The sequence below is a fragment of the Zingiber officinale genome, chromosome 9B, assembly GCF_018446385.1.
Source record: "Zingiber officinale cultivar Zhangliang chromosome 9B, Zo_v1.1, whole genome shotgun sequence".
Lineage (NCBI taxonomy): Eukaryota > Viridiplantae > Streptophyta > Magnoliopsida > Zingiberales > Zingiberaceae > Zingiber > Zingiber officinale.
The window spans coordinates 74,560,719-74,704,897 of record NC_056003.1 but is presented as its reverse complement, the minus strand read 5'-3'; the positions used below and the strand labels follow the sequence as shown (position 1 = coordinate 74,704,897).

At 37.5% G+C, this 144,179-nt stretch overlaps 1 protein-coding gene across 1 annotated transcript; it reads right to left on the bottom strand.

The window, feature by feature from the left end:
- Nucleotides 1-47,571: 47,571 nt before the first annotated feature.
- On the bottom strand, nt 47,572-101,048 carry LOC122022551 (putative GTP diphosphokinase RSH1, chloroplastic). The gene is made up of 24 exons (XM_042580582.1): nt 100,740-101,048; nt 100,432-100,628; nt 84,409-84,594; nt 83,502-83,567; nt 72,536-72,628; nt 72,274-72,405; nt 72,096-72,197; nt 71,930-72,007; nt 71,780-71,851; nt 71,079-71,186; nt 70,860-70,957; nt 66,145-66,205; nt 65,979-66,041; nt 65,203-65,259; nt 65,023-65,124; nt 64,726-64,881; nt 53,905-54,036; nt 53,741-53,827; nt 53,603-53,674; nt 49,274-49,360; nt 48,744-49,200; nt 48,231-48,292; nt 48,083-48,151; nt 47,572-48,016 (listed from the first exon to the last, which is right to left on the bottom strand). The coding sequence occupies exons 1-24, from the start codon at nt 100,762-100,764 to the stop codon at nt 47,918-47,920; spliced, it is 2,661 nt and encodes an 886-aa protein (XP_042436516.1). The 5' UTR covers nt 100,765-101,048; the 3' UTR covers nt 47,572-47,917.
- Nucleotides 101,049-144,179: the final 43,131 nt, after the last annotated feature.

Sequence of the window (144,179 nt, the reverse complement as noted above, 5' to 3'; positions counted from 1 at the left end):
ATTCAAAACAACCTCGCGTACCCTTGCGGCAAACTCCTGGATGATGTTTCCCACAAGTAGCACACTTGGGATGTCTGGAATGTTTTCCAGCTGGTCCTCCTTTTGGGTCACTGCTTGCCTTGCGTTTCCCCTTCCAGTTGGAGCTATGCCCTTGTTGTTTCTGCTGAGTACCTGAGCCAGCTTGTCCCTTGGGTTCTGTGGAAACCTGCTTCTGCTGGGTGATGCTGTGCTGATAGTGCTCGGTGATCAGAGCACTACTCACCAGCTCCTCTGTGGTTTGTGGCCTATGAACACCACCAGCCACATTCATTGCGATCTCTGGTCTGAGCATCTTCAGCATCAAGCGTACTCGTTCCTTCTCTGAGCTGACTAGTTCTGGACACAGACGGGCCAACCTGTTGAATTTCTTCACGGCCTCCTGAACTGATAGGTTGCCCTGACGAAATTCTGTAAACTCGTCATAGTGTCGGTTCGTGACTTGCATGTGAAAGAATTCCTCGAAGAATTCTTTCTCGAAGTTGACCCATGTCATCTGGTTTACTGGCCACTTCAATTTAATCCGCTCCCACCACATGCGTGCGTCTCCTGTTAAACAGAAGGAGGCACACTTCACCTTTTCGTGCTCTGGCCAGTCTAGAAGCTCCATCGTGCTTTCCAGTGTTTTAAACCATGCCTGAGCATCCCATGGTTCGCTGGTGCCTGAGAAGTTCTCGGGCTTAATTCTCTGCCACTGGATAAGGTAAGCTTCTCTCTTAGCCCCTGCTACTGGGGCTACTGGGACTGGTACTACCTCTGTGATTACTGGAGTCGTGAGGTTCGGTACTGGAGTGACTGGGGGAGTAGTCTGTTGGTTAGCCTTTAAGGAGGCTATCTCCTGCTGCTGTTCAGCTAACTGCTGCTGTAGCTGAGCCACTAGTGCTGTAAGGTCTGGGGGAGGCACTGAACTGCCTGCCTCATGCTGGGGCTCAGCCGCTGCTGCTTTCTTAGCTGGACGTCCTCTTACCATTTTCTAAATAGCAAAGAACATATATATATAACTAGGCTATCATGTTATAGTTAACTACTGGTAACATGTTAAATACTATCACTGTAAACATGAATTAATTAACTACCAACATGCGAGCAAACATGAAAGCACATATAACTGATATGAAAGCTGAAAACAAAACTGAGTGAGAGATGTTCTTACTTGGAAGCTGCAGGTACAATGCTGATGTGTGTGTAGGAAGTATGGAACACTGCTCTGATACCACTCTGTAACGACCCAACTCCTGGGTACTAGGCTGTGAGTCGGATCGCTACATTAACTACTGGAACTACTGTGCCGTACTGTGCGGAAAACTAGGTAAAATAAAATTTTCACTGACTGACTCTATTAATCTGATAACTGATGCACCCATGCTGTTATAAGGAAGGATTCAAGACCCTTTCCGGTTGGTGTACATGTGCTAAGGAGAATGCTTGACCTCCCATCTGAGCTAGGAACTCAAACTAACTTCCCAGCTAGCTGCTGATCGATCCACGGATCGATCAATCTTACTGCGATTCTGTGCCCTGCTGGATCGGTCTACGGAACGATCCAGCAGAGGCTGGATCGGTCGGCAGACCGATCCAGGTGTGTCTGGATCGGTCTGCAGACCGATCCAGGCACCTGGAGGCGCTGAGATGCCTACTGCTCGATGCTGGATCGGTCGGCTGACCGATCCATGCACCTGGAAATTTCCTCCGAGGCTACTGTATCGAGCTGGATCGGTCGGCTGACCGATCCAGTGGAACAGCTCAGACCCTGATCGGTCTGGTGACCGATCCAGTGGAACAGCTCAGACCCTGATCGGTCTGGGCACCGATCAGTGTCTGATTTCACTCGAGAGTTCTGATTTCAGCACTTTGGCGTGCCAAAACATCACACAATAGTTCTAAAACAATGAAGATACATTCTAGCATATAAGTACTAATGTTCTAAACATGATAAGCTAACAAAACATAGTTACTAAGCTAGAACAATTAGTAACAAGACTAAGTATCAAACTAGACATGATAAGTGCTAAACTGAAATAAAAACGTATAGATCCCAAGGATCTTTATTCCAGACCCCTTGCACACACACACATCATCGTAGCATCGCCCTCCAGCCTCCGCTAATCCACTTTTCTTTTACCGGTATCTGCAGTATAAGGAAAGTATCTATAAGCCAATAAGCTTAGTAAGAAACCATCTACCTCACAAAAACATGCAACGATGCGATTATGTTTTTAAAACATGCAGTTTGAAACTAAACTGAGCATGCAAGCATGGCATGGCATGGTATCACACAAAGCATGGCATAACATATATACTGAACATGGCATATTTATAAACTGAGCATGAACTGAACTAGTCATGCATATATCTAAATCTGTACACGAACTCAAATCATGTAAACTGAACCTGAACTGAACTGAACGCTAAATTTGTGTTCTCATCACTGGTTTCAAATTTGAAAACTATACATATAGTAGATGAAAATACTAAACATGCTGTTGGGCCCTGGCAACTGTACTTACTGTGCGCGCATCCCTACGAGACCCGGGATTGCAAGTTCCGAATCCAGCAGGGTTACTAGGTTATCTGAACCTAGGGACGACTGTGGGAGTCCAGCCCATGGATATCTGATCCAAGTACAGTGCCAACTGAATAAAAGTAAAATACTGAATACTGTTTTATTTTACTTTGCTGTTCTAGGTTATCTGAACCTAGAGCTAGGTTATCTGAACCTAGAGGCTACTGTGGGAGCCTACCCAATGGATATCTGATCCATATAGCTGTGATAACTGATAACCAACTGAATAAAAATGTTTCTAATATATTTTACATGCTGTTAGGACGCCTATTGGTGCATCCTTCTGAACTAGGCATTCTACCGAATGCTTGGTGTGCGCTAAAAACACACCCTAAAACTGAGAACTGTAAAATTACTGAACTAACGCCAAAACTAACAAGCGAGAGCGATTATACTGCAGGTGAGGGTTTTCTTACCTCAATCGCAAGGTTTTCTTACGATTCTATTCGCTAGGTGTTTCCGGAAAACTGTCCGCTCGACGAACCGCTTCCGTCCTCGCGTTCCTCTCGCGGAGAAGGACCCTTTTTGGGTTGGAGTCATCGCCGGGAGATGTTCCCTTGGCCCTTGGGGCTTGGTGTACCGTGCGTGAGGGAGAGGAGAAGGAGGAGTCGGCGTGAGGGCTAGGGTGAGGAATAGGTCACGGTAAAACCAATATAAAATAACCTAAATCCCAACTTAAGTTTATATTTATATTAAGTGGTTCAATGAACCCAACTCTAATATAAATATATTTGGTTCTCCTTCCTTTCAGAACGGCCCTGCTGGGTTCACCGGTTACTAAACTTATCCGTAAACCATAGGTCTCGGGTTCGATTCCCACCTAAGCTATTTTACGGTTCCAATTATTTTTGCTGCTTCCGCTACTCGGAAAATTCCGGAAAAATATCTAAAAATTCCAGAAAAATCATACTATATTTCTAAAACAAATTCTGGAATTTTTCGGGCTTTACAATTTTGAATATAATTTGCTGTATTTATGGCTTCGGCCCAAAATTGATTATTTAAGTTATATTCATTTAGCATGGTTCTAGCGGCTTCTTATAGGGTTCTATTTTTACATTCCCCTAGACCATTTTGTTGGGGGGTTCTAGGAAATGAAAATTCATGTTGGTATCCATTGATTTTATAGAATTGGGTAAACCTATGATTTTCAAATTCCCCCATGATCACTTCTTATTCTTTTAATTTTAGTATCTTTTTCATTTTCTGTTAATTTGCAAAAATTACTGAACTCTTCAAAAGTTTCATCTTTTGTTTTTAGAAATTTTACCCAGGTAAACCTAGAGTAGTCATCAATTATAACTAAGCAATACTGGTTCTTGATTAGTGACTTGGCTCCATGTGAATCAAATAGGTCAAGGTGAAGGAGCTCAAGTAAAGAGTTAGTTCTTTCTAGATTTGTTGATTTATGGGTTGACTTGGTTTGTTTTCCTTGTTGACAAGCATTATAGATTGAGTTTTCAATAAATTTTAATTTGGGCAAACCTTTAACTAGACCATTTTGACTCATTTTTGAAATGAGTCTGGTGTGAGTGTGACCCAGTCTTCTGTGCCAAAAGTCAGTTTCCTCCTCTTGTGTTAGAAAACACTTTATTGAGGAAGTGGGTAGATCAATTGAGTACATGTTATTTTTCCTAAGCCCTTTAAGTGTGATTTCAGGGTTTTCAATATTTTTAACTAAACAACTAGATTTGTCAAAGGTAACTAAGTATCCACTGTCACACAATTGGCTTATACTTAGAAGATTAAAATTGAAGTTTTCAACTAGTAGAACTTTTCGAATAATAAAATCGGAACTAAGTTCGAAGTTACCTCTTCCGATTATCTTAAGTTTGTCGTCGTTGCCGAATGCAACAAACCCTAAATTCTTTAGTTTGAGCTTTGTGAACTTTAATTTATCTCCAGTCATGTGTCTGGAGCATCCACTATCTAACATCCACTGATCCAATTCTTTATGTTCCTACACATAAATTGTTTGAATTAGACTCTATTTGATGAAAAGAAAGTGAAGTGATTAAGTTTGAGTTTGAATTTGATTGAAACATAAGTGTAACACTAGGTTAATTTTAAATGTTAACTCCATTTTTGATTAATGATGAATTTTAAAAACTATTTATTTTTTTTTAAAAAATTGTGATATGAGTTTAATTAATTTTAAGTTAACACATATTTTAGGTTAATTAAGTTTTGACAAAACACAAAATAATTTTAAGTTAATTAAGTTCAAAAATAATTTTAAGTTAATTAATTTAAAAAATAATTTCAAGTTAATAAATTTGAAAATTAATTTTAAAAGACTTTTTCAGATTTAGTTTTAAAAGATTTTTTTTTAAAAGATTTTTTAAAAGATTTTTCAAATAATTTTGAAATTAAGTTTTAAAAGATTTTTTAAAATGATTTAAAAGATTTTTCAAATAATTAAGTTTTAAATGATTTTTCAAATGATTTTGAAATTAAGTTTTAAAAGATTTTTAAATTTGAAATGATTTTGAAATTGATTTTAAATCATTTTGAAATTGATTTTGAAAGTGATTTTAAATAATTTTGAAATTGATTTTGTAAATAAATAAGTTTGAAATTGATTTTGAAAATAAGTAATTTTGAAATTGATTTTTAAAAGATTTTTAAATAATTTTGAAATTGATTTTGTAAATAATTTTGAAATTGATTTTTAAAAAAAATTTAAATTGATTTTGAAAGTGATTTTTAAATCATTTTTAAATTTATTTTAAAACTAAGTTCATTTGAAAAAATAATATAAATTACAAATTAAATTTTCAATTTGAATTTCAAATTTAATTCTCTTTTAAATTTCTATTCTTTAGTCATCTCACCCGATCTCAATTTTCAATCAGGTAATCCTATCATTGTTGTGAGATGAATTGAGGTTCAATTTTAGGGTTTAGTTTAACTTTGTGTTAGATTCAGGTTTAGCTTTGGGTTCAACAAGTAGACATTCTTTGGATAAACTTTTGGGCTATGGTGAGTCACAAGGACATCATTAAAGTAACCATGCCTTTGAATAGTCATACCCATTGAACTTAGTACAAAACCTTGGTCTAACTGGTTAGGATCCATAAAGGGTAGCTTCGGTCAATTCCACTTAGCCAAATGCATCAGGTCGAAGTCATATCTTCCTAGACATGCGATGACTAAGTTTCCCCAACGTACTATCATCCAATACTTCACCAGTACCGTGGGTCAAGTTAAACCTAACTCCTTTTAATCTAACCTTAATTACCCTGTCGGGTAGTCTACTCTTGTTTACCCATTTCGGGTAGATTAAGTTCGGTTACCCAGTCGGGTAATTTAGTTGGGGGTGCTAGCTATTCTGGATCCTCCTTCTAATTTTTATTTGATTTAAGTTGAATTTGAATTAATTTCGAATTGAATTTAATTGAATTTTGAAATTTGAATTTAATTTCGAATTGAATTTAATTTAATTTTGAATTTTGAATTCAAATTTTAATTGAATTTTGAATTTTAAATTTTAAATTCAATTTTGAATTGAATTTAATTGAATTTTGAATTTTGAATTCGAATTTTAATTGAATTTTGAATTTTTGAATTTTAATTTAATTTCGAATTTTTAATTAATTTTTAATTTTTTAATGAATTTTTAATTTTTAATGAATTTTTAATTTAAGTTCGTTTTATTAATATCATTTTTCTTTTTGCTCCCCCTAGATCGTAGCCTCGATATGGTCTATCGAGATAGTGTATTTGATCCTTCGGGATCCAATATTGACCAAGTCCAACTTGATTAATCAATTTGGACTTGGGGACCCATGCTTGGACTGTTTTTCTATTTGTTCTTTCTACAAGAGATAAGTAAGACTTATATTTTCTTTTTGGTTTAAATCCTAAACTAGTTCTATTGTAAACGGCTCTTTGTGTCCCAAAAATTAGGTCAAGATTCTTGGAACCTAAAGAAAACCGTTCCAGTGTTTTCTCCAGATCCTTGACTTGAGTTTTCAGGCTGGAATTCTCTTCCTAAAGTTTTTGGGCTTGAGTTGAGTTTCCAGTCTGAACTGGTTCAGTCAAAGATTCGGAGTTAGTCACTTCTTTAAGGACAGCTACTTCCTTTAGAAGTGACTTAATTTTAAGATATGATTTAGCTAACTTTCGCAATAAATAATTAACTAGATTATTAAGTCTAGAAATACTCACAGCGGGGTCTGGCCCTTCGGAAATGGATACGGATCCGTGGATTCGCTCGGACTCGGCCTCCGACTCGCTCTCGCTCTCGGACACGTCGATCTGGTCCCGGGCCATTAGTGCTAGGAGACTCGTCTGATCGAGTTCGTCGTCGGTATCTTCTTCTGAGATTCGTCCCATGTCGCCTTCAGGGCCTTCTTCTTTCGCTTCTTTGCATCCTTCAGACTTGGGCAGTTGGCCTTGATGTGGCCCTTCTGGTTACATCCGTAGCAGGTAACCTCGAACTTACCCTTCGAACTCGATTGAACCTCCTTGGATTGTACTGCCTTCTTTAGATCTCTCTTGTTGAAGCCCGTCTTCTTCTTGTAGAGCTTCTTTACGAGGTTTATGAGCTCGGTTGTTAATTCATCGTCTTCATCGTCTGAGTCAGGTTCTTCTTCCGACTCCGGTTCAGTTCTTCGTCGTGATCTCGGTTCGTGTGTTCGACTGGTACCTGCAACCAAAGCAATCCCCTTCTCGGTTGGCTGTGCATTAGTCTGCTCATGAAGTTCGAATTCCGAAAACAATTCATCTAATTTAATACAAGATAGATCCTTAGAGACTTTGTAGACATCTACCATTGATGCCCATAATGTACTCCTTGGAAACTAGTTAAGAGCGTACCTTATGATATCCCTATTTTCTACCTTCTGCCCGATTCCGTGGAGGGAGTTGAGGATATCTTGAATTCTTGCGTGCAGTGAACTCGTCGTCTCACCTTCCTGCATTTTTAGATTATACAATTTATTAAGCAATAGATCTCTCTTACTTACCTTAGTGTCGGAGGTGCCCTCGTGGAGTTCGATCAGCTTCTCCCAGAGCTCCTTTGCTGATGTGAACGGACCAACTCGATTGAGCTCCTCCTTGGTCAGTCCACACTGGAGGGTGTAGGTCACTTTAGCATCAGCTTCCACCTTCTTGATTGTGGTCGGTTCCCATTTTTCACAGGATGTCGATTTGTCATCTTCGTCAGATGGGAGTTGTAGTTCAGTCTTGACGATCATCCACGTATCGAACTGAGTCTTGAGGAAGGTTTCCATTCGCCCCTTCCAATATCCGAAGTCTTCTCCGGAGAAGAGTGGGGGCGAATAGTGCTGAAATCTTCTTGTTGGGCCATTAAAAATCTGAACGACAAAAACAATAAAATTGGTTCCAAGACTGGGTCTTGGATTAGCAGTGCGGGAGAAATTTAAAAGAAAACGTACTCGAGTGGTGTTGCACCAACTTCGAGCAAAAACTGATTCGTGAAAAGAATTAGAATATAGCTATAAAGCTAAATTCTAATTGACTCCGAAAAATCTGAAAATACCACGAAAATTTGTTTTGAAAGGTGGTTGCACCGATTCAAAACGACCCCACTCTGATAACAATTGTTGGATCGAGACGCGCTAGAGGGGAGGTGAATAGCGCTCGTGACTTTCACTCGGTTCGGAATCGTAAATCGTTCGATTAAATACTTGAGTAACGCAGTGGAATAAAAAAGGAAAGCAACACAAACACGAGGGTATTTACTTCGTTCGGAGCCGAGCTCGACTCCTACTCGAAGGTCCGCGATCCTTGATCGCTTACCGTGGGCAACAACTAATAGCTCAAATAGAATTACAAATGAAGTACAATAATCAATAAGAAATGATTAAATTATACCGACGACAATATGAATAACCGAATATTGGGAGCTCCGGGTCGTCGGGGGGTCGTCGCAGCACTTCGGGATCGTGTCGTTAGCAGCTAGTCGCAGAAGGATTGCTTGGAATGAGTTGTTCTGAGCTGCTGGTCGAGACCCTCTTATAAAGGGTGTTCAAGGCGCCTTGAAAGCCATCCAAGGCGCCTCCATGATGACCGAGTCACACGCTGAGATAGGGGCTGAACTGGTCGAACCTTATCAGGTTCAAGGCGCCTTCATGCTTCCTCAAGGCGCCTCCATCCACCAGTCCAAGGCACCTTGAGCTTCCTTCAAGGCGCCTTCAAGCCTGCTTCGCAGTCACCTCACCTTTTGCACCCGAGTCGCCTCCAAGCTCCATGGAGGCGCCTCAGACACTGTTTATCTGAGGCTTAACCTTGTTCTTTCGTACCTGCAAGACATGTTAGATCCAAAACACAAACATATCCTGCAAAACAAAAGTTAGCACATATAATATCATAAATATGAAGTTTGACAGTCATCGGACTGTCCGGGTCTGACTTCGGATTTCCGACCGGAAACCCTAGGTCGACCCGACGCCTACTGTTCCCTCTACGAGGAACGCGTCCTCACCTACTCCACTCAGGAGATTTACCTGTTGTCAGTGCGATCCTCCAGATCGACTGGACTTTTGCTCGGTTCTCGATGCTTCCGGATTTTCTGCTGGACTTCCGCTTCCCGGCTGGTCCAATCTTTCACCTGGTTCGCGACACCAGGACTTTCCACCTAGGGTTAACCCCCCCCCCCCTCAAGGACTTTTGCCTGAAGCACTCAACCCACCAAGACTTTCCAAATAGGGTTATCACCCCCTATGACCTAGGGTTACCACCCCCTAGGGTTTTCACCTGCCTAACCACAGTTAGGACTTTCCTGAAACACTCAGTCAAGCACGTTAAGTCACAACATACCTTAACTTTGAATCCTTTGTCATTATCAAAACTTAGGTTCGATCGTCGGATGCTTCCCGCACCAACAATCTCCCCCTTTTTGATTATGGCAACCCAAATTCAAAGTTAAGTAAAACAAATGCATAAATATATTAAAAGGTTTTAAGTGAGCAAGCTTAAGTATATAAATTCAAATAAAAGTATAACTTAAGTTAACACTTAAACTTTGTGAAGCTCCCCCTTAATACAGGGCTTCCTTTTACTTTTGAATTTCCTACTCTCCCCCTTTGCCATTTATCAAAAAATAAGCCAGTTGAAAGCAAGTTTTAAGTTTCTAGAAAAAACAGATTTAGTCTTTGAAAGAAAAATGCTTGTGTATCACTTAGCTTATAATAAAATTTTACTGGAAAAATTGTTAGTTAAGGGAGAAAGAGGACTTAAAAAAAAATATTTTTCTCCTAAGTTAAAAAGGCTAATTTATGAATGACTTTAGCCTCTTTTTAAACTTAGTTGGTTTTAGAAAAGACATTTAATGAATTTAGAAAAAACTTAGCTAGACTTTAAAGAACTTTTGGAGCTAAATTATGTTTAATGAAATTTGAAGTCTTATTTTAATTAGCAAAAATCTTTTGAAAGTCATGAGTTAAATTTTGCAAATAGAGAAATATGCTTTTAATACTTTTAGCTAAGTATAGAATGAGTCTAAGAGGGAACTTAGAAAAGTATTTTAGCACTTAGAGTTAAAATTTATAAAGGTGGCTAAGTTTGAGAGAGTTTGAAAGTTGCTATTGAGTCACTTAGCTAAGCCTTTTACAAACATTGAAAATGTAGTTTGTAACGACCACCCTTCTTAACTATACTATTACTCTCTAAGGATGACCGTTACTTAACTACTAACTCTATTTAACCGGTGTGATCGAAACCACGAGGAATCTCTACCGAAAAATTTCGACAGAGTCTCCCCTGTACCGGTGACTATAATCATTAATACATAACATAATATACACAGCCACAGGCGGCTGGAACATTTATCAAACACCCACGCAGTTAACTAAGTATCAAACACACAAATATCTAATTACTAAACTGAACTCAAATGTTTACAATAACTAAAATGCGGAAGCTAAAAAAAAGAATAAGGAAAGAAGACTAAAGGAACTCCTTTCTAGTCCCAAGGCTTCCATAGTCCTGACATCACACATCCTTCGAGCACCTCCTTGTCGCCTTCTTTTCTATATCTTTTCCTTTCCTGAATCTGCAGTAAGAGGAAGTGTAGTCTATAAGCAAAATTTACTTAGTAAGCGCTATCTAACTCACAAAATCTCGATATGCATGAGGATATACTGAAATCTAAAACTGAATGCTCAAAAGGAAAACTACTCATGCTCATCTACTAGTAAAAGAAACATACTGAAAGACTAAACATGTAAAGCAAAGCTATACAATCATGCTAGCATAAAGAAAGCTAAACTTACTGAATTCTAAACATCTTCTGGATCTTATTTCACTTGCTTTTAGACTTATTATTTAATACTTATGTGAAACTTCTTTTACTTGTTCAAAAACTTATACTTATAATACTTCAAAATAATAATCAACTTCTTCTTGGGCCCAGGTGTAGTACCATCTTATGCGCGTTCCCTAATAGGTTGGGGTAGCGAGCCACCAATCCTAAAAGAGCAGACCTCGGTCTACCAAGGCCAAGACCTCAGAATTGGACACTTGGATTTGTTTAACGACAACCTCGGAAGTCGGGTACTAGCCTCTTCTTAAAAGTAAAATACTTATAATCTTAATTACTTCTTCTTTTAATGCCTTGGCATTTTAATAGGCACCTTGTGTGCCAAAATCCCTAAAGTCTTGACTTTTGGGATCTACTTAAGGCCTCGGCCTTTTCTTTCTTTTCTTTATCTTTCTTATACTTTTCTTATAAAAGAATGCTTCTTACAAAACTGAAATGTTTAAACAAATTCTAACACTGCAATGCTTAAACAAAAATCCGCATACAAAGCTTAACATAAATCTGCATGCTAAGCTTAACTAAAAACTGCATATTAAGCTTATCTAAAATCTGCATACTAAGCTTATCTAAAATCTGCATACTATGCTACTAAAATTCTGCTTATTAATACTTTATAGAATCTACATTGATCAACATGTAAATCTCTTTTCTCATCTTCTAAACTAAACTTCTATTCTGAACTTATTACTTGCATAACTAAATCATCACATACTTCTCACTTTTAGACTAAACTAACCTCAATAATCGGTACAGGAATTATCTTCCTAAATATGGAACCCACTTGATCTCCTGAATAAACTAGTATAACAGAATGTTATATCTTACAGACATCTGATTATATGTAGTGAAACCCCATTGAAATAAATCATATGACCTTCTACTCAGCAACTCTAATGCATGGACTCTTAATCTAGAAAACATAGCTTCAAGTTGTCCATCTGCTTCAAACCTTTTCAAAGCATAATCGATATCCTGCAAACAAAAGGATTAGGTTCTCTTCACTCTTCTTAATCTGCTGATTTAGTTCTAAAATCTCCATCAAAATACCAATCATCAAGCTAAATCCACCGACAGAATCTGTCCAAGATTTTGGAAGCTCTAAAAAGAACAAAACCTCCAACCATTGAATCTTAACCTACCAATAATCTGTACCTTCCACATTAATTCCAACCCAGCAAAACTTAAGGAAAGGATGCAGCAAATGCTAACAAAACTGGAAGGCTAAAACTGTGATACTAATTAAGGTAACAAGGAGATCTAAGTTTGATACCATGTAAAACCTAAGTAAAACTTACACTTGATACACTTACTCATTCTAAATTAATCCTTACTAAGCAGAGCACAAGGAAAATTGCTGCTGTTATCACAAAAATTAATACCGTGATGTACTAAAACATGCACCCAATGAATCTACACAATCTAATTCTTCTAACTACGCATAGCATAAAGAAAAGTTGCTCAATAATCCATACCATTACAGGTTCATCGATTAGCAGCAAAAAATTTCGAAACTTGCAAGGCTCAAATGATCCGAAAACAGAGAAAGCAAGGAAACTCATGCAAATTTTCGGGAACAAGGAGAAAATCAAGGATTAAATGTCGGAGCTATCTTACTGCAGGTGAGTAGCAACTTACCGGCGATTCTTGGACTTACAACCGAAGGAGAGGAAGGTCTAGGGTTTCAAAGCTTGAAAACTTGCGGCTTCTTCTTGTGCCCGCGCTGACCTTGCCGAGAGAAGTTCGGCTTAGTGAAGGATCCGTGGAGGAGAGAGCTCGCCGGCGCCGGAGACCAAACCTGGTTTCTTCTTCGTTTCCGCCGCGAGAGAGGAGAAGAGTCGCCGCTCGCGTCGGGAGAGGAAGGGTGAGGAAAGAATTTAGGTTTCGTAATTAATCCCTAAGTTCTTCCTTTTAATACTCTAAGGTTTCTGTTAACTAGTACTACTTAAATATATTTCGATATAATTTTAGTTAAGAAAAGTTCGGCTGGTCTGTTGGTGGGTTGCGTTCTGCTTAAAGCCCAACTCGTGGGTTCAAATCCTAGCTGCAACCATTTTATTTCCTATTATTTTACTGTTCCTAACTACTACTTAAATATATATCGCTCCATATATGATTAAAAAACACCTGTAGACCAGATGGTTGAGCTGAGTTCGTTAAGACTTGGGTTCGGGTCCGTGATCTTGGGTTCAAAACCCGGCTTCAACATATATTATTTTTTTTTCTTTTACTTCTTCCTCTTGGTAAAATTACCAAACGAACTCCAAAAATTACATAAAAATACTCTATAAATTCCTAAAAATCTCTATAATTTTTCTAAAACATTTCTAGATTTTAATAAGGTCTTTTAGAACTCTAAATCATGAAATTTGGGGTGTTCCATAGTTTCAGTTTAGAAGGGTACTTAGTTTGAAAAACTTAATTTTGAAAATTAAGAGTAAGTATTTATTAAATATTAGGACGAAGAGGGAGTAACTAAATATTTAATTTATGTTCAAGTTTTGTTGGTCCTTAAGTCCAAGCATGAGTCAAGTTAAATAGCAATCAAATTATCTAATTAGTTTTGATCATGTATCAGAGCCCTAAAGTATAAGCATGCTTCAAATATCTCCTTTTTCTTCACCAACTGTCTAACCTTTAGCTACATACTGATTTTCTAGAGGACAGCAGCTTTCACTTGGTTAGTCAAGTCAAGTCAAGTCATTTAGTCCAGTTAGATTTGACTAATGCTGGAAGACTTGACTTGATTACTGTTAATAAAGTATTTAACACCCAGACTCATATTGATGCAAAGAAATAAGTATTCTTGAGTCCAGGCTGTACCCTATGCATCTCACACCATTCTATGTTTTTCAAACACAAGCAAGGTATACCTAGGTGTTTGTGAGATGCTCTGGCTTAAATCTAGGGGAACATGATTTCTAGGGGGAAAGCCTAAACTAAGTCCAACTAAGAAAATGAGATTTTAAAAACATTATTTTTCCTATAATTTTCAAGAACAATCTAAAAGTGGTTTTTGAAATTATACTCACAGTTTTGAAATAAGACAATGAATTTTGAAAATTAATATCTATTCTACCCAGCACATTCCTATTTGTCTTCTAAGTGCACTGAACTCAAGTTCAGGTAAGGGTTTTGTGAAAATGTCAGCTAGATTTGATTTGGACTCAACATAGTTGAGTGCAAGTTCACCTTTAGCTACATGATCCCTTACAAAGTGGTGTTTTACCTCTATATGTTTAGTTCTAGAGTGGTGAATTGGATTTTTAGTTAGATTAATTGAGTTTATATTATCAATTAAGATTTTTGTATTTTTGTATTCTAATTGATAGTCTTTTAAGGTATGCATCATCCACAAAAGTTGAGAGGCACACTCTCCTAGGGCTATGTTTTCAGCTTCAGTGGTGGATAGAGTAACATAATGTTGCTTTCTGCTTGACCAACTTACTAGGCACTGACCTAGGATTTGGCAACTACCACTTGTACTTTTTCTGTCTAATTTACACCCGGCATAGTCTGAGTCAGAATAGCCAAATAGGTCAAAGGTGCTAGTTCTAGGGTACCAAAGTCCTATATTGAGGGTGCCTTTTATATATCGAAGTATTCTTTTAACATATGTTAGATGTGATTCTTTTACACAAGATTGGTATCTTGCGCACATACCAACTGCAAATATTATATCTGGTCGACTTGCAGTTAGGTAGAGTAGGCTTCCTATTATACTTCTATAGTACTTTGGAACTACTGATTTTCCTTCTGGGTTAGAATCAATGTTGATGTTAGTGGCCATTGGGGTATTTATGATTTTTGAATTTTCCATGCCAAATTTTTTAATTAGTTCTTTAGCATATTTAGTTTGGTAAATATAGATTCCATCTTTAGTTTGTTTAATTTGTAAACCTAAGAAAAAATTTAGTTCTCCAACCATACTCATTTCAAACTCATTTTCCATTAATTTAACGAATTCTTTTAGAAATTTAGAGTTAGTTGAGCCAAAAATTATATCATCAACATAGATTTGGGCTATGAAGATGTCTTTTTCTATAGTTTTTACAAATAGAGTTGGATCTATGTGACCTTGGTTAAAGCCTTTGGATGTTAAGTAATTAGATAGTCGTTCATACCATGCTCTAGGAGCTTGTTTAAGTCCATATAAGGCCTTTTTTAATTTAAATACATGATTAGGGTAGTCTAGGTCCTCAAATCCTGGGGGTTGGTTTACATAGACCTCTTCCTTAATGAATCCATTTAGGAACGCGGATTTTACATTCATTTGGTATAACTTAAACCCTTTATGTGCTGCATAGGCTAACAACATTCTAATGGATTCAAGTCTAGCTACTGGTGCATAGGTTTCGTCGTAGTCTAAACCCTCAATTTGACTAAATCCTTTGGCTACTAGTCTAGCCTTGTTTCTAACTATTTCACCCTGATCATCCAATTTGTTCCTAAATACCCATTTGGTGTCAATTATGGACTTATCTATGGGTTTAGGTATAAGTTCCCAGACTTGGTTTCTTTCGAATTGTGCTAGCTCTTCCTGCATAGCAATGATCCAGTCTGGGTCGTGTAGGGCTTCTTCTATAGTCTTAGGCTCAATCTTTGAAATAAGGGCAATCTGACTCAGGTTCCAATACGAGGATCTAATTCTGACTTCTAGGTTTGGATCACCCAAAATTTGGTCAGGTGGGTGAGTGGTACTTGCTCTAGTTGGTCTTATATTTGGGTCAGAAATTGGTTCCTCTGGTTTATTAGTGTTGGGATGAATTTCATCGTCTTCAATAATTCTTGGATTAATGGCAACATTTTCATTTAAGTTAGGTAGATTATTTTCTTCTTCAAATATCATATTAGTTGTTTCTTCAACTTTTAGGGTATTTTGGTTATAGACGCTATAGGCCGTACTAGTTGTGGAGTACCCTAAAAAGATTCCTTGGTTTGATTTGGGTGTAAATTTTCCTAAGTAAACTTTAGTATTTAAAATATGAACTTTACATCCAAAAACTTTTAAATAGTTTAGGTTGGGAATTTTATTATAATACATTTCATAAGGAGTATTATTGTGATATTTGTTAATTAGAATTCTATTTTGAATATAATTTGCTGTATTTATGGCTTCGGCCCAAAATTGATGATTTAAGTTATATTCATTTAGCATGGTTCTAGCGGCTTCTTGTAGGGTTCTATTTTTACGTTCCACTAGACCGTTTTGTTGGGGGGTTCTAGGACATGAAAATTCATGTTGGTATCCATTGATTTTATAGAATTGGGTAAACCTATGATTTTCAAATCCCCCCCCCCCCTGATCACTTCTTATTCTTTTAATTTTAGTATCTTTTTCATTTTCTGTTAATTTTCAAAAATTACTGAACTCTTCAAAAGTTTCATCTTTTGTTTTTAGAAATTTTACCCAGGTAAACCTAGAGTAGTCATCAATTATAGCTAAGCAATACTGGTTCTTGCTTAGTGACTTGGCTCCATGTGAATCAAATAGGTCAAGGTGAAGGAGCTCAAGTAAAGAGTTAGTTCTGTAACGACCACCCTTCTTACTACTACTACTCTCTAAGGATGGTCGTTACTTAACTACTAACTCTACTTAACCGGTATGATTAAAAATCACATGGAAACCCTACCGAAAAATTTCGGCAAAATCTCCCCTGTACCGGTGACCTTAAACTGACATACATAACATAATATACACAGTCACAGGCGGCTAGAACACATATCAAACACACAAAAGGAATAACATCACCACGCAGTTTAATGAAATCAAATCATGCAAGTAATGAATAGCGGAAACAAAATAAAAACATACAATTAACTAATAGCGGAAGACTAAATGACTCATCTAATACATTCTTAATAAATGACAATCTTAATAAATTCTTAAACTAAGTCCCAAGGCTTCCATAGTCCTGGCATCACACACCATCCGCGCCACCTTGTCGCCTTCCTTTCTATATCTTTTCCTTTCCTGTATCTGCAGTAAGAGGAAGTGTAGTCTATAAGCAAAATTTGCTTAGTAAGCGCTATCTAACTCACAAAATCTCGATATGCATGAGGATATACTGAAATCTAAAACTGAATGCTCAAAAGGAAATCTACTCATGCTCATCTACTAGTGAAAGAAACATACTGAAAGGCTAAACATGTAAAGTAAATCTATACAATCATGCTAGCATAAAGAACTAAACTTACTGAATTCTAAATACCTTCTGAATCTTATTTCACTTGCTTAAAGACTTATTCTTTAATACTTTATACTTATGTAAAACTTGCTTTACTTGTTCAAAAACTTATACTTGTAATACTTCAAAATAATAATCAACTTCTCTTGGGCCCGGTAACTGTACTTACTATGCGCGCATCCCTAACTAGACCCGAGATAGCTGGTCCCGAATCTAGTAGGATTTGCTAGGTTATCTAAACCTAGGGACCGACTATGGGAGCCCAGCCCAAGGACTACTGAGAGTCCTGCATACTAGGTTATCTAAACCTAGGGACCGACTATGGGAGCTCAGCCCAAGGACTACTGAGAGTCCTGCATACTAGGTTATCTAAACCTAGGGACCGACTATGGGAGCCCAGCCCAAGGACTACTGAAAGTCCAGTACAGTGCCACTGATAAAAGTAAAATACTTGTTATCTTTTACTACTTCTATATAATGCATCGGCATTTTAATAAGCACCTTGTGTGTCAAAATCCCTAAAGTCTTGACTTTGGGATCTACTTAAGGCCTTGGCCTTTTTCTTTCTTTTCTTTATCTGTCTTATACTTGTTAATACTTCTAAAAGAATTTAATAGAACTCTTATTTTTCCACTAGAATACATGGTTGTTCATACTTGTTAAAAATAGCCAATGAAAACTAGAAAATCTGCATATCATATAAGCTTAAACTACATCTAAAACTTGTTGGAATTAAAATCTTAAATCTTGCTACAACAGAGATAAAAGAAAGAGAGCAAAGAATACATGCTACCCAATAATCTCTAGCTATTCCACTGCTGTATAATGAAATCCAAAGCAAAGAAAACAAAATACACTAGCTGTACGGAAAATCCAAAGCATGGAAAACAAATCTGACTTCTTCAAGTATGCTACAACAAAATTAAATAAAGGAAACCACATCTGAATTCCTTAAGCTTGCTACGTCATAATTAGAACAAGGAAAGCAAATCTGAGATTTACACTTGAACATACTAAGAGTGAATACTTAAACAAATGATTTTGCATATTATAACTAACGAAAATCTGCATGCTACATAACCAAAAATCTGCTCTACTACCCATTGAAAAATCTACACTACTACAAACTAATTTCTGCTATATGATTTAAACTTTAGCTTAAGCACAACTAATCATGCATAGTTATTCTCTTAAATCCTTTACGTGATCTATTCGGACTCACTAACAGTGCATGCGCAATTTAACCATCCTAAGGAGACATTGGAAGGAAAAAGAGATTTTCTTAAATAGTCCAGATTCTAACTCTCACAATTCTTCTCAAGTTGATGTCAAATGAATGGTTGCACAGGGCCGTTGACACCCAGAAATACTAGCAACACTTCACTAATCCAACTCCAGAACAAATAACAAGCCATCAAAACTTAAGCTAGCACACATCGAAAGCTTCAACTACAGATCATAGAATCAAATCCGGGTTTGCTACAAGCTCCAAGAGGGGTTGTTCCATGTAACGACCACCCTTCTTACTACTACTACTCTCTAAGGATGACTGTTACTTAACTACTAACTCTACTTAACCGGTATGATTAAAAATCACATGGAAACCCTACCGAAAAATTCTGGCAGAGTCTCCCCTGTACCGGTGACCTTATTCAACAATACATGCAATATATACTCAGCCACAAGCGGCTGGAACACATATCAATCAACCACGCAGTATAATAAATCCAAAATAAAGAAAACAACACAAGAAATCATCACACAATATTACAATTCCTCTACTACGTCCTAATCATATCAAAATAACAAATACTATCTCAAATACTCCTAACATAGCAAAAGACAATAAAAAAACTAAACTAAAACTTCTTTCCTAGTCCCAAGGCTTCCATAGTCCTGGCATCACACATCCATCTGCACCTCCTTGTCGCCTTCCTTTCTATATCTTTTCCTGTATCTGCAGTAAGAGGAAGTGTAGTCTATAAGCAAAATTTGCTTAGTAAGCGCTATCTAACTCATAAAATCTCGATCTGCATGTATATAAATAAAAACATGCTAAAACTGAATGCTAACATGTAAAACTACTCACGCTCATACATAGCAAAGGAATCATACTAACTGAAATACTAAACATGTATAGCTAATCATGCTCATAAATAGCAAAGAACAGTAAACTAACTCATGCTCTTCTATTAGTAAAGAAACATACTGAAGGGCTAAACATGTAAGGCAAGTCTATACTATCATGCTTGCATAAAGAACTAAGCTTACTGAATTCTAAACACCTTCTGAATCTTATTTCACTTGTTTAAAGACTTATTCTTTAAATACTTTATACTTATGTAAAACTTTCAGAAACTTATACTTATAATACTTCAAAATAATAATCAACTTCTCTTGGGCCCGACAACTGTGCTTTTACTTTTGTAACGACCCAACCCATTCGGCGGCCCATTTGGCGACCCTATGGTCGTCGACCGTCGACCGTCGGCCGAGCCGTTACTACTAGGTTATCTGAACCTAGGGACGACTATGGGAGCCCAGCCCAAGGACAGAGAGTCCAACACAGTGCCACTGATAAAAGTAAAATACTTGTTATCTTTTAATACTTCTATATAATGCCTCGGCATTTTCTTTAGCACCTTGTGTGCCAAAATCCCTAAAGTCTTGACTTTGAGATCTACTTAAGGCCTTGGCCTTTTTCTTTCTTTTCTTTATCTTTCTTATATTTTTCTTAAACTCTTAAAAAGAATACAAGCAGGCTACAACAGAATCAAATCAAAGGAAAGAAAATCTGACTTCTATAAGCATGCTATATTAGAGACAAATCAAAAGAAAGCATATCTAACTTCTTCAAACATGCTACAACAGATTTAAAACAAAGGAAACAATTCTGAAATCTTTAAGCATGCTAAAATGAAAGCTGTTCAGATTTGTTATAATGCAAAGGAAACCCAAAACTGCAACGTGAACTGACATAGCTGTTCCTACTCATTGGAGCTACATAAACTTGAAATCTACATGCATAAAACTAATAAGGAAGGATCTGTATCAAAACTAAGCAATGGAAATGCTAACAGCATAAAACAACTCTACTACATGCTTATTTAGAAACCTATTCCTACACATGGCAGCAAAGAAGAGAACAACCAAAACTGAGATACTACATGTATATAAGCATTTCTATTCATTGCAATGACCACAACATGAAACTACATGCTCAAAGAAAGATCTAAACCGTTCCATGTTCATTGCCATAAATTCTTCAGCAGAAACTAATAAAGCCAATACTGCATTCATCCTATAACCCTCTAAATCTATTTAGAGAATTAGCCATCATGAGGAAACCGATACAACATTGGAATCAAGTGAAAGCACACAAATCTGTCCCAAAACCTAATTCATTAAACCTGCTACTGCCGAATTAAAAAGGGGAAAAGCAAATCTCTTAACCCTCTAGCAACATTTCTTTAAACATACTACTAGGCAAATCTGATATACTGATCAGTATACAACCTCTACACTTTACCCCCCCCCCCCCAAATCTTCACAGCATGCTTCAAAAATACAAGGAAGTACCAAATCAATCCGTGAATCAAAACCACACAGGAAAGCAAAACAATCACCAATTCTACATAACCTCTCTCGAATCTGAAACAAAGCAAAGAGAAAACTTGCAACATCCAAATTCTTATAGAAATCTATTAAGAATCCCCAACTGAATCAATAACATCGAGGAAGGCATAAATCAAAATGAGAACTTCACAGGAAAGGACTCAAATCATTTCTCGTTCCATCATTCGGCAACTCACAGCCCTAGGTTTCATCCAAAGCTTCGGGAACAAGAAAAAGGAACGAGAATTAAACTTCGAAGCTATCCTACCGCAGGTGAGTAAGCGACTTACCTTCGTTTCCTTGATTCACAGCCGAAGGAGGAACCTTCTAGTGCTTCTAGGGTTCGGGTGAACTTGAAATCGGGGCCTCTTCCTCGCTCACGGCTTCCTTCTTGACGAGCGACCTCGGATCGACGAAGAACTCCCGGAGTTCGCCCCTCGCCGGCCGCCGGAGGGATGCCCTAGCTGCGGCTTGTTTCCGCCCGGGCTGCTTTTGTCGCGCGAGAGAGGGAAGGTCGAAGGAATTAGGTCACGGGAGAGAAAAGAATATAACTTAACCCTCTCTTTAACTTGTCCTTTTATAACTACAGCTTAAGACCAATTCGTTATGAATTTGTTTACGAAATACCAGCTGGCGCGCTTGGTCCGCTGGAAAGATAAGTTCCCGAAGGTCTTGGGTTCGAGCCGTCCTCGGCTCTTTTTTTTATTTTGGTATTTCTGTTCCCAAAAACTGCTTATATACATTTTATTCCATACTTTATTAACAAAACTCTTGCAGACCAGCTGGTTGGCTGAGTCCGGTTAACATCTGGTTCGGGTCCGAGCTCTTGGGTTCAAAACCCAGCTTTAACACTTTTATATATATATTTTTTTAAACTTCTTTCTCTTGGTAAAAATACCAAACAAACTCCAAAAATTACGTAAAAATACTCTAAAAATTCCTAAAAATCTCTAGAATTTTTCTATAGCATTTCTAGATTTTAATAAGGTCTTTTGGGACTCCAAATCATGAAATTTGGGGTGTTACATTCCAAGCTTCAACGAGGCTGTTCCTATCTCATACATAGCACAAAACCGACCAAATTAAGCTTGCTGAAGACTTAAAACAAAACAAAAACCCTTTCCTAACTATTCTGCAAGAATTCACGACAGAAAGCTTAAGCAACAACTTTACCACATATCTTGAAATCAAGAAGGAACAAAATCCAAACGAAATGCAACTAGGTCATCTACAAATTCTGGATTGTTTCCAGCAAAGCATAAACTCGGCACAAAACAAGATCATGCACTAGCACACGAAAATCCAGGAAACATCACAAGATGAAATCTCGGAACTATCCTACTGCAGGTGAGTAGCGACTTACATGCGTTCCTTGGACTTACAGCCGAAGAGAAGAACTTCTAATGCTTCTAGGGCTTGCGGCGAGCTTGAAATCTCGGTCTTCTTCGCGCCTTCGAGTTCTCCTTTACGAGAGGAGCTTGGATCGGTGAAGAACTCACGGAAGAAGACGCTCGCCGGCCGTCGGAGACGAAGCCCTAGCCTCGGCTTCGTCTTCGCCCGAGAACAGGAAATCGCGGACGCCGTCGCCGAGTGCGAGAGGAGAAATTTTGAGGGAAAAGAAAATAAATAATCCCTCTCCTAACTTATCCTTTTATAACCTAGGGTATTCTATTATGGCTTAAGATTATTTCGCTCCTTATCTTTTCACGAAATACTTGCGGAAGAGTTGGTTGGCTGCGGTTTTGACCAAGTCAAGGGTTGCGGTTTCGAATCCTCCGCTGCGCACTTTTATTTCCAATTTATTTTACTGTTCCTAACTACTACTTAAATATATATCGCTCCATATATAATTAACAAAACATCCGTAGACCAGATGGTTGGGCTGAGTTCGTTAAGACTTGGGTTCGGGTCCGTGATCTTGTGTTCAAAACCCGGCTTCAACATATATTATTATTATTATTATTTTAAACTTCTTCCTCTTGGTAAAAATACCAAACGAACTCCAAAAATGCATAAAAATATTCTATAAATTCCTAAAAATCTCTAGAATTTTTCTAAAGCATTTCTAGATTTTAATAAGGTCTTTTAGGACTCCAAATCATAAAATTTGGGGTGTTACAGGTTCTTTCTAGATTTGTTGATTTGTGGGTTGACTTGGTTTGTTTTCCTTGTTGACAAGCATTACAGATTGAGTTTTCAATAAATTGTAATTTGGGCAAACCTTTAACTAGACCATTTTGACTCATTTTTGAAATGAGTCTGGTGTGAGTGTGACCCAGCCTTCTGTGCCACAAGTCAGTTTCCTCCTCTTGTGTTAGAAAACACTTTATTGAGGAAGTGGGTAAATCAATTGAGTACATGTTATTTTTCCTAAGCCCTTTAAGTGTGATTTCAGGGTTTTCAATATTTTTAACTAAACAACTAGATTTGTCAAAGGTAACTAAGTATCCACTGTCACACAATTGGCTTATACTTAGAAGATTAAAATTAAAGTTTTCAACTAGTAGAACTTTTCGAATAATAAAATCAGAACTAAGTTCGAAGTTACCTCTTCCGAATACCTTAAGTTTGCTGTCGTTGCCGAATGCAACAAACCCTAAATTCTTTAGTTTGAGCTTTGTGAACTTTAATTTATCTCCTGTCATGTGTCTGGAGCATCCACTATCTAACATCCACTGATCCAATTCTTTATGTTCCTACACATAAATTGTTTGAATTGGACTCTATTTGATTAAAAGAAAGTGAAGTGATTAAGTTTGAGTTTGAATTTGATTGAAACATAAGTGTAACACTAGGTTAATTTTAAATGTTAACTCCATTTTTGATTAATGATGAATTTTTAAAACTATTTATTTATTTTTTAAAAAAATTGTGATATGAGTTTAATTAATTTTAAGTTAACACATATTTTAAGTTAATTAAGTTTTGACAAAACAAAAAATAATTTTAAGTTAATTAAGTTTCAAAAATAATTTTAAGTTAAATAATTTAAAAAATAATTTCAAATTAATAAATTTGAAAAATAATTTTAAAAGACTTTTTCAGATTTAGTTTTAAAAGATTTTTTTTAAATGATTTTTTAAAAGATTTTTCAAATAATTTTGAAATTAAGTTTTAAAAGATTTTTTAAAATGATTTAAAATATTTTTCAAATAATTAAGTTTCAAATGATTTTGAAATTAAGTTTTAAAAAAATTTTAAATTTGAAATGATTTTGAAATTGATTTTAAATAATTTTGAAATTGATTTTGAAAGTGATTTTAAATAATTTTGAAATTGATTTTGTAAATAAATAATTTTGAAATTGATTTTGAAAATATGTAATTTTGAAATTGATGTTTAAAAGATTTTTAAATAATTTTGAAATTGATTTTGTAAATAATTTTGAAATTGATTTTTAAAAGATTTTTAAAAAAATTTTAAATTGATTTTGAAAGTGATTTTTAAATCATTTTTAAATTTATTTTAAAACTAAGTTCATTTGAAAAAATAATATAAATTACAAATTAAATTTTCAATTTGAATTTCAAATTTGATTCTCTTTTAAATTTCTATTCCTTAGTCATCTCACCCGATCTAAATTTTCAATCAGGTAATCCTATCATTGTTGTGAGATGAATTGAGGTTCAAGAACATGCTATGCCTCATGACATGACAAGAACATGCTATGATTTATGATATGACAAGAACATGATATGCTTCCTTAGTCATCTCACCCGATCTTGTAACGCCCGAAAATTCTCAAAACTATTTTAGAAATATTCTATGATTTTTCTGGAATTTTAGAATATTTTTATGGAATTTTTAGAGTAGTGGAAGTAGCAAAAATAAATAGGACCGTAAAATAGCCTACACGGGAATTAAACCCGAGACCTAATTGGTCCTATGACTTATGGTGAACCATGGTAACCAAGTGAACCCAGCAGGGCCGTGCTGAAAGGAAAGGGAATCAATAATATTTATGTTAGATTTGGGCGGAAATTACCACTTAATATAAATAGGAAATAATTAAGTGAAGGGTTATTTGGATCGTGATTTTTCCTCTCCTCAAACCCTCACCGCCGACTTCCCTTCTCCTCTCCTTCTCTCGGTGCCAACCACAAGGAAGACTAAGGTTCGGCCCAAGGGCACTTTCCGGCGACGACTTTGAGACGAGGACGCTCCCCTTCGCGAGAAGAGCACGTAGAAGTAGGAGAATCGTCAAGGAGATCGTTCTTCCGGGAAAACTAGCGATTAGAATCGTAAGAAACTTTGAATATGAGGTAAGAAACCCCTCACCTGCAGTATAAGTAGCTTCCGTGTGAATTCCATGTTTTAGTTTAGTAATATGTGTTGGTGCAGGAAGCATCCGACGATCGAACCTAAGTTTTGATAATGGCAAAGGGATTCAAAGTTAAGATTCTCTGTTATCTAACATGTTGAATGAGTATTTCAGGGAAGTCCTAACTGCAGTTAGGCAGGTAAAAACCCTATGGGGTGGTAACCCTAGGTCCTAGGGGGTGGTAACCCTAGGTGGAGAAAAGTCCTAGCTGCGGTTAGGCAAAGAGAAAACCCTAGGGGGTGGTAACCCTAGGTCATAGGGGATGGTAACCCTATGCGGAAAGTCTTGGCAGGTCGATGGCTTCAGGCAAAAAGTCCTAGGGGGTGGTAACCCTAGGTGGAAAGTCCTGGTGTCGCGAACCAGGTGAAAGACTGGACTAGCCGGGGAAGCGGATGTCCAGCAGAAAGTCCGGAAGCATCGAGTGCTGAGCAAAAGTCCAGTCGATCTGGAGTAGGTGAGGACTGGCAACAGGTAAATCTCCTGAGTGGAGTAGGTGAGGACGCGTTCTCCGTAGAGGGAACAGTAGGCGTCGGGTCGACCTAGGGTTTCCGGATGGAAACCCGAAGTCAGACTCGGACAGTCCGGAGACTATCTATACTTCATTTATCATGTTTATTGTGCTAACTTTGTGTTGCAGGATATTGTTTGAGACTAACGTATCTTGCAGGTGCAAAGGAGCAACCTAAAGCCTCGGATGAACAGTGTCCGAGGCGCCTCCAGGGAGCTTGGAGGCGCCTCGGGTGCAAAAGTTGAGCTAGCTGCGAAAGTTCATCGAAGGCGCCTTGAAGGGAGTATAAGGCGCATTGGAAGGCGCCTCCAAGGGATGAAGTTCGACCAGTTCAGATCTGATCCACGCGGAAGACTAGGCAGCATGGAGGCGCCTTGAACAGCCTTCAAGGCGACTTGAACACCCTTCAAGGCGACTTGAACACCCTTTATAAGGGGGTTTCGACCAGCATCTCAAAGAATCAAGTTCTGAGCTTTCCTTCTTCAACGTGCTGCTAACAAAGACATTCCGAAGTGCCGTTGCAACATTCCGACGACCCGGAGCTTCGTTTTTCTCTTCTTTAAGTTGTCGGTACAAAGTTATTCTAATTGCTATTACATTTTGTAATCTGTAATTCTTATCGAGCTTATAGTTGTTGCCCACCGGAAGCGATCAAAGATCGCGGGCCTTCGAGTAGGAGTCGCCTTAGGCTCCGAACGAAGTAAATCCCTTTGTGTCTTTGTGTTTATTTTATTCCGCTGCATTTTAATTACTCCGATAGTTTTCCGATAATCGAACAAATAGCCACGAGCGCTATTCACCCCCCCCCCACTAGCGCGTCTCAATCCAACAATTGGTATCAGAGCGGGGTCGCTTTGAACTGGTGCAACCACCATTCAAGCATTTTTCGTGGCTTTGTCGTTTGTATAGGTTGAAAATATAACCTTACGCCTTTCGTTTTTTTTCCCTCCAAAACTGTTTTCAAAAAATCCATTTTCATCTTTTCACCATTGGTTGGAATTAGCGAAATAGTGCATTTTCAAAAATTTGTAGTAATATTTTTTTAATAATATTTTATTATTTTTTTCTCAAAATTCCTGAATTACTATTTTTATTTCTCTCCCGCACTACTAATCCAAGACTAAGTCTTGGAACAAGTTTTATTGTGTTTATTTTGCGAGATCGTCTTTTTAAAAATGACCCATCAAGAAGGCTACAACACTGCTCGCCCACCGCTCTTCTCCGGAGATGATTTCGGAGATTGGAAGGGTCGGATGGAGGCGTATCTCCAGACTCACTTTGAAGTATGGATGGTCGTCAAAACCGGGTTTCAACTACCAACTGACGGCGCCGGCAAGCCACTACCGTACGAGAACTGGGACGCGAACCTTATCAAAAAGGTAGAAGCAAACGCAAGAGCAATGTATACACTTCAGTGTGGTTTAACGAATAAGGAGCTTAATCGCGTCGGCCCATTCTCAAGCGCTAAGGAGCTGTGGGAGAATCTGATTGAGCTACACGAAGGTATTCCTGATACGAAAATAGGTAAGCATGTTTTAATAAATAAATTACTTGAGTAGACTAATACTATTCCGGCCGAGGAAGGTGTTGCGTTATTTGCAGGAACAAGCAAGACGAAGAAAGCACTGAAGGCAACATGGTCCGAGTCATCAGATGAATCCGAATCGGACGAAGAAGAGCAAACGAGCCTTCTCGCTCTACCAGTACTAGAGAACATTATCGACACCGAGTCTGAGTTCGAATTCGAAACGGAGAGCGAGTCAGAAACAGAGTCCGAGCAAAGCCACGAATCCGCATTCGTTTCCAAAGGACCTAACCCCACTGTAAGTGCCTTACTCGCCGAAACTCGATTAGACGATTTAAAAAATATAGTCCCTTACTTGCTAAAAAAGTTGGCTAAATCCAACGTCCGGGTTAAGTCGCTCCAAAAGGAGATAACAACCCTTAAGGAAGCGACTGACTCGAGCTCTTTAATTGAGTCAGTTCAAATTGAAAGTTCAACTCAAGTCCAACAACTTGAGGAAGAAAATTCCAATTTGAAAGCTCAAATTAAAGAACTCAAAGACACGTTGGAACGGTTCACCTTGGGTTCCAAGAATCTGGATCTGATTCTTGGAAAACAGCGAGCCGTTTACAATAAAACTGGACTTAGATTTAAGACCAAAACGAAATACAAATCGTATTTATCATTAGTTAATAGAAATAATATAAAGGTAGTCCAAGCATGGGTACCTAAGTCCAACTTGGTCAATCAAGTTGGACTTGGTCAATATTGGGTCCCGAAGGATCAAATACACTACCTCGATAGACCATATCGAGGCTATGATCCAGGGGGAGCAAAAAGAAAAACAATCTTAAAAAGTTAAAAAAAAAATTAATTAAAAATTTAAAATTAAATTCAAAAATTCAAAATTTGAAATTCAAAATTAAATTTAAAATTCGAAATTAAATTCAAAATTTGAAATTCAAAATTAAATTTAAAATTCGAAACTAAATTCAAAATTCAAAAATCAAAATCAAATTAAAAATTTAAAATTAAATTATAAATTCAAAATTCAAAAATCAAAATCAAATTAAAAATTTGAAATTAAATCATAGATGGAGGATCCAGAATAGCTGGCACCCCCCACTGAACTACCCGACAGGGTAACTGAACTTAATCTACCCGAAATAGGTAAAACAAGAGTATATTACCCGGCAGGGTAATTAAGGTTAGATTAAAACGGGCTAGGTTTACCTTGATCCACAGTACTGGTGAAATTTTTGGATGATAGTACGTTAGGGAAGCTTGGGCATCGCATGTCTAGGAAGATATGGCTTCGACGTGGTGCATTTGGCCAAGTGGAACTGACCGAAGCCACCCTTAAATGGATCCTAACTAGTTAGACCAAGGTTTAGTATTAAGTTCAATGGGTAGGACTATTTGGAAAACCTCGAAGGCATGGTTACTTTAATGAGTTCCTTGTGACTCACCATAGCCCAGAAGTTTATCCAAAGAATGCTTATTTGTTGAACCCAAAGTTAAACCTAAATCTAACACAAGTAAAACCAAACCCTTAAATTGAACCTCAATTCATCTCACAACAATTATAGGATTCCCTGATTGAAAATTTAGATCGAGTGAGATGACTAAGTAATTAAACTCAAACTGATAATTAATTCAATTCAAAATTATTTAAAAATCTTTTCAAAATTCAATTTCAAAATTATTCTTTCAAAATTATTTAAAATTCAATTTCGAAATTATTCTTTCAAAATTATTTAAAAATCAATTTCAAAATTATTTAAAATCTTTTCAAAATTAATTTCAAAATTATTTTAAAATCTTTTCAAAATTAATTTCAAAATTATTTAAAAAATCTTTTCAAAATTAATTTCAAAATTATTTAAAAATTAATTTCAAAATTATTTAAAAATTAATTTCAAAATTATTTAAAAATCTTTTCAAAATTATTTAAAAATCTTTTCAAAATTAATTTCAAAATTATTTAAAAATCTTTTCAAAATCAATTTCAAAATTATTTAAAAATCTTTTCAAAATCAATTTCAAAATTATTTAAAAATATTTTCAAAATCAATTTCAAAATTATTTAAAAATCTTTTCAAAATTATTCAAAATCAATTTCAAAATTATTTAAAAATATTTTCAAAATTAATTTCAAAATTATTTAAAAATCTTTTCAAAATCAATTTCAAAATTATTTAAAAATCTTTTCAAAATTAATTTCAAAATTATTTAAAATCTTTTCAAAATCAATTTCAAAATTATTTAAAAATCTTTTCAAAATTAATTTCAAAATTATTTAAAATCTTTTCAAAATTATTTAAAAATCTTTTCAAAATTATTTAAAAATCTTTTCAAAATTAATTTCAAAATTATTTAAAAATCTTTTCAAAATCAATTTCAAAATTATTTAAAAATCTTTTCAAAATCAATTTCAAAATTTATTTCAAAATCTTTTCAAAACTTAATTTCAAAATTATTTCAAAATCTTTACAAAACTAAATTTCAAAATTATTTCAAAATCTTTACAAAACTAAATTTTAAAATTATTTCAAAATCTTTTCAAAATTTCAAAATTATTTCAAAAACTTAATCCTCTGAAAAATGCTTGAAAAACTTATTCAAAATCTTTTGAAAAATACTTGAAAAACTTTTTCAAAATCCTTTGAAAAATATTTGAAAAACTAGATTCAAAATCTTTTGAAAAATATTTGAAAAACTAGTTTCAAAATCCTTTGAAAAATACTTGAAAAACTTTTTCAAAATCCTTTGGAAAATATTTGAAAAACTAGTTTCAAAATCCTTTGAAAAATACTTGAAAAGCCTATTCAAAAATCTTTGAAAAATCTTTGGAAAACTAATTTCAAAATCCTTTGAAAAATACTTGAAAATCTTGCTCCCCTAAATTTACGAGACTTACAAGAATATGGAATTAGCCCTGAAAGAAATGGAGATTTGAAGCTTGAGCATGCTCATACTTTAGGGCTCTGATACCTGAACAAAACAATCTGGATAACTTAAAATCTATTTAACCTCATGCTTGGACTTAAAGACCAACTAAAATAAAAAACCTAAATTAAACATTTAGTCACTCCCTCTTTATCCAAAAAAAAAAAAAAAAATCTAGCTAAGTTTTTCTAACTTTAGTTAGGTATGTCTTTCTAAAAACAACCAAGTCTCAAAAGTGGCTAAAGGCATCATTCGAAATCATCCATATATTAGCCTTTTAAACTTAGGTGAAAAATATTTCGTTTAACTAAGTTTCACAAGCCTTCTTCTACCTTCTCTCAAAAAAGATTGTTTTCTTAAAATCTTAAAACTTGCTTTCAACTGATCTTTGATATATGGCAAAGGGGGAGAGTAGAAGAAAATTCAAAGAATTAAAGAAAATTAAAAGAAATTCAAATTTTAAAAAGTGAGCTTTTATTAAGGGGGAGTCTTTATATAAAGGGGGAGCTCTGCACTTAATTTAGCTCTGCACTTAACTATAATTATGCTTGTATTTTCATGCTTATCTTTTAATGGCATTATTTTCTTAACTTTGAATTTTTGTTGCCATAATCAAAGAGGGGGAGATTGTTGGTGCAGGAAGCATCCGACGATCGAACCTAAGTTTTGATAATGGCAAAGGGATTCAAAGTTAAGATTCTCTGTTATCTAACATGTTGAATGAGTATTTCAGGAAAGTCCTAACTGCGGTTAGGCAGGTGAAAACCCTAGGGGGTGGTAACCCTAGGTCCTAGGGGGTGGTAACCCTAGGTGGAGAAAAGTCCTAGCTGCGGTTAGGCAAAGAGAAAACCCTAGGGGGTGGTAACCCTAGGTCATAGGGGATGGTAACCCTATGCGGAAAGTCTTGGTAGGTCGATGCCTTCAGGCAAAAAGTCCTAGGGGGTGGTAACCCTAGGTGGAAAGTCCTGGTGTCGCGAACCAGGTGAAAGACTGGACTAGCCGGGGAAGCGGATGTCCAGCAGAAAGTCCGGAAGCATCGAGTGCTGAGCAAAAGTCCAGTCGATCTGGAGGATCGACTGGCAACAGGTAAATCTCCTGAGTGGAGTAGGTGAGGACGCGTTCCCCGTAGAGGGAACAATAGGCGTCGGGTCGACCTAGGGTTTCCGGATGGAAACCCGAAGTCAGACTCGGACAGTCCGGAGATTGTCTATACTTCATTTATCATGTTTATTGTGCTAACTTTGTATTGCAGGATATTGTTTGGGACTAACGTATCTTGCAGGTGCAAAGGAGCAACCTAAAGCCTCGGATGAACAGTGTCCGAGGCGCCTCCATGGAGCTTGGAGGCGCCTCGGGTGCAAACCGAAGCCAAGGCGCCTTGAAGGGAGTATAAGGCGCCTTGGAAGGCGCCTTGAGCAGGGTATAAGGCGCCTCCAAGGGATGAAGTTCGACCAGTTCAGATCTGATCCACGCGAAAGACTAGGCAGCATGGAGGCGCCTTGAACAGCCTTCAAGGCGCCTTGAACACCCTTTATAAGGGGGTTTCGACCAGCATCTCAAAGAATCAAGTTCTGAGCTTTCCTTCTTCAACGTGCTGCTAACAAAGTCATTCCGAAGTGCTGTTGAAACATTCCGACGACCCGGAGCTTCGTTTTTCTCTTCTTTAAGTTGTCGGTACAAAGTTATTCTAATTGCTGTTACATTTTGTAATCTGTAATTCTTATCGAGCTTATAGTTATTGCCCACCGGAAGCGATCAAGGATCGCGGACCTTCGAGTAGGAGTCACCTTAGGCTCCGAACGAAGTAAATCCCTTTGTGTCTTTGTGTTTATTTTATTCCGCTGCATTTTAATTACTCCGATAGTTTTCCGATAATCGAACAAATAGCCACAAGCGCTATTCACCCCCCCCCCCTCTAGCGCGTCTCGATCTAACAATATGTAGACTTTCGGCACAAGGATGCGATTTAGTGCATACTAAGTGTTCGATTAAATTATTTAGCACAGAAAAATGTAACTTAGGCATTTTAATAGCTCAGTAAATGCAATAGAAGCATTTAAATAGTTTAGTTAGCCTTGCCACAGCATATATGGGACTACAGTCCAATGGGTGGGCACCCACAGTCGCCTCTAGGTTCAGATAACCTAGTAGAAGCAAGGTAAATTAATTAGCTATGATTCAGTATTTTATTTTCAGTAGTGCCACTGTACAGGATTAGATATCCCTTGGGCTGGGCTCCCATAGTCAGTCCCTAGGTTTAGATAACCTAGTAAACCTTGCTAAATTCGGGATTTGCAACCCCGGGTTTAGTTGAGGATGCGCGCATAGCATGTACAGTTGTCGGACCCATTAGCAGTATGATTATGTATTTTAATCTATTATATAATAGTTTTTCAAAACTCACAAAGATCAGTTATGTTAGTTGAGTTTGAATTCAGTTCCAGACTAGTTTAATTCATGTTCAGCTCAGTTTTCCTTGTTGTTACACATGATAGTTATGGTTAGCTTTGTATGCCATGCTTTGGTGTTCATGTTCAGCTTTTATTACACATGGTTAGATGATAGTATGCCATGACTAGCTTTGATTTCTATGTATGATAACATGCCATGTTTCAGTCTAATCAGTGCACTTTCAAACAGCATGTTTTAAAAGCATATTGCATCGAATGCATGTTTTAGTGAGGTAGATGGTTTCTTACTAAGCGAAAGCTTATAGATACTTTCTTTTCCTTATACTACAGATAAAGGTAAAGGAAAGATGGACTAGCGGAGGCTGGAGGACAATGCTACGAGGATGTGTGTGGGCAGGAACTTGGAATAAAAGATCTTAGGGATCTAACAAGCTTTATTTATGCATTAGAACTTTCAGCAAAATTAGTTAACTGTTAGAACCTTATTATTCTACACATAGTGTTAGGACCGATGATCACGGCTAGAGAGGGGGGTGTGAATAGCCGACTCCAAATCTTCGCGTTTCTTCCTACGATTAGGGTTAGCGCAGCGGAAATAACTAAATAGAAACGAAACGAAGATGATCAAACCTTAGACGCAGCAATGTAACGAGGTTCGGAGATGATACTCCTACTCCTCGGCGTGTCCGTAAGGTGGACGAAGCCTATCAATCCGTCGGTGGATGAGTCCCCGGAGAACCGGCTAATATATACTCCTTGTGGGTGGAGAAACCTCGCCACAATAACTTGCAACAACAAGAAGGAGTACAAGAAATACAAGTAGAAAGACAAGAACAATGTACAAACACTAACTCGCCTTCTCGTCGACTGCCTGTGAAGCAACAACTTCTCGGACAACAGCAACAGCTGACCGTCGACTGGAAGCTCACACGAAGCTTACTGGGGAGAGCTCAAACAAAGCTCAGATCGCAAGCAGCAGCAAGCTAGAAGAAGGAGAGGAAGAAGAGTGTCTCAGCCCTGTAGCCCTCGACCTCTTTATATTACCTGTGCCTGCGAAGAACCTGCAACGAAGACAGAAGACGCAGAACCTAGCCGTTGTTACTCACAACGGCTAGATCCAGACCGATCAGGCTTCACCCTGATCGGTCTGGGCCTTGCCTGATCGGTCGTGGGGACCGATCAGGCCCTGTGCTGATCGGTCCCCAGACCGATCAGAAGGCTTCACAGAGAGTTGCCCAACTCTCTGTGTGGAATCTGATCGGTCCCTGGACCGATCCCACCTCAGGTGGTAGCGTCCCTGATCGGTCCCGGGGACCGATCAGGCTCCATGCTGATCGGTCCCCAGACCGATCAGTAAGCCCACAGAACCATGATCGCCTTCTGTTTGTTATCTGATTGGTCACCAGACCGATCAGATACACAAACGTATCACTGGATCGGTCTACAGACCGATCCAGAGCTTGGTTTTTGCCCAAACCAAGTTTCACGCCTTCCAAACCAATATCCGGTCAACCTTGACCTATTGGTATCTCATGCTTAGCATCTGGTCACTCCCTTGACCTGCTAAGTCTCACCACCAAGTGTCCGGTCAATCCCTTTGACCCACTTGGACTTTTCTCTTCGTGTCAAGTATCCGGTCACTCCCTTGACCTACTTGACCCTCTCAACACAAGATGTCCGATCACCCTTGATCCATCTGGATTTTCCCTTGCCCGGCTTCACTCACCAGGACTTTCACCTAGCTTCACTTACTAGGATTTTCACCTGGCTTCACTCACCAGGACTTTCCAACTGCCTGGCTTCACTCACCAGGACTTTCCCATTGCCTGGCTTCACTCACCGGGACTTTTCCCACTGCCTGGCTTCACTCACCAGGACTTTTCCCCGTGCCAAACTCCCTATTTGGACTTTCCCCGTGCCAAGTCTCCATACTTGGACTTTCCGCGTGCCAAGCTACCTGCTTAGACTTTTCCCGAATCAGGTCAACCAGGTCAACCTTGACCTAAGGTTGCACCTACAATCTCCCAAACACCTATTCTTGTCAAACATCAAGAATACAACTCTCTTCTCGTCAAACATCGTCAAACATCAAAACACAACTCGAGTCAGGTCAACTCGAGTCAGGTCAACCAGGTCAACCTTGACCTAAGGTTGCACCAACAATCTCCCCCTTTTTGATGTTTGACAAAATTCAAAATCAAGTTAGGTTAACCCGATAACCTAACTTAGGTTTTCCAATGTTCTTCCTTGAACATTCTTCCAAAATCAACACTCTCCACCTTGGGACACTCTCCCCCTTTTTGACACACATCAAAAAGAGGAAATCAAGGTCAAGAGTTTCTTCCTAATGAAAGTCCCATACCTTTCATTGAACCCCTTAATTTCCCCCTTGATACTAAACTCAACACTCAACTTAGTGACAATCCCATATCACTAATCCTCAAAAGTCTTAAGGAGTAAAAACTCTCCTTAAAAGTCAACTCCCCCTTGACAATTAGTTAAGACTCCCCCTAAAGGTCAACTCCCCCTTGACCATTGCACCAACAATGTCTTGGAGAGTTTCAAACCTTTAGAAACCCGAAACTCAACTCCCACAGTTGAAATTTCATACCACAGTCAAAATTCAGCAAATTTAGCGCGCCTGATCGGTCACCGGACCGATCAGGACCCCTCTGGATCGGTCCCCAGACCGATCCAGCATTCCCTGGATCGGTCCAGTGACCGATCCAAGTTCAGATCAGGCGGTTTTTGATTTCTTCTCTCCCGAAATTCTGAAACTCACAACAAATTCCAGAAAATTCAAAAAATTGTGAAATTTTGAGGATACATTCCTCATACCATGTACTATCAAGGAAAAATAGTTTTCTATGAAAATAACTTCCATTTTCAAATCTTGATACAAAGTTCAAAAGTCTTTGAAATAATTCAAAGTTAACTCATCTTTGTATCAATTTGCTCAATGATGAATGCTATCACTAGAAAAGCTTCATCAAGGTTTTTCAAACCAATTTCAAAATGATTTTAAACCTTTTAATTTAGGACCACAATCTTAGGGCTAAATGTACATGACTTGTACATAAGCTTTCCCTATGATCCTCCTTCTTGAATTAGTCTCATCTAGGTACAAGAACTATGCACCTTGATCCTAACTCATGATCCTAATATCTCACACACATCTAAGGTGTATCAAACACATCCAAGTCAATTTTGATGTGAGATATGGGTTTAGGTTATCTTAGGCTAGATTCTCATGCATTTTCTAAACATCAATTTGATCTCAATATCAAATTGTGTTTCTATCCTTAAATCAATTTCAATTGATCATTAATGCAAGAGATGATGACATGGCATGAAATAATATCATAAATAGAAGCATGTGCCAATGTCATGATGTCATGGCATAAAGTTTGAAACTTAAATAAACATGACATAAAACTAACCTAAGCATTATCATGACATTTCAAAAGATAAACTTAAATATGATGTCATGACATGTGAGGGCAAACAATTATGGCAAGATTTAGCATGAATAAGACATACCTAGATTACCTATCTAAGTATCCTTAGCCTTAGCTAATACTTAAGCTTTAACCCTTGATTGCCCTAATATGTCAAAATCCTAATTTTGACACTTCTTGAACTCTAGATTCATTCATGCCACTTAAAGATCAAATTTATCCTCAAATCTTGGCATGCTTCATTTTTCCTCAAGAGTTCTCTAGATTTTCCCAAATTATGTCAATTGAAATTAACATCATCATTTTCCATGATGGCACATTTTACTCTTCCAAGGAGTAAATATTAATGATTGTTCCATTTCATTTTCAAAGGTTCCCAAAAATCTTGAAAATGCTCCTTGAGTGTCAATTTCCTCAAAGTTGGGTTAACTACCCTTCTAATCGGAGTTGACACTCTCTAACCCATCTATGGGGTAGAGAAGATGCTCCTAGGTACCCAATACCTATTTGAGCTCATTGGGTTCACTAAATATTCACTAGGGATAACTTCCCTAGCAACCCTCCTAATGACCCTCTTAGGCTTTAAAGCCTTGGTCATTTGGGACTCATCAAGATCAACTCTAGGGGTGACTCCCCTTGTGACCTTGGTGATGATCTTCCTAGCCCTAGATTTTGTTCCATAATCGAATGGAACATTGTGATAAGTGGGCTTGACCACTTGGGACTTAGGTTTGTGACCCAAACCTTTCTTGTCCTTGGACATTGGTTTTTGACCCTTAAACCCTAGAGATGACTTCTCCAAGTTCTTAAGAGCCTTTTCCAAAGTATCAAGTCTTGACCTCAAGACTTGATTCTCCTTCTCTAATACCTCAATTTTTAATTTTTCATTTTTCTTTGAGGTATTCCTAGGCATATGTCTAGATGATTTGGGATTTCTATCTAGGTTTCCCTTAACCTTAGATGAGTTAATCCTAGGGTTGGCTTTCCTAGTGTTATCCTTATCTAGACTAACATCTTTGGCACCTAAGCACATATATTGGTTCCTAGAATTAACATGCTTATCATTCTTGACAATAGCAATAAGGCTACTAGCATGCATCCTACTAGAATTGCAAGAATGTGCCTTAGAGATTACCTTAGGGTTTGCCCTAGCTCCCCCTATACATGTGCTCGATCTCTTGTCCTTGTGAGGTTGCCTCCCCCTTGGACATTGGCTCCGATAATGTCCCCTTCGCTTGCATTGGAAGCACACCACATGTTCCTTGCCCTTGCGTGTCGGGACTCCGGCTTCCTTGACCTTTGGCGCCGGTGGAGTCTTTCTAATCCTCTTTGGACATTTGCTCTTGTAGTGCCCAAATTCCCTACACTCAAAGCACATTATATGCAATTTATTTGAACTTAAATTGCTTGAGTTACCTAGGGTTGAGGATGGATGAATGCTCTCTTCTTCATCCCTTCCGGAGGTAGAAGCTTCTTCCTCTTGCTCCATTCTTGAAGAAGAACTCTCCTCCTCTTCTTCCTTAGATGTTGAGTAGCCCTCAACTTCTAATTCCTCTCCTCCATGATGTGAGCTACTTGGCTCACTTGACTCCTCTTCATGGCTTGAAGTGGAGTTCCCCTCATGGAACTTTGCCAAGTTGTTCCACAACTCCTTGGCATTGTTGTATCCTCCTATCTTACACAAGATATCACTAGGTAATGAAAATTCAAGGATTTTCGTTACCTCATCGTTGATTGTGGATTGGTGGATTTGTTCTTTCGTCCACTTCTTTTTCTTGAGAAGTTCTCCCTTTCTATCCACCGGAGGAATAAAACCTACTTGTACACAATTCCAATTTGCTAGGTTAGTCATAAGAAAATACTTCATTCTTACCTTCCAATACGCGAAGTCGCAGCACTCGTAGAAGGGTGGAATCGTGATGTCTTCTCCGAGTCGATCCATTCTCTAGCTTGTGCTCCCCCGGCTGTTAATCCGACGAAGAGCAACCTTGCTCTGATACCACTTGTTAGGACCGATGATCACGGCTAGAGAGGGGGGTGTGAATAGCCGACCCCAAATCTTCGCGTTTCTTCCTACGATTAGGGTTAGCGCAGCGGAAATAACTAAATAGAAACGAAACGAAGATGATCAAACCTTAGACGCAGCGATGTAACGAGGTTCGGAGATGATACTCCTACTCCTCGGCGTGTCCGTAAGGTGGACGAAGCCTATCAATCCGTCGGTGGATGAGTCCCCGGAGAACCGGCTAATATATACTCCTTGTGGGTGGAGAAACCTCGCCACAATAACTTGCAACAACAAGAAGGAGTACAAGAAATACAAGTAGAAAGACAAGAACAATGTACAAACACTAACTCGCCTTCTCGTCGACTGCCTGTGAAGCAACAACTTCTCGGACAACAGCAGCAGCTGACCGTCGACTGGAAGCTCACACGAAGCTTACTGGGGAGAGCTCAAACAAAGCTCAGATTGCAAGCAGCAGCAAGCTAGAAGAAGGAGAGGAAGAAGAGTAACTTTCAGCCCTGTAGCCCTCGACCTCTTTATATTACCTGTGCCTGCGAAGAACCTGCAACGAAGACAGAAGACGCAGAACCTAGCCGTTGTTACTCACAACGGCTAGATCCAGACCGATCAGGCTTCACCCTGATCGGTCTGGGCCTTGCCTGATCGGTCGTGGGGACCGATCAGGCCCTGTGCTGATCGGTCCCCAGACCGATCAGAAGGCTTCACAGAGAGTTGCCCAACTCTCTGTGTGGAATCTGATCGGTCCCTGGACCGATCCCACCTCAGGTGGTAGCGTCCCTGATCGGTCCCCAGACCGATCAGTATGCCGATCGGTCCCCACACCGATCAGTAAGCCCACAGAACCATGATCGCCTTCTGTTTGTTATCTGATTGGTCACCAGACCGATCAGATACACAAACGTATCACTGGATCGGTCTGCAGACCGATCCAGAGCTTGGTTTTTGCCCAAACCAAGTTCCACGCCTTCCAAACCAATATCCGGTCAACCTTGACCTATTGGTATCTCATGCTTAGCATCTGGTCACTCCCTTGACCTGCTAAGACTCACCACCAAGTGTCCGGTCAATCCCTTTGACCCACTTGGACTTTTCTCTTCGTGTCAAGTATCCGGTCACTCCCTTGACCTACTTGACCCTCTCAACACCAGATGTCCGATCACCCTTGATCCATCTGGATTTTCCCTTGCCCGGCTTCACTCACCAGGACTTTCACCTAGCTTCACTTACTAGGGTTTTCACCTGGCTTCACTCACCAGGACTTTCCAACTGCCTGGCTTCACTCACCAGGACTTTCTCATTGCCTGGCTTCACTCACCGGGACTTTTCCCACTGCCTGGCTTCACTCACCAGGACTTTTCCCCGTTCCAAACTCCCTGTTTGGACTTTCCCCGTGCCAAGTCTCTATACTTGGACTTTCCGCGTGCCAAGCTACCTGCTTGGACTTTTCCCGAATCAGGTCAACCAGGTCAACCTTGACCTAAGGTTGCACCTACAATCTCCCAAACACCTATTCTTGTCAAACATCAAGAATACAACTCTCTTCTCGTCAAACATCGTCAAACATCAAAACACAACTCGAGTCAGGTCAACTCGAGTCAGGTCAACCAGGTCAAGCTTGACCTAAGGTTGCACCAACACATAGTACATTTGCATGCCATGAATTAGTGAATCATGCGTGATATCATGTTTAAAATGTTAGCTAATACATGTTAAAAATGTTTCTAGCTGTTATAGACTTGATGTGTATGAGTTGGGCATGAAATAGTGCTAAAATCAAGGGTTCTGATTCAAAATCAGAAACCCAGATCGATCTACAGATCGATCAGAATTGGGTTGTGCCACTGGATCGGTCAACCGACCGATCCAGATGCGAACAGAGAGTACAGAAACTCACTGATCGGTCAGCCGACCGATCAGTGAGCCACTGGATCGGTCTACCGACCGATCAGGGTAGACCAATCCAACCGCATACAGAAGCAAGATAGCTTGTGGATCGGTCAGCCGACCGATCCAGAGTTTTCTCCGTGCCGGTATCAAGCTGGATCGATCACTGGATCGATCCGACAGCCCAATAGATTCATGGATCGATTGAAATGCCTGATTACAGCTAGCAGGACATCCGAGAGGCATAGATTATCTTCCCTAGCATGTGTACAACTCCTAGGTACACCTAAAATATTAAGTTCAGATTTTATAGTAATCAGTTTAGTAAAATTTTAATCAATCCAGATTTCCGCAATAGTAATTTAGCACAGCATAATGTAGCGATCGGCCTCACAGCCTAGTCAGTAGAAGGCGGGTCGTTACAGATCTAAATTTTCAATCAGGTAATCCTATCATTGTTGTGAGATGAATTGAGGTTCAAGAACATGATATGCCTCATGACATGACAAGAACATGCTATGATTTATGATATGACAAGAACATGATATGCTTTATGATATGACAAGAACATGATATGCTATTTTACTTTTGTATTGACTTGTATCGGATCCTAAGAATGGTCCATGGGATGGGCTCCTAAGTTGCCCCTAGGTCGATGGTCAATGAAACGGGCCTAGTAAGGGATGGGCTCCTAAGCTGCCCCTAGGTCGATGGTCAAAGAAACGGGCCTAGTTCCTAATAGGTTTGAGATTAGCTACCTCAGATTTATTTAGGATGCGCGCAAATTCATGTATGTGGTACAAAGTCGGGCCCTCATGTTGAGATTATGTTTAAGTATCTATGTAATATATGTTTTCAAAAGAACATCTTGCATGTGTGCATTATCATAAGTTTTCAGAAGAACATCTTGCATATATGAACATGCTATATGATTTTCTTTATGCTTTCACATACTATGTTTTCATACTCTCTTGAGTGATGTCTAAAATGCCTATATGAACATGCTATATGATTTTCTTTATGCTTTCACATACTTGAGTGATGTCTAAAATGCCTATATGAACATGCTATATGATTTTCTTATGCTAAAACATACTATGTTTTCATACTCTCTTGAGTCATGTCTTATTACCTTATGCTTATGCTCTCATGTGCAATGTTTATTATTCATGTTTTATGTTTTGTTTCCATGTTATGATTCATGGTTTTGTGAGTAGGAAAGGGATCTTACTAAGCCTATGTTCTTATAGTTTATCTTCCTTGTACTGCAGAAAAGGGTAAAGAATGGCTAAACTATGGGAGCAGCAGGAAGGACAAGTGTGTGTGTGGCAGCGGCACGGTGGAAGTGATCTGTCTATGTTTTCAAGACTTTTATATGTCTTAAACTTTTTCATATGAACTTATACTTTCTCCTGTTGCATGAAACCTTGTTAGTTATAATGAACTCTAGAGAATAATATCCATGTTAGTTCCTTCTTATTTAGTACACTTTATGCTCTAGTTAAACAAGCATGTATCATGTATCAAGTAGTAGATATCAAGTCAAGTTATGGATGCTAGCATGTTCACATGTTTTATATGTTACAAGATGATATTGTTCTCCATATTATGTTGTTAACATGCATATGATCAAATGAAATGAAAATTTTTCTTCCGCTGCCATGACCCCATATGCATATGCATGTATGTATGTAGCATTGGTAACGCCGTCCCTTCTGGGCACGAGAAGGGCGGCGTTACAACTTTGCCGATTCGGAAGGTATTTCTCGGTAGTCGAAGTCTACAAGTGTTCAAACACTTGTTGCCTCGCTTCTACGAGAAAAATACCCATAAAATACATAAAAATCATAAATTTACAGAAAGTTACAGAACTGATATTTTTCATAAAAATACAAAAGAAGCTCGTACACGCTTCGCACGTGGCTCTGATACCACTGTTGGGCTTTTCGGGCCGTAAAAACTATTTTTTGCGTTGCGGAAACCCCGAATCCCATGGCACCGGATCCGTGCGAAGTTATAAAACAAAATTTTCTACGTGTACGAGTTTCTCTAACCTAGATCTACAAAGAAAAAAGAGATTACCCTTGATGCGAAGCCCTTCGCAAATCCCGCTGGTCCAAGGTTCGCCGGATCTCAAGGTTGTCAAGTGTACAACCTTCTATGTGTATCCACATGAACAAATCGATGGAGAGAACCTCTAAAGATGTGCTAGCAACCTTAGAGGATCAGCAATGGTGGAGGAGAAGGAGAGAAGAAAGGTAGAGAGGAAGAAGAAGACTTGAATGAAAAATCAATTCACTCTTGTAACCCCCACCAAAGTGGCCGGCCACTTTATGCTTCTAAACCCCCATGGAATATCAAGAGTCAAGTCTCTTGATCTCCTCCATGAGGTGGCATTTGGTCAAGTCAAACTTGACCAAATGAAGAAGCCTTGATGATGTGGCATTGGTCAAGTCAAAGTCAAGTCACAACTTGACTCTTTATCTTCCAACTTAAGTCAAGTCAAACTTGATCTTTTTCTCTCTCATGGTTGATCAAATCTAACCATTGGTTCAAGTCAATTTTAATTTAATGAATCTCTATTCATTGAATTAAATTGGCTCAATGAGTCTAAGTCCAAATTAGACTCATTTAACACATGAACCAAATTGAGTCCAACTCAATTAGCTTACTTTGGATTACTCTTAATCCATTTGGTTCATCACATGAACCTAATCCTCTTGGTTCATCAAATGAACCTAATCTCCATCTAATTGCCCTTTGTGTGTGACCCTATAGGTTCTTGTAACGTTGGCAATGCTCCTAAACTCATTTAGAAGTATAAGTAATGAGCGGTATCTAGCAACACATCATTACTACCCAAGTTACAAGAATGTTGAGATCCAACATCACCTTGTGACTACTGGTTGTGACCCTTCACAATATATGACAAGTGTCCTTCTATCCTTGACATCTAGATTGATCAATATGAGGCATAGACCGTGTCATCCTCTAATCAATCTAAATCTTGAATCCCAAGTAGACTCACTCAATCAAATGAGCTCAACATCTCATATTGACTCATTTGGGCATGGTCATGCACTTAGTGGTCTCACTCTATCAAGAATAATGATGTCACTCCCGTCATATAGGAGGGATAGATCCCATCTACATCACTCACATCCCTCCGCATAATTTGTTACATACCCAGTAATCGCCTTTATAGTCCACCTAGTTACGGGTGACGTTTGACGAAGCCAAAGTATGTAACTCATTATGTAGGGAACCATGGTGACTTCAGGTCCAAGGACTAATAGTCATACTAATAGCCACATGAGAAAGTATATAACACTCATATAACGATCCATGATACTTTCTCATGACGGGTCATTTAGTATACATTCTCCAATGCATACCCATGTGTCTACTTGATATCTCTATATCCATGACTTGTGAGATCAAGTCATCGAGTTGACCTACATGCTAGTCTCATCGCATTAACATTGTCCCTGAATGTTAATACTTGACTAGGAATGATTAAGAGTAGTGTTCCCTATATCATCTCACTATCGATTCAACCAATCGATTGATATAGGTAAGAACCTTCCACTCAAGGACGCTATTATACTTAGTTATTTGGCACCAATACAAGTAAGTATAATAATCATAAACAAATGCCTTTATATACATAAGAAATATGATACAATGAGTCCATACAACAATCATCAAATGATTGGCTCTAGGACTCTAACTAACAAGTTAGATACTCAACTGCAAGCAAGTATCCTAAGGTCATGCCCAGCTATATCGGAACGCACACTCAAAAGAAACGACGATTTATGCATCTAATCAACAAAAATTCAAGTTCACACACAGTCCCGATATAGACACACAACAATATATCTAATTCATAATTAAGATCTATGCATACAGAAATAAAATCTAGATAGATAAATTCATGATCATAAGGGAATGTCTCTATGCAAACATTTCATCAAAGAGAACAAATGCATACATGTGTCATCAAACTAGGTCATTGGCAATTCTATAGAGTTTACATCATCTACACATTATAATTAAATCCTACGTCCTAGAACAGAATAAATCTACTCCATAATAGCTAGAAATACAATCCAAAGACTCATAATAACTGAAATCCAAGAGAAGGAAAAGGAAATCTTATCCTTTGATGTCAAGTGAAGTCTTTGGATGTAGATCTTGGCATGCCATGGAGGATGGAGTAGCAGAATGACCTCAGATCACCTAGATGATGCCTCCGGATGCAAGAATTTGACCTAGATGGTCCTTTCCTCTCTACCAAACTTCCTCCCCTTGTGAAGGAGATGAAGTGCCCCTCTTATAGAAGTGTGGCACGGGGTGGTCGTGCCTCTAGGCATGGCCTGGACATGACTCCAGCATCTGTCCATGCCATTTGGCATGGCTAGAGCCAATCAATCTCAGCCACAAGTGTTTGGCTGTGCCAAATGGCATAGCCCCTTCTCTACTACTGGCTTCTTGGTCGTGTCATAAGGCACGACCAGAGCCAGTTTGGCTCTGTCCACATAGCCAAGCCATGTGGTTTGACATGGCCAAAGCAGAGCAACTCTGCTTTGCCTCTTCTTGGTCGTGTCAATTGGCAAGGCTAACTCTTCAGAACTGCACTTTGAAGTTCACGGTCATGCCTCAAGGCACGACCAAGTATAATTTGGCTATGGAAAATGGCATGAAAAGTTTTTGGTCATGCTCTGGGACACGACTTCTCCCTCTTCTTGTGTGACTTCTCCTCTTCTTGCGCTATTTTACGACCATGTCTTCTTTGCTTACTTGGTCATGACTTTGCACACAGCCACCATCTGAATCTTCTTCTAGTCATGCCCCAAGGCATGGCAGGCCCAGTTTGGTTCAAAAATGATTTGGGACTCCAATCCTTGCTTCATTTGATCTTCATTTGCGTCTTTAGCGTTCTTTTCTGCTCTAAACTACTCCTAAAAGTTAGAGCGAGCAACTGAGCAGATCTCTAGATGTAAAATAATAATTATTCTAAAATATGATAGAAAAGGTGCAAAAGAATAGATCATAACCAAATGAATACAAAAAGATGCGCATTAAACGATATAAAATAACGTATATAATCTACGCACATCAATAAGCCAACCGACTCTGTGATCCAAGTCATATTTAAGCTCCTTGATCTCCTCACAAAGCTCATGTTGTTGTTCATATTGACTTGTCATTGTGTATATTGTTTGTGGTATCTAGAATTGAAAATAATGATGTCAATACAAAACTGACAAATTCAATTCTCACATATACATAGAACAAATATATATAGGATACATAAGCAAATAAGAAAAATAATTTTTTTTTATTTGGGGAGTCTCATGTGACTGACACATTAGATCTGTTGACCAGCTCCTGTTTTAGTCTATTTTCCAATCAGAACTAATCTAATTGAACGGGGATGTCTTATCTATGTTTGTTCTAGTTTATATCTAAACATGCCAATAGAGATATCCTACATCCTTTTAACCCCATGATCTTTTTCAAATCTTTTCAATGTGGAACTTTTATTAAACCCCAACAATCCTCCCCTCAAACGAAGAACCGCAATTACTCTCATAGTCTGGGCCTCCCCGTGAGCATTCAGTCACCATGACTTACTCGTCCCCTGCAAGTATCTAGTCACTCTGACCTGCTCTGAGCCCCACACAAGCATTCGGTCACCTTGACCTGCTCCGGACCTCCCCACGAGCATCCGGTCACTCATGAACCAACTCCGGGCCTACCCTCAATTTCATTCAAGGTTACCCCACATTGCATCTAGTCTGGACCATGGCTCTGATACCATTTATTGTGCCCAAAAGGATGTCCAAATATCTCCACAATGACATGATATTGTCCACTTTGGCCCTAGGCCCTCATGACTTTCCTCTTGGGCTCTCCCCAAAAGGCCTCATACTAATGGAGATATTCTACATCCTTTTATCCCCATGATCTTTCCCAAATCTTTTCAATGTGAGACTTTTATTGAACCTCAACAGCTCTAATACCATTGTTGTATCTAATAACATGAAACAAACACAAAATAAAATTGTAAACAACTCACAGTGTTCTCCCGAGACGAACTTGGTCACCACTTGACGTTGGAAGAGCGATCACAAAACTGAATCGAAAAGCTCTTCGACCTTCACAAACTAAATCCCTCTACTGCCCAAATGTTCACTTTGCCTGCAATCACCTCCACGATGCCCTACCTCTGCAATCTCTTGGACTCATAATTTATAAGATGAAAGCATCGGTTTGTAACCAATATTTTGATGGCTCTTAATCGCAAAATACGTTGAGGGAGATGAACCAATCATCTCTTCAACGTAAACGTTGCAAATCTTTTGCAATGTAGCAATTTCCAATATTTCTCTTGCTCGTTGAAATTGGGAAATAGAAATTACATCTAACGTTGTCATGCTGATCTAGTTGATGCTACTATGCTCCTTGTTAGATTAAGTTCAAATATTGATGCATTCATTCATATTGTGTCGGGTCAAAATAGAGGATTTTATTATTTTTTAGCAATAGCGAGTTAGATACCTCTAGCATTTCACTTCCTTATAAACATTAAGTTTAACTTTTATTTAAATGTCTTTATAGTCATAAACTTTGTTATTTTCCCTTTGTCTTTACTCTACCATTTATAACTATTATGGTTTAGGTGATGAAAAATATGATTTTTTTTTCTTTTGTTCTATGTCTAAAAAGGCTCATTTAATTCTTGATAAATGATAATGGTTGATTTTCTTTTTTATTGAGTTTTGTCATCTTGTACATGTGTTTTTTATCTATTTATTTTTTTATTATTCACGAATAAAGATGAGTCAAGGATGGGAGCATGATTTATTTTATTATTATTTCATTTTATTGTTCAACCTAGAGTCTAGCATCTTTTGATTGCACACCCCATTTAATAATAAGTTGAGATCGAGTTGTAAGTGCTTGGGTGACAATTTGAATAGCCTACCATGACACCATAACCCCAGGGGCATGTATCTTTTAACAAAAGTCAAAATATAATGTGTGTCTTTGAGAATTTTAGAAAGTTAAATGCAATCTTTGATAAAATGCCCTTTAATTTTTACCTTGTTGTAGTATTAGTGAGTCCCTCGACATTTTGCTAAAGAGGCGGTCGCTGCTTTGAAATCATTTGCACCTGTCGAAGCACCTTGGAAAGATAGCATGTTCCACCAAAAACAGCAGAAGCTTTCTATGGCTTCCTAGAGGAGGTTATTAAATGTCTTGGTTGAGGTCCAACTAAAAGACGGACTTTAACTAAAAGATTAAAATCAATTTGATAAGAATGTAAAGGGTCCTTTTTGTTAGTCAATGAATTGGATAGCCGAACCGAGAAACTCTAAAGAAATCCTACGAGGATAAACCCCTTAGTCGGATTCCCATTCTCTAGCTATTCCGTGGGCTCTGTCGGAGGATTTCTTGGATCATAATCGTCTGTATTGATATCATCCGACAATAAAGCCACTCCAACGCACGATCCGTAATTCATAATTTGCAAGTTTAATAACCTATTGGGGTTTCAAAACTTGATTTCCTATAAAAGGTTTTAATTTCTTTCTTCCTTTTTTTTTTGACATTTTCTTATTCTATTCATTCTTTATCCCATGATAATTTAAACATCAAGAGATCTTACCAGGATAATTCCTGGCGAACCCTCCAACACGTGCTAGTCTATGTAGAAAACGTCGTTAGCGAGGTCCAATAAAGCGATAGATTTTTACCGTGAAATGTAACATCGTAAACTTTGAAAACATCCCTCATAAACTTGGATCAAAGACAGACCAATATCAGGAATGCTGTAATCTATAAACTATCAATACAGTTGCAATATTAGCTAAATATGTTCCCAATAAAAAGCCTTTACCGACTTTGTTAAAGGCTCAAACACTATCGTTTATCCCGTTTACATATTTACAATATTCCCCCTGCTAACAGGCTAGTTTAATTAGCTGTTCTTATTTATTAATATAAATTTCAAAAAATCAATTGGAAATATCCCTGAAACTCTAAACTATAATTTACTCCCTCTCATTTCAAAAATAGTATTTTTCAAAGCCCTTGCCTCTCTAAATTATCTGAAGCTTCTTTTTCTTTGTCCACAGGACTGGACTTCAGCTATCCACACTCAAAGAAAATTGAAATCATCCACAGGACTGGACCAGCTACATCCAGCAGACCATCCCAAAACACCTAGGATGACATCGACGCTTGCACAAGCATTCACCTACAATAATCTCGTATATAAGACAAGGAACAAGAAAAATAAAATAATTTATGAAACCAACCATACCAGGTTTTCATATAATCCTTCGAAATGAAACAGAATAACACCCATACCCCTTTTTTTGTCAATCTCTGCCTGTTTCAGTACATTGAAGATTAGGTTGATATGCAACATATAGCACCAAAATAACTCATGAAGTTTCATTATCACTAACCACACAAGAACATATCCTGATTCCAGCAGCTGTCAATGCTGATGTAACTTCAGCCATCATGCCTACGAAGAGAGTACATAGATTAGGAGAATGGGCTGTAAATGGAATATGATGAACGTTGTTTCTATTCAAACTTTATAATAACAGACAACATAGAACGAACAAATTCATTCAGTATTGCTTGTTATCTTTACCAAAAAGGGAAATGTAGTAATTAATTGTCATTTAATGGTATTATTATGCAGGAAAGTAGCAGTGAGATCTTGGATGCATTCCATCTAGACCAAATAGAAAGGAACTGAGATTCAATGGATGTTCCATCTAGACAATACAGAAAAGACAGTGAAAACAGAAAGAGGGAGAGAGCACATGAATCCATTCATCACTCCTACATCACGAATCCATTTTCATATTGCTTTCTCACCCCCTCCCTTCCTGCTCCTATTTATGTCTAAGTAAAGCAAGCCTTAATATTATAAATATCAAGTGCTTGGAGAATAGAAATAATGCTACCTTTGCGATCAATACATGCAACGTAAAACCATTGAACTGACTGCCCTTCCACATCATGCCACAATGTGATTTTGCCTGCTTTCCAGCTTTCTAAACCAGGCAACACTTCTTTGTATGTAGGAATCTTTCCATATATGAACTTTGTAAGAGCATGGTCACCAATCATTGGATTACCATTGATCTTCATACTCATTTTCTGTGCACTCTTGTTGGGCTTTCCATTGATTTTAAGCAACCCAACATTGTTCTGAATTGGCACGAGGTTATGCTTTGTTTTTGCAGAAGTTGATTCTTCCACAATTGCAAGAATTTTTTCCCATATGGATTTTCTTTCACTGGGTAAAGACCTAGGGAATGTCTGGTCGTACTCACTCCCTCCCTTGAGATCAGCAACAAAATCATCTACTGCATCTGCAGTTATTTCAGTTGCAGCAAGTGCAGCTTGCTCTCTCAAAAACTGGTAAAGATACAATGGTTAATGAGATAACTCATCCAATAGTAATTAAATAAATGTGAATAAGGACTCCTACTTTCATTATCTTATGTCTAGCACTGCGAGTTTTTGCATGCTGCAGCCATTGCTGATGCCTCTGGAAAGCTGACTTGCTTGATAAAGCCTAGCAAACAGAGAATTATATTTAACTAAAAAAATAAAGGGAGATCAGGAAACACAACACTCAAGAGAAAGGATCAGGTAACTACACTTGGTCACCAGGAAGTGACATTTTAGAATTGGTGAAGTGAGAGCTAAATTACACTGATTAAAGATATTAAGCAAATACACTCCACTTAGTTTTTAGTATAATTATTATGCTGGCAAAAGGCACAGTTTTAAATACAATTACCAATTCCTTACGAGAAATTATCTTGACAAATTAAATCAAGATACTAGGTTGTAGAAGTCAGAAATAGCATAAAATCTACCAATTAACCCAATATGTCTAAGGTAACTGACAACTAAAAATTAACAATACATTTCATACCCATGGTAAGACTATAACATCAAGTTGCCTAATATTAACCTTTCATCTAGAGTTGATATGCTGGTAAACAAAAAAATGATGTGATAAGTGCATAAAGGAACAATCTTAGCAAGGGTACTATCAATTTCTTGAATTAAATTATACTGAAGATGATTATATAGTCTCGTGAACCAGGAAGTTCTTTCATTTTGGTTCCATGTCTCACTTAAGTGACTCTTCTTGATCATCTTCACCAATGGGCATAAGCCCAGTGACCAAAGCATGCAAACCATTCATTATACTTTCAAAACAAAATTGAATACTCTAACAAAAGTTGAAATTAGAATAACAATCAGAATAAGTACATCATATTTGACAACTATTATGCAAATGTAAAACCCATATTTTTTATAAAAAAAAATATTGCATCCACACTTCATTTTCATTAGCATGCATTGCTAACACTTATAAAATAGTAGATGCAACATTTGAAATCTTGAGATGAGCTACGGTTAACGGTCCCCAACTGATTCAAAACTTGTTGGGTGCATCGAGTGATGGTGTCAAAGGGTGTGCCAAACACCAAAAAAGAGAAGGGGAAGAAGAGGAGGAAGAAAATTACCTGCTCCATTGTGGACGAGGAGATGAGGTTATTGCAGAAATTGCAAAGAGAACTCGTGCAAAAATGAGAAGGGGGAAGGAGTTGGATTTTTGCACAACCATCTCTAGATCTCACGATGAACAACGACAAGGAAAAGGGAAAAGAATCAAACTGCCACGGCACAGGTGTGGATCTTGCAGCGAACAATAACAAGAAGGGGAAAGAAGTTAGACTTTCACGACACATGAGCGTTGTCGGATTTTGCGATGAACAAGGAGAAAGTGTTGGTGCAGGAGCACCAGAAGATCGAACTTAAGTTTTGATAATTGTCAAGGGTTCTAAGTTAAGTGTTATTATTGATCTAACAAGTTGAACTAAGTGTGCAAGAAAGTCCCGCGACAACTGACCAACCCACGTCAATGATCCAAGCGCCCGGAGGGGGTCCGAGCGCCCGAATGTGGATAAACTTCAAGGATGAAGTTTCGACGAGAGCTCGCGTCAGCACAGTCTATGCATTCGGGAGGGGATCAAAGCGCCCAGACGAGGCCATAAAAGAAGACTTCAACCAGCAGCTTCCAAACATCTTCCACTTCTGCGCATTGCTCCGATAAAGTCTCTACAACGCCCGAAAGCTACTCCGACAACGACTACACTAAAGATCTGATTCTCCAAGTCGTCGGTATTGATTTTATTATTCAAGTTACTTGTATTCAAATTGTAATTACTCTTGTAACTTTCCGATTGATTAGTATTTGCCTAACGAAAGCACTCTCACGTGCGGCCCTTGGAGTAGGAATCGTCATTGGATCCAAACCAAGTAAATCTTGATTTATTAGAGTTGTCTGCTTTCTTTCTTTCTTGATTCTGCTACTGCTTGTCTCTCCAAGTCTTTTAAAACAAACGTGAAGGCCACAAGCATTATTTTATATACAATAATTATCTAAATTAACTATTGTTTATTTAATTAATTAATAATTTAAATAATATATATTTAAAATAGGAAAAAAATTAGAATAACAATTAAATATTAAAATAGTAAAAAAATATAAAATAATTTTAAAAATATCAGAATATAAATTTGATTTATTACAATTTTTATAAAATTTTTTAGATTTTTTTTAATTTTTTAGATTTTTTTTAAAAAATTTAGAATTTTTAAATAAAATTTAAAACATTAAAAATAAGTTCAGAATATGTTTTAATAAAATTTATTAATTTTTTTAAAATTTTAAGTATATTTTTTATATTTTATTGGAATAATTTAACTAAGATTTATAAAAGTCTCTTTAAAATATCCCACTTGGGAATTGTTTGATTTATTAAAGTGTAATATTAGTTTTTAACAGTAACCCTGCTCCCCCCGACGCCCCGCGACTCCAGCGTGCCCCCGCGATGCCCGCGAGTCCCGCGACGACGTCGGAGGCGTCCAACGACGCCTCCGATGGCACCGGAAGCATCCAGTGATGCTGGAAAAGCGTCCGCCATCGCGTCACGACGCCACGCGGACACCATCGCCCGTGATGCTGAACGCCCCGCGGACGTCTCAGACAGCGCCGAAGGCATCGGACGACACCTCACTGCCACTCGAGACACACATGCATGACGTGCTAGTTTCGGTTCACCGACGGAACAATAAAAACCGTTCGTGCCGAGCGGCACGAAACGACATTTTAATCGTTGAAACTTTGTATATATTTCACTTAGTTCGATATTTCTTTTTGTTGATTTTTATTCCATTATGATACATCAGTTTATGTAAGTGTAACATTCAAATAAATTTATCAAATAGAGTTGACTGAAAATCCTCATGACCACCAGAGAAAGATCCTATCAGCAGTTCTTGATAAAAAAAAATAGTTGTTTTAGTATTGTTTTTTCACAAAATTTTCCTGTTCTTTTTCCCTTTCCCTCTATAGTTCATCTTTCCTTCCTTTTCTATTTCTTCCTGCTTCACATAGACACAATCTGCTTGTTGCTACTAGTAGAATAGCACCATTTGTACGCAAAGGAGACCAGGGATGGTGCATAAGAGGAGCACCTTAGAGAGGATGGGATAATAGTGATTCATCACCAATAAAAGGAAATTTGAATACGTTAGTGGAGTCAAGAATTTGGAATTAAGTTATTTGTATTTGGAGAGAGTAGCAGTCACAGAGATTACACAGTGAGGCAAACAATCTAGTACACAGATCTCAAATGCAACCTCCTTTGCCTTTGAAGATTAGTGCTGCCTTGTGCAATAGTAGCATGGAGCAAGTAATGGGAAAGAAGGAGGAAAGAAAAAAAGAGGAAAAAGGGAAGATTATAAATAGCAAAAGGCATGAGACATATAAAATAGTTAAAAATCTAATAAAATATATCTTTAATACAAAAGGCTAAAATGAAAGTTCTTTATTGACCATTTTGATGAAGTGTATTTGACTAATGTGTATTAGTGATGGAACCACGTGAAATTGATAAAAGAGATGAGGAAGTTTCTTACAAAATTAAAAGTGCACTTAATTTCTAAAACAATTTTTTTTCTAAAATTCCAAAATTATGTTATTTACTATTGTCCGTGTGACCCCATTTTAGCAATTGTTTTGTGATTCCAGCTCACAACCCTTGAATGAAGTCAAGAAGCAGAGTTGTTGATTGGTAATCACGAACAACAATCAACTTATGAAGCATCTCTCTAGTGTCACATCTGTCCAATAGTCAGGCGTTTGTCCAATTCTCCAACATGACGTCTCTCCTATGCTCTAGTATCTTCTCTAGATGTAACATGATTTAGAGTCGCCGACCAACAGTCTGGCAGTAGCCAATCAGCAAGAACCTCACCATTTAGCCATGCTCGATGCAACATCTCTGAGACATCAGTCTGGTTCTCGGGCATTTCTCCTACTTGCTACACTAGTTTCCCTAGTGCGTAGAGTAATACAACTTACAGTCACAACAACTATCAGTCCACATCTCTCAATTGTCCAGCTGCCAGCACCTCTCAATTGTCCGTCTGGCATCTCTCTCACGTCTCTACCAGCATCTCTTAGATTTTAACACGAAAACTTTCCACTTCTCTCCATTTCTCCTATGTCTTCCCTAGAAGTAATTATAACACTGCATCTTTCCTATCAGTAACTATAACACTGATTTTTTCCATGTACTTATCAGCTATTTTCTTCTCCTATTGATTTAATTGTTCAGTGCCGTATAAACAAAAAGGGTTTGTGAGAGATAAAGGACAGTTTGTATATGATTTAAGCAATTTATGCAGAAGAAAATTGCAGAACTAATACTTTGAGCTCTAAGTTACTCACATTGTATGTGATTATCTCAACGACATCAGCATTGACAAGCACGTGCATGGGTGAAACAAGATTACCATTGACCTGAAAAGAGATGGACAGATATACCATTATTTTGTCAAAATATAATAGTAGCTGTTAAATGTGTACCTTTGCAGCAACCATGCTGTTTCCGATTTCAGTGTGAATCATATAAGCATAATCAATTACGGTGGCACCCTTAGGAAGGTTTTTAATCTACAACACATGGTATTAAAGGAAAGTAAATATGCAGCTATCTTGTTACAGAAAATTACACTCCTTGATTAGATTACCTGTCCTTTTGGTGTAAAAACAAAAACAAGGCTACCCAACAGGTCTCGCATGACAGTGTCAACAAATTCCCTGGAACTCATGTTACCAACAAACTCCTGCTGCCATTCTCTGATTGCGTTGAGCCAACCAATCTGGAGAGTAACAAGGAAACTTCGACTTCATTAATGTTTTGATGGGTAAAGTTAATGTAGATAACGAAGTTGTTCTGAAATTACTAAAGTCTTGCATAGAGATGTGGTATAACGAACAGATTAGACTTTAATGCTTCCAGAAATAAGATTAATCTAAAAATGAAAAGCTTCAAGAACTACAACAATAATTTTTTCAAAAGATATATTTGTAATCTGAACATTTAAAATCAAATTTTTTTTTTATGTATGTTAATCAGTTAGACAATACTATAAATTATATTTTTATACTTGTTAAATAATATGAAGATATATATTCATACATTTGCAATAAAGTATGGGGTGCATGTAAACCCGATCACGGTTCGGAACTGTTGGTTCGACGGTTCCCGGAAGGTCGACCTTTAACCTTAACCGTCGAAGACGGTAACGGTTCACAATTCAAAACCACTTATTCACAATTTAGAACCGCCAATTCACGATTCGTCACGGTTCAAGATTATTATTCTTTTTTAAAAAATTATTTAAAAATTATAAAGTTATAAAAAAGAGGGTTTGTACTTATTTAAGTTGTCTACGTATCCCCTTACGATATAGGGAAGTAAATCTCATGTAGTTGGCTTACCTTTTTACCCTTTTTACCTTAGGAAGTAGCGTTAGCGTTATTACTTACTTCTATTTCCCGTTCCCGTTGTGTTCATTCCTTGGGTATCAAATTCTTCTACTTCGTCATCTGAAAATTACATTCCATGTATTCTTTATTTTTTTTTTTTTTTGACTCTCGTTCAATCATCAAGTAATGCTTGCGCTTCCAAAGTGTCTAGAGACAATCGATCGTCGTTCATCCAATTTATTACCTCCAAAACTAAACGTATGTTCTACGGTGATACAACTCCAGATCAGCTCCAAGCTAATGAGACAGGACTGCAAGTCGAGATGTACGTCCCGAACCAAGAGGAGCATGAAGGGGACTTGCACGTGCCAGCTGAGCCGATAACGAAAGCAGAGGTCAAGCAAGTTCAACGTGTTGTACAAGCATTGACATCTCGTATCTTGGAAGGGAAGGCTATGGAGTCACAGTCGATGCCATGCTGAATGATCAACTTTATACAAGTCGACCATAAAATGGGTCAATCAGCTACGAAAGAATGGAATATCATGATGCAACATGTTCCTAGTAAAATACCATACTAGAATGCATATTGTTAGGTGGGAAAACCAACCATTCTGGTTGGAATTGGTGTGTCATTTAATGCTACCTACATTTTGGACGAATTCCCAAGATGGAGGACAGCTAGAGGGGGTGTGCATGAAGACTTGCATTCATTATCTTCTCTTTCCATGCCCTGGAAAGATGGAGGACAGCTAGAGGGGGTGTGCATGAAGACTTGCATTCATTATCTTCTCTTTCCATGCCCTGGAAAGATGGAGGACAGCTAGAGGGAGTGTGCATGAAGACTTGCATTCATTATCTTCTCTTTCCATGCCCTGGAAAGATGGAGGACAACTAGAGGGAGTGTGCATGAAGACTTGCATTCATTATCTTCTCTTTCCATGCCTTGGAAACTACCATTTTTAGTTCTATATAATGTCTTTGATATCTCAACCAATATTATATCTTGAGAGAGTTTTTCTCCTTGATATTCTTCAGCAACTTTGGAAGGATTACGGGTGAGCACTTGTAATTCTCAACACTCTTATAATATTGGTTCTTGGTTCTGTTATAATCATTGGGTCGATATTCTCCATTTTCTCATAATATTGGTTCTTGATTCTCTATAATCAACGGGTCAATATTCCATCCTTTCGAAAACCTCCTTTGGGCGATTCCGGAACTAAGTTCCAAATCTTATTGTTGCTGGGTCTCGCGGCATTGTTCGTCGAGGTTCGCATCATCTTTGGTATCAGAGTCAAGTTCCAAATCAGGTTTATCTATCTTTCCTAGTGTTTATATTTTTATCATTTCAATCAGTCCATACTCATCTTGTTATCTTCATCTACTTTCTAGTTTTGTTGCAAAAAAAAAAAAAAGGAAGAACAAAAAAAAAGGGAAGAACAAAAGGAGGAACCAAAAAAAAAAAAAAAAAAAAAGAGGAGCAGAAAAGACAAGGAAGAACAAAGATCATTTGCTTTGTTTTGATTGCATCTCGTGATATACATCCAGTGTCATCTGTGGCTGTCGTGATTCCATTTGCATTTTTTTCTCAACACCGTTTACCATCTCCATTGTGCTGCTTTAAACTGATTTGCTTTATCTTATCAGCGATTCTATTTTGCTTCATCATATCATCATTTTTGTTTGCTTCATATCTTCTTCCATCATTCCTTGATTGACATCGTAACCTCGATCCAACTAAGCCTAGAATCGGTGTTCTGAGTTTGTTCGGTTGAATAAGTGATTGCTTGTTTTGACTTGCTTAGTTTCTCTAGAACTTTTTGGAGGAAAATAAGTGAGCAAAGAGAACTCAATTTTCTAAGTGAAACACAAGTGTTTGTGTGACATCCAACTGAGTGCAAACACGTAAGGGAGTGAGTAAGGATCCTCCTTTGTTCGTAATATTTCAGTTGCAGCTCACTATGTCTCGAGAGCACGGTGGCAGGGTTGATCCGAGTGATGGAGGAGGGGTTGATCAGACCACGATCATGCGGGCTATACAGCAACAATTTGATCGCATGAATGTCGTATTCAATGAGATTCGAGATCGGCTAAATAGGCATGAGGATCGGCTCGAACAACTTCAGCAAGAGCCATTACCTAGGTATCGGAGACCCGACCAGCGGTCACATTTTGCTCCAAATGTCCCAAATGATGACTATGATGATGGGGCGAGCAATGAAGTGGTCTCAATGCTACTTGGAGAAGGGCTAGGGCTATCAGACCCGAAAGGCCAAGGCATGTTCAAAGGCAATACCGAGAAAGGGAAGCCGTAGATCGTAACATGGGTGCCATCAAGCTGTCTATTCCTCCATTTCAAGGTAAAAATGACCCTAATGTTTATATTGAATGGGAAAAGAAAGTTGAGCTAGTATTCGATTGCCACAATTACTCGGAGGAGAAGAAAGTGAAGCTTGCTGCGGTGGCTTTCACCTATTATGTCATTGTATGGTGGGATCAGCTGACCCTGAGTAGACGTCGGAACCGTGAGCTTCCCATCGATAATTGGGAGGACATGAAAGCCGTTATGAGAAGAAGGTTTGTTCCATCTCACTATTATCGGGACTTACATTTGAAATTGCAAAGTCTGAAGCAGGGGTCCATGACTGTGGAAGACTACCACAAGGAGATGGAGATAGCCTTGATTCGGGCTAACATTGAGGAGGACCAAGAGGCGACCATGGCTCGATTCATTTGTGGCCTGAACCGTGAGATTGCCAATATTGTTGAGTTGCATCACTATGTGGAGCTTGACCATGTGGTGCACATGGCAATAAAAGTTGAAAGACAACTCAAGAAAGGAGTGCGATCATCTTCCAAGTATGAGGCAACGAGTTCATCTCCTTGGAAGCAAAAGTGGGGATCATCAAAACCAACTGAGAAAGCAATTTCAAAATCGAAGGGCGAAACGAATATGACCAAGACCCAATCTAGCAACAAGGATAAGGGTAATTCATCTTCCCAACCTCAAAGAAATCGTGGCATCAAATGTTTTCGTTGTTTAGGATCAGGTCATATTACTTCTCAATGCCCGAACAAGCGAGCAATGATCATGTTGGATAATGGGGAAATCGAAACTAAAGAGGAAGATGAAGGAAATGAGTCCACTCCATCAGTTGAAGATACTAGTGATGTTGAGCTTGCTGTTGATGGCCAAGCTCTTGTTGTGCTAAGAGCTCTTCATATGCAAGCCAAAGGGGGTGATGACGGGCTGCAAAGGGAGAACATCATCTACACCCGCTGCCATGTGAAAGATCGGGTATGCGGTTTGATTATTGATGGTGGCAGCTGTGTTAATGTGGCAAGCAAGTTAATGGTGGGCAAGCTTGGTCTCCCTATCTTGAAGCATCCAAAGCCGTATAGACTCTAATGGCTCAATAACAGCGGTGAGATGAAGGTAACCAAGTAGGTCCTTGTTTCATTTACGATTGGAAGGTACACGGATGAGGTTTTGTGTGATGTTGTACCCATGCAAGCTAGCCATTTGCTTCTTGGAAGGTCGTGGCAATTTGATAGACGGACCACACATGATGGGTACAAGAACCGTTACAGCTTCAGCAAGGATGGTAGGAACATTACACTTGCACCTTTGACACCTCATCAAGTATTTGAGGAACAGCTCCAGATCAAAAGGTCCGTTGCAGCAAGAGGAAAAAGTGTGGCTGAGATAGAAAAAGAAAATGAGAGTGAAAATGAGAAAAAAGATGGTGGACTGAAAATGGAAAAAGAGAGTGGAAAAAAAGAAAAGATTGAGAATTCATTTGTGAAAAAGAAAGAAGAAAGAAAAATGAGCTTTTATGCAAAAGAAAGAGAGATCAAAAGTGTCTTTAACTCTGATAGACCGATGATCTTGTTTCTATACAAGGAGGTCTATCTTTCTTTGGTTGACCATAATGTTTCTTTGCCTAGTGTTGTGATGTCTCTTTTGCAGGATTTCAAGGATGTCTTTTTCGAGGATATGTCACCTAGGTTACCACCCAAAAGAGGAATCGAGCATCAGATTAATTTCATTCCGGGAGCTTCCATTCCAAACCGACCAGCTTATCGAAGTAGCCCAGAAGAGACCAAAGAGCTTCAAAGGCAAGTTGAAGAACTTTTGACCAAAGGACATGTTCGTGAAAGCATGAGTCCCTGTGTTGTGCCTGTGCTGCTGGTTCCAAAGAAAGACAGGACTTGAAGGATGTGCGTAGATTGTCGAGCTGTAAACAAGATAACGGTAAGGTATCGTCATCCTATTCCTTGCTTAGATGATATGCTTGATGAATTGCATGGATCCATTATGTTTTCTAAGATTGATTTGAAGAGTGGGTATCATCAAATTCGAATTAAGGAAGGGGATGAGTGGAAAACAGCTTTTAAGACAAAACAGGAGTTGTATGAATGGTTAGTGATGCTATTTGGATTGACGAATGCTCCTAGCACATTTATGCATCTCATGAATCATGTGTTGCGTGCATTTATTGGAAAATTTGTTGTTTATTTTGATGGCATTCTAATCTATAGCAAGAGTTTGCATGACCATATTGATCATTTGAAATGTGTGCTTGAAGCTTTGAGGCATGAAAAATTGTTTGTCAACCTAAAGAAATGCAGCTTTTGCGTAGATAGGGTTGTTTTTCTTCAATTTGTTGTCAGTTCCAGAGGCATGGAAGTTGATGAGGAGAAGGTGAAAGTTATCAAGGAATGGCCTATCCCTAGCACCATCACTGAAGTAAGGAGTTTTCATGGTTTAGCCGGATTCTATAGGAGGTTTGTGCCAAATTTCAGCACCATCGCTGCCCCTTTGACGGAAATCATCAAGAAGAATGTTAGATTTAAGTGGGGAGAGGCACAAGAGAAAGCCTTCAACACATTAAAAGAAAAGCTAAGCTCTGCTCCTTTACTACTTCTACCAAATTTTTCTAAGGCTTTTGAAATCGAATGTGATGCTTCTGGTATTGGTATAGGTGTTGTTCTTATGCAAGAAAAGAGGCCAATTGCCTACTTCAGTGAGAAGCTCAATGGTGCAGCGTTGAACTACTCAACATATGACAAGGAGCTCTATGCATTGGTGCGAGCTTTGGAGACATGGCAACATTACTTGTGGTGCAAGGAGTTCATCATTCACACGGAGCATGAGTCACTGAAGCATTTGAAAGCCAAGGTAAATTGAATCGTAGACATGCTCGTTGGATTGAATTCATTGAAATGTTTCCTTATGTGATCCCATACAAGCAAGGAAAAGAGAATGTGGTAGCAGATGCTTTGTCACGCAAGTACACCCTTATCTCTATCTTAGGGTCAAAGTTTCTTGGATTTGAGCACCTGAAGGAATTGTATGTGAATGATGCTGACTTTGCTGATATCTTTAAAGCATGCGAAAATGGTGCATTTGATAAGTTCTATATGCATGATGGTTACTTGTTTCGAGAAAATAGACTTTGCATTCTCCGAAGTTCTATGCGTGAGTTGCTTGTTAGGGAGTCACATGGGGGTGGATTAATGGGGCATTTTGGAGCTATGAAAACCTTGGACATTTTGAAAGAACATTTCTTCTGGCCTCATATGAAAAGAGATGTTGAAAGGATTTGCATTAGGTGCATTGCATGTAAGAAAGCCAAGTCTAAGGTGCAACCACATAGACTTTATATGTCTTTGCCTGTGCCTAGCCACCCTTAGACTGATATGTCAATGGATTTTGTGTTAGGTTTGCCTAGGACTAGGAATGGCCGAGATAGTATTCTTGTGGTTGTGGACTGATTTTTGAAAATGACACACTTTATCCCTTGCCATAAAACTGATGATGCTACACATGTGGCAAATTTATTCTTTAGGGAGGTGGTCCATTTGCATGGGGTCCCTAGAACAATTGTTAGTGATCAGGATGCGAAGTTCCTCAGCAATGTTTGACGAGTCTTGTGGGGAAAACTTGGGACAAAGTTGTTATTCTCTACCACTTGTCACCCACAGACTGATGGGCAAACCGAGGTCGTTAATCGAACCTTGGGAAATTTGTTGTGTTCTACCATTGGGAAGAATTTGAAAGCTTGGGAAGATTGCATACCATTCATTGAATTTGCATACAATAGGGTTATGCATTCTTCTACTAAATATTCACCTTTTGAGATTGTCTATGGCTTTAATCCATTAACTCCAATGGATTTAATCCCATTACCTGTGGATGAGATTGCTAGCCTTAAAGGTCAAGTGAAGGCTGATTTGGTGAAAAGGATCCATGACAAGGCAAGGTAACACATGCTGAGGAGGAATGAGCAGATTGCAACCCGTGCCAACAAGGGACGAAAGCTGATTACTTTTCAACCTGGAGACTGGGTCTGGGTTCATTTTCGAAAGGAGTGATTTCCGAAACGAAGGCAATCCAAGCTGAACACACGTGGTGATGGACCATTTCAAGTTCTGGAGAAAATCAACGACAATGCATACAAGTTCGATCTTCCAGGTGAGTACCAAGTGAGTTCAACCTGTAATGTTTCTGATCTTTCCCCTTTTGTTGTTTCAGATTCGAGGACGAATCCTTTTGAGGAAGGGGGGGATGATACAACTCCATATCAGCTCCAAGCCAATGAGACAGGACTGCAAGTCGAGATATACGTCCCGAACCAAGAGGAGCATGAAGGGGACTTGCACATGCCAGCTGAGCCAATAACGAAAGCAGAGGTCAAGCAAGTTCAACGTGCTGTACAAGCATTGACATCTCGTATCTTGGAAGGGCAGGCTATGGAGCCACAGTCGATGTCATGCCGAATGATCAACTTTATACAAGTCGACCCTAAAATGGGTCAATCAGCTGCGGAAGAATGGAATATCATGATGCAACATGTTCCTAGTCAAATACCATACTAGAATGCATATTGTTAGGTGGGAAAACCAACCATTCTGGTTGGAATTGGTGTGTCATTTAATGCCACCTACATTTTGGACGAATTCCCAAGATGGAGGACAGCTAGAGGGGGTGTGCATGAAGACTTGCATTCATTATCTTCTCTTTCCATGTCTTGGAAAGATGGAGGACAGCTAGAGGGAGTGTGCATGAAGACTTGCATTCATTATCTTCTCTTTCCATGCCTTGGAAACTACCATTTTTAGTTCTATATAATGTCTTGAGTAGATATCAAAGAGGGCAGCCAACATTATATCTTGAGAGAGTTTTTCTCCTTGCTGTTCTTCAGCAACTTTGCAAGGATTACAGTTGAGCACTTGTAATTCTCAACACTCTTATAGTATTGGTTCTTGGTTCTGTTATAATCATTGGGTCGATATTCTCCATTTTCTCATAATATTGGTTCTTGATTCTCTATAATCAACGGGTCAATATTCCATCCCTTCGAAAACCTCCTTTGGACAATCTCGGAACTGAGTTCCAAATCTTATTGTTGCTGGGTCTCGCGGCATTGTTCGTCGAGGTTCGCATCATACGGCAACGATCTGGATAAGCTAAAATTTCTTTTGCGATAATAGAGGATAGGAAAACTTGAGCCTTCTGTGACCGCCACCATAAAATATCGAAATTTGACTCGTTATCTGCTTTGCTAAAATCAAAAGTAAAATAATTCTAATTTTCTATCTAGAACTTGAGGATCCTCGTGGACATTTTGTTCGTTCTTTTAATAAAAGTTGTGCTTTTATAAATTTTAAATTACTACTAGTACTGATATTTTGTGTTTCAGATATATTAATTTCTAATCCATATTTTATACTATAATCTTTATAAATTTCATATAAATGATTTTTAATATCATGTATAATCTTAAAAGAATAAGGAGAAGAAGAATCTTTAAATGAAATTAAAGCATCAAAATACAAAACTAACTTTTCCTATAAAATTAATAATTCAAGTCTAGGGTTTTAAGCCAACGTAACTAAATAACATATTTTTCTCATTTTGCTTTCACTGCTAAAACACAAGGAGATAAAAATTCATTCATACTATGTTCATTTAAAACTAAAACTATACTACAAAAATTCACCATAGCTAAATGCGAAGTAGGATAATAAACATCATAAAATTGTTCGGTTACACCATTAAATACTTTATATTGGTGTGAAAATAAATATATATTAATATTTTGTAAAAAATAAATGAGCATAATAATTCTCTCTTTTGAAAAGAATCTTGTAATGATTAATATGTTGAATTTCAACACGTTGGTATACATGAAAATTTTCTAGATCTCATTTCATTACTTTTACAAAATCTACCCATTGTTTCATTATAGTAGGATGTAACCATAAATAATAAATAACACTTTTAATTAGTTTAATACGATTTTTCTAAAATTCTTAATCCATCTTGAACACATAAATTTAAAAAATGAAATATGCGACAAATATAAAAAAAAAACTATCAATAGCAGGTTGACATAGAAATTTAAGTTCTTCCATACTAGTAGTTTTAAAACTTGATTTATCAAATGATAATGAAAATATTTTATAAGTTAATCCATATTTTTCTAAAATTAAATATAATAATTGAGAGATATTGTGAGCATTGTGTAATTTATCAAAAACACTATAGGCTAATAAACGTTTTTGAATTTTCCAAGAGTTATTGATCGAAGGCAAGTCACACCCATATATGAATGCATTTGCTAATGATCACTCCAAATATTATAACATAAACAAACTTTATTGGTTAATTTACTAAATTCTTCAATTAAAGTTTTTTCCTTGCCTTACTAATCTTTTAATTGTATGAGTGAGTGTTGTTCGACGAATACGTCTAGCAAATGGATTAAGTGATTCTTGATAAAAATCATCAAATGTGCATTTAGGCCCAAAACTAAAGAAAAGATGTTCTATGAAACAAATCTACCTAACAATTCTCATAATTTATTATCAAAACATATGAATAAACTTAAATGACCCATAGTTTGAGAACGTTTGCATTTGAATACCATTACTAATCTTTTAATGGTACCTCCATTAGTCGAGGAAAATCTAAACATTTGCGTTTGAGAACGTTCGAATCTAAATTTCGTCGGATGTTTCATTTTGAAGTGTTGTTTCACCCATATTTGCCGCCCAATTGGAATTTGTAGGAGGCTTTGTAATGTTTATATTTTGTACACATTTCTCCATACGGGAGAGTGACTTTCTCAAAATATTTAAAAAAAATAAACAATTTTAAAGGAATATCTCGAACCTTAGAAGTATCGCCATCAGTACTTCCTTGTATCTCGGATGTCGGAACTTGCTCAGGCTCATCATCCGTAAATTGAATATCATTGTGATCCACATTCGGGTTTACTATTTCCTTATCCTACCGAGATCTAGATGATGAACTTCCTTCCATTATAATTGAAGAATTGAAGTGATCGAGATTTTGGAATTAAGAGATGAAAGTAGAGAAGATGGTGTGGAAATAATGAAATGAATGGTTTATTTATAGAATTTGGAGAATAACAAATAATAAATCATAGTCACTAATAAAAAAAATGGTCAAATAATCTCAGCCATTTATAAAAAGCAAAAATAAACTTCCCCCCAACGGTCGGAACCGTCGATTCAACGATTAATTGACCCATTGAACCATAACTGACCCAACCATAGTCGAATGGGTTACGATTAAGGCCCGTGTAACTAGATCAATGGGTAACTGGCCCGTTGACATGATTACAAGTTCAGGCCAGGTCCGAACCGGACCTAGGTGCAAGATGAGGAAGAGCCGACAATGTGACTAGAGAGTGCAGTAGTGTGAGGCTATGTTGATAAGGGATGATAAGAAATATACAACTTCAAAAGGAAAAAAAGGGAACCCGCAAGAAAATGTCTTTTCCCCAAAAAAAAATAATGAAGATAAGCCAATATTACCTTCTCTAAGGTAAATTGGATATCCAGTTTGAAAGCGCAGACTACCATGACAAACTGTCATGAGAAAATTCATAAAAGTTTAACCAAATATGGAAATCTAGATTTTCAGTCACAAAATTATTAGGCTGATCTTACAAGATAATTCACCCCAAATGCACCATAATTATCAAAATTATCACTGTGTGCCTACATGAGTGCTTTCATATAGAAATGTAGAACCTACGTACCCTGAGAGCAAAATCAGAATTTTTCAAGCAAGCAGTCTTTCCTTTAGAGTTTCTCCCAGCAGGTATATTTTGCCCTAGCATGCTTGGAATTACTTTTCCACTATAATGGGCAGCTATTCCTCTTTCAGCTATTAAATCCATATCTTCTGTTCTTATCTGACATTCAATAAATAAATAGCAAAATCATAATATAACTAATTCAAAATTCAAGGTACAGGGAGAAAATGTGGTGTTGTTGTTTAGCATTCCAGCATCAAATCCCATTCAAAAACAAAAAGCTTGTGCCTTAGTAGTCACCTGAACTTCCAGATGGAACATGCTTTCATAAAGAAAGGGCATCACTGTGGTATCGAGGCTTTGATATCCATTGGGTTTAGGAGTTGCAATGTAGTCTTTCATCTGTCATGTATGGAACTGCGTTAATCAAATAGTAGAAGCTATATGAGAAGTAATAACTATGCAGCTAAAGGAACTCACAGATCTAGGAATAGGAGTCCAGATTCCATGAACAAGGCCAAGCAGATGGTAGCATATCTAGACAAATCAAAGAAAATTTTAGGGGTAAAAATCAAAAGGTCACCGTATTTTGAAAAAAAAAAATATTAATACCATAACACATCCTATTTTCCATTTAAAAAATATTTTTATTTCAGTATTGTTATAGCAGCTTAACTGTTATAATGTTATAACGTGTAATAGTAAGTTTGGACAAAGTTGCTACATGCCATTGTGGACAAAGCTTCTACATATTGTAGCAGTTTTGTTCAAAACTATTACAACGTGTAGCCGCTCTGTTCAATAATGTAACATGTAGCAACTTTGACTGTCACAACGAAGAACAATTTGACCAAAATTGCTTATAGCATATTTGACTAAATTGCAACATTTGCAAAACTACTTTAAGCAAATTCACTAAATCGAAGCAATTTTGACCAAGTTGAAGTAATTCTGATGAAGCTAGAAAAATATATTTTGATATAACAATACTTGTACTTCATGTATAACAATTTTGACTAAGTAGGAACTATTTTGCTTTATGTTGTAGCAAGTTTGGTCAAGTCTGCTACAATAGTACTAAAAAAGGGTATTGTCAGATGAAAAATGGGATGGAATGCTATTGTGATTTTTTTTTAACATAAGGTACCTTTTTGATGATGATAAAAAAAAGAGGCGGCCTTTTGATTTTTGCCCAAATTTTGGTCCGAGCATTGGTTACAAAAGAAACAGTGCAATAGAGATTAGTGATGCATCACCTGCTGTGCACTACACAAAGGTCCAACTCCATTGCAGGATTTTGGTTTTATAATAATTCGGAGCTGATTATAAAGAAGAGAGAGTTAGCATAGGCTGAATCAGAATAGATGAGGCACATTGTAACTATGAAAAGTCTTTATAATTACTTAAGCTCATAAGACAAACCTGAGCAATTTGGTTGATCTCACGAACTGAACGTTTAGATTTCAACACAGTTTTGTACACACTGTTCAGCAATAAAAAATTGCCCATCAACTAAAAATAAAGATCAAGAATACTTGTAAAAGAACAATGATGATAGGTTGTATGAAAGGGAATAATGAGCAACTATTTAAGCTCGGTGATTACCTAAAAATGGAAGCTTATGAAAAAATAAAGAGTCAATGAGAAGGGATGTTGCATCAGTGTTTGTGTAAAGGCCCTTCAAATCTTAGGATAAATGTGAGTAGAAATATGCCAGTTTTTTATTCAGCATAAACTAATCCAGAACTGAGGAACAGAATGCTAGTCACATCAGTGTCTAAAATAAAGGCGCTTAATCAAATCAGCCTATTGAGAAACTACAGACGATAGGTCTAAGACTTGACTAGAAGGTGATAAACTAGAATGAAAACATCATCCAAAAATGATATGTTACCCCAATCAATCTGATTCCAGTCGCTGAGATCCAGTAACAAATCAATGTGTTCAACATAATAAATAAGACAAACTAATACAACTGGAAAGGAGCAGGATAATATTTAGAAACCAATTCAAGTAGAAAGTGCTATTCAAGTGTAATGTGTGGTATTACAAGAAAATTGGATAGGGCCTACTACTAACAATTTGTTCAAAGCATAAGATAGTCAATATATTCAAAGTTCAATATATTAGTTCCCCATCTGATAAAGCTGATAATGGTGTGAAACCAAGCATAAGATAGTCACCAGAAGGAACCTTTTATATATATGATAAAAAAAAGGAGGCAGAACTAAAACACAACTTAGTATTTATGTTGGTGATCTAACAAGCATGGATGATTTAATGTTTTGGAGGCAAAGAAAGCATAAAACCACAAAATTAGTGATATATGAGAAATGACTAGTGTGCATGATCCAATTTGCCAGTGTGTGTATGATTCATCGTTGCATTGGATCTTGTTTAAATATTTAAAGAGCTTAAATGAGTAGAACCATGTAACTAAGAGTTAGCTACATTAGCACCACAGAAGCTAAAATGATATCATTCCAGAAGATATTATGGATGAACAAGTTAGTTGTATGTCAAATTAAGGTTTGAAATCTTAAGCCCCTAAGTGTTAGTCTTTGATCAGAACAATAAGAACAATATGGTTTGGTACCTTACCGTGTTGTATTGGTATAGTTTAGAGATTATTTACTTAAGTATAAGATCTGAAATGAGGTTCTCTTGGTGTTATTTGTATATCTACACATTGTTCATACCTCAAAAAAATAACTATAAAAATATTCTTTTTTAAAAAAAAATCCTTTCCGATGGAGAGAGCAAATCCTTAATATTTGAAAACTCTAAAGTCATATGTATTAATTCAGGTATCAAAATGTAAGTAAATTTTTTAATGTAACAAATACCGATATAGAGTATAGTTATAAGAAGAGTAGCCTTGGCGCAACAAATACTGATATAAAGTATAGTTATAAGAAGGGTGGTCTTGGCGCAACGGTGAAATTGTTGTCATGTGATCTTAAGGTCGCGGGTTTGAGTCACAAAATCAGCCTCTTACAAAAATGCAAAGTAAGGTTGCGTACAATTGACCCAATGTGGTCTGACTCTTCCACGGGACCTACATTGGCGGGGTTTCGTACACCGGACTGCCCTTTTTTTTATCAAGTATAGTTATATACTATAACTTGTAAGTTATATGTATTAATTAATACTTTAATATATATATATATAATTAATTTGGATATTAATATATTCTTTATAGCTAGTACATATATTAATTAAGAAAATGTCAAAATAAATCACATGTAAATACATATAAATCAACATGTATTGATATATCTAAGTATTAATTGATTGATTAAAAAGTACATTACCCATTACTTATATTAATTCATTCTGATATCAGGTTATATTGGTTAATACATATAAATTATAAGTTCTACTAATATTGTTATAGTCCTCTAAAAAATTTAAACACAAATAGAATAAAAAGAATGACTAGTAGTTACAGAACGCCATAGAATAAATAGCAAAAATTTTGCAAATAGCAAAAGGTGAAATTAACTTTTAAATGATACTATATGTGCAAGAAGAAATATTATTCTATATTAAAATTTAAGTTAATGAATTAACATATTTAGTTTAATTATATATTAATATGTTATTAATATATCAGAATTAATATTAATATAAATTATATATAAGATATATTGTCAATCAGCGCCCCCCCCCCCTTCATTTCCGTCTCTCCCAGAGTAACCATGGTTTAAAATATCAACATATTTCATAGTTTCATTTTTTGACTGACCAGAATGATATGGTTATAATATCATATCATGTCGTGCCGATATGATTTTTATATTTTTTAAATATAAAACATATTAATTAAATTAAAATTTTTAATTTAAATACTTAAAATGAAAAAAAAAATGGGATCGTTGCAGCCTCCGCAACCCCAGGATGGTCGCCATGGAATCACAACGCCTCAGCAATCCCGCGACGGCTGCAAGCGGAACGACAAATTTTGTTCATTTCGCCTAGGACAGTACGAAATTTTAAACCTTGGAGCTGACACCTTACTATCTTGCAACATATCAACCATGATGCCAACAACTGCTACACCAGCGAATAGAGATCATAATACCAATGAGGTCTTAACACTTGCAACTTGTCTTCTTTACCTAATTTGTCGAGCTCGGCCAAATCCATAAATAAGAAGATTCCTCCGTCTCGCTGCTATTGTTGCTTGACTTCCTCATCAGTTTGCCATCTCTTCTAGTGTTCAACCAACTTGAAGGGTTTCTTCATCTCTTCTACTTCTATGACAAAATAAGGAATCCAAAATGTCACAAATTGGAATCGATAGAACCATTTTGTCTTTTACCATGTCAACCGAGAGAAGACTTAATACTGCATGAAATTTTAGTTGTGCTGGGTGGCACGCTCAAAATTCTAATCCACATCTTGTCATCTCAGATACAATATGTTCAAAACACCATTTGAAATTTTGAGTCGTGCTTCAGTTTATGACCGAGATGAAATGGTTTCGACATCTTATCATGTTATGCCAATAAAGTTTTGGTACTTTTTAAAATATAAATATAGTAATTAATAACTAATTTTATTAATATTTGATTATTATAGATACTATTAAGTTATACTTGAGATGTTGAATTTGGAGTACAAGTTTTGATATTATAAATGTCTAATGCTTATTGAGTTAGCTAAAGTCAATCGAGTAGATATAGTAGGATAAATTAGGTTTAAATTGGATTTAATTTGAATTTATTTTGATCAATTTAAAATTAAACCAAATTTATATATACAATAATTTAATTCATAGTAGCAGAGTTTATAAGGTTAGAAATTATATTATATTTATTTTTAAAAATTTTCATAACAATTGGTTCTCTCCATCTTAAAGAGGTTAACTTTTCTCTATTTACCTCGTGGACAAATAAAGGGAAAAAATTAACTATCATTAAAGAGGAAAAAAGGTTTTGCCTCTATGTTTACCCTCGTGGAAAAATGAAGGAGAGAAAAAAATTAACGATAGAAAAAAAATTAACGGATCAAGGAAAAAAATTAAGAGACAGAAAGGAATAGGGGAAGGAATTTGAATTGGCTGTCTAAAAATATATATATATATATAAAAGACAGTATGGTGCACGAAGCTCCTGCCAATGCGGATTCCCGGATAAGAGTCTATTGTACGCGGCTTTACCTGCTTTATAAGAGGTTGTTTCCAAACTTGAACATGTGGCCTTTAGGTTACACAAAAGCAACTATAACGTTGCATTAAGGCTCCCCTTCGTCTAAAAAATAAAAATAGAATAAATAAATAAATAAATAAAATGGAAGATGTTACGAGGTTGCAGCTTCTTCCGCGATGTTGGTCGCGACTTCCTTAGCGACCTCGCAGAGGACACCATGAGGTTGTGGCAACCTCACGGCTCCGTACTTGTTCCAGTATCGGTCAGCGAGCAGAATGGGAAATTCTACCTGTGCAAATCAACACGACAAAGTTGATTCTTATACAGATAGTCTCACATAGATTTTCCATAAGTGAATCCCAAAATTCAAAGTTCATAATAGGGCCATGGAGAAGGCAAGTTTAAAGGAAGTGGGACAACATATAGAATTTATAGAAAAGGAAAAAATAAGGGCATAACTCTACAAGAGAAGCAATGGAAGAATGAAGCTGAATAATTTGTGTTGGGTGCAGATAAGTGACATCATACAATATGGACTGGAAGTGCAACTAATACAGAAAGAAGTACAGGAGAGACAAGGAATAAAAAAGTAGGTTTAAGCATTTTGGAATTTAGTGACAAAACCAACTTCACACAACACATTGAGCAAACAGATCACTCTACTAGTGGTCATAATTTTTTAAATGAAGAGGATCTACTTTTCATTAGACATGTGGGTTGCAATCAATATCTTCCCCCTATCATTTTCTATGCAGTCAAATAAAGAAAGAGAGAATCAATCCACTAATCTGTTACTTTGAATATGACAAGAACTTAAGACACTAATTACTCCAATTTACTTCTCGAATTTCTACCCATGTTTTCCTTGGTAAACCATTCTATATAATTTGCTTGACAAGTCGTCCTATGTATGCCAAGTCATAAACAATTGAAAGATAATATATGAGAATTGAGAAGTACAACAGACTCAGAATTTCTGCTGACCTGTATAGTTCCTTGCATACAGAATGCACTTCTGTTGTCACTGTCACAAGATCCAAAAATTGATCCTCCTCAATTCTTTGCCTCAAAATCTTCTTAGCCTGAAATATTGTGGGAATAATTTCCTCACTGCATGTATGGAGACTAATATGACAAATATTAGCAATATCAAAACATTAAGTTACATGATCCTTTTTCATTCGACTTCCAAGAAAATGTTACCATGTCAAGTTCTTTGACATAATCTTTATAAAGATCTTCAACTCTTTTCTTGAGCTCCACAAAGACATCAGGATTTGTATACATGAAAGACAGATATTCTAATTCTGACTGCAAAAAGGAAACAGTCAAAAGTTGTAATAATCACAAAATGGGCAAATAAACTAATATTTTGAATTCAATCATAAAATAAACAATGCTAAAATTATCCATTTTATTTAAAATTTTAAAACAATAAATACTAATATGGTTGCTTTAAATTATACTACAGAGCAGTACAGTGGTCATGCAACTGCTGTTCAAGTGGAGTCGTTTTATTTTTTATGCAGGAGCTCACACTGAAGAACTTAGACATAAGGATCCTTACTTGATAGGTAAGTTATTAATCATTTCAAAAGATTTATATATTGTGCAAAATAAAAACACCAACCAGAACAATATTTCAGCCAGCAAAAATGCATGTATTCAGCCCTTCACCAAAATGATATCTGACCTGTCAAATTGTTAATGAAAACTATTATACTAATCTATGCTCCTTGGACAAAAAGGAACCTAGTCAGCATAGTTGTAAATCTTTTGATATAAGAGACAAGTATATAACTAAAAGCATTTGAAATAAGTTTGGATGCCACATGGATAAAAACAAAGACGACAAAAAGTAAGACACTCTAGCAAGCTTTGTACAAAATTCCTGGTGCACATACCTTAATTTGGTACATCCCTAGAAGCTTTGCTAGAGGCGCAAACACCTGAAGTGTCTCTAGTGCAATACTGGACTGATAACAAAATTGAAGATAATTATTATGAAGTCGAATGACTCAGAAAGTAGTAAATTATGTGAGAATGTGAAAAACCTGCTTATGTGGTGGCATGTGGGATAGCGTGCGCATATTGTGTAAACGATCAGCCAATTTGACAATAATGACACGGACCTACAGAAGCATTCAATCACACTAATCTCAATTATAGGAGGTAAAAAACAACTATTCATTGACGAGAATAAATGTATGACATGAATACCTCTTCTGTCATTGCAAGAAACATCTGTCTCAAATCATCAGCTTTTACATCTTGAACTGAACTATCCACACCTTTGCACTTAAGTTTTCCTAGCTTGGATACCTGTGTCAGCAAATAATACTAGAAATTAAATCAAGAATTTAATGTTCCAGCAAAATTACTTAGGATGATTTTGTACCTTAGTCTCTCCCTCAACAATGTGACGTACAGTAGCACCAAATTCCTTCTCTATCCTATCAAATGTAACAACTTTTGTATCTTCAACGGTATCATGCAATAGACCAGCAGCAATTGACTCCCAATCCAACTCCTAAAAAACAATAAAATATCAAACTGCAATATATACAACAATATATAAACAACATTAAAGCACACCTTGTTTTGATAAAATTTCTTGATGAAAACTTAAAATATGTATTTATATCCTCTCTGCAACTTACATGTTCTCCAAGTATCTTTGCAACTTCAACTGGATGAATGATGAAGGGTTCTCCACTTCGCCGTTTTTGGCCATCATGAGCCTCGAAAGCAAGCTGCACTTCCAGATAAGCATGTTTAATATGTGATCTCTGTATTTACACTAGTCTTGTATACACAAATTGCACAGATCAAGCTAAGAACTCAAGAATATACAGGTTAATGAATACTAAAAATGTATTAAACAAATCAACTTATGGGTGGCTAAGTAGTGAAATGGAATTAATGAGTTAACAATATCATATGTATGATAATCATCTGAGGTAAATATCTATCCATACAGATGGAAATTAAGGTTGTCGAAATACAAAATAACTTTAAATGTTTTGAATTTTTTAATTAAATTGAATAATTTTAATTCAATCTAAAAAAATTAAAATAATGATTTCAGAAAGAAAATTTGTTCAACTTAAAATTTATAAGTGAAATTGGTTACAATTTTCTAATTCTAAATTTCTGAAAAAGAAAACCTGCTTTAAAATATTTTATAAAATTTTATTCAGCATTTATAGAATCTATAATGTGTTAACATATAAAAAAGGTCCACATGGAGATAAGAAAACTATTGATGTCATATTTCCAGTATTTCTTTAAACATTGCATCTATGGAAATCTTGGAATAATTTTGCTCATTGTGTTTTTAGGTGTGTGTTACAAAATTTAAAAGTTTGTTTTAGTTTACTATTCCAGATTATAAGTTTCTATCATATTCATCAAATTTAGTTTGTATTGTTAATAGTTTGGTGAATTTTTAATTATGATAGTAAGATTTGGATAAAATATATTTGAAAAGAAATCTATCATACAGAATAATTTTAACATCCTATGATTTGCAAAAGTATAATATTCTATTTGATAGAATAATATTACAGATAGTAAGTTGATATTAATTCATAACAAAATATTCAGGAAATGCTAAGTGTACATTATTTCATTCGGTTAAGAATTAAATAAAATTTGCAATGGGAAATTTTGCCCTCAAATGCTTGACATAGAAATACCATTTTTAACAGGACCATTGCCATTAAATCAGAGTCTCAATAGCAACAACACAAGCCGACCCCACATAGTGGGGTAAGACTTGGTAGTTGTTATTGTTATGTAATAGCAATAGCACAATTGAAGAGATTGAGAGACAAACAACAACCATGTCACATGAAAAGATGAATGAAAAATGACTTTGACATCATATGACTTCTAAGCATGCTTTGAAATCTCATACTATGCATGGTGGCATTGTCAAACTATATAGTTGTGATAAATTAGGGAACTCCATACTACTCAATACATGTAATCTATCCTATATTGTTTTGTTGATGATGTTAATGAGTATTGTGTACATTTGACATCATATGACTTCTAAGCATGCTTTGAAATTTCATATTGTGTGAGAGAGCACAGTTGAAACAAATAGTTGCAATAAATTATCGAACTCGATACTACTCGATACATGTAATCTATCCTATGTTGATTAGTATCATGTACATTCGACATCCTTTAATATGTTATAAAATGTGTTAAAGATAAATGAAAATAACGTTTGTTATTTTTTGTTGCTTTTGACTCTACTATGAAATGCCAAAATTGCATCATTCTAGATAGGTCATAAAATCTGAAATTAGTGAAATTACGTATATAGTTATTCTCTCTTCTTATTTTTCATCTCCTTCCTTCTTCGCTTCTAATTCTTCATGGGCATTATACATTAAAACATGAATATGGTACCAAAATAATATCGCTCCAATCAAAATCTAAAGCTCTAACACAACTCGAGATTTTGAACCATGCTTCCAAATGACCATTAATTGTACTCTCATTATCATTATATGTAACAACATGATTGATTCTTCACAATCATTCTTAGGCGTCGAGTTCACATTCATCATCATTCACCTTAATGTCTCCAAGTGATATCATTTTCTTTTCTTATGTTATCATTGACTTTGAGATTCTAATCTCTTCTATCTTTACATTATGTTTACCTTATAAGAGAAAGTGAAAAAGAGCTCTACTATGGATTTTGCAAAAAGTAGGGTAAAACCTAGCTTCCACTAAATTATATTACATTGATGGATGGAAAACATATAAAATAATTGCTTTTGTTGTTTGCTTCTCATGAACTAACTGGAAACTCATGATGGAAATACCAGTATACCCAAAATATTCAGCTTGTTGTCACGACTCCACCCTAACAAGAAGTCCTTAGTTTGGTGTTTACACTACCAGGTTGTTTTCGCCCTTTGAATTGTCAATTCCCTTCATCATGAACACCTAGTAGCAGGTCTTACTAATTGTCGCCAATAGTTGATTTCTTTCTTACTCTTGCAGCAAGATGGAATTCCCATCTTGTCTCATTTCTCAGACACGCAACCTCTCCTCACTTCCCTAACGCCACAAGGTCAAGTAATTTGGGAAAGAAATCTAAGGCATAAATGTCTATAAAAATTCAACCATTGCGCATTTGTTTCCATCTGAATTTGAGGGGAAATTCAGCCATTGTTCAAACTCCCTTCCCATTGTGTTTTCAAGTGAGGTAATTGGAGAAAAAATGGTCGATTTCGCAAGCGCACAGGTTAATTTCTGCAGAATGAACAGGATATTATTCTATTGTATAACATAAAATACATCCTTTCTCCCTTTATATTGATTTCAGTTTAATTTTTCATATATTGGGTTTAATTTTTAGACTTAGATTTTCATTTGATTAATTGGGTTTAGCATTTAATGAATTTTCTGTTTCGTGGAATCATATAAAATAAGATTCATATCTAAATGAATCAAATTTAACTGGTCATTTGTGAATCTTTTTAATTCTAGTGCATATTTAAAAATTGTATCATTTTACATGTGAACCGCAATACATTTTGACAGCTACAATCTAGAGTCAAATTAACAGCCTTGTGACAGCATTTAATGAAGGGGAGTCTTGGCGCAACGGTAAAATTGTTGTCATGTGACCAAAAGGTCACGGGTTCGAATCCTGAAACAGTCTCTTACAAAAAGCAAGGTAAGGCTACATACAATGGATCCTTCTCCGAGACCCCCACATGGCGGGAGCTTCGTGCATCAGGCTGCTCTTTTTTACAATCTAGAGTCAAATCAATTGTTTGTGTGTTGGATTGAATTGATTAAAAATTAGTAATTGATGCTTTTAAAAAATGATGCTTTTTCAAAAGACTAAAGTCTATTGGCATGCATCCCATTTGTCAAAAAAATAAAAAATAAATAAAAAATGAATTCCACCATCAAATAAGGAAATAGTCCCATGTAAAGGGTAGTCCGGTGAACCAAGCTCTCGTCAATATAGGGTACCAGGAAAGAGTGTATTCTACTCAGTCTTACCTTGCTTTGCAAAAGGTTATTTCCGAAACTGAAACCCGTGACCTCTAGATCACATGGCACGCGGCACACGGCAGCAACTTTAGCGTTGCACCAAGGCTCCCCTTCAAAAACTAAAGCACTTCTCTATTGGCATGCATCCCAGTGGTCAAAAAATAAAAAATGAATTCTAAATAAGGAAATAGTCCAATGTAACTTTTACAAAATTGTTTTCACATAATTATCTATGAAAGGAAAACACAGAATAGCTAAAATTATTTTGTATTTTTTTGTTAATTATCTATGAAGATTAATAATCATATGTCAAAATTATTTTAAAATATTAAATATTGTTTTTTTACTTGAAACTAGCAATTTTCTTCTAATAACTTAATTTTGCATTAATTATTAAATCTAATATAGACTAGGACTTTTAAAATCCATCAAAAACTTACAAATTTATGTAAACAAATAACGGTATAGCTGACTGTTAACTCTAAAATTATGTTATCCTACCTAATTCACTAGGCAACATGTGTGCAACATCTTGGTCAAAGACTTAAAATGTCACATTAAGTGATCGTCACATTAAGTGATCAGCATAGTGAGTCACCAATTTTAAATAAAAAAATTATATTCACAAAATGTTAACTTTTTTACTTCCACTTCCTCTTCTCTATCATGTGCCTTTAGTGTTCCTATGAGCCGCAACTCCATTCTTATACCTGTGTAATTATCATTGTAGTTGAACAAGTAATGCTTCATGAATAAAGGTTAAGTCTAATAGTAATATGACATGGAGTGGATGTTTGATAGTGGCAAAGAATCACAGTATGATTAGCATTGTGGGGTAAAGACTCAACAAAAACAAAGGCGAAAGGTAGCTCATAGTTAAGAGATGGCTACTATGCAAGGGGAAAAAAAATATACGGTGCTAGGACTCGGAGAGTAGGGGTGGACTTAGAGATTGAAGATAAGCTTGTGATTGATCATTGAATTGAACAAGAGCTAACAATAACAATTACCTAAGTGGAGAAGGGTGCGGTGCAATGCAAATTAGGAATTGATTTATATTTCAAATTTAAAATTGTAGTCAATTTTGATAATTATGCTATTTTAAGTGTCAAATGTTTAGTATATTTTATTTTGATTGGAATACTTTGAATTTGGTGGGAATATTTTTAATTTGGTCAAAGTTTTAAATATTTAGATTATTTTTTTAATTTGGTAGGATTTTTTATTTGCAAGTTGTAGCTAATTTATTTCTTAAGTTGTTTGAGTCTGCCCCCGACCCCACCTAGTAGGATAAGACTTAATTATTGTTATTGTTGTTGTTTGAGTCTGTCCACTATAACACTCACCGAGGCAATTCCATCACTTCTAATAGTATAATCACGTGACCATGCTACTTCCACTGCTTGCACAACCGCTGATTATCCTAGCTTCTGTCAGTGTCGCCTTTTGTAGAACAATATCCTTGCACCTACTTTCTATCTATTGTTACCAACAATCCTAACAAACCACTCCAAAGTGAAACCACATTCTTTTCCCCGTTCTCATCTCATGCTAGATAAGGGGCTTAGAGATGCTCTCACCTAACCAATGCACCCAATCATTTGTGCCACTCCTCTATATCTGGTCGTCACCTCCACATCTCTCCAGAAAAAGCTCCCAGTTAGATTAGCCACCTTCCATTAATTTGCACAATAGAAGCACTCACAACAAAGACAATCCTGACCCCAAAATCCCTCTTCATCAATTAGTTTGATATTTTTCAAATAAAATCCACTATTTTGGAAATGTCCAAATTAGTTCTGTACTAAAAAAAAATTATGGTTCACATAATTGCAAATGCTCGAGTAATGTTGGCAAACTTGTATATGAATCTTGATGTGAAGTCAACATCAGGTAGGCTCAATTCACTTCGGCAAAATTGTAATCTCTCTTTGTAAACTATTATTTAGTTGGTTAGTTCAAATTTTTAATTAATTTTTTTCTCACAATTTTCTTTGTACCATCATATATTATTCATAAATCACAAAACACCATGTTGGTATTGTGATTGTCATAGACCAAATAAAGAAAAAAAAAATCCATAATTAGCATAACTACTATACTTACATGCTAGTTATTATATTTTCATTCATCCCATTTTTTGAATTGAAGTATTTAATTTTTCCCATTATTTTATTTTATAAGCGCACAATGAGACGAACCATCACAATCCCTCTAAATACATGGAAGATAAAGATGAGAAACATAAACTCATCTATCATGTGAATGATGAGCTTAAATTCATGAGAGAATTAGAAAGTGTTAGCATTAGCCTAGTATCAATTATGAGATCATTGTAAGAGGCTCCTTTTGTATCATATTTCACTTATTAATAAAAGACAAAGTTGGTTATTATATTCACTTCAGTTCAGTGCTGAATGAATGAGTATAATAATGTCCTAGGGTAGTAGGTTATAGTCTACAATGTATCAATTGGTTGAATTGATAGCGGGATGTTGTGGATATATAGAACACTACTCTTAACTATTCCTAGTCAAGCATTAATATGCAAGGACAATATTAATGCATTGAGACTAGCATGTAGGTCAACAGATGACTTAATCTCACAAGTCATAGATATGAGATATATATTAAATAATATATATTGAATGACCCGTCATGAGAATGTTTAATGGATCGTTATATGAGTGTCATAAACATTCTCATGTGACTATTAGTATGAATAGTCTTTAGACCTAAAGTCACTACGATTTCCTACATAAGAAGTTGTATACTTTGGTATCGACAAACGTCACCTGTAACAGGATGGATCATAAAGTCAATCACTGGTTATGTAAAAGTTATATGGAGAGATGTGAGTGATGTCGATGTGATATATCCCCTCCATATGATGAAAGTGATATCTGTATGCCCTTGATTAGTAGGACACAAGAATGCATAGCCATGTTTAAATGAGTTAATATATGATATTGAGATTATTTGATTGAGTGTGTCTACTTAGAGATCAAGAAACACAAAGATTGATAACAGGACGACATGGTCTATGCCTCATTGATCAATCTAGATATCAAGGATAGAAAGATTGAATCATACAAGATAATAGACACGAAAGTGTTCGGTCGGATCTCGACATTCTCGTCACTTGGGTAGCAATGATGCATTGTTAGATGTTACTCATTGCTTATATATAAAAAAAAAAGGCAGCCCAGTGCACGAAGCTCCCGCCATGCGGGGTCCCGGGGAAGGATCCATTGTACACAGCCTTACCCTGATTTTTGCAAGAGGTTGTTTCCAGGATTCGAACCCGTGACATTTTGGTCACATGGCAACAACTTTACCGTTGCGCCAAGGCTCCCCTTTTGGTCATTGCTTATATATCTAAAATGATTTTAAATACATGGCCAACGTTACAAGAGTCTATTGGGTCACACACAAAGAACACGTTGATTTGGAGATGGATTATAAGGTTAAGTCTAATCCGAATTGAGTTAGACTCGAACGAATTCGGATTAGACTCATTGAGTAATGAGTTAGACTCATTGGTTTATTGGGTTAATGGCTTATTGGATTAATGGTTAATCCAATATACTAAATCTAACCCATTAAGATTAATGAATATTAATAGAGATTAATATATTATTAATCAAAAAAAAGATCAAGAGACAAAAACATTTTGTATTCATTGGATGAGAACAAAAGTCATTTGTAAAAGTAAACTTTAGGTGAAGTAACCTTTTTGATAAAGTAACCTTTATGTGAAGTAACCTATTTGGTAAAGTAACCATTTTGTGAAGTCACCTTATATAGATGAAGTGACATTTTGGGTGATGTAATCTTCTTGGTTTTTGCTCTTCTTCCTCTTCTTCTCTTGGCCAAAAATAACCTTGTGTAGTTGCTAGCACAACAAAGGTTGTTTCTTCTCCAAGTCATGAGTTCGTGAGATGGACGGAGAACGTGTTTATGTGGATACCGTAGAGGCGCGAATGTGCTAATCGCACTGAGATCTGCATCCTAAGAAAACATTGCTGTCAGGATTGCGAAGGGCACGCACCAAAGGTATAAACTCCCTTCATTAAACTTAGTATGTGATTTTCCTCCGCATGGATCTTTTGGAAGAAACTTGTTTTTCCGCTGCGCTTTCTGCGTGTTTAGTGCTATAGTTCCTTACAGAAAGAGCCATCCAAATAATTATTTTACAACTAAGTTATTAAAAATTAGTAAAATTAAGGACTTAGATAACTTTTAATAGAATTAAATTGTTGACTGCATTACTATGCCAATATAACTCTAGTGGTATCACCTAAAAAAGGGATGTTTGAAATTGTTTGAGATCGGCTAAGACAAGAAAATTCTCTTACTTTAGTAATAGAGAAGAGATAAAAAAAAATAATATAATGAGAGCGAGGTCGGAGAGAGGGAGAAAGAGTGGTTGTGGAGATGGAAAAAATTGAGATATATTCATATCTTGTATGTGCCTTCCAATTCAAGTTATGTCAATCCAATCCCAACTCCTAATGGTTGGTCAACAAAGATACCTTTATAGGCATGTGAAGAAACCAGTTCCAAAATCAAATGTCCTATGTGCATCATTTAATCTAAAATTATGATGTTGATCTCACAAGAATGCTACAAAAACCACAACCATCATTAAATGCACCACACTATTTTTGTTTTAGTAAGGTATAATCATTTGTCAAAATACTTTTTATACGTTAGTAATTTGTTTCTTCAAATTTTTTAATTCAATTGACTTGGATATATAAATGGCAATGAACAAGCTAAATAGAAGAGAAATTATAGGATTAAACTCATTTGAGTTGAACTGTACACACTTTGAAGTGTGTTGAGTGATGCACAACTTTTTTGCAATCATACCGTTTTAGCTAGAAACTTAAACTCCAACATTAAACAATACTTTAAACTTTGTCGTATGTTATTTAGACATGACTACATGTGGACAATAAGTGAACAGGCAAGAAGAGTTTTGTGGCTGGTCTTCCATAAAATTTCAGCCACATATGGAGCACTCTGGCAGTTGTTAACATGGTATAATACACACCATGATACTGCCACGATACTACTGATATTACATATAGCAGATGTCAAATGTTACTATTAAGTACACTAATCATGTAAGGTAGGCACAAATTCTATGGCGTTGTCCAAGGTTTAAAATCTCGACCCGTGCCAAAGTTTCGGTCCCAGACCGGAACAATATGGTTTCGGTATCGTATTGTGTCATGCCGATATAATTTCGGTATTTTTTTATTTATATATAGTAATTATTAGATAAATATATTTATTATGTATAATTTAAAAATAAGTTGTATATTAATTTTATATAAGTTCTTCATTATTAAATAACTTAATATTGTTAAAAAAATAATTAAATATAGTTTTCTTTAAAGAAAATTGATCTATCAATAACTCAAATTAAAATTGATACATAACTTTTATAGTTCTCTAATGTCCAGATTAAATAATCATAATTATATAAATTAATACAAAATATTATTTTGTATATCATAATTATATAAAATAACTATTTATTTATTTAATAATTTAAATCATATATATTTAAAATAGTAAAAAAATAGAATATCAATTAAATATTAAAATAGTAAAAAAAATATAAAATAATTTAAAAAATCAGAATATAAATTTGATTTATTACAATTTTTATAAAATTTTCTAAAATTTTTAAATAAAATTTAAAACATTAAAAATAATTTCAGAATATTTTTTAATAAAATTTATTATTTTTTAAAAATTTTAAATATATTTTTTATATTTTATTGGGATAATTTAATTAGGATTTATAAAATTTTCTTTAAAATATCACAATTAGGAATTGTTTGATTTATTAATATGTAATATTAGTTGTTAACAGAAACCCGCTCCCCCCAACACCTGCGCCCCTGCGACAGTCACGTGCCTCCGAAACACCCGCGCTCCCCCGCGATGCCGCCGAAGGCGTCCGGCGATGCCTCCGGAGGCACCAGAAGCATCTGGCAATGCTTCCGCCGACGCTGAAAACGTCCCGCGACGCTTTCGACTCCTCCATCGCATCGCAACGCCCCGCAGACGCCTCGCTGCTGCTCGAGACACGCACGCATGACGTGTTGGTTTCGATTGCCAGCGGAATGGTAAAAACCATCGTGCTAGGCGGCACGGAACGGCATTTCAATTGCTGGCGTCATCTTAAATAAGCAGTTTCAAATAATAGATGATTTAACAAACTTTGTGGTGTCGTCAAGTTCAAGCTGATATAAAGTTTTTCCAGCAAATTTTGCTGATTTCTAAAGGTACTCGTCTCAGCTAAATCAGATCAAGTTTCTACCAATTCCAATCTAAATGACAACCAATTAAGATTGAACTCAACTATTTTTGGAAAAGATGCAACTCCTACTATATGACTTCCTGAGGGGTTATTAGAATAATCAATTTATTTCTTCAATTCTTGGCTCGAAGAGCAAACACTATGGGTAGAATCTTATAGTTTTAGCTCCTTCCAGATGCCTTCTACTTCAAGCCAACACTAACTATGGGTAGAATCTTATAGTTTTAGCTCCTTCCAGATGCCTTCTATGTAGATTAAGCTACCAAATCGTTGATTATTACAGTGCACCTCAAACAACTTAATTTAATATGTTCAATTAATTTTTTGAATAAATCTGGCACATGGCATTTTTACAAAACATTGGTTTGGTACATATCATTCTTTTAAAAGTTAACATTGACATGGATTTATAGGCTGTTCTGTCAATTCCAATATAAATGATGGCCGTACAAGATAGGACTCAACTGTTTTGGAAAAAGATGCAACTCCAATATGACTTCCATAAGCAGCTATTAACTTAATCACTTAGTATATCTTCTTCAACTCCTGGCTTGAAGAGCAAACTCTAATTATGAGAAGAACCTAATAGTTGTAGCTCATTTGAGATGCTTTCTATGTAGATTAAGCTACCAAATCTTTGATTACTACTGTTCATTTCGAACCGCTTAATTAAACATAATCAAATTTTTTTTAAAAAAAGCTGGCACATGGCATTTTTACAATGCGTGAGGTTCTTCTGCTACATGTCATTCTTAAAAAAAAGTCAAGATTGACATGAATTTGTAGGTTCTTCTGCTGATTCCAATCTAAATGGAAGCTGGTCAAGATAGGTCTTGACCATCTTGGAAAAAAGTTCAACTCTTTCTATATGACTTCCATGGGGGGCTATGGAATAATCAGTAGTATATCTTCTTCAATTCCAGGCTAGAAGAGCAAACACTAATTTTGATTAGAACCTTATGGTTTTAGCTCATTCTAGATGCCTTCTATGTAGATTAAGCTACCAAATGTTTGATTCCTACAGTTCATTTCGAACAACTCAATTTAATATGTTCAATTAATTTTTTGAATACTGCTGGCACATGGCATGTTTACAAAACATGAGGTTGCATACCATTCTTAGAAAAAATTAAGATTGACATGAATTTATAGGTTCTTATATGTTCAGCAAGAATAAACAAGAAAATAAATAATAAAACTAAAAATATAATAAGCACCACTATAGTACTGTATGCATGCTTAGTCCAAGTAGTTACCTTCAATGCATCATTTACTAACTTCAGTTCCTCTGGTGCAAGATAAGAAATAGTTGGTCTCAGGTCCTGTTTCATCAAAACCTAAAACTTGTTATGCATGATTATCAGCTATCGAGGATTGAGACTGCAAATCGCTAATCATCATTAGTGATGCAGAAACAGTTGAGCCAAAAGAGAACTTATAACAGCTAGTAGTACATCTTAATATGTTACTTAGAATCCAACATTAAAATGAACTATAACAGTAACCTAACTTGACTGAACAATTTCAGACATCTGATCACAAGATGGGAATTTCAGATGGATTTTAGGATAACTATACATCTGATTAATCAGCTTGTCAAAAAAAATAGCAATAATACTAACTGAAGTAGCTATTGATCCTCAAAAAAGTCAAAGATACAGGACAAGTCATGCCGGTACATAGTGAGGGAAATGTGGATGAACCATAAAAGAATTATGATGATAAGTCACCCTTACAAAGGAATATTCTAGTTTCCCTTTTAAACATTTTAGCCCAACAGTGATTTAAATAATTGTCCATAATAGATATTTAACACTTATATGAAGTATGAGGATTATCAAACACTCATCTTAACTAATAAAGAAGCAACCTATATTTAATGCTTGAATTAAATATGAGGATTAAAGTGACTGAAAAGAACTTCCAAAGTTTTCTATTTGAGCATACAAAATCCGAGTGACATAAAATCATATTGTTAATAACCACAACAGATGAATGCCCTATCAAAATGCCTCATCAAAGATGATTCTGCAAATTACATGGATTCCTATCACAAGGGACAAAAAACTAAGAATAGAGTGAATAACATAAAAAGAAACATGAGCATGTATCAAGCTCATTAATTACATAAAGTAAGAAGGTGATCAGAAATCAGGTTCTTGCCTCCCACAATGAATCTGGAGAAATTCTATCAAAGGGACCCACATCTGATGAAGCACAACCAATCCTCATAAATTTGCTTGGGAGAGGAGCAATATCTGACCTGAAAGACCACCCATATCCACCAAAATCTATAACAACATTGCATCCGAACTTCCTCTCATTAAGATCTTCAGATCTGTAATTAGCCTATGAAACAGGAGGGATGTATGAAAAAAAAATAACAAAAGTAACAAAACTTAAAGTGTTAGCTGCCAATTGATGCTCGAATTCAAATATAAATCTAATTGTCAATTATAACTACAATAATAAATGGTTAAGCTGCAAATACTTAAGTTGATTGTAGATCCTGACAAGTAGTTATGTGCTGTTCACATTCAGAAAGGAAAACTAATACACATTATGGTGAAAATGCCTGTTTTAGTACGAGTTTTTAACAATTACTTGCGAAAGTTTCTTCACAAAAAAAAAAGAACTCAAATATCTAAAATGCGGCACTTTTCTATGTATATTGCTACTCTGAAAGTTAGGATCAGAACAACTATTGATTTTTGGATCATTCAGATCCAGCAGTCTGTGTTGGTTGTAAACCACAATGGTTAGCAAGCGATAAGTTTTTGCTCTATCTCGCTAAAAAACTTTTTCCCACCTTAATACAAATTCAGGAAATGTAGATTCACAATTATATCATCACTCTTGCAAATTGCAATTTGCAAGTAGTTAGCAGACTGTTGGCTGATACATTTTCAGAAAATCAAAAGGAAATGTATAATTTTCATATTTCAAAAAATTGAGGCATGTAACAGAATAGAATCATTCATCAAAAACATGTACATATCCACTACATATATATAGAGAGAGAAAATACTGATGAATGAATTCATCTTTTATTTTTACAAACTTCAACCATCTCATGTTTCAGGCATGTGAAAGGGACAGAATCATGCAACACAAAATTGGAATTGCGTTTACAACCAAAGGAGAAGGAAGGTAAAGGGACTTATTGGTTTATTTTCTTTTAGAAAGAATGAGGTTAATTAATATAACAAGTTCTAACAAGTAGACAGTGTTTGTGAATGCAAAAGCTGTTGTTGTAAACAAATCTCAGATGGACCTGCACAAGCTAGTTTGGAGACAAATAAAGAACTTAGGTAATTGATAGTTATCTACTTAAATCCATAAGAAGGGTCAGCTATTTAGCCACCTTAATGAAAACCCCGTGAACTGGATTTTCAGAAATAATTTATAATTAAGCATTTAAACTCTATGTAAATGAAGCATTAAATGTTTAGCTTGTTGTAGATAGAACAAAGCTTGCAAATACAAAGAATATCTGTAAGTTCGTCTCTCAAAAGAACAAGCAAGGAAGACAACAAAAAAAATATACAAAGAGAACTGAATGTAGTGAGCTAATAGGAATTCCGAAGTATGCAAATTGATATTTCATCATGGAAGCCATAGTTGATTATAAGTACTTAAATGGAGGTGACCATCATGATCAGTAGCATCCAGCTATTCTTAGTTCATGATTAGAAACAATTCATGTTTGATTGCTAGTCCTAAATACAAAATATTAACTATAACTTACCATTAAAATTACACAGAAGGAATTATATATATGAAGATATAAAAGCAGCTACAAAGGCCGACAATATTGGACATTGATAAGATGATGAGAACAAAATACAATTTGAAAGACATTATAGAGGAAAATCCAAACATCGTATGACATAATTATAAAAATATATCAAGGCGTGATCAGTGTAAAATTGAGATTGCTGCTAGTGTTATATTCCCAAAAAATTTAATACCCACCTCTCCACTGCTCTCATTCATGCTACCCCACCTTCTTCCTATATCACCAACACTCATGTCATGCCACAATCGTCGTTGCGCCATTGTCGCCTCGCATCACCCGTCATCACCTATTGTCATAGACTCATAGCCACCCTGCAACATCATCGCAACCACCCTACGCCGTCACCGCTCCATGGCACTGCCACCTTCCAACATTGCCCTCACGACACGATCGCCCCATGACACTGTCATCTCACACCGCCTCCACTCTGTGCCACCTTCCACCAAAGTTTCAGTGAAGGGAACACATATTAGAGGTTCCTTAGTTGTGTTGTCGTTGTTTGTATCACTGTCAGTCCTCGATTTCACTTTCCATCACCATTTAGCTGTCATCAAGCCGCCCTCACCTCTCTTGCATTGTCTCAATGTCCCATGCCAAATTCAAGAAGCCATGCAACCAATTCATCACCGGAATAAGGATTTAGTATGATACTTGATGCTAGAATGGAGGAACTTCACCATTTGTAGGTGATTGACAACTGTTGCTAAAGCTTTATTAATCTTGCCTCTAAGGAAATACATATATAGGTTCACCTTTAGAGATTGAAAAATGGATCAACCCTTTATGGGGGAAATTGGCACAAAAGGTTCACAATTCAGAATCCTAATTTAATGTGAAGAGCGGTTCTTATTCTAGTAGCTTAGGGATTGTCTAGTTTATTCTCACTCTTAAAAGCAAGACATACAAGTATCACTTCAGCTAGTATGCATAGACCAATGGCATTTGTGCAGTTTGCCTTCACTATAGCAAGCATATTGGAGGATGTATTTTGATCCATCAACAAAAGGACCGGAGAGTCTCTTAAGGCGAGCTAGTGTGATGTAAGTCCTCAATCAAATGGGTTTTCACTTGTTTCATTTTAATTGATTAAGTTTGTGAAAGTAAATATAATAAAGTTACTCGAAACAGAATTCTTTATATAATCTTATTTCTTCATTTGTCGCTTGGTATATATCTTCCCATTGTATGTCCTTAGTTGATCTTATTATTATTCATCCCTCCTTGTTGCTTCTTAAAATTTGTTTATGACAAAAATAATTAATAGATATACAATATATAAATGATGGAAATCAATACTAATATCATAAAAGAGAGTATGAACTACCCTAAGAAATTGCAAGAAACTAGATATATAATTATATGACCGAATAAATAAAATAAAATAAAATTTGTTTATACTTAGCTTCTACTCGCACTCTCAAATGAATTACATACAATTTATAATAAATTGACAAAAATATAAATGAACTACCTTTACTATAGCTTTGGCTCCATGCTCTAAAAGTAGCTAGGTAACTTTATACTAAATTAACAGAATGATGAATGCAACATTTGTAATATATAGTTTCAACTCCCCTCTAAAAAAGTTGTGTAACTTCTTGCAATATAGAGCATTCATCAACATTTGTAATATATAGTTTCAACTCCCCTCTAAAAAAGTTGTGTAACTACTTGCAATATAGAGCTTCGGCTCTTCCCTCTAAAAGGGTTGTATGACTACATGTAGTAAAGAGCTTTAGCTCCACACTCTAAAGGTGTTGTGTACTATATATATTAAATTAATATAATTAATTAATTACTTGTATTATAGGCATTGGCTCCGTGTTTGAAAAGGACCCTTAGTCTTTTAGCGCATGGGTATATTTTTATATGAGATATTTTTTCACTAAATAGATTGCGAATCGTTCACTCTGTTCTTATGTAAGGTGCATTTCGGGTGAATTACGTATCATTTACCCTATTCTAATGTGAAATGCATTTTAGATGAATTGTGGATCGTTCACCCTATATATACACACACACATGATGCATTGAATTGTGATTTAATTGCGGATCATTCACTCTTATATACAATGCATCCTTATAGGGTGGATTGTGGGTCATTACCCATATCTTATATTTATATATGAAGTATTCCTTATTGACTGGATTATGGATAGTTCACCCTATATATTTATATATATTTAGGGTGCATTTCACTCTGAATGAATGTCAAGTCATTTATCTTTAAGTACGAGGCATCCTAGGCAAATTGCAGGTTATTTGCCCTATCTAATATGTGTGTGTGTTTGATTCCTATGAAATTTAAAAGGAAATATTTGTAAGAGAATAAACGAGTAAGAGGGATAAGACTATAGTTCTCGAGATAGTGGTGGCGAAAGAATTTATTAATATAATTAATATATATATCTCAGGTAAGATTAGATGAAAACATAATCGGTTTCATCAACCAAAATAATCTTAATAAGAGGAGATCTAAATGGGCATGTAAGAGTGAAAAATAAAAAATATGATAGGGTGCATGGGGTTTATAGGTTTGGAACAAGAAAGAAAGGAAAAACTATACTAGATTTATGATACCATATGATTTTATACTAACTAATACATTTTTTTAAAAAAAAATACTTGGTCACCTGCAAAAGTGGGAATAATAAGTCCCAAATAGACTTGATTATGGTTGGGAAAAAAGATAAAATGATTTGTAAAGATTGTAAGTCATCCCTGGAGAAAACTTAACTACCCAACATAGCTTAGTAGTGTTGGATATACATCTAAGCATAATATCAATAGAAAGAAAAGGTACACGACTCCTAAAATTAAGTGATGAAAATTACATGATGGAAAGCAAAATATATTTAAGAAGAGCATAGAAGTATAAATATTAGGAGAAATACACGACGATTCAAATACAACATAGGATAAGATGACATCAAAGTTGAAAATAATAGTCAAGAGTGTATTTGGTGAATCAAAGGGGTATGCACCGCCAAGTAAATAATTTTTGTGGTTGAATGAGAAAATACATGAGAATGTGAAGGAAAATACAAATAACATATAATATATTATACATGAATGAAATTTTTGAATACTTATATGAAAAATCAGATACAAAAGAAAGGCAAAAAACATTTATAGAATTAGAGAAAGAGGAAGACAAGAGATCTTATCCAAATAAAATGTATTAAAGATGAATAAGGAAATAAACATTTTAATATAAGTTTAAGTAACCAACTTAACTTAGGTAATTAAAATAGGTCTAATGAATATAGAAACTTAAATAATTAATAGGTCTAATGAATATAGAAACTTAAATTTTTATCGTATAATTCAAGCTTTAAAAGCAAAACAAACTTTAAATGGGATGTAAAATGAAAAAATAGTTAAACCAAATGATATTCCAATAGAGGTATGGAAGTGTTTAGGGCAATAAGGTATTGAATAGCTTACAAAGTTATTTAGTCTCATATTAGAAATGAAAAAAAAATATCAGATTAGTGGAGGGTAAGTACTCTAGTTCCTTTATATAAGAACAAAGAAGATATGCAAAATTTTACAAACTATAGGAGTATTAAATTAATGAGGCATATTATGAAACTTTGGAAAAGAGTAATAGAAGAAAAACTAAGGAGACCACGGTGACCGAAAATTAATTTGGATTTATGCTTTGAAGGTCGACAATAGAAGTTATACATCTTCTTGGGCAACAAATTGGAAAGCATTGAAAACAGAAGCAAGGCTTATATATGGTATTCGTCGACCTAACAAAAGCTTATGATAGAGTCTCAAGAAAAATTATATAAAGAATTCTAGAAAAGATATATGTTAACATAGCGTATATTGAACTAATTAAGGATATGTATGAAGATATAATGATAAGAGTGACGACTACAAGCGGATTAACCGAAATGTTCTATATAAAGATAGGGTTACATCAAAAATCAACTCTAAGTTCCTATGTTTTTACACTAATTATAGGCAAATTGACGCCGAGCAAAATAGCAATTATCTTGGAGACGGAAGTTTAGAGGGGGATTATAGAGAAAACAAGACAACAAAAGTCGACAAATGAACAGAAACTATCATCTCTAAGTTTAACCAAAATAAAATTTGATTCAAACAACAATAATGTCTAATATCAACCCCAACAAGTGTTTACATAGACCCAAAACCATAAAATGCTAAAACCGGAAGAATAAAACCGTAACAAAAAGGAAAAAATTCTTAATAAAAAGGGAAAAAACTTCAGAGTCTCTAAAAAGGCCTTAAATGGCGAACTGACGCCAGAAAAAATAGCAATATCTTGGAGACGAAAGTTTCGAGAGGGATTGTAGAGAAAATAAAAATGCATAAGTCAACAAACAAACAAAAATCGTAATCTCTAAGTTTAACCAAAATAAAATTTGATTCAAACAAAGATAATGTCTAATATCAACCCAGACAAGTGTATATATAGACCAAAAACCCTAAGATGTTAAAAATGGAAGGAAAAAAACCTTAACAGAAAGGAAAAAAATCTTAATAAATAGGGAAAAAACTTCGGAGCCTCTGAAAAGGCCTTAAACGACATTTTTTTTACCCAGGACAGGATTGTTATAGGTTTCACCGACTAACCAATCATAGATCTCTAAACGAGCTTTGATTTAGCGCGTTGAATGTCGCATTCTAATACATGAATAAAAAATTATGGTCTGTCAAAGCTCAGATCCTCATGCATCAGTCGTCTCGAGTTGAAAAGAACTCGTCTTCGAGTAGCATAGTATTATCAGCATCCACAGAACAAGGACTAAAGTGCTTCACATTAAACTGATCTTCTATAGTATCTCATACGGTCCAATCTTCCGATCTTTAAGTTCATCATTACTCGCCAACAAAGAAACAATCACGAGTCAATATAGCCCAAACAAAATCACCAATATCAAAAAGTATCTAACAACGATCACGAAGAACCTAAATCTTATACTTGATGTTGTTCTCATGAATAGCTTCCTTCACTAGCTCATGAACACCCTGAAGGTGGTCTACCATCTCATCTTCTTTAGGACTGAATCATCCTATATGTGAGATAGGGGCTAAGTTCAGTAGCTAGGTTCCGCCTATAAACGACCTCAAAAGGACTTAAACCGTTTTGTTTCTTGATCTATTATAGACAAATTCTGCTTGAGGTAATATTAAATTCCACTACTTCGACTTAGTTTCTGTCAGACAACTCAATAGATTGCCCAAACTCTGATTCACTATCTCAGTCTAACCATCTATCTGGGGTGGTAGGCGCTGCTAAAGTTCAACTGTATTCCAGTTTCCCCATAAGCTCTTCCAGAAATGACTGATAAACTTGGTATGCATAACATGGATCGAGGAATGCCAAGTAAGTGCACAATCTCCTTGAAATAAAAATAGGCAATTTGCAAACTACAGAATGGGCCATCTTTGAAAATATGTCAACCATAAATAAAATAGAATGCGAGGTTCATTGGGTGCGGGGTAAGCCCAATACAAAATTAATAACATCAAATCAAGGAGCTTTAGAAACAAGTAAAGAAGTGTATAAGCATGCATTGGAGAAGATTCCCTTAGACCGTTGGCATACATAACATTGGTCTATAAAGTGAGTTAGGTCAATTTAGACAAAAAAAAAAAAGTAAGTAGAGATAAGAGTCAATGTCTTGGCACGTCCAAAGTATCCCTCATTATGAAGCTCACTTATAATATGTTGCCTCAATGAACAATCTAGAATGCATACCTATAACCGTCAAAACAGATAGTCGTTATACGAAATAAAATCATGGTGATGTCCATCAATTTACCACCTGAAATATCCTTCCGAAGAAAGGGTCAGCTGCATACATGTTTACAAAAGACTTAAAGTCTACAACTTTTGTATTCATGGTGGTAAGTAGTGACGAACAACGGCTCAGGGCATCTATGATACGGTTCAGACTCCCTGATTGGTGTCTCAGCGTAAAGGTGAACTCCTGCAAATAAGTCACTCACTTCGCATGTCGCTTACTCAGCTTGTGTTGACCATTAATATACTTCGCCTCGTGATCAGTAAATAGAATGAACTCTTTCTGTATTAGGTAGTGACCTCAATACTTCAGCAACTGAATAATGGCATAGAATTCTAAATCATAGTAGAATAATTTTTCATGGATCCAGACAGTTTCTCACTTAAAAAAAGCAACTGGATGTCCTGATATACACCACCAATAGCAATGTCGGATGCATCACAATTGACATTAAACACTTTGTCAAAATCAAGAAGTGTAAAAACTCGGTCATCTTCTGCTTGACCATTTGAAAACTTGCCTCTACCTCTTCAGACCACTTAAAATCACGTTCATTGAGACACTCAATGATGGGAGCAATCAGAGTGCTACAATTTATGATGAATCGGTGGTAGAAAGAGGTCAATGAAACTTCTGATATTGTACAAGGTCCTCGGCTGAGGTCACACTCCAAAGCTGCGTCTATCTTTGATTGATCTGTGTGAACACCATACATAATAAAGTCAAGAAAAGTTACTAGTAAAAAAGGAACACTTCTTCGGACTGCACATGGGATCATGCTCTCACGAATATAACCCCTTTTTAATAATTCTATCATCTGTCACTATAATTCTTCACCCTCCTTAGGACTGAGGTGATATGCTGGTCGGTCGATTAGGCAAACTTGATCATGGAACAATGTTAATCTGATGTCGAATGTCTCTCATTAGTGGTAGCCCAGGAGGAAATCCACTGACATCAACTTAACAAAATCTGCTAGCACCTAATACTTTTGTTGGTAAATCGGCATCTATGACTATTGCATCGTTCTGGCAAGGTAATACACCTCCATACTCCATCTCATCTAAAAACTTTGACATAAAAATTAGATTAGTTTTTTTGGCTATCGAAATAGGAGTGGTTCCTTCCCGCTTTAGCGCCAACACAGTCTTCTTTCCCTTGATGTGAAGGGTATATGTATTTTTCCGTCCATCGTGAATAACACAATCTTCAAAATCCCATGCTGCCAAGCACTAGGTTAATTCTGTGACTTACCTCTATAAATCCTCAATCATCATGTCATGAACGTTACGATCACGGTGCTGAGCTTCCTCAATCATAAACTGCCTATTATGACCATGACCACAACAACTTTTCATTTGATCTGATGAGCTCCGATACCAACTGACACAGGATAGAATAGCGATTACCCTGGAGGCAGAAGTTTATAAGGGATTGTAAAGAAAACAAGACACTAGAAGTCAACAAAAGAAGAGAAATCGTCATCTCTAGGTTTAACCGAAATAAAATTTTATTCAAACAAATAATGTCTAACATCAACCCAAACAAGTATTTAAATAGACTCAAACCCCGAAGATGTTAAAAATGGGAAAAAAAAACTTAACAAAAAGGGGGAAAAAACTTTGAAGCCTCAAAAAAAATGGTTGTTATGGGTTCCACCGATAACCAATTGTAAATCTCTGAACAAGCCTCGATTTGGCATAGAACATCTCGTTCTGATACGAAGTCAAAAGTTATGGTTTGTCAAAGCTCATATCCTCCTATATCACAAACTCACTAGACGCATCTAAGATATAGTATCATAGTGTATGTTATGTGCTAATATGTTTTGGTAGATAAGACACGTGAAGAAGTAATGTTAAACTTGAAGTTTAAAGGAAAATTCTAGAACTAAAAGGTTTTAGGCTTAGTAGAGTAAAGACACAATATATACAATTTAATTTTAGTAATGTTAGACGTAATGAAATAATTGTTAAGATAGGAGTAACGAGTTGTGTGTAATGGGAGTTTTAAGTATTTAAGATCATTTTTGCAAAACAATAAAGGGATTGAGAGTAATATCTTATAAATAATACAGGATGATTGAACACAGGAAAGTGTCAAGTGTTCTTTGTAATTATAAAGTACTTCTAAAAAGGAAAGTTTTATAAAACGGCAATTAGACCTACTATGTTATATGAAACTTAATGTTAGACTATGACTCGAGTACATGAACAGAAGATACGAGGATGTTAAAGTAGATGTGCGAATATACAAAGATGGATAGATACAAAGAGAAAGTTGGAGTTGCATTTATTGAGGGAATTTCGGAAGATACGTTTAAAATGATATGGACATATACTTAGACGACCAACAAATTCCTCAATTAGACGAGGTGAAATTATGACAAATGTGCACATCAAATGAGGAAGACAAAAAAAAATATGTAATTAGCAACAATAAAACAAGATAAATTTAATTTAAATATAAATTATGATATAGTAAGAGATAGAACTTAATGGCATAAAAGGATTCGTATAGTCAACTCCTATAAAACAAGATAAAATTTATTTAAATATAAATGATGATATAGTAAGGGATAGAACTTAATGACGTAGAAGGATTCATATAACTGAACCCCCCTAGTGAGATAAGCTTGGTTGTTGTTGTAAAAGAGAAAATAGAAGAAATGATGAAATTGTATAAGATAAGTTTAAGAGGAAATTTGTGATAAGAGATTAATGATCTTAAGAGCAGAAAAGACCTTGGCTATTCACTATTCTTTACACTCTATTTTGAGATAAATCATTTTACATTGTGCACTTTTTTTTTCTTATACCCACTTTGCATTTTACTCATTTTAGAGTTTTTAACCTTCAGATTTGCTAAGATAAGCAAATAACACTAGTGGAGTTTTCTTTTGAGCTATGCATTTAGTTAGTTTAATTAGCTTTTGCTATATTTTGTTCTAACACTATTGTAGTTCACACGCAGCTAGCAAAGTTTGTTGTATCACTCTCTACAAAGAATTAGTGCACTGTGGAAATGAAAACACAATATCACAAAGACAAAAATAAAAATAAAGATATATGCAAACCAAGTTAATGAGCTTCACCCACCCACCCCCAACAATCGCTACATCCATAACGTAAGATTTGTGGGATCACTCTATAAACCTCTATCTTTCTCCTTTACAAGGCCATAGAGTCTGATTTTTCTTCCTTTTATCGATTTAAGTGCAAAACAAGGAAGACGATGAAGAATGGACTTGAAAAACAACAAGATTACAAGTCTTTGGTGATTTGTTGATAACTAGGGTTGAAGACTTGGTGTTGCTATCATTTGAGTTATGTCCAAGAGGAAGATAATCCTGAGCTTTTATATGATGCGTCAAGGTTTAGTCGACTTACACGATCGACTCGCAAACTTTGCTCGAATTTAGCCTTAGTCAATTGCCACCACAATTAACATTCTTATTAACTCTGAAATAATATTTGTCATGCCTCGCACGAGCTAAACTTGTCGTGAAGCTAACTTTGCTCATCGTGCATGATATATAATAGTGTCGGAGCAAAATCATACAACATCTAGCCAAACTAAATGCAAGTGCATACCTCAAAAGAAAACTCCAGCAGTACTATTCATATGTCTCAGCAAATAACCTAGAGGTTAAAAACTCTAGAAAGTGAGCAATGAATCTAAGTGGGAATCAGAGAGAAGTACATGATATCAAATAGCATATCTCATAACAAATCAAAGAGTTTTGCCCCCACTAGTTGGCGCAGTTGAGACCTGCATGGGTGTTTATTCCCAAGAAAGAGTAACTAATCAAGATCATCATTTTCCACCAATTATCTTATCATAATTTCTCTTACATCAACTCTTCGACGAATTTATCAGTTTTCATATTTTTTTATTACCTTTTATTCTCTTAGAAGTATTCCTGATTTAATTTATCAATAAATGCACGTATAAATATATTATATAAGGGTAAACAATTCACAATATACCTAATGAAGGATCCATTATATATATGGATGAACGACCTACAATCCATCCAAAACAGATTGCATCAAAATCTTATATAAATTAATAAGGTGAACGAGGTGCAATTCACTCGATAAAGATGTATTTATATACATAGGGTGAAGAACCCACAATCCATCCAATATGAAGTACATCTTATATATATGAAAATATAAGGTGAATGACCTCCAATTCATCCGAATGCATCTCACATAGAATAGGATGACGGACCCGCAATCCACCTAATGAGAAAGTCATCTTATATAAAATGATTGAAACCTACACACGCGTGAAAAGACTCGAACTCTTTTTAAATACAGAGCCAATGTTCTATAATATAAGTAATTCATTTTATTTACATATTTCTACATAATGAGTCGTGCAACTCCTTCGGAGCACAAAGCTAAAGCTCTATCATGTAGGTGTTACATGTATTATCTTGTTAATTTAATATCAATGTTAACACAACCCTCTTTTTGAATGTGGAACCAAAGCTTTATAGTTTAAAATATTTATTACCTTATTAATTAGCATAATTAATTAGGTAATTTAATTTGTCATGTTCTAAAAGGGAACAATCGAATAGATATCAACTATGAATATAAATAGGGCAAGCAATGTAGGAGAAAGTTGTCAAGCATCAAGAATAAGAAAAAGATCATTTAAAGAATTATGTTTCCTAACACTTCATAATTATGTCTACTGCACAAGGTAAATAATGAAACAAGCAAGAAAAACCTAATTAAGGAAACTCCACTTTGACACTTGCCAATCAATGCACTCTTTAAACACATCTATCGCACCATCTTGAACACAAACACAAAAAGAGTAGGTTGGACCACCCTTCTTCAAGTTTTCCTAAATCAAAAGATAGGATCGTAATAAAGAACATCACCACATAACAAAACATGAGGTACAACATTAGACAAACTCTAAGTAAGAACACGACATATCCTCAATTAACAACACTCGCCAAGGTATAATCAAGTAGGAATTTCAAGAGAAGAAACTGCTGAGACGTTGTGTAGTTGTTACCCAAAAGAGAGACTCGATCAACAATGTGAATGAAAGAGGCAATGATAACAATTGCTTTCAACAAGGGCAGCCATTGCTTCCTATAAAAAAAGCAAGATTGCTTCTAGCAAAGGGCAACAACTAATTTTAATAGAAATGGCAAGATAGCTTCCAACAAAACAGACAAGAATCACTTCCTACAATCGCTTACGACAAGGGCAATAATGGCTTCTGACGAGGACAGCAATCGCTTGCGGCAAGGATGGCAAACCATTTCCGGCAAGGGCAATAACTGCATCTGATAAAAAGAGCAATGATTGCCTCTAACAAGGACAACTATTGTTTCCAACAAGGGCAACGATTGCTTCCGCCAAGAAGGTAGTGAATGTTTAGTGTAAAGAGAGAGGAGTAGTCGATTTCAATCAATCTCCTCTTCATCGAAGGAGGTATCGAAGTGTTTACTTTCGTGAACAGAAGTGGCATCATTGTTTGTAATGAAGAGGAAAACCTAAACAAAAGCAAGAAGTGTTTAGGTTATTAATTAACATTTTGCAAATAAGTCCACCAGTTTTTCTAAATTACAATTTATTCCCCTAAAATGAAATACTATAACAATATTAGTCCACCTCGCCAATAAAAGTCCACTACACAAATTGATTCAAAGTTTTTGTTTGCTCTCGTGCTAGACTCCGAAATCATGGTTCATCTGTATTCATCGACTAACACTAAACCACAACCCTTGTCAACATTTATGGTATATGCAATCAAGTTTTTAAACTCTATTTGTCAATTGACACAATAACACAAATCCAAATTCATCAAAATTTGTGGTATTCTATGTATACCAATCAACTGTTATCTCATATGGATCGACTATGTACTATGACTCAACCATCTTAATGATCCAGTCTCACTAATCTTCGAGTCCTATCCTCATCCCCAGGGTTACAATCATTCAAAGACTCTCATTCTCACTATAACAATTTTTGTGTCCGAGTCTCCTCATCTCTGGGTCTTCATTGCCAAGCATTCTATCATTTGACCTTTCTCTCCTGCCAAGAGACTAGTCCTTCACCCTCTTATATTTGTGTGTCTACCATCTGGCATTAGCCTGCTGAACTATGCTAAAATCCAATCCTCGACCTTCCTAAAATTCCTTGCCTAGCATTTAGTCTCCCTAACCTACTAGGGTTTTTCTTACCATCATCTGGTGTTAACCTTCTTGGAGTTTCAATTGTAGTTTCCCTATCAAGGTACCTACACCTGTACACTTAAGATACCATGTGAGATCACAAAGAATGTCTATCCAAACATTAAAATTCATGCAATACTACATTGGAGCATGATTGCACCAACAATTAATTTATCAAATAATTTATTTTTCAAAAGTTTCAAAAAGGATAACTAGCTTTACAACATATAATTATTTTATAGCAAATCAACTAATTATATATCTTTCATATGACTTCATATTCACATTAAATGGCATGGCCCACATTAGAGTATTAAAATGACATGACATGAATTGGGGCTTTAATAAAAATCACAAGAAGAAAACTCAACATTAATAAGGGCATCATACGAAACTATAGATGATGTTTCTACGATTAGTGTTTGTCAAATTGGTTAATTGATATGTTTGATGAGCTTAAAGATTAACAAGATCAAGATTTAAGGCTAGTTTTACACAATTCAAAAGAGAAGATGGCATAATGGGACCTCAATGTATACACGATCAAGGCAAATTCACAATGTAAATTACATAAAACCCTTCGCGGTTGTTGCCATTCTATGTAGCCCATCCAATTTCAAAATTTCCACTTTTATTCCTTTTAATCTAACAAAGCATATTTAAAACTGAAAATAAAAGAATGTTGTCATACACAAATTGAACAACAAAAAAGACAATCATATGGATTGTAATTTTTATTTATAAAAAAAATTGTTAACTTAATTATCATGCCTTTTAAGTGAGAATTAGATTTGGTTCATGTACTTGTACATATAACTTAATCCATTGACTCATACTAAGCATTAAGATAAGAATTTAGTTTACTAAAAGTTGTAGTGATATTCTATCCCTCCTTTCAACATGCTTAACTTGGTCCTTCCACGAAACTGATCAATTGATTCTATAGTCAATCCAAAAAGATTTCAAGGATCTTGATATATACAAAAAGGGAATATATATCATATATATGGTAAAATAGAGACTAAAAAGAGCAACTTATGGATTCATATAGCATGTGATCACTTCTTTCTGCTGAAAATATCATACTCTTTTTGGTTTTAGGTTCACAAGGTTTCTAGCTTTGATCATTACCCATCTCTAGAGCTTCTTATACTCCTTTTGGCACAATAAACACAATATTTTGAACTTTTATTAAAGGAAATATTGAATGGAAGAATAATCTTATGTGGACGCCGAGGTGGACGCCTTTGTTGAACATCGCTATAGTTGGAAGCAAATTAATTACTACCTAATTAGCTATTAGAAATGAATTAACTATTGCCTAATTAGTAGAAAATAAATAATGACATAATTTAACTACTGCTATAGTAGAAAACAAATAATGGCCTAATTAGCTTTTCTATTTTTGATTCCTTGTTTTCCTTTATGGTTGGTCTTTCCTAATTTTGTCATGTTTGACTCCTTATATAAGGAGTGTCATTATTAATAAAAAGGGGGAAAATTGAGCAATTAGGACTCTGTCTAGGACGAGTCTTTTTCCTCCTCCCTTCCCCCCTTATGTGTTGCATGACCAAGTACGGATCCGGATCTCGACCTGTGACTTGATCCTATACTCGGGACCATATCATAATCACTCTTCAATGAGTCACTCAAGGATCCAAATTTTATGTGATTTATCTCTAAGTAATTTAGCTTGGAAACATAAATCTCCTCCAAAAACCCACATCAAAAGAAGCCAATATTTCCATCAGATTATATAATGGAAAGTGCCATAATTTTGAATCTTCATTGACACCTCAAAAAATGTTGCCATATCCCTAACATGAGATGATGAATGAATGGCCTATCTGAAAAGAACACCATCTTTGGTAAACTTTCTTGATCATGACCAGTGAAAGTCATGCTCTAGCCACTATAACCATTGACAACAATTGCTTTATTTATACAAGACACTGAAAATAAATGTTGCATTCTTTTACATATTTCTATCAAACATTCTGCAATGTGCATAAAACATTTTCCATATTTCCAACTAAATTGGACTATGGAATTACTCTTTCTGTGATATTCTCATCATGGAAAGAATTAATTCCACCATGTTCCTTAACTGCTGATAAAAGAGAATAATCCTTATACAAGTTAGATATGAAGAACAGACATAATAACCTTCTCTAATAAAGTACTCGAACAGAAAGATACAGGAAATAGAATCACTTGTTCATTATCCTTAAGCTACCATTCCAAACGCGGAGAACAAGGAAAATTCAAACAGCTTCCAACCTTCTCGATACAAAAGGATAGAAAATCACGCAAAGATAGGGCCACATAGCTCCAACATTCTAACTTCCAAAAAGAATTAGAAATCAAGCAATAACCTATAGAACACTCACATGGCACAACCAGCGCGGTCTTCGCATCATCCCCTTCACATCACGGTGGTGTTCTGAGCACCTTGGCAAGGTCGTACTAGCCAGAGAACCAGTAAGCACCCTCGGTGCCTTCCACGCACAAGACAGAACACTGCACTCATACCGCCCGCTTCCTTGTCCTTTAGAAACCTTGCAGAGATTTGCACACTCCACCTGAACTGAAAGATTAAACGCATCCAAGATTTGATCCAATTCAAAACTCCATCCATCATGATAACACCAAAAACCTCCAAACGGAGAAAGATCTATTAAAAATAGAAAAAATCCACCAGAACTTGACGACGACGAAGCCATCTTGCGACTGAATTTGAGAATGGATAAATTTCATGGACTACGAGAGATTAAAGCTTTTGCAATCACTGGCGGCGAACGAAGTTAAAGATGAGTCCGAAGAGGGTGAACGGCAAAGCGAAAGACTAATCCTTTTCACTTTTCCGTTCTCCGATGAAGACGCAGGATTGAAATCGCCGGAGTAAAGAGGGAGAAAATAGAAGTGGGGAGACGGAGAAAGGAAGGAGACTAGAGAAGAGGGGCAGAGGAGAGGAACAGGTTGAACGAGAATGAGAGGCCACGCGAACCCCAAAGCATTAAGAAGATATTTGACAGAGAAAACACAGCTGCCACGTGAATATTCGTTAAATATTTCTCAATAAAAAACAAACTATCAAATGAAATTATCAAATGAATAATTTTAAAATTATCAAATTATATATTTATTTTTTATTTTACTCTTTTATCATGTTTTTATCAATAAAATTTTAATCAAATCTTGACTAATTTAATTTTTTTTTTAAATTAATTTTAGATAAAATTAGCTTATAAATCAAACGATTTCGGATTGACATAAACTAGTTTCTATGTATTCGTCTACTTCTCTTGACTATATTCATGTCCGTAAACGTAAATTTGATCCAATATATTAAAAGCAATAATTTTCTGAACACGACAAGATTTGAAAATTTTAATTCGTATTAAAAAAATATTACTCTCAATATATTACGTCAAATTAATATTTGAGGACGTAGATATAATCAAGAAAACAAGTCGAACATATAAGATCATGTCAATCCGAGGTCGTTTGGTCCATCAACTAATTTTATCCAAAATCAGTTGATAGTAGGGATGACAATTTCACCCGAACTCGATGGAGGATCCGACATCCGACCCGAATGGAGAAGGGTATGGAAGGACTATCAATACCCGATACCCGATCCGAATACCCGATTAAATAATATATATACATATATTAAAAAAAAAAATTTCCCAAAATCAACTTACTATTTTTTTGATGTTAGGAGGAGACTATATAGATGTTTAATCTATTTTTTTTAATTATATATATATATATATATATATATATATATTAATAGGTTGTTAATTTTAATATATTTTTGTTGAATGATAATAGTTGGATAGAAAGAAGAAAAATTATAATTATAGAAGATATTCGATCATTTAATGGGTATGGGTATACCCATCGGAGATCCTATACCCGATGGGTATGGGGACGGAGGATATAGAATCCGACCCGAACCCGACCCATTGTCATCCCTAGTTGATGAACCAAACGACTTCGGATTAACATGAAACTAGTTTTTATATGTTTATCTACTGCCCTTGATTATATTCATGTCATCGAACATCAATTTGACCGAATATATTTAGAACAATAATTTTTTTGAACATATTTAAAAAAAATCGTGTTCAAAAAACTATTATTCTTAATATATTAGGTTAAATTAATATTTGAAAATATATATATAATCAGGAGAGGTAGATAAACACATTGGAACTAGTTTCATGTCGATCCAAATTCATTCGGTCCAAACAATCAAATATTTTCATGTCATATCGGCTAATACAAACGACATCGGATTGACATAAAACTACATCCTATGTATTCGGTTAGTTATTCTGACTATATTCATGCCCTTAAATATTAATTTGACCTAATATATTAAGAACAATAATTTAAAAAATATGAATTAAATTTTTTAAATATATTCGTATTCAAAAAAACATTGCTCTCAATATATTGAATCAAATTGATGTTTGAGAGCATGGATATAATCAAAAGAACTAGCCGAACATATAAGATCTAGTTTCATGTCAATCCGAAATCGTTTAGTCAATCAGTCGATTTTACCCAAAATTGATTAAATGAACCAAACAACATTGGATTGGCATAAAATTAGTTTCATATATTCATCTATCTCTCCTAATTATATTTATGCCCTTAAACATCAATTTGACCTAATATATTGAGAACAATGCTTATAATATGAATTGAATTGTTCAAACATATCTATGCTCAAAAAATCATTATCTAAAATCGACTGATGTACCAAATGACCTAGAATTGACATGAAACTAGTTCTTATATGTTCGTCTACCTCTCCTGATTATTCATGACCTCAAATATCAATTTAACTCAATATATTGAGAGTAGTAATTTTTTGAATACGAATGTGTTTAAAAAAATTAAATCGTATTCAAAAAATTATTGTTCTAAATATATTTGGTCAAATTGATATTTGAAAATATGGATATAATTAGGAGAATTAGTCGAACATATAGAATTTAGTTTCTTATCAATCTGAGATCATTTGGTCCATTAGCTAATTTTAGGTAAAATCGGCTGATGGACTAACCGACCTCGGATTGACATGAAATTATATCATATGTGTTCGGATAGTTCTCCTGATTATATCAATGTCCTCAAATATCAATTTGACATAATATATCGATGGATCAAATGACCTTAGATTGACATGAAACTAGTTCTTATGTATTTGTTTACCTCTTTTAATTATATCCATGTCCTCAAATACCAATTTGACTCAATATATTGAGAACAATAATTTTTTAAATATGAATTAATTTTTTGAAACATATTTGTATTCAAAAAATTACTGCTCTTAATATATTAAGTCAAATTGATGTTTGAGACCATGGATATAATTAGGAGAGATAACCGAACATATATGAATTAGTTTCATGTTAATCTAAAGTCATTTGATCCATTAACCTATTTTATCTAAAATCGACTTTGATAAAAAAAATAAATCAATTGACTGATTTACTTAAAATTTTAACGTTTCAACATAGAGCAAAATCGATGTAACTGATAAAAAAATCAGCCGACTGATAGGGGTAAAACGGAAAATGGATATGTGATTTGGTAATTTTGAAACTACCCTATATGATTGGGTAATTTTAGAAACTTATCTACGTGATTCAGTAAAAAGCTGAAAAACAAAATGTAACATCCATAGTTTTATTTTATTTTATTTATTTGTTTACATTTTCTTTCATAACATTTCATATAAATATAACTACGGACGTCATTTACACATACTGTAATAGTGGTTCTCAATTCAATGAAGTTACATAAAGGATTCTTAAAACCTAAAATAATAAGGAAACTATGATAGAAGGTCTTCGGGTTGTATTGGCATTGTCCCAAGCTAGCTCACTAGTCAATACCTCCTGTCTCATTCATCCTATTGTCTACAAAAAGGTTAAAATCTATGAGTTGAGAGACTCAGCATATTCAAAACTGTGTTATGAAATAGTTAGCGACTATAATCTAGTGTACTAAGAGGAACCATATTCTAGGTAACTGGGGACATTTCTACTAACATACTATGAACTTAAGCATAGGCATCGACAAAAGCATGAGAGCATAAACATAAGCATGTAAATGAACTAGGCATAATATTAGACTTGATCATGGGTATGCCCATAAGCATTGGCATAAGCATACTTACCAGGCATCAACATACACATAAGAATAGTCATGAGCATGTGCATAAGTATAAACATAAGCATACTTACATGGAATAAATATACACATAATAATAGACTTAATCTTGAGCATCAATGTGTAAATAAGATAAGCATGAAAATAAACATAACTACATAGGATTAGTGAGCTCTCGGGCTAAGGACATCGGTCATAACCCTCGTCCTATTCATGAATACCAAGTTACGTATTTATAAGGTTATCACCACCATGTTTCTAAAAATGATCATAAATTGTAAAATCTTTTTAAGATAAGGTTGGATCGTTGATAGTGACTAGCTATCATTATATGGTCGAATGATCAATTTCAGCTGTAAAACTATGGTACCAGGCGATGGGACATCAGCAACCACTTTTCAGTTATTGTGTCTTGGCTTATAGTTGGCGGGGTCTCCAGCAACCCTTTTGTCACTGGCTCATGGCCAATGGGAATCTGGCGTTGGGCTCCCTTTGGGGCTTTGGCCCGTAAACGGGATCCCTCTGAGACCTTTTTTCTCACGGTATTTCCATTAAAATCATTATTATTATCACTTTATTACAGTCAACTTATCCAATATTAGGCTCCCTCTGGGGTCTTTTCCCATAAACGGGCTCCCTCTGAGGCTTTTTCCCGTAAACGGGCTCCCTTTGGGGCCTTTTTTCTCACGGTATCCTCATTAAATCTTTATCATTATTATTGTTACTTTGTTACAGTCAACTTACCTGATATTGAGCTCCCTCTAGGACCTTTTTCTATAAATGTGCTCCCTTTGGGACTTTTTCTCTCACGGTATCTACATTAAATCTTTATCATTATCATTATCATAATTATCTTCATATCATGTTTAATCCTAATGATCCACAAACTTAACATGTAACCTATAAATGTTATCATGATAAGATATAGGAAGAAACATAAACATATACCTAAACCTAGAATTTCATAATTTACCTCTAACACCTTAAGGTATCATAATCAGGTATAAGTAGAACATGAATATAAACTTAAGCACAAGAGTGTAAATTCATAACATAAGCTTAAGCATAGACTTGTGCATCAACAAAGCATGAGCATGCATAGCAACTTAGACATGGTATAATCGTAAACCTAAACGTAAGCATACAAATTCATATCATAAGCTTAAACATAGACTTGTACATCAACATAGCATGAGCATACAAAGCATGAGCATACATAGCAATTTAGACATGACATAATCATAAACCTAAACGTAAGCATGCAAATTCATATCATACCTATAGTCTATTAAATTATCATGATGTGAAGCAAGAGTAAGCATGTTAGATATGATAATTAATAATAATAAAATAATAAGTGTTATTGGAGAAATAACCTTATTAAAAATTTTGAGAACTTTTAGAAATTTTCTTAGATTTAATTCGTATGATATATTTCAAGGGGATAGAGCTATTGAGCTTAGAGAAAGCCTATTTAGAATACCAAATTAAGTTGGATTTGATTGTTTTGTTTAACCTAGGTATAAGAAATTAAAACCTAAGTTTTATTCCCATTCAGGGGATGTCAACTCCTCTCTTTGATTTCTTCCTAATTAGAGCTCTCCCTCACGATCTCGTCGCTGCTGACCACCACGACTGATGCCCGATCGCCGTCATTGCCTGCCTCTTTTCCATCCTCTCCGAGTCACCACTGCACAAGTTAATCATCGACCAAGAGGGGAACCTGAGCCCTATTTTTGATTTGTGCCCTCCCTTCTCGCAATTCTCCCTCACCATTGAAGCAGCTAGCGTAGTGATGCCACCGTTGGTGCTCCGCCCATGCCCCTCTACCATCTCTAATTCAAGAAAACCCGGGTATGATTAGCTTTATCAAAGAACAGAGTGACGCTATCACCTTGCCCTAGCACCGCCCTTGCAACGATGTCGATTGCCCAAGCTTTGATCGGTCGTTGGTCTTCCACCTCTAGCCACGGACACCCAAGGGTCGCTAGCAGATGGGTCTCTCACCCTTCTATGCCCTAATACCAGGATACCACTACCAGTTTCCTCTTCATCCATCTCGTCAGCAGTCTTCCGTTTGATCTCCATCAGGAGGGAGCTGTCGGCACAGAAGTAGATAAGGTATGCTTTGTATTAGATTGGCAAAGATCTGAATCCCATTTTCTATTGGGGGCATTTGTGCTGAGTTGGTTGATAGATTAATGTAGCTCCATCCATCCCTGTTGGTGAGCATTTCATCTAGCCAGCTGTTTCCTCTTTTCACGTCCGGTAGCAGCTTCGAGTCCCTCTCGTAGAGCCCCTCTATTTCATCTTCGGCCATCACAGCCACCATCTCCAAGTAGATTAGGTAATAATCAAGATCTATTTTCAATTTTTGGTTATGGGATTAATATGAAATTGAGTTTATTCTGAATTGAGGAAATTAAAAGATGAGTTAGCGATGGATTGTGATATTTAATTATGATTAAATCTGAATTGCTAAGGAGAGTTTTAGAGGTGATGCATGTATAAATCCAATCTAATGAAGTTGTGAAATGGTTAGATAGTTAATTGAGATATTATATGAAATAGGTATGTGTGATCAATTAAGGAAGTGATAATGTTGGATTAGACTTGACTTAATCAAATGGATTAGATGAATCAAGATTAATCATTAGTTTGAGGTTTCCTTAATTAGTTTTGGAAATTTTTTTTGGCTATTTAATTCAGATGAAATTAGCTACATAAAATATATTGATGTAAGATGTTGATTCGAGACAAGCATCTCGACGTGGAATTGTTTAGCACGATCAACGGATAAAGACGGGTACTTCTGGACTTGTTTCTTTGGATCTTTGACTTTAGTGCATAATCTATTTTATAAATTTGGCAGTACTGATTTACTTACCTTGACTCTACTCTAAATTGGTTCTTGAGTTTGATACTATATTGCTTGCACTTATATTTTAATCTATTGGATATCTATAAAGTTTGTCTCATTTGTTATTCATGATTGGGTTGATTATATATATGCATAGCATCACCAGACCATAGTCTAGTTATAGTCTTTTATTTGTGCATTTATATTATAATATAGTTATATAAATAGGATTTTGCCTATAGGTTATTGATATCATATGTAGTATAGCTGTATACTTATGTAACATATATGTTAGTGAGATCATACTTACCTATACTTGATATAAATCACTTCCTAGGGGGAGCATATCCCACTAGGCTATTCTCTTTAGATCAACCATCTAGGACTACTTAATCTTGATCCCGTTATTTATTATATGTATGATGATACCATGGAATCCGAGGGAATATTATGACTAGATGGGTGGGATCCCTTTGGATTGAGATTGTTACTCTTGTTCTTGCTATTGTGGTACCTAAACACATGCTATTAGACTTGTTATTTAATGCATGCCTATGCATTTAAATTACCCATTAGACTATATAGTGATCTTGAGCTATCACATGTAAATCGTAGTGAATACTTAAATATTTTATTAGACCCTTTACTTGTTATGTAGGCTCAAGCCTACACATTGATAAGATTATACCATAATATAGGATATCGAGTATCCTATTAAACTCTTGGTTATTATTTACACTCATGCCTATCTTCTATTGATTTTGGACCTTAGGGTAGCTTGAAGAGCATTATCCTCGGAAGGATTATTATTGCTTATTAGTCATTATGGCTTGGTATCTATATACATCCTGTATATCCACGGGACCATCCGTAGTAGAGTATTCTCCTACAGGTAGTGCCCACTTATATATCTTGTTTACCCATGGAACTATCCATGGTAGAGCGGTCTCCCGCAGACAGTGATTATTTACATGCCCTGACTGCCCACAGAATCATCTGTGGTAGAGTATTCTCCCATAGTCAGTAGCTGAGGTGCTAGATAGCTACCTCATCCTGTCCGCCCATGGGACCATCCGTGGTAGAGCGTTCTCCCCCAGATAGGACTATTTAAACACATTGACTGTAAAATACCGAAATTAGGCGAATAATACTAAGGGAATTTTCCGAAATTTTTGAAAATTTTTCGGGAATTTTTCGGAACTCGTATGGACGAGTTAACGGGGATAAAATTTGGATTACCGAAAAGACCTGTTTAGGCTACCCATTTAAGTGAGGAATTGTTTATTTTATAAATTCCTTTTTCTTATTTCTTTTCCTTTATTTTTTTTCTTTCTTTTCTTCTGTTTTCTTCTTCGCCGAAACCTTGCGCGCCCGACTCCTTCCCCGTGCCCTAACCGGCGCCGCACGAGTGGTTTCCTTCTTCCTCCTCTCCCGAGCCTCTTTTCTTCTCCTCTCACTCGGCGTTGATCTCTTCTTCTTCTCCATTTTTGTTTTCCTCCCGAGCCGCACACCCGACGCCAGCGCGCACGCCTTCTCTTCTCCTCAGGCCCTGCCCAAGAGCCGGTGAGTGCAAGCCATTGCCGGCGATCCATCCTCTGCCCTAGACTCACTCAGCACTGCCGACCTTCTCCACGCCGAGCTCTGCACAGAGCCACCGCTGACCTAGCACCGCCGCCGACCCATCTCCTCTCCTCTTACCGCCGGCCATAGTCCCGAGCAGTGACGATCAAGTTGATAGCTTCTCAGCCCTAGTGTCGATCCATAATTTCTCTGCCCTAGCTGAATCTTGAAGGTAAGGGCCATACCTAGCTTCGGAAATTAGGGTTGTGGCAAGATCTCAGTTCATGTTCTTCTTGATCTTGTTAGTCCAGGCAGTGAGGGAGTGTTCTACAGCCACTTACTATTGTTCCAGCAGCCGACAGCGATATCGGCTGCAAATCTTGATCTAGCAGTAACAAGATGATCTCCAAATCTTGATCTAGCAGTAACAAGATGATCTCCAGTGGTGCTATCGACATAAGCTTTAGAGCAGTGAGGTAAGGAGTAGAGAATGGTATCCTTGTGGTAGATTATGTGTTGATTAGGGTTCGTTAATTGTGTTGTGTTGATTAGTTGGATTTGTTTTAGGTAGATTGAGATTTATGGTTTAGGGGTTTTCCCTAAAATTTTTCTTAAAGATTTTTATTTGGCTATTCGTTTAATTTGTAGCTAAATAAAAATGTATGTTTGGTATTACAGGACTTTGACGCGAGACGAGTATCTCGGAGTCGGAATTGGACCTTTCTTTTGTCGGAGGCGGGTACTTTTGACTTATTGTCTTTGATATGCATAGTAGTGAAATTAACAAGTTGCATTAATTATGTTTCTCATTTGTTTCGGTTAATCACTACCCGATTACCTGTTACCTGCTTAATTGATTGTTTGTTTTACATTTCGTGTTGTTATGTACCTGATTACACATGCTCATAGGGGTAGTGATATAACCATGTTTCACCATGTTCAGGACCTAGGTTTGATACCTTATTTGATCAGTGTACTTTGATATGATTTGTTCACTATGGTGCACATCATTATATGTCCATAGATTGGTTTAGTATATTATCATGCTTAGTGTCATGCACCATTCGCATGATTGCATGCTGTGTGATAGGATTGCTCCATTATTGTCGAGAACATCGCCAGTTTCATCACTGTTCGGTGCTCCGTTGTGACGCTTATGGATAGCGTGACGCAGCGTGGTAGCACGTCAGTTTGCTCTTCCGGTGCTCCGTTGGTATGCTCATGGGTAGTGTGACGCAGCGTGTAGCACGTTAGGGACCCCTCCCCGTCATCGTGTACCGGGAGATGAGAGTAATGCGCTCCCCCATTTATGATTTGGGGTAGGAGTATGTGTGTACTCCGATAGCATCTCGTCCTCTCGGTCACTCATCAGGAGTAGTGATGCAGAGTGCACGGTCGTCACAGCCCTACCCACTCGGTCCCACTTTTGTTGTGAGTTGGCTGACTGGCGTCAGGGGTGACCATGACATGGGCATCATATGCACGATGCATTTATTGCTTGTGTTTGTGTTTGCTGCATTTATATGCTGCATATTGTTTGGATACCCATGTTTGACATGCATACAGGTCTTCTATACCTTTCGGACTGTTTGTCCTTATACCCAGGTCCTAGTTAGTACAGTTTCTCTCCTGTTTACTTCAGTTTGCATTTACCTTTATTTTTATCAGGAGACTGTACGCATGATTAGTGCTAGGTGTTATTTCCTTACTTTGCATATCAGTTGTACCTGCTGAGTGTTGGACTCACCCCGCCTCCATTGTTGTTATACTTTCAGGTTGAGGCTGTCCGGAGCAGTTCCAGTCGCTAGTCCCCATCTGCACGTAGTGCTAGTCCTCTGCTGGTCTTGAGCTGTTATTTTATCTTAGTTTCTCTATCAGACTTTGTTTTTAGTCTTGTATTGTTTTACTTATGGATATTGTATGGATTCTTATCGTTTGATGGATTTTTGGTATGATTTGGATTTATTCTACTACATGCCTGTTTGGACGGCAGAAGAGGTGAGTTCATCAGATTTGAGCTTTACGAGTGTAGTTGAGTAGGGTTGATTTTGAGTCATGGTATTACTGCTTTGGTTTGCTTATATTTATATAAACTGCATGGTGATGGTTTATTTACATGTTATTATTCCAGCTGCATGTGGCTGAGGTATATGAGGATGTAGAAAGGTTTCAGATTGTCGGCCGTACAGGGGAGATGCTGCCGAAATTTTCTCGAACAGGGACTCCTCCGGGGCGTGACAATTTAGTGGTATCAGAGCCAGGTTTTACGATCTTTGTTTCCGTATTTTGGATATTTGGGATAACTTGATACCAATTTATTGGTATCAGAGCGCCAAAGTTTGGCGATACTTGTTTGATTTCCGTGTGTTGGATTTTCGAGATTTATCTGATACCAATTTATTGGTATCAGAGTAGGGTGTGATACTTGCTTTTAGTATTCTAGATATGTTATGCTAGCCCTAGTTTACGAGTCAAACTGGGTAGTTATTTTTGATTATACGGATTTTCCATTACGTATATGTTTTGAAGTTTCGTTTCGGATTTTATTATGGATTTCCGATGATTTTCTCGTATAGAATTCCGAGGTCAATTTGGGGACTGGACAGTGACGGAACATCTCCAGACAGCAATTAGGTATGAAATTATTTTAGTAATTGTTGATACTTGTAGTAATATCTGTGATATAATTTAACAGATATGAGGTGATCTACACATATTGCTGCGAGACGTGGTGCTGGACGACCATGTACGAGGACCGCGGGATCTCTAGATACGCCAGAGATGCCTTCTGTTGATGAGCCTGTCAGCCAGGGACAGACTCAGCATGCTGCGGGCGCGTTGGGCTCTCAGACCCCGATGACTCCCTTAGAGGTACCTACCTCAGCTGCACCGACAGTATCTACTCCTACTGTATTTCCGGTACCACCAAGGGTACCATTGGCATACCCGACACCTGCTCCAGTGCAGCCTACGGTGTACCCGACACCACCTCCACCTGGACCCACCGTGTATCCGGCACCAGCAGCACCTGTGCCCCCAGTACATATAGTGTTCCCAGCAGCACCTGCATTAGGGATAACGACTACTCCACATCCGGTACCATTGCCTACCGTACATCCAGCCGCGGCCACCTATGTTCACCCTACAGTGTCACCGACGGCATATGCTCCAGTTTACCCAGCAGCACCGGGAGTACCTCCTCCGGTTTATGCACCGGTACCACCTGTAGCACCAGCTCCAGTGTTTCCGCCAGTCCCGACAGCCGTTCCGACACATCTCACTGACATTTTTGCGGCACGAGCCAGGATTCCAGTGTTGGCAGAGTCGATGAAGAGTCGATTTACACTCTTCCGAGGAGACCGTGATCCGAGTGTGGCCCTGTCTTGGATTGAGACTATGGAGCGGACTTTCTTCTATATGGCTTGCTCCGAGTGGGAGAAAGCAGAGCTGGCTGCTTTTCATTTACGGGACGTGGCCGACACTTGGTGGATTACTCAGCGTTCCATCATCGGTGAGCAGAACATCACTTGGGCCAGATTCAGAGAGGCTTTTGAGAGCCGTTTCTTTCCACGAGCTTATCAGATAGCTCGCCGGCAGGATTTTTTGAGTTTGCAACAGAACAATCGATCAGTGACAGAGTATAGTACAGAGTTTGACAGATTGGCCAGATTTTGTCCAGAACTAGTTGCTGAGGACAGTTCACGTATGCAGCAGTTCATTCAGGGGCTGGATGGACATTTGCAACTAAGACTTGTCGGTCTTGGTATCACATCTTATGTGGAGATGTTGGACAGAGCCCTCATTATTGAGTCAGCTCAGTAGAGAGTTTTTCCGGATAGGAAAAGGAAGCAGCCGAGTCAGACATCTGGATAGATCCAGTAGTCACAGGCTACACCACAGCAGAGCAGGCGCAGTCGGTCAGATCAGGGTACTTCTGGGGTATCTCATAGGCCTCATAAATCAGGGCAGTCTTCTGCAGGACGTTTCTGGTCTCCACAGCAGAACCGGAAACAACCCGCCAGCGACATTCGGTGTTTCAGATGTGGGTCACGAGATCACATCACCACAGCCTGTACTATGGGACAGGCAGTTTGCTTTTATTGCAAACTGCCTGGGCATCAGAGTCGAGATTGCCAACTGAAGGCTCAGCATACTGCTCCAGGAGTTACTGCTCAGGGAGGGCAGCACAGTCAGTCAGGGTCTCGACGAGGAGGGCGGAGATTCCACCCCTCACATCATCAGCAGGGGACAGCTTCACCTGCAACAACATTTGACATGCATGGACAGGAGTACTCCAGTGCTTCCATAACACCCCAGAGTTCTGTTCCGGGACCTTATTATCCGACGCAGGGGCAGTATCAGATGCAGCCTCAGCCTCTAGGCCAGTACCAGACTCAGTCCCAGCCATCGACACAGTATCAGTCGCCGCCTCAGTGGCAGACTTCTGCCCAGCTGCAGCAGCCGCTGGCAGCGTTACCACCTCCTCCTCCGCCAGAGACTGGACGTGTTCATGCGATTACCAGAGAGGATGCGCAGTGAGCCGACGGATCCGTTTTCCACGGTATGATTTCCATTTATGCATTTACCGCTGATATATTGATTGATACTGGTAGCTCGCATTCTTTTATATCCCGTACCTTTATGCGGGAGATTGGTAGATTACCTACTGTTAGATTGCAGCGATTGACTGTCTCCCTACCGTCTGGTGATACTTTAGACATCACCCAGGAGGTCAGAGGTTGCCCGTTAGACTTTGGCAATATGATACTTACGGTAGATCTTCTAGTATTGGAGATAGTCGAGTTTGATATCATTCTTGGTATGGATTGGCTGTCAGTATATCATGCTACCGTTGATTGCCAGACGAGGGTGGTCACCTTCCGGCCTCTGAACCAACCCTCGTGGGATTTCACTAGCATCAGAGATGACGGCATATCGATCATTTCGGCGATTCAGGCTCAGAAGCTGCTGTCACATGGCTGTCAGGGTTTTCTGTTATCTTTGATTAGTACTGAGGACAACAGTAGTTCGCAGCTCTCCGAGGTTCCTGTAGTCCGGGAGTACCCAGATGTATTTCCAGAGGAGCTGCCAGGTCTGCCTCCCAGAAGGCAAGTGGAGTTCGCTAGTGAGCTGATTCCGGGGATCGCACCGGCATCGAAAGCTCCGTATCGTATGACACCAAAAGAGTTGAACGAGTTGAAGGTTCAACTCCAGGAGCTTTTAGATAGGGGATTCATTCACCCTAGTGTTTCCCCATGGGGTTCTCCGGTATTATTTGTCAAGAAAAAGGACGGCACTATGAGGTTATGTATTGACTACAGACAGCTGAATGCAGTGACCGTCAGAAATAAATATCCTTTACCATGGATCGATGATTTGTTTGATCAGCTCAGAGGTACATCAGTGTATTCTAAGATTGATCTGTGATCCGGATATCATCAGTTGAGGGTCAGAGACTCAGATATCCAGAAGACAGCTTTCCGTACGAGATACAGTCATTATGAGTTTTTGGTAATGCCATTTGGGCTTACCAATGCTCCAGCGGTGTTTATGGACTTGATGAACCGCATCTTTCTGGAGTATTTGGATCAGTTTGTTATCGTCTTCATTGATGACATATTGATCTACTCTCGTTCCGAGGAGGAGCACGCACAACATCTTCGCACAATTTTAGAGATTCTTCAACGACATCGGCTGTACGCGAAGTTCAGCAAGTGTGCGTTCTGGCTATCCTCAGTCGGTTTTCTAGGACATGTGGTCTCGAGCAGAGGTATTTCAGTAGATCCTCAAAAGATCGAGGCTGTCACCAGTTGGGAGCAGCCGAAGTCAGTACAGGAGATCTGCAGTTTTCTGGGACTGGCCCGTTATTATCGACGTTTTGTCGAGGGTTTCTCGCGTATTGCTATGCCGCTGACACGTCTTACCAGGAAAGGCATGAAGTTCACGTGGTCCGAGGATTACGAGACCAGCTTTCAGGAGCTGAAGCGGAGATTAGTGTCGACTCCAGTTTTGGTCTTACCTTCTGGAGAGGATAGATTTGTACTCTATACCGACGCTTCTCTATAGGGTTTGGGCACTGTTCTGATGCAGCACGGCAGAGTAGTCTCTTATGCTTCTCGTCAGCTAAAGGAGCATGAGAAGAACTACCCAGTTCATGACTTGGAGTTAGCTGCCATCATCTTTGCTCTGAAGCTTTGGCGGCATCATTTATACGGTATTACATTTGAGATTCTCACTGATCATAAGAGTCTCAAATATATTTTCACTCAGAAGGAGCTTAATCTCCGACAGAGGAGATGGATAGAGTTCCTGAAGGACTACGATTGTACTATTAGCTACCACCCGAGGAAAGCTAATGTGGTTGTCGATGCACTCAGCAGGAAGTCCAGAGGACTTTGGCTTGCCACCGGACTTCAGTCACGGACTTGATTCAGGGTTTCTCTGAGTTAGATCTTGAGGAGCAGGGACTGACAGAACAGGGTATTCTGGTTACCATAGTTGCTCAATCGTCGATCAGGACGAGGATCCGAGAGGCCCAGGCTGGTGATCAACATTTGCAGTTTATTAGCAGTCAGATAGCTTCTGGGCAGTAGACCGAGTTTACACGAGGCGAGGAGGGTATTATATACTTTCAAGGCAGATTTGCATACCTAAGTCTCATCCGGTCTTACAGGAGCTACTTCAGGAGGCTCATCGTTCACGATTTGCGATCCATCCAGGCGGGACCCGTATGTATCGAGACTTGAGGCGTTCCTATTGGTGGAACGGTATGAAGAAAGACATCGCGGATTTTGTAGCTAGATGTCTTGTCTGTTAGCATGTGAAGGCTGAGCACCAGAGACCTGCAGGGTTACTTCAGCGGATTCCTATTCCTGAGTGGAAGTGGGATCACATTACCATGTACTTTGTGGTAGGGTTGCCGAGGACACGACGAGGCCATGACGCGATTTGGGTAATCGTTGATCGATTAACCAAATCCGCACACTTCTTAGCGATCCGGAGGACTGATCCTCTGGATCGATTGACAGATCTGTATTGTCGGGAGATTATCAGACTACATGGTGTTCCGTTGAGTATCATTTCGGATAGAGATCCACGGTTCACGTCTCGTTTCTGGCAGAGTCTGCAGCAGGTCTTGGGCACACAGCTCCGTTTCAGTACAGCCTTCCATCCACAGACAGATGGACAGTCAGAGCGGACCATTCAGACTTTAGAGGACCTGCTGAGGTCATGTGTTATGGATTTCGGAGGCAGTTGGGAGGACCATCTGCCGTTAGTAGAGTTTGCTTACAACAACAGCTTTCATTCGGCTATCCAGATGGCACCGTTTGAGGTGTTGTATGGTAGACCTTGTTGGACACCCGTCCTCTGGGATGTGGTTAGAGAGGCCCAGTTGTTGGGACCTCATAGAGTTCAGCAGGATGCAGAGTTGGTCCGTACTATCAGACGGAGGATGTCAGAGGCGCAGGACCGCCAGAAGAGTTATGCTGATCGGAGACGCAGACCACTAGAGTTCTCTGTTGGCGACCATGTATTTCTGCGAGTTTCACCCACGAAAGGGGTGAAGAGATTTGGCCTCAGAGGTAAGTTAGCTCCGCGGTATATTGGCCCTTTCGAGATATTGGAGAGGATCGGAGTGGTAGCTTACCGACTGGCACTACCACCGTCCCTGGCAGGCGTGCACGATGTATTCCACGTATCTATGCTGCGGAGATATGCGCCCAACCCGACGCATGTGTTGGCAGATATTCCAGTTCTAGTTCAGCCTGACATTACATATGAGGAGATTCCGGTATGGATTCTGGACCAGAAAGAGCGTCAGTTGCGGAACAAGACTATCCGGCTGGTTAAAGTCGGATGGCAGCATCATTCGGATGAGGAGGCTACTTGGGAGCTTGAGGATACGATCCGAGCTCGTTATCCCCATCTTTTCACTTGAGGTATGTGATTTAGTTAACCGTTCAGCATTTATACTCTTTACCTGTTGTTAGTATTTGCTGATGGTAGATAACGAAATTTGGGGACCAAATTTTTATTAGTGGGGGAGAATGTAAAATACCAAAATTAGGTGAATATTACTACGGAAATTTTTCGAAAATTTTTCGGAATTTTTAGAAATTTTTCGGGAATTTTTCGGAACTCGTATGGACGAGTTAACAGGGATAAAATTTGGATTCCCGAAAAGGCCTATTTAGGCTACCCATTTAAGTGAAGAATTGTTTATTTTATAAATTCCTTTTTCTTATTTCTTTTCCTTTATTTTTTTTCTTTCTTTTCTTCTGTTTTCTTCTTCGCCGAAACCTTGCGCGCCCAACTCCTTCCCCGTGCCCTAACCGGTGCCGCACGAGTGGTTTCCTTCTTCCTCCTCTCCCGAGCCTCTTTTCATCTCCTCTCACTCAGCGTTGATCTCTTCTTCTTCTCCATTTTTGTTTTCCTCCCGAGCCACACACCCGACGCCAGCGCGCACGCCTTCTCTTCTCCTCCGGCCCTGCCCAAGCGCCGACGAGCGCAAGCCATTGCCGGCGATCCATCCTCTGCCCTAGACTCACTCAGCACCGCCGCCGACCCATCTCCTCTCCTCTTACCCCCGGCCACAGTCCTGAGCAGTGACGATCAAGTTGACAACTTCTCAGCCCTAGCGCCGATCCATAATTTCTCTGCCCTAGCCGAATCTTGAAGGTAAGGGTCATACCTAGCTTCAGAAATTAGGGTTGTGGCAAGATCTCAGTTCATGTTCTTCCTGATCTTGTTAGTCCAGGCAGTGAGGGAGTGTTCTACAGACACTTACTATTGTTCCAGCAGCCGACAGCGATATCGGCTGCAAATCTTGATCTAGCAGTAACAAGATGATCTCCAAATCTTGATCTAGCAGTAACAAGATGATCTCCAGTGGTGCTATCGACAGAAGCTTTAGAGCAGTGAGGTAAGGAGTAGAGAATGGTATCCTTGTGGTAGATTATGTGTTGATTAGGGTTCGTTAATTGTGTTGTGTTGATTAGTTGGATTTGTTTTAGGTAGATTGAGATTTATGGTTTAGGGGTTTTCCCTAAAATTATTCTTAAAGATTTTTATTTGGCTATTCGTTTAATTTGTAGCTAAATAAATATGTATGTTTGGTATTACAGGACTTTGACGCGAGACGAGTATCTCGGAGTCGGAATTGGACCTTTCTTTTGTCGGAGGCGGGTACTTTTGACTTATTGTCTTTGATATGCATAGTAGTGAAATTAACAAGTTGCATTAATTATGTTTCTCATTTGTTTCGATTAATCACTACCCGATTACCTGTTACCTGCTTAATTGATTGTTTGTTTTACATTTCGTGTTGTTATGTACCTGATTACACATGCTCATAGGGGTAGTGATATAACCATGTTTCACCATGTTCAGGACCTAAGTTTGATACCTTATTTGATCAGTGTACTTTGATATGATTTGTTCAATATGATGCACATCATTATATGTCCATAGATTGGTTTAGTATATTATCATGCTTAGTGTCATGCACCATTCGCATGATTGCATTATGTGTGATAGGATTGCTCCATTATTGTCGAGCACATCGCCAGCTTCATCACTGTTCGGTGCTCCGTTGTGACGTTTATGGATAGCGTGACGCAGCGTGGTAGCACGTCATTTTGCTCTTCCGGTGCTCCGTTGGTCCGCTCATGGGTAGTGTGACGCAGCGTGTAGCACGTTAGGGACCCCTCCCCGTCATCGTGTACCGGGAGATGAGAGCATTTCGCTCCCCCATTTATGATTTGGGGTAGGAGTATGTGTGTACTCCGACAGCATCTCGTTCTCTCGGTCACTCATCAGGAGTAGTGATGCAGAGTGCATGGTCGTCACAGCCCTACCCACTCGGTCCCACTTTTGTTGTGAGTTGGCTGACTGGCGTCAGGGGTGACCATGACATGGGCATCATATGCATGATGCATTTATTGCTTGTGTTTGTGTTTGCTGCATTTATATGCTGCATATTGTTTGGATACCCATGTTTGACATGCATACAGGTCTTCTATACCTTTCGGACTGTTTGTCCTTATACCCAGGTCCTAGATAGTACAGTTTCTCTCCTGTTTACTTCGGTTTGCATTTACCTTTATTTTTATCAGGAGACTGTACGCATGATTAGTGCTAGGTGTTATTTCCTTACTTTGCATATCAGTTGTACCTGCTGAGTGTTGGACTCACCCCGCCTCCATTGTTGTTATACTTTCAGGTTGAGGCTGTCCGGAGTAGTTCCAGTCGCTAGTCCCCATCTGCACGTAGTGCTAGTCCTCTGCTGGTCTTGAGCTGTTATTTTATCTTAGTTTCTCTATCAGACTTTGTTTTTAGTCTTGTATTGTTTTACTTATGGATATTGTATGGATTCTTATCGTTTGATGGATTTTTGGTATGATTTGGATTTATTCTACTACATGCCTGTTTGGATGGCAGAAGAGGTGAGTTCATTGGATTTGAGCTTTACGAGTGTAGTTGAGTAGGGTTGATTTTGAGTCATGGTATTACTGCTTTGGTTTGCTTATATTTATATAAACTGCGTGGTGATGGTTTATTTACATGTTATTATTCCAGCCGCATGTAGCTGATGTATATGAGGATGTAGAAAAGTTTCAGATTGTCCACCGTACAGGGGAGATGCTAGCGAAATTATCTCGGACAGGGACTCCTCCGGGGCGTGACATTGACTATCCACGAGACCATTCATGCTAGTATATTGTTGAGACAATCAGGACTTATTATTTGCTAATTATGTATTTGTTTGTGCCGAGTTTGGCTGAGCTGTAAGAACTCTTGATTTAATGGTTATACCTGGTCGAGCAGGTTAGTGGAGGTTATATTATGAGGTATGTTTTGCTTAGCAGATGATTTTATAGATACTCTTAATTTAATGGTAAGTATTTCTCCTGAAACTACTTCCTTTGATCTCCTTACATGCATATGACATCATGTACTATTTTCTTATACCCGCTGAGTATTTTGCACTCACTACCCCTTGCTTCCCTTTTATTTCCAGGTTAACAGGTAGAGGATGTGTCATGTCACTTGGAAGTCCTGGCTGTCAGTCCCACATCACACTCGAGATCGTGTTTTCCACGTTTCTATTGCTTTTTTCATTTTAATTTTTAGACTGCCGTGAAATAATTAACTTGATTGTGGTTTCTATTTTGTGATGTGTTTATATTTGATTATGTATGTGTTGTGTCAAGCAGGGCCAGCTCGTGGTCAGTTGTATTGTTTTTATATTTTGCTTATGTTTTTTATTGTATTTTTCTTATTCTAGCCATGTGGCCTGCTTATAAACTGCGTAGTTGTGTTTACATTTAGTCGTGTCAGCTATTGTTGGTGTAACAACCACCCTTCTTACTACTACTACACTCTAGGATGACCGTTACTTAACTACTAACTCTACTTAACCGGTATGATTAAAAATCACATGGAAACCCTACCGAAAAATTTCGACAGAGTCTCCCTTGTACCGGTGACCATAAACCAAGATACAAGCATAGTATACATCAGCCACAGGCGGCTGGAACATTTATCAAACAACCACGCAGTTAAATAAGCATCAAACACGCAAATATCTACTTACTAAACTGAACTCATCCTACATGCAATCTAAACAGAATAATCTCAAATGACATGAACTTAAAATACAACTCAAATGTTTACAATAACTAAAATACGGAAACTAAAATTAAAACTTTCTTCCTAGTCCCAAGGCTTCCATAGTCCTGGCATCACACATCCTTTAAACACCTCCTTGTCGTCTTCCTTTCTATATCTTTTCCTTTCCTGTATCTGCAGTAAGAGGAAGTGCAATCTATAAGCAAAATTTGCTTAGTAAGCGCTATCTAACTCACAAAAACTCGATATGCATGTGAATATACTGAAAACTAAAACTGAATGCTCAAAAGGAAAACTACTCATGCTCATCTACTAGTAAATAAACAAACATACTGAAGTGCTAAACATGTAAAGCTACTCATGCTCTTCTAATAGCAAAGAACAGTAAACTAATCTAAATAACTTGCTAGCATAAAAGAAAACTCAACTTGCTGATTTTAAAACAAAACGAAACTTAATTCATCTGTTCTAAACTTATCCTTTAATACTTTATAGTTATGTAAAACTTGTTTTACTTGTTCAAAAACTTATACTTATAATACTTCAAAATAATAATCAACTTCTCTTGGGCCCGACAACTGTACTTGCTATGCGCGCATCCCTAACTAGACCCGAAATAGCTGGTCCCGAATCTAGTAGGGTTACTAGGTTATCTAAACCTAGGGACTGACTATGGGAGCCCAGCCCAAGGACTACTGAGAGTCCTGCATACTAGGTTATCTAAACCTAGAGACCGACTATGGGAGCCCAGCCCAAGGATTACTGAGAGTCCTGCATACTAGGTTATCTAAACCTAGGGACCGACTATGGGAGCCTAGCCCAAGGACAACTGAGAGTCCAGTACAGTGCCACTGATAAAAGTAAAATACTTGTTATCTTTTAATACTTCTAATATATAATGCCTCGGCATTTTTCTTTAGCACCTTGTGTGCCAAAATCCCTAAAGTCTTGACTTTGGGATCTACTTAAGGCCTTGGCCTTTTTCTTTCTTTTCTTTATCTTTCTTATATTTTTCTTAAACTCTTAAAAGAATATAGGCATGCTACAGCAGGATTAAATCAAAGGAAAGAAAACCTGACTTCTATAAGCATGCTATATCAGAGACAAATCAAAAGAGAGCATATCTAACTTCTTCAAATATGCTACAACAGGTTTCAAACAAAGGAAAACAATTCTGAAATCTTTAGGCATGCTACAGCAAAAATAAATCAAAGAAGAAAAATCTGCATTCTTAAAAATAAAAGAACTGCATACACTTAGAGAGTAGCTGTTCATGCTTGTTAAAGTAACGAAGTAACTAAAACTGTAATGCTAACAACAGGGTTGATCATGTTTGTTAAAATAGCAAAGAAAACTAATACTCTGTACTTAGATTAAAGGCTGTTCGTGCCCTCTAAATAACACAAATAAAACTGCTGTGGAAACTAACAGAAGGCTCCAAGGAAAATGTTCGTTCCTGCTGAAATTTCCAGAAGGAAGGGCTGTCCTAAGCTCTAATAGAGCTGTACGTTGCCCACAGCAAACACCAAATCCAATACTGTTCTAAGCTCTAATAGAGCTGTACGTTCCCCTTCCGTAACGTAAATCAAACTAGAACTAGCTGAAATCATGGAACCTATATAACTTGTTTCGTTTGTTCAAAGCTATTACTTCTATTTTCTTTCAACTACTGCTCCCAAAACTATTGTCGTTCATGTCAATTGCCTAGCATGAACAAAACTAAAGCCTACTGTGTATCTCAACAGAAAACTAACTATGTACTTGGAGTAAGGGTTGTTCGTGCCACTACATAGTACAAAAGGGTCTAAACAGATGCTAAATATATATATGTATAGGGCTGTTTGTGCCCACTAACTAGCACCAAAAACTATGACTGAATTTAGCTAACTTGTTGAAGGAAAACTAAATTAACTAACCTGTTGAATTTATAACAAAAGGAATAAAACTTGCTGAATTGCAACCTAAGAAATCAACTTGCTTGTTATCAGAATTGAGAAGCCTAACTATTTGCCAAACCCAATGAAACCCCTTCTCATCTTCCTACAAGAACATCACGGCAGGGAACCAAAGGAAGTGAATGCTGTGCTAAATAGAATTTTACAGCATAAATCCGAAATCTGTAGAAACCAAAACATATGCCTAACAAACCAATTAATTCCTTTCCTTGAGATTCTCGGCAGTAGGTTTCACAAGAAATCAACCTCACGGCAATAAGCCCTAAACGGAAATCCCCATAGCAAAATTCGAAAACAAGGAAGAAACGAGAACCTAGAGCTACTCTACTGCAGGTGAGGAAGCACTTACCTTGGGTTTCTTGGACTTACAGCCGAAGAAGAAGGCTTCCACTGCTCTAGGGTTTCGGGTGGTCTTGCTTCCTCGGCGATCTCTTGTGTCTACACCTTCCTCTCGCTGAAGGGGTCTTGAGAACGTGAAGATCTCACGGGAAAGGTCCTCACTGGCCACCGGAGATGCTGGGCTTCTCGCTGCGTCTTCGCCGAGAAGAGCCGCGCTGTCGAACTCGAGAGAAGGGGAGAGGGATCGAGAGAATTAATTTCCTCTCTTAACTTAACCTCTTTTATAACCTAATACTTCTGTTACAGCTTAAGACTATTTCGCTTCCTTCTTATTACGAAATTCCCGTTGGATCACCTGGTCAGCAGCGTTTGATCAAATCAAACCGTCGTTGGTTCGATTCCCCCGCAGCGCCCTTTTTCATTTTAATTAATTTCGATTTCCTAACTACGGCTTAAGTACAATTCGACCCTTATTTGATTAAATAACAACTGCTAGCCCAGTTGGTTAGTTGCGTTTTGCTTGGGTCAGGGGTTGCCGGTTCGAGCCTCGGCTTAGACATTTTTTTGTCACAACTTCTTTCTTTTGGTAAAAATACCAAACAACCTCCAAAAATTACATAAAAATACTCTAAAAATTTCTAAAAATCTCTAGAATTTTTCTAAAACATTTCTAGATTTTAATAAGGTCTTTTAGGACTCCAAATCATGAAATTTGGGGTGTTACAATTGGCTTGTGAGTAGCCTTGTGACATTATATACATGTTTTAATTGTCATTATTATAGAGGAGGTGCTGTTCAATTTTCGTCAGACAACTTTACCCTTGGGGCGTGACAAAGCACAAGCACACTTAACAAATTCTGAAACTTACAAATTTATAGGAGCTAACATGATATAGCCTTTTCAAACATAAAAGAGCATAAGGAGCTATTAAATCTAAAACCTACAAATTATACAACCCTCCTAGAGCATCAAGGAAAGTGCCACTTCTAATAGAAAGTCAGTATAAAGACCTAAATATGATTGTAAAGAAAAGACATGATTTATAGCTTAACTTGTTGAACCCCAAGATCCTAAACTTGCATCCCATTAATGAGTTAATAAGGTTACTGATTTCCTAACATTTATCATGATACAAACTGAAATTTAATCTATAACATGTGATATTAAATAACTAGAATGTCAACAACATCATTCAATGACCTTACTACATGAAATATGAAGATCCCCATATATTATTATAGTATTTAAGGGACTATAAATTCTAATGAAATATCTTAAAATGTTCTCTATACAGTAACCATGAGTTCCATAATTTTAAGGGTCATTGTATGCATAAATAAAATGAAGAAACTACGTAAAATGCTAAAACTATAAACAAGGATTCTATTTAATGAAGCATGACGAATCCTAACATTTTCACTAGTGATTAACTGACATTAAATTTAGATTTAATTCATCTAAATGTTTTCTATACAGTAACCATGAGTTCTCTAATTTTAAGGGTTATTATATACATCAATAGAATGGAAAAACTACATGAAATATTAAAATAACAAACAATGTTCTGATTTCATAAAGTATGAAAGAACCTAACATTTTCACTAGCAATTAAATGATATTAAATTGAGATTTAATTTACCTAAATATTTTCCATACAGTAACCATGAGTTCTCTAATTTTTAGGGTCATTATATGCATCAAAAGAATGAAGAAACTACATGAAATGTTAAAATAACAAACAATATTCTGATTTTACAAAGTATAAAGGAACTTAACATTTACATCAACAATTAAATGACATATTTATTAATCCTTTATTTAATTTTATGTCACAATATAAATTTAATACTCGACTTCTATATTGATTAGATATAAAGTTTTATAAGTCTCTAATAATTTTATACATATTTATATCCTACTATTTTCTTAATATAATTGATTAATAAATTCATAATTAAATCTAAATTATTCTTAATTGAGCAATTGAGTTTTAAAGAGATGGAACTTGAGACTTTGTCTAAATTTAATCTACTAAGTTAAATAAATTTTATTATGCTAAGGCATAAAAAATTATATTATAATTTATTTTTATTATATATATAAAAATTTATATCCCTACATTATATAAATTTTTATATGTACACTAAGTCTTTATAAATTTTATTCATAATAAAAATTTATTATGAATTGGGATATATATATTTTTATATATTTAAGTCATATAAATTTATATACATGGGTTATATAAATTTTTATATACACATTTAGTTTTTAATTAAATTTTATATATTTATATTCAAATTCCATAAATATAAGCTAACTAAATTAATTAAATCTAACTAACTACATCTATTTAAATTAAATAAATTCTTAATTAAATCTGAAATAATCAAATAAATCCTCTTAATTAAATAAATTCTGAATTCTAATTAAATTACAATTAATCTAATAAATCTACTTAATTAAATAGATCTGAATTCTAATTAAATTATAATTAATCCAATAAATCTCCTTAATTAAATAAATTTGAATTCTAATTAAATTATAATTTAACCCCTCCGATGCGGTGGATGATCAGAAATTGCTGCCAAGCTCGCCGCTCTCGCCACTTGTGCTTGTTGTCGTCACCGCTGGAAATCACAAGGAGAAGGGTGAGGTGGAGGGGTTCTCCGGTGAGATCCTTCACCTTCTAGAACTTTTCCAAGGCTTCACCGTTTGGGGTTCAAGCGGCAACGACAGAGAAGTGTGTGGCAGTCCAGATTTTCCAGCAACTTCCAGCGAAGGGGTTCTTCGGTGGAAGATCCATTCACCATCATCGTGTCGAAGCATGCAACATTCCGGCAATGAGCTACTGTCCACCGGCTTTCGGGGTTCGATCGGCGGGTCTTTCGTGTGACGGCGAAGGATATGTAAGGGATCGGTGGCCGGCTTGAAGGGGGGTTGGATAGACGGCGCCCCCAAATCCTCGCTTTCTACGTATTTGTTAGTTGCGCAGCGGAATACAAATAATATAAACACAAATACGAAAGCTAAATACAAATACAAAGAACAAGAAAGAGCAAGCAAACCAACACACGTCGATTTACGTGGTTTAGAGATAAAACTCCTACTCCACGGTTGTCCGTAAGGTGGACGATCCCTATTTGTCGGAGGATTACTCCCCAGAAGACCTCCGGCTAGCTCACGTAGCTCCTTGTGGGTGGAGAAACCTCACCACAACTCTCACCAAGGACTCTTTACAAGCTAGGGCACAAGTAGACTACTAATAGAGATTAACTACCTCTATTTCGTCAACTATAACCAAGCTCCTAAGCTTTGGTTATATAGGTCGTGGGTTGAAAACCCCGCCTACCAGTCGACTGCCAAAACATGCAATCGACTGCCCTCTGTGGAAATTCGACCGTTACATCCCAACGGCTCGATACCAGTCGACTGCTAGTTTTAGCAGTCTACTGGTACAGTCGACTGCTAAAACATGCAATCGACTGATCCACATTGACCGAACGAACAGAACCATTCTGTTCGCGCCCAGTCGACTACGCGGTCGACTGCACCAGTCGACTGCTAAAACATGCAGTCGACTGCTATAGTACTGCTACAGTACTACTACAGTAAAACCCTAAAATTAGGATTTTACTCCGAGTATAATCTCTTGTGCACTCGTACCCTCACCCTTATTGTTGGTGCAACCTTAGGTCAAGGTTGACCTGGTTGACCTGACTCGAGTTGACCTGACTCGAGTTGTATTTTGATGTTTGACTTAGGAAGATTGTTGGTGCAACCTTAGGTCAAGGTTGACCTAGTTGAGTTGTATTTTGATGTTTGACACTCGTGGAAGAGTTGTATTCTTGATATGGGACAAGAATAAGATGTTTGGGAGATTATTGGTGCAACCGTAGGTCAAGGTTGACCTGGTTGACCTGATTCAGGAAAAATTCCAAGTATGGAGACTTGGCACTGGAAAAGTCCAAGCAGGGAGCTTGGCACGCGAAAAGTCCAAGTATGGAGACTTGGCAACGGAAAAGTCCAAGCAGGGAGCTTGGCACTGGAAAAGTCCAAGTATGGAGACTTGACACTGGAAAAGTCCAAGCAGGGAGCTTGGCACGTGAAAAGTCCAAGTATGGAGACTTGGCACGGGAAAGTCCTAACTGGGATGTTAGGCAGTTGGAAATGGAGACTTGGCACTGGAAAAGTCCAAGCAGGGAGCTTGGCACGCGAAAAGTCCAAGTATGGAGACTTAGCAAGCCAATCAGGGAGCTTGGCACTGGAAAAGTCAAGTATGGAGACTTGGCACTAGAAAAGTCCAAGCAGGGAGCTTGGCGAAAAGTCCAAGTATGGAGACTTGGCAGGGAAAGTCCTAAGCGGGATGTTAGGCGGTTGGAAAGTCCGGTGAGTGAAGCCGAGTAGTGGAAATCCTAAGCGGGATGTTAGGCGGTGTGGAAAGTCACCGTGAGTGAAGCGAGGCGGTGGAAAAGTCTAAGCGGGATGTTAGGCAATGGGAAAGTCCTAAGCGGGATGTTAGGCGGTTGGAAAGTCGGTGAGTGAAGCCAGGCGCGAGAAAGTCCTAACTGGGATGTTAGGCGGTGTGGAGAGTCTGGTGAGTGAAGCGGGCAGGAAAAATCCGGATGGATCAGGGTGATCGGACATCGGTGTGGAGAAGTTTAAGTGGGTCAAAAGTTGACCGGACACTTAGCGGGGAGTGCTAGCGGTCGAGGGTGACCGGATGCTAGGCGTGATGTACCAAAGGTCAAGGTTGACCGGATGTTGGTGTGGAAGCCTTAGGTTTAGGGTGAGAAGTTTGGATCGGTGCGGACCGATCAATGATATGCTCATCGATCGGTGCGGTGACCGATCGGTGACCGATCGATATGCTCGATGGTTATCGATCGATGCGGAGGCCGTCGAGAAGATCGATGGTAAACTAGCGAGAAGAAGCTGATCGGTCTACGGACCGATCGAAGGTTCCTGATCGATGCGTGGACCGATCGGAGGTTTCTGATCGGTCCATGGACCGATCGGGGCCAAGCGAGCTTCTTCACGATCGATCTGGGCCGTCGAGGATGTTGCTGATCGGTCCGCATCGATCGAGGTTCTAACGTTGTGGCGGCTAGTTTCTTCGCTGTTTCTTCTTCGCAGGTATAAGGAGACGAGGGCATCTTCTGTGCAGCTTCTTCTTCCTTTTTCCTCCTTAGAACTTCTGTTCTGCTGCTGAAGTTTAAGCTTCGACTGAGCTTTGTTGAGCTCACTTCCGAAGCCCTGCGTGAGCTTCTTTCGGCTGAGTTGCTTGTTGGCATTCGTCCGTGAAGTTGTTGCTTCCAGGACTTCAGTCGACGACAAGAAGGCAAGCTTGTATTGTTACATTCATTGTATTTACTTCTTGTATTCTGTTGTACTCTTAGCTTGCTGTTGCAAGTGTTTGTGGCGAGGTTTCTCCACCCACAAGGAGTTGATATTAGCCGGTTCTCCGGGGACTCATCCACCGACGGATTGATAGGGCTCGTCCACCTTACGGACACGCCGAGGAGTAGGAGTATCATCTCCGAACCTCGTTACATCCTTGCGTTGAGGTTTGATTTCTTCTCCTGTTTTCTTTCTGCATTTAGTTTCCGCTGCGCTAACCCTAGATTGTAGAAAGAAACGCGAGCAATTGGGGTCGGCTATTCACACCCCCCCTCTCTAGCCGATTACGAACGATCCTAACAAGTGGTATCAGAGCCAGGTTGCTCTTCATCGGATTAACACCCGTGGGAGCAAAGCTAGAGAATGGATCTCTATGGAGAAGATGTCACCATTCCACCCTTCTACGAATGCGGTGACTTCGCGTATTGGAAGGTAAGGATGAAGTACTTTCTTATGACTAACATAATGAATTGGTTTTGTGTACAAGAAGGTTTTATTCCTCCGGTGGATAAGGAAGGAAAACCACTTAAGAAGAAGGAGTGGACAAGAGAACAAATTCACAAATTCGAAATCAACGAAGAGGTAACGAGAATAATTGAATTTTCATTGCCTTCTAACATCTTGTGTAAGATAGGTTACAACAATGCCAAGGAATTATGGGATAACTTGGCCAAGTTCCATGAGGGAAGTTCAAATTCAAGCCATGAAGAGGAGCTAAGTGAGCCAAGTAGCTCACATCATGGAGGAGAGGAATTAGAAGTTGAGGGTTACTCAACATCTAAGGACGAAGAGGAGGAGAGTTCTTCTTCAAGTTCGGAGCAAGAAGAAGAAGCTTCTACCTCCGAAAGGGATGAAGAAGAGAGCTCGCATCCACCCTCAACCCTAGGTAACTCAAGCAATTTAAGTTCAATTAAATTACACATTATGTGCTTTGAGTGTAGGGAACATGGACATTACAAGAGTAAGTGTCCAAGAGGGTAAGAAAGACCGGCGCCAAAGGTCAAGGAAGCCGGAGTCCCGAAACGCAAGGGCAAGGAGCACATCGTGTGTTTCCAATGCAAGCAAAGGGGACACTATAGGAGCCATTGTCCGAGGGGGAGGCAACCTCACAAGGGCAAGAGACCGGGCACATCGATAGGGGGAGCTAAGGCAAACCCTAAGGTAACCTCTAAGGTTCATTTTTGCAATTCTAATAAAATGCATGCTAGGAATTTTATTGCACTTGTCGATAATAACAAGCATGATAACCTTAGGAATCAATACATGTGCTTAGGAGCTAAGCATGTGAGTCTAGATAAGGATAATTCTAGAAATGCTAACCCTAGAATTAACTCATCTAAGACTAAGGAAAACCTAGGTAGAAACCCCAAGACAACTAGACATATGCCTAGGAACACCTCAAGAAAGAATGATAAATTAAAACTTGAGGTTTTAGAGAAAGAAAATCAAGTCTTGAGGTCAAGACTTGACACTCTAGAAAAGGCCCTAAAGAATTTAGAGAAGTCAACTCTAGGGTCTAAGGGTCAAAAACCCAAGTCCAAGGACAAGAAAGGTTTGGGTCACAAACCTAAGTCCCAAGTGGTCAAGCCCACTTATCATAATGTTCCATTCGATTATGGAACAAAACCTAGGGCTAGGAAGACCACCACCAAGGTCACAAGGGGAGTCACCCCTAGAGTTGATCTTGATGAGTCCCAAATGACCAAGGCTTTAAAGCCTAAGAGGGTCATTAGGAGGGTTGCTAGGGAAGTCATCCCTAGTGAATATTTAGTGAACCCAATGAGCTCAAATAGGTATTGGATTCCTAGGAGCGTGATTTCATCACGCTAGATGAGTTAGGGTGTGCCAACCTTACTTGAATAGGTAGTTAACCTAATCATGGCAAAAGGTGGCACTTTAGGAATTTTCAAGGTGTGAACAAGCCTTGAAAATGAACTTAACAATTATTCCTAAGGTGATGTGCCAACTACATTTGAGGAGTTCTCTTAAGTCAATCTAATTGGCACATAGTGATCTAAACATCTTTGATATATGATTTTAGATCTATTACACTTAGGAATATAGAACCTATGACAAAATGATCAAAATTATCAAAAATGGCAACTAAGGCTAGAATTAGGTATTTCCTATACCTTTACATGTTACTTGCCATATTTTGTTTGCCATATGCCATGTCATGACATCATACTTAATTTATCATCATTTGATATGTCATGATAAAGCTTAGGTTCTTTATATGTCATGCTTTAGTTAAGTTTCATACTTTATGCCATGATATCATGACATTGACACATGTTTTCATTTATGATATTATGTCATGCCATGTCATCATCTCTTGCAGTAATAATCAATGAAATTGATTTAAGGATAGAAACACAATTTGATATTGAGATCAAATTGGTGTTTAGAAAATGCATGAGAACTTAGCCTAAGATGACCTAAACCCATATCTCACATCAAAATTAACTTGGATGTGTTTGATACACTTTAGATGTGTGTGAGATATTAGGATCATGAGTTAGGATCATGAGTTAGGATCAAGGTGCATAGTTCTTGTACCTAGATGAGCCTAATTCAAGAAATGAAGGATCATAGGGAAAGCTTGTGTACAAGTCATGTACATCTAGCCCTAAGATTATGGTCCTAAATTCAAATGGTTTTAAAAGCATTTTAAAATTGATTTGAAAAACCTTGATGAAGCTTTCCTAGTGATAGCATTCATCATTGAACATTGTGATACAAAGTTGAGTTAAACTTGAACTATTTCAAAGTTTTTGAACTTTGTATCAAGATTGAAAAATGGAAGTTATTTTCATAGAAAACTATTTTTCCATGATAGTATATGTTATGAGGAATGTATCCTCAAAATTTCACAATTTTTCAAATTTTCTGGAATTTTCTAGGAGTTTCTGAATTTCGGGAAGGAAATTTCAGAAATCTGCCTATCAGAGTCTGGATCGGTCTGGGGACCGATCCAGGTAAGTCCTGATCGGTCTATGGACCGATCCAGTGAAGCATGGATCGGTCTGCAGACCGATCCAGTAAGTTCCAGTAGCACGAGTGCGATCTGGTGAAGGGCTGATCGGTCTGGGGACCGATCAGAGCGTGCCGAATTTCTGATTTTTCAGCTGTTGTCTAAAATTTCAGTTATGGAAATGGTGTTTTGTGGATTTCTAAAGGTTTGGAACTCACAAAGACATTGTTGGTGCAATGGTCAAGGGGGAGTTAACCTTTAGGGGGAGTTTTACCTAATTGTCAAGGGGGAGTTGACTTTTAGGGGGAGTTTTTACTCCTTAAGACTTTTGAGGATTAGTGATATGGGATTATCACTAAGTTGATTGTTGAGTTTAGTATCAAGGGGGAAATTAAGAGTTTCAATGAAAGGTATGGGACTTTCATTAGGAAGAAACTCTTGACCTTGATACCCTCCTTTTTCTTTTTGATGTATGTCAAAAAGGGGAGAGTGTTCATTGGAGAATTATTGGAGAAACCCAAGTTAGGTTATCGGGTTAACCTAAGCTAGGGGAAGAATGTCAAGGAATGTTCGAGGAAGAACATTGGAATTCTTTTTGATGTGTGTCAAAAAGGGGGAGAATTATTGGAGAACCCAAGTTAGGTTATCGGGTTAACCTAAGGGGAGAATGTCCAGAGAATGTTCAAGGAAAGAACATTGGACATTGGAAGATGGTTGGAAAACCTAAGTTAGGTTATCGGGTTAACCTAACTTGATTATGGGTTTTGTCAAACATCAAAAAGGGGGAGATTGTTGGTGCAACCTTAGGTCAAGGTTGACCTGGTTGACCTGACTCGAGTTGACCTGACTCGAGTTGTATTTTGATGTTTGACTTAGGAAGATTGTTGGTGCAACCTTAGGTCAAGGTTGACCTAGTTGAGTTGTATTTTGATGTTTGACACTCGTGGAAGAGTTGTATTCTTGATATGGGACAAGAATAAGATGTTTGGGAGATTATTGGTGCAACCGTAGGTCAAGGTTGACCTGGTTGACCTGATTCGGGAAAAAGTCCAAGTATGGAGACTTGGCACTGGAAAAGTCCAAGCAGGGAGCTTGGCACGCGAAAAGTCCAAGTATGGAGACTTGGCAACGGAAAAGTCCAAGCAGGGAGCTTGGCAGTATGGAGACTTGGCACTGGAAAAGTCCAAGCAGGGAGCTTGGCACGCGAAAAGTCCAAGTATGGAGACTTGGCACGGGAAAGTCCTAACTGGGATGTTAGGCAGTTGGAAATGGAGACTTGGTACTGGAAAAGTCCAAGCAGGGAGCTTGGCACGCGAAAAGTCCAAGTATGGAGACTTGGCAACGGAAAAGTCCAAGCAGGGAGCTTGGCACTGGAAAAGTCTAAGTATGGAGACTTGGCACTGGAAAAGTCCAAGCAGGGAGCTTGGCACGCGAAAAGTCCAAGTATGGAGACTTGGCACGGGAAAGTCCTAACTGGGATGTTAGGCAGTTGGAAAGTCCTGGTGAGTGAAGCCAGGCAGTAGGAAAGTCCTAACTGGGATGTTAGGCAGTGTGGAAAGTCCTGGTGAGTGAAGCCAGGCAGTGGAAAAGTCCTAACTGGGATGTTAGGCAATGGGAAAGTCCTAACTGGGATGTTAGGCAGTTGGAAAGTCCTGGTGAGTGAAGCCAGGCGAGAAAGTCTAAGCGGGATGTTAGGCGGTGTGGAGAGTCCGGTGAGTGAAGCGGGCAGGAAAAATCCAGATGGATCGAGGGTGATCGGACATCGGTGTGGAGAAGTCTAAGTGGGTCAAAAGTTGGCCACTTGCGAGGGAGTGCTAGCAGTCAAGGGTGGCCGGATGCTAGGCGTGATGTACCAACAGGTCAAGGTTGGCCGGATGTTGGTGTGGAAGCCTTAGGTTTAGGGTTGAGAAGTTTGGATCTGGAGACCGATCCAATGATATGGCTCATCGATCGGTGCGGTGACCGATCGGTGACCGATCGATATGCTCGTGGTTATCGATCGATGCAGGCCGATCGAAGGAGATCGATGGTAAACTAGCGGAGAAGAAGCTGATCGGTCTACGGACCGATCGAAGGTTCCTGATCGGTGCGTGGACCGATCGGGGGCGGAAACAAGCGAGGCTTCTTCACGATCGATGCGGACCGATCGAGGATGTTGCTGATCGGTCCACGCCGATCGAGGTTCTAGTTGTGGCCAGCGGCTAGTTTCTTCATTGTTTCTTCTTCGCGGTATAAGTAGACGAGGGCATCTTCTATGCAGGGGATTCTTCCTTTTTCCTCCTTAGAACTTCTGTTCTGCTGCTGAAGTTTAAGCTTCGACTGAGCTTTGTTGAGCTCACTTCCGAAGCCCCGCGTGAGCTTCTTTCGGCTGAGTTGCTTGTTGGCATTCGTCCGTGAAGTTGTTGCTTCCAGGACTTCAGTCGACGACAAGAAGGCAAGCTTGTATTGTTACATTCATTGTATTTACTTCTTGTATTCTGTTGTACTCTTAGCTTGCTGTTGCAAGTGTTTGTGGCGAGGTTTCTCCACCCACAAGGAGTTGATATTAGCCGGTTCTCCGGGGACTCATCCACCGACGGATTGATAGGGCTCGTCCACCTTACGGACACGCCGAGGAGTAGGAGTATCATCTCCGAACCTCGTTACATCCTTGCGTTGAGGTTTGATTTCTTCTCCTGTTTTCTTTCTGCATTTAGTTTCCGCTGCGCTAACCCTAGATTGTAGAAAGAAACGCGAGCAATTGGGGTCGGCTATTCACACCCCCCCTCTCTAGCCGAGTACGAACGATCCTAACACTTATGACTCATTTGACACTTCCTTTGCAGCTTTAACCTTTTGCCTTCAAGCCTACTTCCTTTGGCTTTCGCCCCTTAGATGCATTCAAGCCGGCTCATCCCCAATGCCATCCTTCGCGTATGCCTCAAAGTCGCTTCTCTCGGCCCTTGTCCTTGCTGCCTTGTCCACGGTCCCTCGGATGCTCCATCCTTCACCGGACCCGAAGCCGTCAACCTGAGTCACATGTGTATCATGCAGTCCTGCACAACTCAAGTACACATATCAAATAACAAGGGTGAACCTAACTTAAACCCTTTGCCCAAACACCAAAACACATGGTCGCATGGACCATTGGGATTGCTCCAACAGGATAGTCATTGGTATTTGAAGTTAAAGTGTCACGCCCCAGAGGAGTCCTTGCCAGACAAAAATCCGGCAGCATCTCCCCTGTACCGGTGACAATTGGGACCAATATACATATACACATAATATAATAACATATTCAACAACCCACACGGTTGGATATAAGCACAACCACGCAGCATAATAAGCCCACACGGATAAAAGTAAAGACACACCCACACAATATAATAACAACCCACACGGCTGAAAGTAAATACACAACCATGCAGTATAATAATAGCCCACACGGTTGAAAGTAAACGCAACAAAAAATCATAAAATAATTATGAATGTAAGACCAACAAAGTCATAACTAAAATACCTGCAACCACCAGACTACACTCCAAAATCCACATCGACTTATTGGAAAACAAAATACGTAAAATCAACATACCACCCAAATAGTAACAAAACCAAAAAGAAGACTATCCTTGAGTGCGACTGGCAGCCGGGACTCTCCAAGCATCCATGACTCATCTACCTATTACCTGGCGGAAGAAAACCAATTTGCGAGGTGGTGAGTATTAGAACGCAACCAGTATAGGAAAGATAGTGCATGAACATAACATACAAATAGAGAGTGTCAAGTACAGTCTCATAAAAGGAATAACAGATACAAAAATAAAATCATAATCAATGCTCATACCTGAAACCATATCCTAGGTTAGGTAATAGAAGGTTAGGAGTAGTACTAATCTGCTACAGTACTGCTCATAACTATAGAGGTAATATGTAAGGTATATAAACATTTCCAATAAATAAACCAAGGTCTGAACACATACAAGGAGTGTATATCTCAACATAAGTAAGTATAACAACATAAGTGAATAACAACAGTAAGGGATGACAATATAAATATACCACAAGGGAGAATTTGTCATTAACATGTATGAAATGATATGATGCACAACATACAACAATCATCATACAAATATAAGTGGAAATTAGGTATGCTACATAAAGCCAACATGCTCAATATAGTACATAAATAAACAACAGTTAAAGCATACAACCATGATATCTAGTATCTGCTACCTATCATGAACAACAACGAGAGACTGTATAGATATGGAAATGAGTTTCTTAAAGATCGCGTGGAAGTATCAAGCGCAGGAAAATAATAGTGGAGTCAAGGTAAAAAAGTTTCTTATCTAAAATAGTTCATGCACCAAGGTCAAAGTACTAAAAGAAACAAAGCAAGAAGTACCTGCCTTTAATATATAATATGAACCAAATTACGCCCTGTCACGTCAACCGTCTCAATCAATGTCCTGCCCTAGCGCACGCAAATTATATATCTTCATATGAATCAAATAGCTAAAACCAATACTTAAACCACATCTAACCTAACCCTAGAACAACCCTCAGCCTATCACAAAATAGATGCACCAAACAACCAAACCCAAATACCGGTTCTATTCAAAACACCGAAATCCATTCAACACCTCATAATCTCCAAAGCAAAAACATAATGAAAATCCATTAAGATGAACCACTTCAAATCTGTCCGGATCCGATACTATCACAAGAGCAAGGACATGAAACGAAAATCAAAACACAACTTCAAATTTGTCCACTACATCACAGCCCGGTCGGAAAATAAAAACAAAGCTCCATTGCATCCAAATCTCTCCATCCGAAACTCCTTATCATTCGAAACCCATTTGAAAGGTAGTGCAAGAACCAAAATTGGTTATCCAACACCCAAATCCATTCTAGTAAATCTAAACCAGTACATGAAAGCAATGCAATCACCGAAACCCAATACCATCTCTCACAATAAAACAGAAAATCAATCAAACTCTCGTGGGGAACTAAGAACAGCATCTGAATCCCTATGCGAAACTACCGAAGGAAGTACACATCCATACCTACTGGAGGGATTATACCTGCTGGATCAATTAGGGCTCGGCTCGGAGAGAAGAGGAAGAGGGGTTAGGGCGCGACTGCGTTGGCGGTGTGGCTCGAGAGGGAAGATTCGGCGACTGGGGTGCTCGTGTGAGGAGGAGAAGAAGATTACCGGCTGCTGTGGTGCTCACGTACGAGGAAGAGAGCTAGATAAAATGTAGCCAGAAAATACTGCCTTTCAAACGCCTCCTGATACATCGGCCACATGATGTGTTGTTCCCCAAAGATCGTCTTCTGCATGTTCCACCAAGTGATGGCCTGATCCTGAAGATGATATGCAGCCAACTCCTCCTTCTCTTCATCTGTACACTTCATGTACCCAAATGTGTCTTCCAAGTTCCTCAACCAACTACGAGCCGCCCAAGGATCAGCGCCACCATGGAATAGAGTAATACGATCTTTTACAGACTTCGCCAACAAAGGTATCCGGGCTCTATCCATCACCCAACCAGTAGTGGCTGGAGCATGTATAGAAGATGGTACTCCCGACGTCTGTAACTCATGCTCCCTAGTGGAGGTTGGAGGATTCCGATCACTGCTACCTGAATTAACCTCATTTGGGTTCCCTATATACTCTGTCTCTTGGGCAGCAGGTTCGAGGCCCATCGACACTGTGGGTTGTTTTTTTGGTCGACCTTGTCCACGGGTGCGCATAACAGTCGACCCTCTTCGTGTTATTCCTGTTAGTAATAAGTATATAAGTACCATTAGGAAAATGATTTACAGTAGACAACTTACATCCTATCGCTCGAAGACACCATGTTGCTGCCTGGTCCCAAAACTCGAAAGTCATATCAAGGAATCAAAATACAAAAAAACAACTGAAACATCGAAATTGACATCGTAAACCAGAACATGAAAAACAACAGACACCGTAAACAAGCTCTGATACCAAAAATTGTCACGCCCCAGAGGAGTCCCTACCAGACAAAAATCCGACAGCATCTCCCCTGTACCGGTGACAATTGAGACCAATATACATACACACATAACATAATAACATATTCAACAGACCACACGGCTGGATATAACAACCACACAGTATAATAAGCCCACACAGCTAAAAGTAAACACACAACCACGTAGTATAATAACAACCCACATGGCTGAAAGTAAATACATAACCACGCAGTATAATAATAGCTCACACGGTTAAAAGTAAACGCAGCGGAAAATCATAAAATAATTACGAATGTAAGACCAACAAAGTCATAACTAAAATACCTGCAACCACCAGACTACACTCCAAAATCCACATCGACTTATTGGAAAACAAAATATGCAAAATCAACATATATACCACCCAAACAGTAACAAAACAAAAAAAAAGACTATCCTTGAGTGTGACGTGGGACTAGCAGCCGGGACTCTCCAAGCATCCATGACTCATCTACCTGGTGGAAGAAAACCAGTTTGCGAGGTGGTGAGTATTGGAACTCAACCGGTATAGGAAAGATAGTGCATGAACATAACATACAAATAAAGAGTGTCAATAGTATACAGTCTCATAAAGGGAATAGCAGATACAAAAATAAAACCATAATCAATGCTCATACCTGAAATCATATCCTAGGCTAGGTAATAGAAGGTTAGGAGTAGTACTAATCTGCTACAGTACTGCTCATAACTACAGAGGTAATATGTAAGGTATATAAACATTTCCAATAAATAAATCAAGGTCTGAACACCTACAAGGAGTGTATATCTCAACATAAGTAGTATAACATCATAAGTGAATAACAGCAGTAAACGATGACAGTATAAATATACCACAACAGCATAAGTAAACAATAACAACATATGTAAACAGCAGCAGCCAAAGCAAGTATAATAGCAGCATATGCACGAATGGTCCCCCGTCCACCTCTCTGCACCACGACCCCTGTATGGTCGAGAGGCCGGATCGATGACAACTGTACCACTCAAAGGCCGCTACTACTCTCGAGTGACCGAGTGGACAGGTGCTAAGTAGCTAACTAACTACACAGCGAAGGGGGTCCCTGCTGCTCTCAACTCCAGCTACCACTACCCACGCATGGTCGAGTGCGACACGATAGTATATGCGACATCTGCTCCAGCTACCACTCTCTCGAGTGGCCGAGCGTGCGACCCTAGTTAACGACTCTCTCGACCACAAGGGAGAATTTGTCATTAACATGTATGCAATGATATGATGCACAACATACAATAGTCATCATACAAATGTAAGCAGATATTAGGTATGCTACATGAAGCCAGCATGCTCAATATATTACATAAATAAATAACAGTCAAAACATACAACCATGGTATCTAGTATTTGCTATCTATCATGAATAACAATGAGAGACTGTATAGATATGGAAACGAGTTTCTCAAAGATCGCGTGGAAGTATCAAGCACAGGAAAATAAGAGTGGAGTCAAGGTAAAGATAGTTTCTTATCCAAAATAGTTCATACACCAAGGTCAAAGTACTAAAAGAAATAAAGCAAGAAGTACCCGCCTTTAATATATCGTCTGAACCAAATTACGTCCTGTTACGTTAACCGTCTCAATCAACATCCTGCACTAACGCGCGCAAATTAGCTATCTTCATATGAATCAAATAGCTAAAACCAATACTCAAACCATATCTAACCCAACCCTAGAACAACCCTTAGCCTATCACAAAATAGACGCACCAAACAACCAAACCCAAATATCGATTCTGTTCAAAACACCGAAATCCATTCAACACCTCATAATCTCCAAAGCAAAAACATAATGAAAATCCATTAAGACGAACCACTTCAAATCTGTTCGGATCTGATACTATCACAAGAGCAAGGACATGAAACGAAAATCAAAACACAACTTCAAATTTGTCCACTACATCATAACCCGGTCGGAAAATAAAAACAAAACTCCATTGCATCCAAATCTCTCCATCCGAAACTCCTCATCATTCGAAACCCATTTGAAAGGAAGTGCAAGAACCAAAACCGGTTATCCAACACCCAAATCCATTCTAGTAAATCGAAACCAGTACATGAAAGCAATGCAATCACCGAAACCCAATACCATCTCTCACAATAAAACAGAAAATCAATCAAACTCTCGTGGGGAACTAAGAACAGCATCTGAATCCCTATGCGAAACTACCGAATGAAGTACACATCCATACCTACTGGAGGGATTATACCTGCTGGATCAATTAGGGCTCGGCTCGGAGAGAAGAGGAAGAGGGGTTAGGGCGCGACTGCGTTGGCGGTGTGGCTCGAGAGGGAAGATTTGACGACTGGGGTGCTCGTGTGAGGGAGAAGGATCGCCGCTGTGATCGCGTGAGGAGGAGAACCGGCGACTGTTGTGCTCGACGGCTGGCGCCTGCGTGAGGTAGCGAGGTCGCGGCTGTGATGGCCACGTGAAAAGGAGGGGTCGCGAGAGGTTGAGGGCTCGGGAAGAGAGGAGATCGCCGGAGGGTTTGGAGAGGGCGGCGGTGGGGCGGCCAGGACCGAGAGAGAAGAAGGGGGAGTCGGTGGGGAAAGTTAGAGCATGGAAAGATTTCCCTTATAACTTAGGGATTTGTAAAATTAAAGCCTAGGTCGGTTTCTCAATCAACTCCCACATCCGGGTATTTCAAACAGGCTTTTTCTCGAGCCCAATAATGCATCCCCTCTGATTACATCATACGAGCTCCAATTAAATCCAAGAAAATTTCTAAAAATTCCTAAAAATCTTAATAAGATTATTTCTCAATAATCCTATTATTTAGTTCTTGTTTAGGTACTGTATTTTACATAAAGTGTGGATTGTGGTTTGGATAATTAGAGTTTTCTTGTTTAGTTAACTTAGTTTAATTTTGTTCATTGCTTATGCTTACTTGTGTTAATGTTTTTTTTATTGAATTTTTGTATCAAACTTGATTCCCCATGTTTAAATTGCATGTACTATGTTTGATTAGTTTCATGCACGCAACGTGTTCGATCAAAAGCTTCAACCAATAGTTAGATTTATTTTGATGCATTTTAGTTCGGTTAATTCTTGCTTTGTCTTGAACTTTCAATTTCGTTAAGTTCTAGCTTTGATTTAATACAATTAGGATAAATTAGTTTAGGTTTTGTTGCATGCTAGTTTTGTTATGCTTTACTTCATGATGCCCTCTTAATTTCTGTAATTGTAGTTATATTAGGTTTAGTTTTCTTTACTTGCATTATCTTTCATTTATTAGATTAGGTTTCATTTAATGCTTTGCTATTTCCTTCCTTAGTTTAATTATATTGATAGTTAATCCATAGCCTAGTGTGACAATCCGTTGTGAATTAATTATTCTCACTTAGTTAGATTTCATTCTAGCATTATATTAGATTCCTACATTCTTCGCTTTTCATTTGTTAGATTTAGAATCAAAATCCAAAACCCTCATTTCCATATTAAAACCCCCAAAAATAGAAATAATATATGATCCTAAGTTTACCACTTATCGTTACATTCGTTGGCGGGCGACATGAGTCATTTCTATGCTACATTAGCGTAGGAGGGGTTTGGTACTTCATTGTTTGATGTCCAATTCACGACAAATTGGGTCGTAATCAAATTGGCGCCTTTGCCGATTGGAATCAAGAAGAAGAGGTGGACTGTGGAGGGCTGACCAGTGGCAGTAAAGAAGAAGCAGGGCCGCCGGCCGAAGAGAAGAGGAAGAAAGGAGAGATATTGTAGAGAAGTCGTGAGCCCTAACCTAATCGAAAAGGAAGAAACGCGAACAGAGAAGGGTTGTACAGAAAGGGCTCGCGAGGAGTGAAAAGGTAAGGTTCTTATTGGGTCGGGTTTTGTTAAGGAACGAGTTTGGTTAGGAAAGGAATCCGAATCCAATAAGAGAAGTGAAATTGGGTTTTTGAAATTGGACTTGAAGAGTGGGCTTTTGGATTGGATTTGAATTGGAGCTCTACTTCTTTGAATCTCCGTGAATGGTCCAGATCGCTTTAAATCAGGATGAAGGGCTGGATCACTTGATCTGACTGAAAGGGCAGGATTTCTCTTGATCTGGATCAATGGTTCATACTGATTCAGCTTGATCTCCTCCGTTTGACCTCCAAATCAGGCCAAATTCGATTTAGCTCGACCCTAATCCATGACTCTTTGAATTTCCTACAAAACCACATAAAAATATGAAATTAAATTTCATAATTGCAGAAAATTTTCATTTAAGTCCAAAATAAATCCTACTCATAAAACATAACATAAACACAATATTAAGCATGCGAGAAGGTAAAAATGCTAAATCTAAGAGCCAAAATAATCGATAAAAATGCTAGTTATCAACCATCAAAAGGAAGACGAAATCAACTCAGAGATGAGCATTGACAAAGGGGGAGGATCATCAAAGGAAAGCTACGATGAAGGGGGAGCATCAGAATATGATGTAAGTCAGGTACGCGCCTTATCTCTTGAAAAGTCATTTAAATTTATTAAGATTCTTTCCAAGGATTTAGTAAAATTAGAAAAAAAAATATAGACTTAAAAAGATAATTAGCCAATGTATGCCCCTTTAATTTATTTGATAATTTAAAATTAGAAAATATCAAATTAAAAATAGAAATAGAATATTGAAAAAATCATGCATGCTCAAATGATCAAAATACTAAGAGATATAATAGTTTAAACTGGTATTTTAAATACCATGAGAGCTAAATTAGGAAAATATCACAAAAATACATTTCTAAGAAATTCTTGATAAATCCAGTAGATAGAAACCTGTACTGGGTTCCAAAATCATATTTAGGTTAATTTTTTTTTTTGGACTTAGGGCTTTCAGAAAGAAAGTTAAATATTTAAATTCTTTAAGAGGCTTTGTCTAGAAGTGGTTGATGCTCTAATAACCAAGAAGACCTAGTGCCTCGCTACAGCCTGGAAGCTAATTACTGAATTGAATGTTTAATTGACTTACTGTAAGCATTTAACTAATGCTTTAAATTTTTGTTAGAAAAATAAATCTGATCATTAAAATTTGTTTAAGTTATTTTTTTGTGAAACGTTAATCTAAATAATCTTTTCCGTTAGATTTTTTTTTTGAATTAGTTATTAAAATGCAAATGCTTTAAATTTTGCGAAAAAATTAACTTTTTATGAAAATTTTCTGTTCAACCTTTGTAATTTTTTTTTCAATTAAAGGAGTTTTTTTTTGTTTTTCCCTTATTCTTTAAATTTTTAAAAGTCATTTTAAAAGTACCCTATTTTTAATGTGATCAAAAGAGGGAGTAGTAAAGATTAAGTCTAGGGGGAGAGTAGTATAATTTTTTAATTTTTGTAATTAATTGTTTTTTTTACTTGTAAAATTTTATAACTATTTTTTATGGTTTTACCCTAACTTAACTTGGGTTTTCTTACATCAAAAAGGGGAAGATTATTAGTAAATATCTTAAGGTAGTTTTGATGTGAACAACTAAGTCAAGTTAAGTTTTATTGATTTTTAACCACTGTGTCTAAGTGTGCAGGAACTTAGGAGCACAGCAAGTCGAGCGAAAGATATAACTAGCGAAAAAGATGGCACGAGAGAGAGAGCCGACGGGCTCGGTGCATCCGAGGGACGAGGTGCAGCGGAAGAGTACGTGGGTGGACGAGAAGGAGGTGCACGACATTTCCGAGGAATGAGAAGTAGGAGTGGAAGATTGCTCAAAGGCCAGAAATTGAGTTCGGGTAAGCCATATTCCGGAAGGTCGAAATCACCCAAGTAGAGCCGGAGCTGGAGTGGAAGACCCGGACCTAAGCAAGTGGAGTCGAAGCAAGAACCCGGACCAAACAAGTTAACAAGATGTTAACTTTCGGTCAAGGCGCCCGGACCATGAAACTTATTTAGATCATGTCAAACACGATCTGTTGTGATGGGGATAAAGTTTTTTCCCCCTCTAGGCGTCTGGAATCCTTCCAGGCACCCCGACTAGGGCTATAAATATAACCCTGGTCCCGGAAGCCTAAAAACAACAACAAGAACACTGAAGAACACTTGTAAATGATTTTTTTTTTGTCTAACTTCATATTTTTAGTACTTTAACTGTTGTAAAGAGGCTTCTAAGCCTGAAGGAGAAATTAGTGTGTTTTCCACTTTCTTGGATTAACAGCCTCCCAAGTTGTAATCAAGTAATTTGTTGTGCCTCTTCCTTTGTAATCAGTCTTATATTTTTATGCAAGTGTTAATTTTGTAAAAGTTATAAAGTTCGAGGAAGGTTGTATTTCTTTGTAGAGTTATTCACCCCCTCTAGCCGGCCGCCAAGGGTCCCAATACCTAAGTGGTGGAAGTCTTGGTAAGTGAAGTTAGGCAGTGAAAATCCTAGGAGGAGGTAACCCTAGGTGGTGGATGTCCTGGTTGTTGATACAGTCTGACCTGGCTGTTGTTTTGATGTTGACACTGATTTAAGTTTGTATCATATATTAATTAAACTCAGACTGATTGATGATCAAGGTTGATCATGAGGAGAGGAAAAGTCCAAGTACGGATACTTGGCACGCAAAGTCGGAGAGGGCTCGGCAGCTCGTTCTCTGAACTAAGTCAGAGAGGGCTCGGTAGCTCGTTCTCTGGACCGGACGAAGTCGGAGAGGGCTCAGCAGCTCGTTCTCCGGACTAGGTCAGAGAGGGCTCGGTAGCTCGTTCTCTGGACCGGACGAAGTCGGAGAGGGCTCGGTAGCTCGTTCTCCGGACTAGGTTAGAGAGGGCTCGGTAGCTCGTTCTCTGGAGCGGACGAAGTCGGAGAGGGCTCGGTAGCTCGTTCTCCGGCCTAGGTCAGAGAGGGCTCGGTAGCTCGTTCTCTGGACCGGACGAAGTCAGAGAGGGCTCGGCAGCTCGTTCTCCGGACTAGGTCAGAGAGGGCTTGGTAGCTCCTTCTATAGACCACGAAGACATTAGGGTTTAGGGCTGGGAGGCTCTAAAACTAACACAAGGACATTGGATCGGTCTGTTGACCGATCCAGTGATACTCTAGTTGTTTGTATCGGTCGGCAGACCGATCCAGTGATACATGAGTCACCTGATCGGTCTCGTGACCGATCAGTGACCACACAGAAAATCTCTATGGGTTATCTGATCGGTCTGGGGACCGATCAGTAACCACATAGAAGCATTCTGTGGGTTATCTGATCGGTCTACAGACCGATCAGAAAGAAGCGATCAGAAATGCTGGGACTCAAAGTG

Coding starts and splice junctions, on each gene's coding strand:
- LOC122022551 (XM_042580582.1), bottom strand. CDS start 100,764: ATGGCTTCGTCGTCGTCAAGTTCTG. Junction 71,852..71,929: donor ACATGCCACCACATAAGCAG/GTTTTTCACATT, acceptor TTTTGTTATCAG/TCCAGTATTGCACTAGAGAC. Junction 49,361..53,602: donor TTGAGATAATCACATACAAT/GTGAGTAACTTA, acceptor TCTGTTTGCTAG/GCTTTATCAAGCAAGTCAGC.